The sequence below is a fragment of the Pinus tabuliformis genome, chromosome 1_2, assembly GCF_031772625.1.
Source record: "Pinus tabuliformis cultivar Carrire ecotype Pingquan chromosome 1_2, CPIR1, whole genome shotgun sequence".
Taxonomy (NCBI): domain Eukaryota; kingdom Viridiplantae; phylum Streptophyta; class Pinopsida; order Pinales; family Pinaceae; genus Pinus; species Pinus tabuliformis.
Window position 1 is genome coordinate 806075197 of NC_142298.1, and position 144179 is coordinate 806219375.

At 37.3% G+C, this 144179-nt stretch overlaps 1 protein-coding gene across 1 annotated transcript; it reads right to left on the minus strand.

Moving 5' to 3' along the window:
* Positions 1 to 100920: 100920 nt before the first annotated feature.
* Positions 100921 to 101298, minus strand: LOC149208348 (auxin-responsive protein SAUR71-like). Its single transcript, XM_089398308.1, has one exon. The coding sequence runs from the start codon at positions 101296 to 101298 to the stop codon at positions 100921 to 100923; it is 378 nt and encodes a 125-aa protein (XP_089254434.1).
* Between the last annotated feature and the right edge of the window lie 42881 nt (positions 101299 to 144179).

A 144179-nucleotide genomic window follows, 5' to 3' on the forward strand; every position in this document is an offset into this window, starting at 1 on the left:
TTAATGCGAGTTAATGGCAACCAACACTATCTCATATAACTGTAGAGTCAGAATTTGTTAGAAAAAGATGTTTGAGGATGATGAAAAACATCCTCAAATACAATCCATATTCAAATGTGATGGTCAAAGTTATGTCAAGGAGAATATAATTTTGTGGAGTAGAGTATTGCAAATGTATTTACAAAGTATTGTCAACACCTATGCAATCTCTGGTCAATTTTGTAATAATTTGGTTTAAATTTAAGTGTATGTAAGTTGTAAATTTTGTGTATTTGTTTTATGTAATTGTAATATTATTTGTATTTATTTAGTATGAATTTGAGAGTTATGAAGCATTCTAAGTTTTAATTAATATAGAGTATTTATTTTGTGTTTTTATTTATTTTTATATGTATTATTGTATTTATTTTATGTGAATTTGATAGATGTGGAACATTTATGAGCTTTAATAAATATGGAGCATATTTTTATATTGTAAATTTTGCATATTCATCTTTTGTAAATTCAAAAACTGTGAAGCATTTTCATATCTTTAATAAGTTTTATGTTTTACAATTTTTTTTATAAGTTCTAATAAATATAGAATTTAAAAGATATGAATCATTTTCATATTCTTAATAAATATAAAATTACAAATTTACAAAGTATTTTATATTTTTAATAAATTTAATAAATACAAAGTATTTATTTTTGTCCGTATTTATTGAAATTGGATTTCAATTAAGTTCAATAATATTCTATTATATTAATTTTCCCATTATATCAACTTATAATAAACTATATCTGACACATCATTTACTGTTTTAGTACTATTATGCTATTTTAGTATTTGTTATTCTTTTATTATTTATGGATTTTTTTGCAACTAAAGAAATAGCCCCTGGAACAACTCTCAGGCTTACATAGTCCTACTAGGAATCAAACCATGAGACCTATGGGACCAAACCTCTGCACCTGGCTGTTGGACCACAACCACATGGCTTATTTTTCCAGGATTACAATGAATCCTTTGGGTTACACTTGTAAAGAGCAGATTAAAAAAACTATTTACATTAATGGACAGAGTCATTTCTAATATATTAAACTTATTTCAGTTGCAGATTTTGGGAATATCTTGGAATGGGTAAAAATTGTAAAGAGAAGATTAAAAAATCTATTTACATTAATGGACATTGTCTTTTCTAATTTATTAAAATTATTTTGGAGGTAGATTTTGGGAATATCTTGGAATTTAATAATGGGGAGAAAAGACATCAAACATATGGTCACTTTTCTAAACTCACAGATATTCTCAAAATTTACAATGGACATAAAAATACCCATATCTTGAAAAAAAAGAAGAGAAAGACTACATTTCTGAATTGAGGCTTCTGCGAGTAAAAATATAACTGTGAAGCAATTTCCAACATCTCACATACAAGATCATTCCCATAGAAATATACAAAAAATTGTGTGTTCTAACGGCATTAGAACTTAAAAAACTGTGTATGTAAAATCAATAAGAGATTCCATAGCAGGAATTCATTTCTAATTCTAATGACCCTACAACATCCACATAATCCTGTGGAAAAACGCCACTTGACATGGAAATGCAAGAGGCCCTTCATTTTGGAATCCTACTCTTTCTCTACCTCCTCCAGTAGTATTTTAAACAGGGGGTGATTAGCATGTAGGTTTTAACCCCGTACATAAATTACCTGCATACGAATTCTAAAACACAGAAAATAAACAATGTGAGAGAATAACACATAAAACACATATACACAAAGATTTTCCCCTAGATTCCAAAACTGGGACTACCAGATTGATTTTTAATTATGTTCCTTTCAATGTTACAATACATATTTATACATGTTGAAGCATCCAATACCATGGACCGAAAATCATCGTGTCCAAAAACCATGTGTGAAATCCATGCACAAAACCATAGGTAGGTCTGCCCAACCTAATATAGGGTCCAAAAAAATTTGCCTAGGGCGCTGCCTCGGACCCCGTAGAGGGGGGCTACCCGTCCCTGTCAAACCCCCTGTGACCCCCCCGCTGTGCAATCGACGCAACGAAGGGGGGGCTCCACCCCCCCTTTAACCCCTCGATTAATTAGGGTGATTAGTCGTGGAAAGAATATAACACAAACCAACATTCTACCAATTGTTGTTTTCCTTCCACTGGGGGCCACAAGAGAGCTTAGTCATTTATCTAGCCCTGCAATGCCCATTGTTTCTCTACACCAAGAGAACTTCTCAGAGCTCACAGAATGAAGGAGATCTATTCTAGTTAGGGCTTCCTGAAGTTCAAGCCCTCTAGATAGCTTCAACCTGCTCATGGCTAGATCGATCGGTTTCGGGTCAAATAGTCACAACGGGGAGATTCCCTGGCTGGAAAGCGCCTACACCTTTGTCTTTGAATGGTAAGCAGGGTTCTTTGCCAAGAAGATTGCACATTGTCTGTCACAGCCTATCCTTATACCTCCCTACACTAACCCCATACTTGAACACATTCTCTACAACTAAACTACTTCCTTGCTTGCATGAGTGGCTGCCATGTATTCTGCCTCTGTAGTTGATAGTGCCACTACAGATTATTTCTTACTCATCCAACTGACCGCACCTCCAAATAGGTTAAACACATACCCACTTGTAGATCTTCTTTAATCCAGATCTCCAACCCATACTGCATCAAAAAAGCCACAGATATCCAAAACTCTGCCCAATCCTGGTCTTCCTTGGTAGCACAAACCATAATCACTAGTGCTACGCAAATACCTAAAAAACCGCTTCAATGTTGTCCAATGCTCGTTCCATGGTTTTGACATAAACCTGGTCAATACTCCCATTTCATGTGCAATGACTGGTCTTGTATATACCATCGTATACATCAGACTACCGACTGCACTTGCATATGGAACACAGGACATGTCCTCTTCCTCTTCTTGTGTCTTGGGATACTGTTCGGCAGATAACTTTACACCTATAGGAATTGGAACCTTCATCGGTTTACTATCCTACATATTAAATCTCTGTAGTATTGTCTCGACATAATTCCTCTAGTTTAACCAGAGCTTCCTCTTTGCCCAAGCTCTTTTAATTTCCATGCCCAAAATATAGTTTGCAACACCAAGATCTTTCATGTCAAATTTGGAGGACAATTGTGTCTTCAAATCCTCAATAATTTCTTTGTCATTTCCAACCAACAACATATCATCCACATACACGACTAGATAAATAACACGGTCACCAATTAATTTAAAATACACACAGTGATCTCCTTTGCTTCTGGTGAAGCCAAGTCCCCGTATAATTGTATCAAATTTATGAAACCACATCCTTGGTGACTGTTTTAACCCATAAAAAGACTTATTTAACTTGCATACCAGTTATTTCTTACCCTTCAACACAAAACCTTCAGGTTTCTTCATGTAGATCTCCTCTTTCAAATCCCCATGAAGAAATGTTGTCTTCACATCCATCTGTTCTACCTCAAAGTCAAAAGCAGCAAAATAGATAAAAGTAATCTAATAGAAGCTACCTTGGCAACAGGAGAAAAAATATCACCAAAATCAATTCCTGGCACCTGGGAATAACCTTTTTCTACCAACCGAACTTTGTATTTCTCCACCTTTGCTTTTGCATTTGTCTTCTTCTTGAACACCCATTTGCTGCCAATGAGTTTCCTTCCAGGTGGCAACTCCACCAGATCCCAAGCCTCATTTTTGTGCAAATATGCCATTTCATCAACCATGGCCTCTTTCCAGAGTTTGCCATCCTATGAATCTATTGCTTCCTTCACAGTTCTTGGATCATCATTATTAACAGATAAAGAAAAATTTGAATAGAAAGTAGATGGATTATACATTTTCGGCTACCTTCTTTCTTGAACTGATCTTCTCACACCCAGAGTTTATGGCTCTTCATCTTCTGATTCCTCGTTTGTTGTAGAGTCTGATTCTTCCTCCTTAAGCACAAACTCTATCTTCTCAAGTTCCTTTGGTTGGATTTCATGTTTAATAACATATTTCACCTCTCTGAACACCACATCTCGGCTGTTCACAACCTTCCTTGTTACTAGGTTCCAAAGCTTATAACCCTTTAAACCATCCTTATACCCAATAAAGATGCACTTTTCAGATTTACTATCCAACTTGGTTCTTTTCTCCTTTGGAACATGTACATATGCATTACATCCAAATACCCTCAAATGTGAATGAGAGGGTTTCTAACCAGTCCATACTTGTTGTGGAGTCTTATCCTCCAACGCTGATGAAGTTGATCTGTTGACCAGGTAACGTGATGTCTCCACTACCTCTGCCTAGAATTCCTATCCTAACTCGACACCATTGAGCATGCTTCCTGCCCTTTCCATCAACGTCTTGTTAATTCTCTCTGCAACTCCATTTTTCTCAGGTGTGTATGGAGTAGTCTTCTGTTGTGATATAACACACTTCTTACAAAATTCTTCAAATTCCTTGCCGCAAAACTCTCCACCGTTATCTGACCTCAACACCTTTATATTCTTCTCTTTATCTCTTTTAATTTCCATGCCCAAAATATAGTTTGCAACACCAAAATCTTTCATGTCGAATTTGGAGGACAATTGGGTCTTCAAATCCTCGATAATTTCTTTGTCATTTCCAACCAGCAACATATCATCCACATACAAGACTAGATAAATAACACGGTAACCAATTAATTTAAAATACACATAGTGATCTCCTTTGCTTCTGGTGAAGCCAAGTCCCTGTATAAATGTATCAAATTTCTGAAACCACATCCTTGGTGACTATTTTAACCCATAAAAATACTTATTTAACTTACATACCAGTTCTTTCTTACCCTTCACCACAAAACCTTCAAGTTTCTTCATGTAGATCTCCTCTTCCAAATCCCAGTGAAGAAATGTTGTCTTCACATCCATCTGTTCTACCTCAAAGTCAAAAGTAGCAACAACAGATAAAAGTAATCTATTAGAAGCTACCTTGGAAACAGGAGAAAAAATATCACCAAAATCAATTCCTGGCACCTAGGAATAACCTTTTTCTACCAACCGAGCTTTGTATTTCTCCACCTTTCCTTCTGCATTTGTCTTCTTCTTGAACACCCATTTGCTGCCAATGGGTTTCCTTCCAACCGGCAACTCCACCAGATCCCAAGCCTCATTTTTGTGCAAATATGCCATTTCATCAACCATGGCCTCTTTCCAGAGTTTTCCATCCTCTGAATCTATTGCTTCCTTCACAGTTCTTGGATCATCATCAGTAACAGATAAAGAAAAATTTGAATAGAAAGCAGATGGAATATACCTTTCCGGCTGCCTTCTTTCTTGAACTGATCTTCTCACACCCGGATTTTTTGGCTCTTCATCTTCTAATCCCTCCTCTACTATAGAGTCTGATTCTTCCTCCTTAAGCTCAAACTCTATCTTCTTAGGTTCCTTTGGTTGGACTTCATGTTTAATAACATCTTTCACCTCTCTGAACACCACATCTCGGCTATTCACAACCTTCCTTGTTACTGGGTTCCAAAGCTTATAACCCTTTAAACCATCCTTATATCCAATAAAGATGCACTTTACAGATTTACTATCCAACTTGGTTCTTTTCTCCTTTGGAACATGTACATATGCATTACATCCAAATACCCTCAGATGTGAATGAGAGAGTTTCTTACCAGTCCATACTTGTTGTGGAGTCTTATCCTCCAACCCTGATGAAGGCTATTTGGTGACCACATAACATGATATCTCCATTGCCTCTGCCCAGAATTCTTGTCCTAACCCAGCACCACTGAGCATGCTTCTTGCCCTTTCCATGAACGCCTTGTTAATTCTTTCTGCAACTCCATTTTTCTCAGGTGTGTATGGAGTAGTATTCTGTTGTGATATAACACACTTCTTACAAAATTCTTCAAATTCCTTGCTACAAAACTCCCCACCATTATTTGACCTCAACACCTTTATCTTCTTCTCTGTATGGTTTTCCACCAGAGCCTTAAATTCTTTAAACTTGTCAAAGACTTCAGATTTCTTCTTAAGGAAATATATCCATGTATTCCCTGATAAGTCATCTATAAATGATACATAGTACATAGAATTACCCAGTGATGGAACATTCACAGGTCCAAACACATCACTATGCACACGCTCTAATATCTGTTTCGTCTTCTTACCACCAGAGGGGAAACTCACCCGATTCTGCTTCCCATATACACAATTTTCATAGAAATCAAAATCCAGAGAGGTGTTACCCACACCTTCTACCATACCTTTACCATGAAGTATTTGAACGACCTTTTCTCCAATATGTCCAAGCCTTGGATGCCACAACATGGTCTTCTCTCCAGAGACCACTAGATTTTCTGCTCCACTTTCAGGAACCATAGAACTATTGCACCCACCAACAATAGTGCTACCTTGCAGCTTGTATAGAGTTCCAATCCAAACTCCCCGCATCAATACCAGTGCTCCCTGAACCATCTTACAGGTATCCTTCTTGAACATTGTTTTTACACCTGCATCATCTAGCTTGCTTACAGAAATCAGATTTTTGGCTAATGCAGGAATATGCAGAACAACCGTAAGTGTTCTAACCCTTCCACCTTGCAACTTCAACTTTACTTTTCCACGACCAATGATTCTAGCCTTCCTATTATCCCCCAAGAAGACATCATTACCATCATATTTCTCATACTCGCAGAACCACTCTCTATGGGGAATGAAGTGAAATGATGCACCTGAGTCAATCAACCATGCATCATGATCTACATGTGTACTTGAAGAAGCCAAGTACACATCACCACCTTCATTTGAGGTGGTTTTCGCCTCTATAGAAGGAGCATCATCAGATCCCTTTCCTTTGTTAGGAGCTTTAGATTTATAGTCACTTTTGTAATTCCCTTCCTTTCCGCATTTCCAACACATCACCTTTACAAGCTTTCCTGGAGATTTATATCTCCCTCTAGATTTAGATCTCCCACTTGATGAATTTTTTTTATTTTTATTTTGGGACCATCTTCGTATAGACAAGGCATCACCATTCTGGATTTTCATATTTTTGTTTATGTTTGGGGACCGTCCTCGTACGAACAAGGCATCACCATTCTGGCTCTCCATAGTTTTCCATCTCATCTCCTCCGTTAGTAAGGATGAGACTATTTAATCAAACTGAAAGGTAGTTGCATTGCAACCTATTGCAATAACCAGACTATCCCACGAATCTGGTAGAGAACATAACAAACTGATGCACTTATCTTCATCTGAAATTTTAATATCAACAGATAATAACTGACTTACCACAGTATTAAATGCATTCAGATGCTTTGTCACCAAGTCTCCATCTTTTATCCTTAGGTTATACAGTTTTTTCCGTAGGAACAATTTATTCACCAGAGACTTAGATTTGTACAAAGTCCCTAACTTGCCCCACAAAGCCTTCACAGTAGCTTCCTCTGATACATTCAACAATACTGAATCTGAGACACACAATCATATTGTTCTCTTTACCTTCCGATCCAACTTCTTCCATTCTTCATCGGACACTCCCGTTGGTTTCGTACCTGTATCTACCACGATCCACTGATCTTTATCCACTAACAGATCCTCCATCTTGAGTTTCCACAACTCAAAACTCTGACCATTAAATTTCTCGATCTCCATCTTTCCATTGCTCGCCATCTTATTTCACCACTAGAATCGATCCCGTACATCTCCCACTGAACAAGGTCTACCATAGGCCCGAGCGAAACCCCTTAGCAACAAAGGCATCCCCTTGAAGCCAAAAGAGCTCTGATACCAAATGTAGGTTTTAACCCCATACATAAATTATCTGCATACGAATTCTAAAACACAGAAAATAAACAATGCGAGAGAATAACACATAAAAGAAATACACACATAGATTTTCCCATGGATCCCAAAACCGGGACTACTAGATTTATTTTTCATTATGTTCCTTTCAATGTTACAATACATATTTATACATGCCGAATCATCCAATACCATGGACCGAAAACCATTGCATCCAAAACCAAGGACCAAAAACCATGTGCGAAAACCATGCACAAAACCATAGGTAGGTCCGCCCAACCTAATATAGGGTCCAAAAAAAAATTTCCTGGGGCGCTGACCTAGACCTCGTAGAGGGGGGCTACCTACCCCCCTCAAACCCCCTGTGACCCCCTTGCTTTGCAATCAGCGCAATGAAGGGGGGGCTCCGCCCCCCCTCTAACCCCCCGGTTAACTAGGGCAGCTAGTCATGGAAAGAATATAACACAACCCAACATAACATACTCTGTTTTAATCACGAAGCACTGGCGTTCCTTCCCCACTCACACCACAAGGTGGCCGGTGGAGGGATTGGAGATGCCTTGTTGTCGTCCCTGTCATTGTCCAAGCTGGCAGGTGAGTGGGCAGGGTGCCATGATGACATGGAATTTCTCTTCTTCAAAGCAATGGATGCAGGCAAGAAACATCCATGATGAATACCTTGCCCCTGTCTTCTGTTTCTCCATGATGCTAACAGTTGCATGATGTGGGCACCGCTCCAACAAAAGAAGGGATTAGTTTGCAAAGACAATATATCGAAGTGGTGAGCCATTTGATGTCATTTTAATGTTAGATTAGTTGTTTGATAATTGCTAGAAAACAAAACTCTTCGCTTTTTCACTATAAAAACTTTTTTTCCCCATGAAAATTAAGGGTTACGTTTTCTTATTTTTAAATAGACGACGAATAACAACATTACTAAATAAATTAGTTTAGATTTTATATTTCTTTTAGAGCATAAAAATGTATGCTTGTCTGGATTTTACAATTGAGATTGTGGATTTCTATAAAAAAAAATTGTATGAGAAATGTTTAAATCGTGTTTTTGATGTTGGAAATGGATAAGTACTTAAAAAGTAACTTAATAGCTATAATTTAGATTTACAAAAAATTCTACCAAAAATTTTCAAAATCATGCGAGAATTTCCATAATTTTCTCGACAAATTTAAAACCTCTTTAAACTACTACTAGAAATGACATGTTATCTAGATTCCAAATCCAATACATTCAATAAATACCAAATAAAATTAATTAATAATTTTATTAATATTAATTGAATATGAAATTTATAATATACATAAATTTTAATATACAAATATGTGAGATTATAAAAATTTAAAATTTAAAATTTAAAATTTAAAATAATAATATTATTATTTTAAAATTATTAAATTGTACCAATTATCATAAACAAATATCACATAAAAAGCTAATGTATTTTTATAAACAGAATATAAACAAATATCACATAAAAGGTTGTATTTTTTAAAACAAAGACTATTTAATTTGGGAATATGATATATGTTTTCAATAAAGTTTTGTTATGTGCTAGAGGTCTACTTGGATTATGAAGAAGTATTATTTTTTTTTGTAGTTGACTTCACTAGAAAGTAAATATGTTATTCTGACACAATCATCTCACATTAAATTAATGCGAAATAGTAAAATTAGCAAAGTGGGTGATAGAAGTATTATAAGAGGACCATTTCATTTTTTTGCCAATCTAATTTATCCACTTTGGCTTGGAACGGATAAAGGTTGTAATAGACCTGGGTCTTAATTATTTCAACCTTATTTTGTTGGCAAACCAAACATTCCGCCACAAACTTTTGAATATCCAATTTAAGGCAATCCCAAAAAAATTCCTTCTTAACCCTAGGGTAAGTTTTTAAAAATGCTGAGTGCCCTCCTAAGGGAGAGGTGTGCAATTCCATAAGAATCCATTGTTTGAGTTGGGAATTCTTACATAGGTATAAGCAATATTTGTACCATAACAAATCATTTTTCCAGCTAAATATATCAGATGTACTGGGATCTTGTTGTAACTTTTGAATAAGTGCCCACACTTCTTCGTTATTCTTCCATTCATTCCTTGCTTAGTTTATCCAATCTGGTTGGATAATAGAAATGGTGCAAAGCAATGCTTCCACATCCTCATCCTCTCTTGAGAGTGCATCTGCAACAATATTTTGCTTCACTTTTTGTAGATGATTTCAAAGTCATAACCCAACATCTTTGTGACCCATTTTTGTTGCTCTTCGAAAGATAATATTTGTTCTAAAAAGTATTTAAGACTATCATGATCCATTTTTATCTTGAAGTGTTTTCCCATTAGGTAGAGTCGCCATTTCTTAAGTGCATGTAGTATTGCTAACATTTCCTTCTTATAAATAGCTTTGTGTAAATACTTTCCTTTGATTGGATGCCTTTCGAAAGCAATGGGTCTTTCTTCTTGCATTAAAACAACACCGATTCCATTTCTTGAAGCATCACATTCCACAATAAAGGTTTTTGTGAAGTTTGACATAGCTAAGACTGGTGCTTGGCACATTTCCTCTTTAAGATGTTGAGATTGCAACAAGATGATGGAGCTTAGTGAAAAGAGTCGCCTTCACTAAGTGGGCCCGCAGGCTATTTTTGGCGCAAGTCTATTTTTAGACTATGTCTATTTTTAGACATATGGATCATGTCTATGGATTGCAGGTTGTTGTTTATGGATGATTGGTCAAGTTGGGAAAAATAGATGGACTTCTATTTTTAGATCACAACAGAGTGACTGCTCAGTCTAAATATAGAACAGTCAAATATTATTAGCTCATAATAATATTTAGACTATAAACTTAATCTTATTCTCTTGGAGCACTTCAGGATGAGCTACAGATGTGGTACATGCAGATCCCAGAAGGAAATACATGGTTACCTATGGGATGACTAATATTTGCATGCAGGATTTTAGTTAGAAATCAAGTGAGTTGAGTTTAGTGGACTGGAGGTGCAGTTGATGGAGTTGTGTTCAGTTTAGCTTTGTTAAACTGGTTGTATTTAGTCTAACTAGAAAATAGACTAGAGATGAGTTGGGTGAATTAGTTATTAATTAATTCACAAGTTATTAACTCATAATGCAACTATAGAATACATCAGTTAACTCAGTTGCATGTCAGTGAATGTTCAGTTCAGCAGGGACAGGTGTTAGAGGATCAGATTGCTATCAGTTGTGACTATAGCTGTGCATGATGATTTGCACAATCAGAGGGATTGAGTATGCTAATGAATTGGATATATTGATGATCAACATAGAGGAGCTTATGTATTGTGTATGTATTCCGCAATAGTACATGATCAGGATAATCTCTGTTGAATATGTGTTAAATTATTCAAAATTTCTACATGGTATCAGAGCTGTTGATCATCAGATCTACTATTCAGGAAGTGTTTACATTCTATTTCTTCAGGCAGAGTCTGTAATCGGGCCAGGTAGTCTCTAGATTCATCCTTCTTTTGGAAGGTGTAATATTTGATGAATGCCTGTACAGTCGATCTCAGTACGAGAATATTGTGTTCTCACGAATCTTAGATCCGAGGCGGTTGAGTTGGTTGCTGGTGGAATTCGAATTTGCAGCAGTGTTTTCTTGGTGTCAAAACTAAGATGTCTTTCACAGGATTACGATTGGAGTATGCCCTTGAGGGAAGTAAAAATTATATTGCATGGAAGGACAGGATGGAGGCAGTGTTAGATGATAATGGGCTGAAGGAGTTCGTGGATGCGGATGTCCCAAAACCTATTGATGCTGCTGAAGCTGAAGCTTGGCAAAAGAAGATAGCAAAATGTTGAAGAATTCCATTGGAGGGCGTGAGGGATCACATTGTGTCAAGCCTCCATGGAAAGGCTACTCCATATTTGATGTGGAAATCATTAACAGAATTATTCCAAAGCAAGAGCGATCAGAGGAAGCTGGCGCTCAAAGATAAACTCAGAAACATCAAATGCGAGAAGGGTGACAGTATGCTCAAGTATCTCACGAGGTTCACTCAGTGTCGAGATGAGCTGGGAAGTGTGGGGGTTACTGTCGATGATGAGGACTTGGTGAGCTTGGCTCTCTTTGGTCTTCCGAAGAGTTGGCATTCCTATCAGGACTCTTTCAATGGTCGGGAGAAATTGCCAGGATGGGAAAGACTGTGGTCAGATCTTGTGCAGGAGGAGATTAGGCGGAGTACCAGGGACGGATCTTCATCAAAGGTATCTGATGAAGAGAATTGCGCTTTGGCTGCCAAAGGAAAGAAAGGGAAGAGCAAGAAAGCTTCTCAGTCTGGTGCGAAAGGCAAGAAGCAGGACATGTCCAAGGTGAAGTGTTTTCACTGTCACAAGCACAGACACTATGCCACAAATTGTCCGCAGAAGAAGAAGAACAAGCAAGCTGATGGATCTGCAGGGGGAGAGGCCTTAGCTTCTCAGTTTGAGCTTGATTTTTCATTGATCTCATGCTTGGTTTCAAGTGTGATGGGATCGGTGTGGTTCTTGGACAGTGGTGGATCTTTTCACATGACGGGAGATAGAGATTTGTTTTCTAATCTGGAGGACAAAGATCTTGGAGTGCACATCGAGATGGGAGATGATGGTAGATACAGTGCGACCGGTATCGGTACAATTTCCTTTGAGAGGGAGTCTGGTAAACCCTTCGTATTGAAGGAAGTCATGCATGTTCCAGGATTGAAGAAGAATCTCATCTCTGTGGCGATGTTAGAAGACAAGGGGTATGATGTTGTTTTCAGCAAGGGAAAAGCTTTCTTGTGCAGCAAGACAACTCGTGAGACCCGGAAGATAGGGGTTCGAGTAAGGAACCGTTATCAGTTGCATGTGGATGGATGCGCAACAATGGCAGGCAAGGCAGAAGGATTGGTGAGCTGGGATGATGGCGGGTTGTGGCATAGGAGATTGGGTCACCTTCTCCATGGAGCCTTGAAGATACTACAACAAATCACTACAGGGCTTCCTAAAGGCACTCTTGCGCAGTCAGATCAGTGCAAGGGGCGTACTTTGGGGAAGTTTGTGAAAACCACCTTTCACGAGAAGGATAGTCGCACCACGACGATCCTTGAGAGAATTCACACAGACGTGTGTGGACCTTTCTCAGTTGCTTCGACAACAAAGCACAGGTATTATGTGATTTTTGTTGATGATTTCTCTCGTAAGTGCTGGATCTTCTTCATGCAGAAGAAGAGTGAAACATATTCAAAGTTTTGTGAATTCAAAGCACTGGTTGAGAAGGAGTCGGGGAAGAAGGTGAAGGCTCTTAGGAGTGATAATGGTGGTGAATACATCTCGGACGAGTTCAAGGATTTCTGCAAGGCAAAAGGGATTCGTAGAGATCTCATAGCTCCCCATAACCCACAATAGAAAGGGGTATCTCAGCGGAAGAACATAACGATCGTGGGTGCTGCACGGGCGATGTTGCATGATCAAGGCCTACTCCTTCACTTGTGGGCGGAAGCATGCAATACAACAGTTTATGTACAGAACCGTTGTCCTCATAGGATACTTGGCATGAGTACACCCGAGGAGGCTTATTCTAGTAAGAAGCCTGATCTTCCTCATTTGAGGATTTTTAGTGCTAACGTTTACATGCATGTGACGAAGGATGCCAGGAAGAAGTTGGAGCCAACCGCAGAGGTTGGGATATTTGTGGGGTACACTGATACACCCCACCACTATCATGTGTATTTGCCAGATAGTGGTAAAACTGTTGTGCGACGGGATATAAAATTTCAGGAGGAGAAAGCCATGAAGTGTTCGCTTGAGAGGGAGCTACACTTGCATGCTGATGAGGAGCTATTAGTTCCTAAGGATGAGCTTCAGGACATGGATCAGCCACAGGACGAGGTTCATGGAGTGGAGGAGTCCACTCATGCAGTGCCAACCATCAGAGGGTGAAAGCGCTTGACAGAAGCTGAGTGACTGGCTCAAGATGCAGAGAAAGTTGTAGGACCACCTATAGCCCGACGTAGGCAGAGACAGTCATCAGATCGGTACACTGGATACATGGCTCTTATGAGCAAGTGTGTTGTGACTGAGCCATCTTCTTTCGAGGAAGCTGTGGAGGATCCCGCATGGGTAGACGCCATGGTGGAAGAGTATGATTCTATTGTCAGAAACAGTGCATGGGAGATTATTCCTAGACCAGAAGGGAAATCAATGGTGGGTTCGAGATGGATCTACAAAGTTAAGCAGGCAGTTGACAGGAGTGTGGAGAAGTACAAGGCAAGATTTGTTGCCCGAGGCTTTTCACAGATAGAGGGGATCGACTATGAGGAGACCTTTGCACCTGTTGCAAGGTATTCTTCCATACAGACGATTCTTGCTCTCTCAGGGCAGATGGGATGGAACATTCATCAGATGGATGTGAAGAATGTGTTCCTCAACGGAGTCATTGAGGAGGAGGTGTACATTGAGCAGCCCGAAGGCTTTGAGGTCTTCAGCAGCGAGTCGCATGTGTGCAGGCTCAAGAGAGTGTTGTATGGGTTGAAACAAGCACCACATGCTTGGTACACATGGATAGACAACTATTTCACAGGACTTGGATTCTCTAAGAGCGAGGCGGATCCGAACCTATAACAGATTGTGGTGGAGGGTAAGTTGCTTATCATTGTACTGTATGTTGATGATTTGATTCTAACGGGTGATGAGATGTTGATACTGTCATGCAAGAAGGATCTTGCTACAGAGTTTGAGATGAAGGACTTGGGCCTCCTTCACTATTTCCTAGGATTGGAAATATGGCACCGCAGTGGTGGACTATTTGCTTCTCAGGGCAAGTATGCTCGGGAGATACTGGAGAAGTTCAACATGCATGGCTGCAAGCCTGTTGATACCCCTCTTCCTGGAGGTTGGAGGAAGGAGGATGCCACTTCGGGAGAAGAAGTGGATGCCATTGTTTATCAACAGTTGGTGGGGTTGCTGATGTATTTGGTTAATACACGACCCGATATATGCTATGCAATTAACCAACTTTCACAAGCTATGGTTAAGCCTACCAAGCTCTTCTGGAAGGCGGGCAAGCATGTATTGCGCTACTTGAGAGGCACATTGGGATATGGATCTTGGTACAGATAGAAGGATGCAAATTGGGCAGGGAGCTCAATGGATGACATTAGGTACCATCATATCAAAGACTGTGTGCAGCGGAGGATCATGTTACTTTTGTACATTCCAACGGAGGAACAGGATGCTGATATTTTGGCGAAGGCTCTCACCAGGAGCAAATTCGAATACCACCGAGGCAGGATAGGGGTTGCTGATAATACATATCTTGTTGAGAGGGAGTGTTGAGATTGCAATAAGATGATGGAGCTTAGTGAAAAGAGTCACCTTCACTAAGTGGGCCCGCAGGCTATTTTTGGCGCAAGTCTATTTTTAGACTATGTCTCTTTTTAGACATATGGATAATGTCTATGGATTGCAGGTTGCTGTTTATGGATGATTGGTCAAGTTGGGAAAAATAGATGGACTTCTATTTTTAGATCACAACAGAGTGACTGCTCAGTCTAAATATAGAACAGTCAAATATTATTAGCTCATAATAATATTTAGACTATAAACTTAATCTTATTCTCTTGGAGCACTTTAGGATGAGCTACGGATGTGGTACATGCAGATCCTAGAAGGAAATATGTGGTTACCTATGGGATGACTAATATTTTCATGTAGGACTTCAGTTAGAACTCAAGTGAGTTGAGTTTAGTGGACTGGAGGTGCAGTTGATGGAGTTGTGTTCAGTTTAGCTTTGTTAAACTGGTTGTATTTAGTCTAACTGGAAAATAGACTAGAGATGAGTTGGGTGAATTAGTTATTAATTAATTCACAAGTTATTAACTCATAATGCAACTATAGAATACATCAGTTAACTCAGTTGCATGTCAGTGCATGTTCAGTTCAGTAGGGACAGGTGTTAGAGGATCAGATTGCTATTAGTTGTGACTATAGCTGTGCATGATGATTTGCACAATCAGAGGGATTGAGTATGCCAATGAATTGGCCAATACCAAGAATTGTAGCATGTGCTCACATCCAACACAGTGTGAGTGATTCTTTGTAGGTGAAATACGAGTTTGGTAAACCATTCTCATCAGTTCTTGAGCAGGTATTGAGCTGTGGAGACAGGCAAGCAGTGGAATAGATTTGGAGATCAGATCTGAGTTGTATTGTGTGTAACAGGTGGAGCTGGTACTGGATTGCTTGTGATAAGCATTGTACTTTGTAATGTTACATGTTCTCAATCATTAATATACATATAGTGTGGGGTTTTTAGCGAGAGGCTTTCCCCGGGTTACATACTGTGTTAATGTGTGAATGCTCTTGATGTTTTATTGTTATTGATGCTGCTATATTGATGATCAATGTAGAGGAGCTTATGTATTGTGTATGTATTTCGCAATAGTACATGATCAAGATAATCTCTGTTCAATATGTGTTAAATTATTCAAAATTTCTACATAAGATGTTCAAAGGCTTTCGTTGCTTCTGGAGTCCATGAAAATGCATCTTTATTCAATAATGTTGTTAAAGGTGTTTCTATTTGTTATCACCTAAATCCGCCCCTAGGCTGAAGGAGGGCAAAAATTAGGGTAACCAAAAACCATGCTCAGAACAGGAGAGGGCTGTCTCCGGGTCACACTCGCTGAATAAATGCTTGAAAATGATTTGAGGTGACCTGAAATGCAATATTTGTCTTAGGCTAGTAAGGGAGTAGGGATTTCGGGAACAAAATTTAACGAATGGCTGAGCTTATGGGATGTATGGGACTGGCGCTCAGCAATGAATAGAGAACTTAATATAAAGGCACAGATTATTCTGTGAGGCGAGGTAGGCGGAAAATGTAGCAATTTAGTTAGAGTCACCACGGCATGAATAGATTGCTGAAGAAAGTGAAAAGGGCATAGTGGTATGAATCCTTTTCAACAGAAGAAATGACACTGTACATGAAATTTTCTCACAGGTAGAGCAATAAAAATTGAATTCTACCTAATCTCACTTAGAAAATTTCACTGAAATGAAGCATGAAATGAAATATGGAACATAATAGAATACATATGAAACATAAGAACACATTTTCTACACTCACAACCACAAGAATCTCATGAAACAGAGCCGCTGCCTTTCATTAATTCTCTGTCAAATTTACACAGTGGAGAAACAGAGTTTCTCTCCCACAGTCTCCTAGAAGTTATAAGCCAACCAACCCTTTGCAAATAGCTTGCTTACAATATATATAATGAGTGAGGAATAGATAGAATTCCCAAGGGTTGGGGAGTTACTCGAATGATCACAAAATGGAGCTGGAGAGCCAACCATCAACTACAAGTGCAACGCTCATGAACATGACATTTGGCATGGGATGACCCTTTGTATTCCTTTACCACTTGGATGGATGCCAATCTGGAGAAAAAGCTATTTAAATGCTGCCTTGGGTGCCAAAAAACCGAAGCATAGAAGACCGGACCCACTTGGAGAAGTCGTGAACCAAAATTTCGCAAAACAAGAGCAAAATGGCACTTTTTCCCTTGTGCGCCGCGCCAATTTCCCTGTGCGTCGTGCTAATTTGGAGCCCGTTTTGGAGCACTTGAAGGTGTCAAAAATGTTCCCAAGTGGGCTTTTTCGAAAGCCTGTCCTGTCTACTTTCCATCCCAACTAGAATTTTTGAATTTGGAATTCATTTTCCCCTCCAAAACTTCATTCTCCCAAGACTGCTTTTTGTGTTTCAAAAAAGTGGCAGAGAGGCCATTTGGGTGTTTTTTGACCATTAGGAGGCCCAGATCTCCTCAAAATTTCTTGCCCGAACACCAGTAGGCGTGATTTTTTATGCTGAATCCAAAAATGCAAACCATTCCTCGATCAGAGCCCTAGATTTTTAGCGTCGCGCCATTGGCGTGATGCACAGGGAGGAATTTCCTGTTTTTTGCACAAAAATTCAAAATTTGCCCAAAATTTCTCCAAATTTGATAAAATTTGGACTGGAGGTCCCATATGGGGTGACATGTTGAGCCAAGGAAGCCTCAACCAAGATTCTAAGTCTATCTTGCTCCTTAGCCTCTTTTGCTCTCCTTGTTGCTTTCCTCAATTTAGCCTTCAAGCTCTTTATTCGGGCCTTGGCGCTCATGCTTCTTGCGTAGTAGTGGAATGCCATATGCCTCAGCAGCACAAGGTCCTTGTCTGCTTTGTCTAGAAGCCTCTCCAAGTGCATATTGGTTTTCTCAAGGTTGGCCTCCCGATCTTCATTTAGCTCTTGCTCCAAGGAAGTGAGCTCAATCCGTGCCCTTTAAGCAGCTTGGCGATGCTCACGAATGTCTCGCAGCTCCATGATCGCATGCTGGTCTTCTAGCTGTTTGGTCCTCTATTCCAGGTACTTTATGTTCCACTTGGCCCTCTCCAAGTTGAGGGACAAGGTCTCTATCTCTGCCTGCGACTCTTGGATTACCTCTCTAAGCTCTTCCTTTGTTGGCTCTCTGTCGGTGTCGTCATTGTGGAGGAGAACAAACTCGGTCTCTCTTTCACCTGATGGCACTCCCGAAGGTCCCTCATCATGCAATGGCTCTTTGCCTCTGCTCTGCTGTATTGATGTTGAAAGCGAGGCCCCTTCCACCCCAGGTGAAGATAACACTCGCTTTGCTGCTACAAACAGTGGTCTACTGCCCATATGATATGATATGTACACTAGCATGGTGGCAGCCTCATGGCGCTCAAACTGATGTGAAGGACCCCCCACCTCAGGCTCTGCCTTTGATACCACTAGTGGAGCTCTGAAGAAATCACGGGAGATGAAGTCCTCTCAAGCAATACACTGTAACCCCAACTGATGATCCACTAAAATCTTGATGAGAGCAAAGTGATATACACTGTTCAGCTGCTGTCGCGGGGTCTTGTGCTGCATAAAGTTCTTCATCTTCTCTATGAAAAATGGAAGGTTCATCATCTGCACCTTGGTGAAGTGCATGAGTAACTGGATGTGATATGCATAGAGGTGGGAAAAACTTCCCTCACAACTGAAATATTTTATGATCAATCTCATGAGTGGGGCATACTCATCCCTCAAAAACTTGAACGGAAAGACTCTAGTGAGTTGGCTCAAACAACTGTTCTTGATGTAAGGCTCATGGAAATGCCTCTCCACCTTCTTTTTCTTATGCCACTGCTCCCCAATGTTTGGTATCCCTGTTGCTACTGATATGGCCTCTGGTGTCAAGGTGAAAGGGACTCCAGCCAATATGGATTGACCTCCCTGTAGATGTAGTGCAAAAAGGCGGGCCAACTCATGGTGTACTCTGACATTTTCCACCCTTTGGAAAAATTCATAACATGCCAAGTGCTGGAAACAAGACATGGCAAGTGGGCATGCCTGTAGATCTATGAGGGTGTTTGGCTCATCTCTGAGATGTCTGCCACTCTGGTGATGTCTCCTATGAGCCCTCTCTCCTGAAGATGTGTCACTGTGTGTATCCCCCTCATAATCCGATGAAATTCCTAATGCCATTATTGTTGTATATACCCTGAGTTTTCTTTCGCTGCCCTCTAAATCTAATGAAATTGGTGGTTGCCCTGAGAATCGGTCACCAAGGGGACAATAAAACAGGGGTTGTTAGGAGGGGAATGATGAAAGGGGAAAGGGGATTTAAGACGAGAAAGCTATCAGGGATTTAGGAGTATTTTGGGTATAGATTTGATGGGATAGCTTTTGGTATTTTGTTGAGGTAGGGTTTGGGTGTTTAGCCATAAGAATCAAGGGAACTAAATGGATATAATCACAGTGGAGGTAGGGAGATAATTAAGGGAAAATGCTACAGAGGGATTAGTTTAACAGGGGTAGGGTAAGAGTATGTTTAGCAATGATTATCACCGTAGCAAAACCCTAGCTTTTTGACCCTCTTTGTGTCATTTTTGGGTTCACTTAAAAAAATTTGCATTTGATTTCATGGTCATCAAATCATGTTTCTCTTTGAATTTAGGATCAAGGGTAAATGTATATATGGCCACCTTTGCAAATTTGGGAGCCATTCACAAAAATTTGAGTGATTTGGGTGATTTTTTAGGCTCACAGGCCTGTGCATTGTGTGCTTGGCTCAGTGCGCCACGCGCTGGGTATGCACTGCGCCAGTGCAATATTAACACTGTGCCCGGGCTCCTAGTGCACCGCGCGCCTTGAGTGTGCCGCGCCACCTTGTGTGTGTGCCGCAAACTGCAAAATGACCCAAATTGGCTTGGAAAACGTGGGGTGGGGTTTTAGTGAAGTTTTTTAGGGGGGTTTCTTCGGAGACAAGGTGGAATGGAGGTGAAAATGATGAGGAGTGAGGCGAGAAGGGGAGGGAGGTAAAACCTTGGTGGCGTCTTCATCAATTTTCAACCCCATTTATTAATTTTATTTGATGGTTATTTTTCATGGATGGCCAATGTGCTATGGATATCCTTCAACATCTTAGAAACACCTAAACGTTTACCAAATTTACAGGGAAGAGGTTTCATTTTGAGCCTACCTCTTGCTTGCTAGCTTTCCACCGGGATATGGAGCAATTGGCAGTGTTTTCTAGCTCCCAGGATGTGTGCGTAGTGCAGCAAGCCCAGTGCGCCGCACGCCCTGAGTGTGCCACGCCCTTGTTGTTTTTGCATTGTGGGCTGACTGCCAGTGCATCGCGCCCTCTGTGTGCGCTGCGCGCCCTGGTGTATGCGTCGCGCGCCTAGGAATCGGCCCTCCCTCACTCGAATTCCTCTAGATTCGCTCTCTCTCTCTCAACAATGCCTCTCTCAAACTTGCAATAGCTTAATGACTTAGTTTTGGGCCACAATAAGTATATATAGGATTTGAGGAGAGGTGAGTTTGATTTTATTTATTTGAAAACCCACTTTCTAATTTTTGTGTTTGCACCCTTTTATTGATTTTAAACACCCTGATTTTCACCTTTTTCTTTGAAATTTTGGCTCTTCTAATGAAACTTTCGACATTTCCTTGCGGGGACTGTGATTGGTCATCTGGTCTAGGAAACCATGACTGCACTTGAAAACTCAACTTGTGCATTTTTTGGAACATTTTATCATAAATGGCTTCTTTTAACCTTTCCTTTGAAACAGAGTTCTAAAGAGGAGCTTGAAGTCTTTTCACTTGACGATGAAACTCTTTGAACCATAGCTGTGTAAGAACCTCAATCTGGCCTGCATGGCTTTACTAGACATGTTTTTCCAAGACCAAATCGATGGATTCCTAGACCCAAACTTAAAAAATGACCTTGGTCCCGTAAAGGACCAGACCGTGACTGTCATGGACTCTAGTGATGACCGACAAAGACCTAAGCCAGCAGGAATCAGACTTGAGGGAAAACAACTATCATGACTTCCTCTGTAAGATTTATTGCATGCCCCCTAGCGGAATGTAGCTGAGCGGATGAAGCAGGACACCTAAAATGAAATGCATAAAGAGTTTTGATCCCTGACGGAGGACTGACCAGACCGAATCTAACATTGGCTCCAATGGGGGATGGTAGTTCCTTGGAGGTGCCAAGAACAACAGATCTCTGGAGGAGCTAGACAGTGCCTATGGTCCATTGGGCTATGGAGTCAAAATTATGAAAAATAGTACAAGACTCTGACTTATTTAAAAAAACTAGAATAACTAAGAAACTAACTCAAACTCGACATTGAAATAACTCTGAAAACTAACTTTACAGACTGAAACCAAACTGAAATAAAAAATGGTATTTACAATGATAGTGGAAGCAGTGTTAATTCCTCAATAATGGTACCGTTTGAGGAGCCGACCATTGATCGGCCCTCCAAGACAATCTTCCCCGTTCATTTCCTTCAGAAGAAAAGTGTTCTGACCCCTATATGCTGCAATTTTAAAAGGCCCTTTCCAAATATTTTTGAACTTTCCGTGCTTGCCTTTCTCTTCATTCCTTGCATCCCACTTCAGCACCACATCATCCACCTGAAACTTGTTTGCTTTTGCTTTTCTGTCATAAATCTTCTTTATATTTTCCTGCAGTTTGGATGTGTTTCTGAAAACCTCCTCTCTTGTTTGTTGTAAGTGGATCATTTGATTCAGCCTTCTCTGCATGGGATCTTCCTCACTGCCTGCCTCCTGAAGAAGTTTGACCACCGGGGTAGCAAGAGAAGCGGGAAACACTGTGTCCACTCCATAAACCAGCTCAAATGGTGACATACCAATAGATTTTTTCTGAGTGATCCGATCCGCCCAAAGTGCATGAACTAGCCTCTTGTTCCAACTCTTTTTGTTTAATTCCAGTAGCTTCTTGATGATGTTGACCAGAGATTTATTCTAAGATTCCGCCAACCCATTTCCTTGCGGATGATAGGCAGTTGAATGACCCAAAGTGATATGATACTTATGACAAAATTCTACTATCCTCTTTGACTTAAAAGTTGCTGCATTATCAATGATCTATTTGTTTGGACAACCGAATCGAGACAATATGTTATTTTCGAGAAAGGAGATAATTACTGTGTCTGTTGCTTGTCTCGTAGGAGCTGCTTCAATCCATTTTGTGAAGTAGTCTTTCACCATGAGGATCCATCTATGCTGTCTGGAAGAAGCGGGGTGAATTTATCCAATGAAGTCTAATCCCCACTGCTGGAAAGCAGCGCTCACCTCAATAGGCTTAAGTGGCAAAGGCTATAATTTCTGTTTCCCTTAAAAAATCTGACATTTATGACAGCACTTGCCCCTCTTATGCACATCAGCAAACAAAGTAGGCCAATAGTACCCTGCTCTAAAAATTTTGTTCGCTGTTGATTTCCAAAAGAGGTGACCACCACACTCTCCTCCGTGAAAATCCTCCAAAGACTTTCTTAGCTTCCTCTTCCACCAAACAGTTCAGAAAAATTCCATTGGGATCCTTCCAATACAATGTAGAACTTAAAATACAAAACTTGGCCGCCTTCACTTTGAGTGTTCTTGCTTTTTTTTTAGTCATGCCGGGTGGTGGTGACAGATTTTTCAGCACATATATTATATCAGCATACCATGGGGACAAAGCAATCATTTCAGATACCTGAACTAACATTCCGTTCTCATTTTCATCTGACATGGCAACAATCAGATTTATGTCCAGTGCGTGCAAGTTCGATTCAGCCATCAGCTTCGTCAACCCCTGTCCTTTGACCAGATTTTTGGGTTTTATTTCTACACCATATTCCAACAAAACTGCAATCCATTTGCCTCTTCTCCCTTCCGGATCAGTTTGTACTAAAACATCTTTAACAGTAGTATTGCGAACATAGGCCAGAATGTGAGAGTGTAGGATATACACCCGGAAATCTTTCAGTGCCTTCACCAATGCTAGGGCTTGTTTTTCAATGATGTTGTACTTCAAAGCTGCATCCCTTATAGCCCTGCTGAAGAATGCAATAGGTCTTTCATGATCATCCCTCTTCTGCAATAATACTGCTGCCATAGTGTGTTTAGAAGCAAATGAGAACAATATAAAATCTTGAGTATAGTCCGGGCTGACTAGAACTGGTGTTGAAGAAAGAGCCAATTTGACCAAGTTAAAAGACTTTACAGCCTCTTCTTTCCATTTCACTTGGCTGTCCTTCTTGAGCATGTTAGTCATTTCCTTTAAATATTCTACAAAATTAGGCACGAAACGACGCAGAAAATTCATCTTACCATTGAAAGATTGTATCTCCTTTTTGTTTTTGGGCAGATCAATTTGCTGAGTGGCTTGCACACGTGCTGGATCGATACGAATGCCATCTTTTGAAATAATATGCCCAAGCAATTTACCCTCCTCCATGGCGAACAAACTCTTTTTTGGATTCAGCGATAGACCATATTTTTTGCATTTTTGGAAGATAGTTTTTAGGTGGTGCATGTGTTCTTCATCAAATTTTGAAAACACCATCAATTCATCCAAATACACTACCAAAAATACATATTTCTCATTCGCAAAAGATAAATCCACTGCCCACTGAAATATGGCACCTGCATTCTTCAAACCGAAGGGCATTTTAGCATAATGGAAGGTTCCCCATGGAGTGGTGAATGCTATTTTGTCTCTGTCGTCTTCATGGATAGAAATTTGGTTATATCCTGAATAACCATCAAGCAGTGACATACGAGATGCCCCCACAACTCGCTGAAGTATATGGTCCATCTTGGGCAGGGGGTAGTTTTCCTTCAATGGTACTTTGTTCAAATTTCTGAAATCGATGCATAGGCAGATCTCACCGGTCTTCTTACGTACAGGCGCTAAATTAGATATCCAATTTGAAAATCTGATAGGCACAATGATACCTGATTTATACAACCTATTTACCTCCTTTTCTATTGATGGCAGCAACTTAGGATTTATCCTTCTCAACTTCTGTCTGAATGGTTTTTGATTGGGCTTGATCGGTATGGTGTGCTGGATAATATTTATATCATAGGTCTTCAAATCTGAATAATCCCAAGTTAACACATCTGCAAATGAGGCCATCAAACCGATGTATTTATCTTTGGTCTTTGGCGGTAATGCTTTTGACAACTTTACCATCTTAGGAGTAGTAGTTGTTCCTATGTTAACCTCTTCTACACCCTTTTCTGTTGGCTGCAATGTTGGCTTTCAGGCTACATCATCCTGATCAAACAACTCTTCTAGAGGTATTAAGCCTTTCAGAATCACATTGTTTTTTAGCTGCAATACGTCCATTTCGTTGATCTGTGCTTCATCTAAACCATTCCCTTTGTCTTCATCGTTGTCCACATCAATTGATATCTCTTTGAATTTGCCTTTGTTGAGCAGAAAATCATTAATCTCCTCATCATCTTGAAACACCTGCCAATATAGCTGATTATCTGGAATGGTTGGACGGTGCTTGACATGGATTTTGAATTTATTGCTGGAGTGTTGGCATTTTGGCACAGGTGTGGCGCTTCGGTACAGGTGTTGTCCTTGATGGCAATTCTCTTTGATGACAGATCTCAGTTCAGACTATAGAATGAAGATAAATCTCATATACGCAGGTTAATTAAGTCCAAGTTGCGTATACACGCTGGTGTTCTATATACTAAGTCACGTATACGCAGGTGAGCTATATACGAAGTCGCGTATACACGCAGTTTTATGAACAGAAAAGGGCGTGCATGTCGAGAAGCTTACTTTTGGTCTGTGGTAGTTAGTCCTCGGTACTTGAGCCTATGTTTTGGACCAAGGTATCTCGACAAGTGTGTTGATCCCAAGTATTAGGCTCTTGGTATTGTTTTACTATGGTTTTGGAGCGTGGTATTGAGCAAGGCCTAAGACTATAAAAGGAGAAGAAGATCATTAGGCAAGTGCATTGAAAAAGTCTTGAATATCTGATGAAGAAAGAGATCTAGTACGCAGGTTCTGGGTTGATGATACATTGCTTGATCTGAGCTAAGGAGAGATCACACCGGTTGATGGAAGACTAGATCTAAGAATAGAACGGGATCAAACGGTTTGAAATGAACTATCGGTATATGGTTGATTACGCATATTTTTAGATCTGCATACTGACGCAATGTTATGTTCTGAGTATAATTGATGTTTGGTACAGCTGCAAGTTATGAGAAATTATTTTTAGATCTGTACGCAGGTTGTCTTTGGTAAAAGCGCGTGTATACGTGGGTTGGTTTCATTGAAGTAGCGTATATCTTTTGAAGCTTAATTTTTGAGGTTGCAGATGGGTCTGACTGTTATTGCAGAAGTTCTGTAGTCTGCTCTGTGTTTTGGTGACTGGGTGTTGACAGGGTTTCAGTGGTTCAGTGATTCAAAGATTGATGATGCTAGTATTGGTTGTTTTATGCTTCAATAATTTGTGAATGAATCATGGTCTTCAGATTGTAATGTTGTGCTTCAGGAGTATCCAGTCTGAAAATTGATGAAAAGTGGTACCTGAAGGAAAGAAGATTGTAGGCCAGCACCTACGTACTAGTATCTTAGCTAGTACAAGAGAAAAGGGGGTTGGAGCTCCCTTCTAGGAGAGTTTGGAAAACGAGAGAAGGTTGTAGCCTTCTGCAGGTTGTAGCCTGCATACTGGTATAAGGCTACACCAGTACAAAAGATTGTAAACTGAAGTTTCTTATTAAAGAAAGATAGAGACAACTTGCAGCAGGTGGTTTTCACCCACATTGGGTTTCCACCTTATATCATGGTGTTCATGTGTGTGGCTTTTGTGTGATGATCTGTTCTGTTATATTGCATCTGTTTACTTTTAATATGGTTAATCATGTCCTGATGCATTTACTGAAGATAAACTAACTGAATCATAAGATTTCTGGTTATACGCTGGTTGCTTTAGACACAGTAGCGTGTACACGCTGGTTCACTTAACTGAAGTAGCATATATGTTTCTGAGTATTGAAAAAGTTTTATTGATCTGATAATACTGATTCACCCCCCCCCCCTCTCAGTAGTATTTCCAACAATTGGTATCAAAGCCGGTCCTTCAGAGAAGCTTGATCGCTTGAAGGTAGATCGTTCATCATGAGCAACTACGAGAGAGAAGCATCAATCAGGCCACCGGTTTTTGATGGGACAAACTTCAATTATTGGAAGGTAAGAGTTACTGCCTATCTTCAATCTCTTGGTACAGAAGTTTGGGACATCGTAGAGACAGGCTACACTTTTCCTTCAGCTACTCCTACAGATGCAGCCGAGAAAAAGAAATATGAAACAAATGTGAAAGCAGTCAGTACTCTATTAGGATGCATATTCCAATCGGAATTCATGAAGGTAATGCACTATAAATCCGCAAAATAAATATGGGACAAAATTGTCACAAGCTATGAAGGAGACGAACAGGTAAAGCGTGCTAAACTTCAAACTCTCAGGATTAAGTATGAGACTCTTAGAATGTATAATGATGAAAGTGTGGCTAACTATTTCCTTAGGGTAGATGAGATTGTTAATTGCATGAAAAACTTGGGTGAAGAAATAAAAGAGGCTATTGTGGTTGAAAAGGTTCTAAGATCATTGTCCCCCAAATTTGAATCTAAAGTGTCTGCAATAGAAGAAAAAGAAAATCTACGAATTCTTACTATGTCTCAGCTTCACGGAATTCTAACTGCTTATGAAATGAGAAAAGGAGGTCCATTAGACAGAAGAGAAGCTGCTTTCAAGGCTTCAGGCAAAGAAGATTATTATGAAGCAAGTCACGTGCCAGAAGATGAAGAAGAAGAATCAAATTTTGTCAAAAATCTTCAAAGGGGTTCTGGAAGGTTCAGAGGTAAGTTACCTTTTAAATGCTTTGCTTGTGGAAGAGTAGGTCATTATGCTGCCAAATGTCCTCACAAAGATAAGAATGACAAGGGAAAGGAACCTGTTAAATGGAACAAGAAACAGAATGAAAAGAAGAAAAGCTATTACACTCATGAAGATAGTGATGGTCTTTCAAATAGTGACGAAGATGAACAGGGTAATAGATATAAACTTTTAATGGCTTTTGAAGATGATGACTACATGAATGCTATAGATGTAGAAGGCTTTTATGAAGAAATGAATAATCTCAAAGTTTGCTTAGAAGAGAAAAGTGCTATTATTGACTCTCTACAATGTCAACTGGCTGAAAAGGAAAAACATCTTGAAAAATTGGAATGTGAGATTGTTTGTCTTAGAAAGGAGATTGAGAAAACAAAAGCGATTAATCTTAAATTTGTTAAAGGATCTGAAACCTTGGATGAGATTATCAATGTGCAGCGTTCTCCTCTGATCAAGATAGGTCTGGGATATAATGGAGAAACATCTCAAGCTTCTACTTCTAAAAGTTATCTTGATGCAGCAAGGAGAAGTGAGCAAAGGCCAAATAAAAGTCATCAAGTGAATCAGGGACAGTTTACCTCAAGAACAAATCAAGAAATTTGGGGACAAGCTGCCTTAAGGACAAACAAAAGCTACAATCAGCCACAGGTAAAATCTTCCCAATTTGCCCCAAGAATGGATGTCAATAGAAGCTACAATCGGTTGGATGATAGATCTGATTATCGCAGAAATTTCTTTAATGGCCAATGTTTTTCTTGCCATAACTTTGGTCACAAAGCAGCTCAATGTGTTGCCTACAAGACAATCATGACTAGAGAAGCTCAAAAGCAAAGAAGTATGACTGGAACCATGAAAAGGACTTATAACAACTTTTCGGTTCTTGAAAATGAAGTTGAATGCTCTATTTGTAATAACTTTGGTCATGAAGACTCTGAATGCAGGAGCAGGTTCTGGAAGACAACTCAGAAGGAACAAACCTCAAATGTCAGAACATGGAGAATAAAGGAACCGCAACCAGAAAGATGTGGGATAGCCTTTTATGCAGAAGGTCAAGAAAGTCTATGGTACATTGACAGCGGATGTTCGAAGCATATGACAAGGGACAAAGAAAAACTTGAATCATATACCACATTAGAAAAGGGAAAGAAAGTTTCCTTTGGAAACGATATCTCTGCAGCCATAAAAGGAAAAGGCGTTGCTCCATTGAAAGAGAAGGTCAAAGCTGGAAATGTTTTGTATGTTGATGGATTGAAGCATAATCTTCTGAGTGTCAGTCAGATGTGCGATCAAGGAACAAAGGTAATATTTAGATCAAATGGATGTTGTGTCCGTGATCTTGATACAGGTGAAACAGTGATCAAAGGAAGAAGGACTCCAAATAATCTTTACATATTTGAAGAAAGACAACAACAAGGCTATTTTAGAAAGAATGATGAACACTGGCTATGGCATCGGAGGTTGGGGCATCTAAGCTTTCCACAAATAAGGAAAGCATGCAAATATCAAGCAGTTCGTGACCTTCCAGATATCAAAATTCCAGACAACACCATATGTAAATCATGTCAGTTTGGAAAGCAAACCAGAACTAATTTTCCTGAGAAGGAAGGATCAACTAGCATGCCTCTTGAGCTAGTACATACAGATACATGTGGTCCATTCAGAAAAAGAACACCTCGAGGAGAAGAATATTTGATATTATTCATTGACGATTTCTCCAGGTTTGTCTGGTTAGGACTTATGAAGCACAAAGATGAAGCATTCGAAAAATTCAAATCCTTCAAAGCCTTGGCTGAAAATGAATCAGGACACAAAATTAAGTGCCTCAGATCTGACAGAGGTGGGGAGTTTACCTCGAATGAATTCTTCGATTTCTGTGAAGAACATGGGATAAGAAGAGAATTCTCTACAGCTAGAACTCCTCAGCAAAATGGAGTTGTGGAAAGAATGAACAGAACAATCCAACAAATGGCTCGTGCTATGCTTGATGAGTCAGGTACTCCCGCAACTTTCTGGGGTGAAGATGCACATGCTGCGGTTATTATTCTCAACAAAACAAATGTCCGAGTAAATAGCACTCAAACTCCTCATGAGCTCTGGTGTGGTAAAACTCCTTCGGTGAAGCACTTCAAAATATTTGGGAGCAAATGTTATATTAAGAATACTGATGAGCAACTTGGCAAACTTGAACCTAGAGCAGATGAATGCATTCTTCTTGGTTATTCTCCACATAGCAAAGCATACAAGTGCTACAATAAAAGACTTGGCAGAATTGTTGACAGCATTGATGTTGTGGTTGATGAGAAGGGATACATTCCTAGGCAAATTCATCATGAAGACATCGAAGAAGATGAAGGCCACCCTCAAAGACAGAATGATGAAGAAGAAGAACCTCAAGAAGAACCAGAGGAGCAGACAAGAATAGAAGAGAAGACTCCATCCAGATATGTTCAGAAGAATCATCAAGAATCTCAGATTGTGGGGCAGAAAGAAGCAGGAGTACAAACAAGAAGAACAATTGCAGAAGCTTCAAGCTACTTGGCATTACTCTCTTCCACTGAACCACAAAATGTGAAGGAGGCATGCAAAGATGAATGTTGGATCAAAGCAATGGATGAAGAACTTGAGCAGATCGAAAAGAACAACACTTGGGAATTGGTTCCTAGACCAAAAGATAAGAATGTCATAGGGACAAAATGGGTCTTCAAAAATAAATTGAATGAAAATGGAGAAGTAATTAGAAACAAGGCCAGAATTGTTTGTAAAGGGTATGCACAGCAAGAAGGAATAGATTTTGAAGAGACCTTTGCTCCTGTTGCAAGACTTGAGGCCATCCGAATGTTCCTTGCTCTATCTAGCTTTCAAAACTTCAAAGTATTTCAAATGGACGTGAAATCAGCCTTTCTAAATGGAGACTTAGAAGAAGAAGTATATATTGAGCAGCCAGATGGTTTCATTCTTGGGAATGATCCAAACCTTGTATGCAGATTGAAAAAGGCTCTCTATGGTCTCAAACAAGCTCCAAGGGCTTGGTATTATCGGTTGGACAAATATCTTTACCAACAAGGTTTTTCAAAAGGATCAGCAGATAGCAATCTCTATATAAAAGTTGAAAATAACAAATTGCTAATACTTGTTGTGTATGTATATGATATTATCTTTGGCAGCAATGAAGAGGCTATGAGTCAGAACTTTGCCTTGGTTATGCAGAAAGAATTTGAAATGTCATTACTTGGTGAATTGACATATTTTCTTGGATTGCAAATCCAACAAAATGAAGGAGGTATTTTCTTGTCTCAAACCAAGTACCTCAAGCAGATCTTGAAGAAGTATGGCATGGAAGATTCAAAGCTAGTTTGTACCCCCTTGGTTACAGGATGCAGCCTCAGTGAAAATGACGAATCAGCAGCAGTTCACCAACCAACTTATAGATCCATGATTGGGAGTTTGCTTTATTTGACAGGTACCCGACCAGATATTATGCATGCAGTAGGAATTGTTGGAAGATTTCAAGCCAACCCAAAGTAAACTCATCTTCAGTCAGTCAAAAGAATCTTCAAGTATCTTCAAGGGACCCAAAACTATGGCTTATGGTATCCTAGAGATACAGATCTCACTCTTCATGCTTACACAGATGGAGATTGGGCCGGAAGTGTGGATGACAGGAAAAGCACAAGTGGTGGTGCTTTCTTCATGGGTTCCAGATTAGTATCTTGGTTCAGCAAGAAACAGAGTTTGATTGCTTTATCTACAGCTGAAGCAGAATATGTGGCTGCAGCATCTTGTTGCACACAACTTCTTTGGATGATGTAGACCTTGCAGGATTTTCAAATCACTTGCACTCCACCTGTCTCTATCTTATGTGATAATACAAGTGCAATCAGCATCTCAAAGAATCCAGTCATGCATTCAAAGACCAAGCACATACCAATCAAGTATCACTTCCTCCGGGAACAAGTGCTTGAACAAAAGGTCAAGTTGGAGTATGTTCCTTCTAAAGAACAAGTTGCTGATATTCTCACAAAACCACTGCCCAGGGAGACTTTTGAATATCTCAGACAAAGGCTGGGAGTCGTTGATGCTTCATCCTGCTGTTGAAGCTTGTCTGTTCTAAAGAAAAGTTGGTATACGCGAGTTGTGTAAGGGATATCCGCGTATATACGCTGATTTATGCAGGTGAAGTCGTGTATATGGAGTTCTGAACAGCAAGGGCAGATTCTGGTTGGAGAAGGTCTGAGATGGGTATGCCAGAACCCTTCAGGCACAGTTTCAGGGGGAGCAGCAGGCACAGTTTTAGGGGGAGCAGCTTAAAGTCTAATAAAGCATTGTTGGCATTTAGATGCTTTTGGTTCTAGTTCACAACTATTGTTGGTTTCAGGAGAAGGAGCACAAAAGGAAATCTTGGTTGCTGATCTAAAAGATGATTATTAGATGCTGCTGTTGACCTTCATAAGTCTTGGTCTAGATTTTTTGTCTCTATGTCATGTATCTCTTTTGTGATATCTCTTCTATGGTGTCAAGGTCATGTAACGGCCTATGTTGGTTTCCCCACTATGCCTGGGATGAATGATGTAATGTAATTGGTTGTTATATGTAAATTTCTGGTGTATCCCCTCTTGGTTGGGAGTATGGATGTATATATTGAGTCTTTTAGTGATAGGAAGGTCCTTTATGATGTATAAGTCTTGGTTCTTTTTGAAGAACATCTTTTGCAGATCTTGCCTACAGTCAGGGGGAGCATGTTCAGCACAGCAGAGCAGAGATATCAGCATGTACTCAGGGGGAGCACAGCCCTTTGCCCTTGATGACAAAGGGGGAGAATGATTCTAAGGATCTTGGGGTTGCCATCAAGTCCAAAGGGGGAGATTTTTGGCATTTTGGCACAGGTGTGGCACTTCGGTACAGGTGTTGTCCTTGATGGCAACTCTCTTTGATGACAGATCTCAGTTCAGACTACAGAATGAAGAGAAATCTCATATACGCAGGTTAATTAAGTCCAAGTTGTGTATACACGCTGGTGTTCTATATACTAAGTCACGTATACGCAGGTGAGCTATATACGAAGTCGCGTATACACGCAGTTTCATGAACAAAAAAGGGTGTGCATGTCGAGAAGCTTACTTTTGGTCCGTGGTAGTTAGTCCTCGGTACTTGAGCCTATGTTTTGGACCAAGGTAACTTGACAAGTGTGTTGATCCCAAGTATTAGGCTCTTGGTATTGTTTTACTATGGTTTTGGAGCGTGGTATTGAGCAAGGCCTAAGACTATAAAAGGAGAAGAAGATCATTAGGCAAGTGCATTGAAAAAGTCTTGAATATCTGATGAAGAAAGAGATCTAGTATGCAGGTTCTGGGTTGATGATACATTGCTTGATCTGAGCTAAGGAGAGATCACACCGGTTGATGGAAGACTAGATCTAAGAATAGAACGGGATCAAATGGTTTGAAATGAACTATCGGTATATGGTTGATTACGCATATTTTTAGATCTGCATACTGACGCAATGTTATGTTCTGAGTATAACTGATGTTTGGTACAACTGCAAGTTATGAGAAATTATTTTTAGATCTGTACGCAGGTTGTCTTTGGTAAAAGCGCGTGTATACATGGGTTGGTTTCATTGAAGTAGCGTATATCTTTTGAAGCTTAATTTTTGAGGTTGCAGATGGGTCTGATTGTTATTGCAAAAGTTCTGTAGCCTGCTCTGTGTTCTGGTGACTGGGTGTTGACAGGGTTTCAGTGGTTCAGTGATTCAAAGATTGATGATGCTAGTATTGGTTGTTTTATGCTTCAATGATTTGTGAATGAATCATGGTCTTCAGATTGTAATGTTGTGCTTCAGGAGTATCCAGTCTGAAAATTGATGAAAAGTGGTACCTGAAGGAAAGAAGATTGTAGGCCAGCACCTACGTACTAGTATCTTAGCTAGTACAAGAGCAAAGGGGGTTGGAGCTCCCTTCCAGGAGAGTTTGGAAAACGAGAGAAGGTTGTAGCCTTCTGCAGGTTGTAGCCTGCGTACTGGTATAAGGCTGCACCAGTACAAAAGATTGTAAACTGAAGTTTCTTATTAAAGAAAGATAGAGACGACTTGCAGCAGGTGTTTTCACCCACATTGGGTTTCCACCTTATATCATGGTGTTCATGTGTGTGGCTTTTGTGTGATGATCTGTTCTGTTATATTGCATCTGTTTACTTTTAATATGGTTAATCATGTCCTGATGCATTTACTGAAGATAAACTAACTGAATCATAAGATTTCTGGTTATACGCTGGTTGCTTTAGACACAGTAGCGTGTACACGCTGGTTCACTTAACTGAAGTAGCGTATATGTTTCTGAGTATTGAAAAAGTTTTATTGATCTGATAATACTGATTCACCCCCCCCCCTCTCAGTATTATTTTCTGGAATGGTTGGACGGTGCTTGACATGGATTTTGAATTTATTGCTGGAGTTCATGGGAATTTTCAGACTGTTTGCTGCCTTGGCAAGAGCATCAGCAATACTATTTTGCATACGAGGCACACATGTCAAGGTGTACTCAGAAAATAACTTCAGAATGTCCAAAACTACATTGCGATAGGCCCACATCCTAGGATGTTTCACTTGATACTCACCTCTGACCTATTTTATCACTAATTCGGAGTCGCCATACACTGAAATTCTTTTTGCGTTCAGCTTTCTGAGAATTTTGAGACCAACAATCAGAGCTTCATATTCTGCTTCATTATTTGAACATTCAAAGGCCAGCTTGTAAGAGCAACTCTCACGTTGCTAGGCACTTTGTTTGGGATGGAGAAAGGACTGCGTACCCAGATTCCAATCCCAACATCATCATTGCCTACAACTCCATCAAAATCCATGGTCCATAAGCCCTCTTCTTCTTCTTGCTAGTGCTGGAAGTCTGTTTGTTGCTCCTTGATTGCTTGATGTCCATCATTTTCAGCTGATTGCCCAATCTTTTGCTTCTTTCCTTGCCTTTCTTTCTTCAATATTTCTCTAAAAATTTCCGTAATTTCTGGAATGTCATCTACTTCTACTATCTGGCTATCTATATCATTTAAACTATCTGAAAATAAAAAAAATAAAAGACTCTAAATCTGTATGTACATAATTTATAGGATGATTTACAGGTTTCTCCTTGCTTGTCATCATATATTTCATCTTTTGTTCCTTGTATAATTTCCTCATCTATCCAAACACCAGGATTTTCGCATAGGAGAAATCGAGTTGTAGTTTCCCTTTCAGTTTTGCACCCAAGACCTTGAAAGAAGCATGCCAAACCTTGGAGGAATGTCTGCTACCACTACATCCATCAAATTTTTTTTCATAGGAAGTTGGTCCAAACTCACGACTAAGTCTTTGATGAGCCCTATACATCTTACTCTGCTAGAATCGAATGAATAGAGATCATGATATTGCCGGATGATGTCCAGACCAAGCTTATCCATGATAGCCTTGGGCATGAGATTGTGAGAAGCTCTCGAATCAAACATGGCATTATGCAACACAAAATCATGCAATCTCAAACTGATATAAAATGGAGGCACGTCACTATCATGAGACTCACCATTTGTTGCCGGTCCAAAAATCATTTCAGGTTGATCATCCTCCACATTCACCATGTAGGACATTGGGTCTAAATTCAGCATTTTGGAAATCTGTCCTCTATAGCTGTTATTCTTCATTATCTCAGTCAAGGGGATGGGTACCTTTAACTTAGAAATCTCATTCTCTAGGCTAAAGGTGGGAGTCTTTTCTGCCTCTTTGACTGAGATCTCCTTCCTTTCCTTTTCTTTGGACATAGCTGGCTGTTGTGGTTGTTCTGCTGATTTGGACTTGCTGCTCTCTGGACCAATTGCCTCCTGTCCCTTTCTTTGTGTGTTTGATGAGTCAATTTTCGCTGCTTCCACCTCCTTCTTTTTCTGAATTGGTTTGGCTGGCACATCTCTATTCCTAAGTGAACATCTCTGCTATTGTGCAGACAGAGCATTCATATAACCCCTTTGATATTCTTCTGATTCTTCTTCCAAAACCGTGTCACTAGCTAGAATAAAATCTGTGTCTTGGTGTGTAGCTGAATTGACTGCACATTCTTCTTCTTCGGTGATGTAAGTAGGTAGCTCATCAGGAGTGAAAAGGTGGTTCTATTCGCCTATTACATTTCCATCCTCATCTGATTCAGGTCCATGTGAAAAATTCTGCTGCAAAGGTTTTTGTACCAGCTATTGTGCATCTTGCTCTTGGTTCCTTTGATCTTTCTGTCTAATCCTATATTGTGGCTGTTACTGGCCACAAAAGTTAGGATTCCTAACTTGTGGCTCAGGCTTGTCAAGTTTTACCCTTTCAAGCATTTGTTCTACCTTTTTAAGCAACTGTTCCATTGAAGAAGATTCTTCTTTCACCGTAGTTTTCTTCTCTGCTTTCGCTCTAGCTCTTCTTGACAGCAGATTTGCTTCAATGCTGACCACCATTTTCTGCATATCTTCCATGGTAGCCGGTTCTCTCTCTCTTAGTTGGTATGCCATATCGGCATCGAAACCATCTGGAAACTTCATCATGGCTAGTCCTACAGGTGGTTTCAAATGATCTAGGATTTCATTATAGACCGTATTAAATCTTACATAGTAATCTTGAGCCGACTCACCAGCATTTCTTTTGATTTGTTCATATTCGGCTAGAATTTGGAGAGGATTCTTCTTCACTTCCCATCGATTCAAAAATTGTCTCTGCAGTTCAACCAAGGTGTTGATACTCGCTGTTGCAAATCCTTTCAAGCATTTCCTTACATCACCCACGAATGTCTGCACAAAGAGTCTCATTGCCACATTTTCTTCATCAATCTTGTGCAGTTCATAAAAGTCTGCCATTTTGTCTACATGTTGTTAAGCAGTGATGCCATTTGGAGTGCCAACGAAAATTGGGATTTTACTTTGATAATCTGAAGGCATATCGTCTAAAAATTGGGGCAGAACAAGGGGTGCGAATCGAGCAGCCATCGCTCTCGGTGGATTCAACCTTGGGGGTGTTGGAGGAGTGTGTGCAGTTTGCGAGGGAATAATAGTTAGAGTTTGGGGCTGTTCCGCAATGTAATTGTCTATCAATATAGTCCTTTCTGTTTCCATGTCTACAAGGAATTGGGGATTGGGAACAGTATAGTTGATAGCCCTTTCGGACTTAGACTCAAACAAGGATATCTCGAACCTTTCGTCAAACTCAAGTTCTTCAAGATACTCAAAAATGTCGGGACAAGAATGGGATTTAAACACGGGAGGTATGTCACTTTCTTGATGAAGGAGTTTTGGAATCAAATTGGGATTTTCGTAGATTTGAGGAGGATCCAGGTCTGGATTGGCTCTGGTATATTGTCTTGAAGCTAGTGTGCTATTGAGAAAAATCACGGGACATAGCCAATTTAATTAGCCTATCCAATCCTAAGCTCATCATCCAGAAGCCTAGAATTATGATGAAACAAGGGGATTTGATTTTAGTTTTGATATCGTCCCTAGTATGGTCGCCACTATGTTATCACCTAAATCTGCCCCTAGGCTGAAGGAGGGCAAAAATTAGGGTAACCACAAACCACGCTCAGTTTGGTAGCTAGCCCTACCAAAACAGGAGAGGGCTCTCTCCGGGTCACGCTCGCTGAATAAATGCTTGGAAATGATTTGAGGTGACTTGAAATGCAATATTTGTCTTAGGCTAGTAAGGGAGTAGAGATTTCGGGAACAAAATTTAACGAATGGCCGAGCTTCTGGGATGTATGGGACTGGTGCTCAGCAATGAACAAAGAACTTAATATAAAGGCACAGATTATTCCGTGAGGCGAGGTAGGTGGAAAATGTAGCAATTTAGCTAGAGTCACCGCGGCATGAATAGATTGCTGAAGAAAGTGAAAAGGGCATAGTGGTATGAATCCTTTTCAACAAAAGAAATGACATTGTACATGAAATTTTCTCACAGGCAGAGCAATAAAAATTGAATTCTACCTAATACCACTCAGAAAATTTCACTGAAATGAAGCATGAAATGAAATATGGAACATAACAGAATACATATGAAACATGAGAACACATTTGATACACTCACAACCACAAGAATCTCAAGAAATAGAGCCGCTGCCTTTCATTAATTCTCTGTTAAATTTATACAGTGGAGAAACAGAGTTTCTCTCCCATAGTCTCCTAGAAGTTATAAGCCAACCAACCCTTTGCAAATAGCTTTCTTACAATATATAGAATGAGTGAGGAATAGATAGAACACCCAAGGGTTGGGGAGTTACTCGAATGATCAAAAAATGGAGCTGGAGAGCCAACCATCAGCTACAGGTGCAATGCTCATGAACATGACATTTGGCATGGGATGACCCTTTGTATTTCTTTGCCACTTGGATGGATGCCAATATGGAGAAAAAGCTATTTAAATGCTCCCTTTGCTGCCAAAAAACCGAAGCATAGAAGATCGGGCCCACTTGGAGAAGTCGCGAACCAAAATTTCGCGAAACGGGAGCAAAATGGCACTTTTTCCCCTGTGCGCTGCGCCAAATTCCCTGTGCGTCGTGCCACTTTGGAGCCTATTTTGGGGCACTTGTAGGTGTCCAAAATGTGCCCAAGTGGGCTTGTTCGAAAGCCTGTCCTGTCTACTTTCCAACCCAACTAGAATTTTTGAATTTAGAGCTCATTTTCCCCTCCAAAACTTCATTCTCCCAAGACTTCTTTCTGTGTTTCAAAAATGTGGCAGAGAGGCCATTTTTGGGTGTTTTTTGACCTTTAGGAGGCCCAGATCTCCTCAAAATTTCTTGCCCAGACACTACTAGGCGTGATTTTCGATGCTAAATCCAAAAATGCAAACCATTCCTCGATTGGAGCCCTAGAGTTTTAGCGTCGCGCCAGTGGCGCGGCGCACAGGGAGGAATTTCCTGTTTTTTGCACAAAAATTCAAAATTTGCCCAAAATTTCTCCAAATTTGCTGAAATTTGGACTAGAGGTCCCCTATGGGGTGACATGTTGATCCAAGGAAGCCTCATTAAAGATTCTATGTCTATCTTTCTCCTTAGCCTCTTTTTTTCTCCTTGTTGCTTTCCTCAATTTAGCCTTCAAGTTCTTTATTCAGGCCTTGGCGCTCATGTTTCTTGCACGGTAGTGGAATGCCATATGCCTCAGCAGCGCAAGGTCCTTGTCTGCTTTTTCTAGTAGCCTCTCCAAGCGCATATTGGTTCTCTCAAGGTTGGCCTCTTGATCTTCATTTACCTCTTGCTCCAAGGAAGTGAGCTCAGTCCATGCACTTTGAGCAGCTTGGCGATGCTCACGAATGTCTCGCAGCTCCATGATCGCTTGCTGGTCTTCTAGCTGTTTGTTCCTCTATTCCAGGTACTTTATGTTCCACTTGGCCCTCTCCAAGTCAAGGGACAAGGTCTCTATCTCTGCTTGCTGCTCCTGGATTACCTCTCTAAGCTCTTCCTTTGTTGGCTCTATGTCAGTGTCGTCATCGTGGAGGAGAACAAACTCGATCTCTCTTTCACCTGATGGCACTCCCGAAGGTCCCTCATCGTGCAATGGCTCTTTGCCTCTGCTCTGCTGTACTGATGTCAAAAGCGAGGCCCCTTCCACCTCGGGTGGAGATAACACTCGCTTTGCTGCTGCAAAAGTGGTCTATTGCCCCTCTGATATGATATGTACACTGGCATGGTGGAAGCCTCGTGGCGCTCAAACTGATGTGAAGGACCCCCCACCTCAGGCTCTGCCTCTGATACCACTGGTGGAGCTCTGAAGAAATCACGGGAGATGAAATCCTCCCAAGCAATACCCTGTAACCCCAACTGATGATCCACTAAAAACCTAATGAGAGCAAAGTGATATACATTGTTCAACTGCTGTCGTGGGGTCTTGTGCTACATAAAGTTCTTCATCTTCTTTATGTTATTGCATATGAAAAATGGAAGGTTCATTATTCGCACCCTGGTGAAGTGCATGAGTAACCGGATGTGATATGGATAGAGGCGGGAAAACCTTCCCTCACAACTGAAATATTTTATGATCAATCTCATGAGTGGGGCATACTCATCCCTCAAAAACCTGAACGGAAAGACTCTAGTGAGCTGGCTCAAACAACTGTTCTTGATGTAAGGCTCATAGAAATGCCTCTCCACCTTCTTTTTCTTATGCCACTTCTCCCCAATGTTTGGTATCCTTGTTGCTACGATATGGCCTCTGGTGTCAAGGTGAAAGTGACTCCAGCCAATATGGATTGACCTCCCTGTAGATGTAGTGCAAAAATGCGGGCCAACTCATGGTGTACTCCGACATTTTCCACCCTTTGGCAAAATTCATAACATGCCAAGTGCTAGAAACAAGACATGGCAAGTGGGCATGCCTGTAGCTCTGTAAGGGTGTTTGGCTCATCTCTGAGATGTCTGCCACTTCGGTGATGTCTCCTATGAGCCCTCTCTCCTGAAGATGTGTCACTGTGTGTATCCCCCTCATAATTCGATGAAATTCCTGATGCCATTATTGTTGTATATACCCTAAGTTTTCTTTCGCTGCCCTCTGAATCTAATGAAACTGGCGGTTGCCCTGAGAATCTGTCACCAAGGGGACAATAAACAGGGGTTGTTAGGAGGGGAATGATGAAAGGGGAATGGGGATTTAAGAGGAGAAAGTTATCAGGGATTTAGGAGTATTTTGGGTATAGATTTGATGGGATAGGCTTTGGTATTTTGTTGAGGTAGGGTTTGGGTGTTTAGCCATAGGAATCAAGGGAACTAATTGGATATAATCACAATGGAGGCAGGGAGATAATTAAGGGAAAATGCTACAGAGGGATTAGTTTAACAGGGGTAGGGTAAGAGCATGTTTAGCAATGATTATCACTGTAGCAAAACCCTAGGTTTTTGACCCTCTTTGTGTCATTTTTGGGTTCACTTAAAAAAATTTTCATTTGATTTCATGGTCATCAAATCATGTTTCTCTTTGAATTAAGGATCAATGGTAAATGTATATATGGCCACCTTTGCAAATTCGGGAGCGATTCACAAAAATTTGAGTGATTTGGGTGATTTTTTAGGCTCACAGGCCTGTGTGCCGCACGCTTGGCCTAGTGCACCACGCTCTGGGTATGCGCCATGCCAGTGTAATATTAACACTGTGGCCGGGCTCCCAGTGCGCTGCGCGCCCTGAGTGTGCTGCCACCTTATGTGTGCACCGTGCACTGCAAAATGACACGAATTGGCTTGGAAAACCTGGGGTGGGGTTTTAATGGAGTTTTTTAGGGGCGTTTCTTGGGAGACAAGGTGGAATGGAGGTGAAAATGATGAGGAGTGAGGGGAGAAGGGGAGGGAGGTAAAACCTTGGTGGCGTCTTCATCAATTTGCAACCCCGTTTATTAATTTTGTTTGATGGTTATTTTTCATGGATGGCCAATGTGCTATGGATATCCTTCAACATCTCAGAAACATCTAAACATTTACCAAAATGACAGGGAAGAGGTTTCAGTTTGAGCCTACCTCTTGCTTGTTAGCTTTCCACCGGGATATGGAGAAATTGGCAGTGTTTTTTAGCTTTCGGGCAGTGTGCGTCGCGCGCCAAGCCCGGTGCGCTGCGCACCCTGAGTGCGACGCACCCTTGTTGTTTTTGTACTGTGGGCTGACTGCCAGTGCGTCGCACCCTGTGTGTGCTCCGCGTGCCCTGGTGTATGTGTCGCGCGCCTAGGAATCGGCCCTCCCTCACTCGAATTCCTCCAGCTTCACTCTCTCTCTCTCTCTCAACAATGCCTCTCTCAAACTTACAATAGCTTAATGACTTAGTTTTGGGCCACAATAAGTATATATAGGATTTGAGGAGAGGTGAGTTTGATTTTCTTTATTTGAAAACCCACTTTCTAATGTTTGTGTTTGCACCTTTTTATTGATTTTAAACACCCTGATTTTCACCTTTTTCTTTGAAATTTTGGCTCTTCTAATGAAGCTTTCAGCATTTCCTTGCAGGGACTGTGACTAGTCATCTAGTCCTCGAAACCATGACTGCACCTAAAAACTCAACTTGTGCATTTTTTGGAACATTTTATCATAAATGGCTTCTTTTAACCTTTCCTTTGAAATAGAGTTCTGAAGAGGAGCTTGAAGTCTTTTCACTTGACGATGAAACTCTTTGAACCATAGCTGTGTAAGAACCTCAATCTGTCTTGCATGGCTTTACTAGACATGTTTTTCCAAGACCAAATTAATGGATTCCTAGACCCAAACTTAAAAAATGACCTTGGTCCCGTAAAGGACTAGACCTTGACTGTCATGGACTCTAGTGATGACCGACAAAGACCTGAGCCAGCAAGAATCAGACTTGAGGGAAAAATAACTATCATGAGTTCCTCCGTCAGATTTATGGCATGCCCCCTAGTGGAATGCAGCTAAGCGGCTGAAGCGGGAAACCTAAAATGAAATGCATAAAGAGTTTTGATCCCTGACGGAGGACTGACCAAACCGACTCTAACACTATTCTCCCATAATTCTTAACAAACTTGCGATGATACCCTGTCAACCTGAGAAATCCTTGTAGATGCTTTATAGATGTGGGGATTTTCCATTCCTTAATGGCTTTAATTTTTCTAGGGTCTACCTTAACACCTTCATGAGATACAATATGACCCAGATATTCCACCTCTTGTACTCCAAAAAAACATTTGGAGATTTTTGCATATATTTGTTTCTCCTCAAATAGTTTGAGCACCCTGTCAACATGTTGAACATGATCCTTCCAAGACTTGCTATAGATTAGTATATCATCTAAAAATACTAACACAAATTTTCTAAGGAAGGGTTTGAAAATGGAATTCATCAAACCTTGAAATGTAGAAGGTGCATTGGTAAGGCCAAAAGGCATGACCAAAAATTCATAGTGATCCTCATGAGTTTTAAATGTTGTTTTCAGAATGTGTTTAGTCTTCATTATGATTTTATGATATCCTGAACGAAGATCCAACTTGGTGAAGTAAATTGATCCATGCAATTCATCCAATAATTCATCAATGATAGGAATGGGAATTTTATCTTTAATAGTGAGCTTGTTGAGCTCCCTATAATCCGAACACATGCGCCATGACCCATCCTTCTTATGCACCAATAATACTGGAGCAGAGAAAGAACTTTGACTAGGTTGAATTATACCAATGTCTAGCATTTTTGCAACCATACGTTCAATTTCACTCTTTTGGTCATAGGGATATCTGTAAGGCCTGATGCTTGGAGGAACACTTCTTGGAATCAAATGAGTAGCGAAATCATGATCACGAATAGGTGGGAGGCCTTTGGGAGTCTCAAATACCTTGGAATGATTGTCCAAGACTTTTTGGAGATCTCGAGAAATAGATGATTTCGATGTGGGAAACTCTAGCGAACATAATTGTGCAATTATGCCTCATTGTTCTTTCTTTATAAGCTTTGTCATTTTGTTAGAGCTGATTATCTTTCCTGGTTTCCCTATGATACCCATTAATTCAACTTCCTTTCCTTCTGAAGAAAATTTCAAGTAATTTTCTTGAAAATTAAAAGCTATTGTACCCAAGGATTGTAGTGATTGGACTCCTAGTACAACATCAGAACCACCCATTGGAATGGAAAGCAGGGCTATCAATACATATTCTCCCATGGATAGATTGATATTATGGCACTTTCTAGAGCAATTTATGGTTCCTCCACTTGCAACCATCACTTGACACTTTGGTGTAGGATATAGGAAGAAATTCAATTCCTTGGCTATCTTACAATGAATAAAATTATGGGTACCGTGTGAATCAATCAATATTATTACCCTCTTCTTCTTGATATGTCCTTCTATATTGATAGTTTGAGGAGTGGTAATTCCGGCCAATGCATTACAAATATGGTTGGATTCATTTCTTTTTTCTCTAGGGTTTGTTCCTAGTGTATATCCTCTTATTTTGATGTTTCTAGTTCCTTTTCTTCCTCCTATTCTCAATCTATGTAAAATAATTTCTTCTCAACACACTTATGACCTTTAGTGTATTTGCTATGACAATTGTAACAAAGCCCTTTTTCTCTTTTTTTCTTCCAATTGTTGTGGTGTCAACCTTGCAGGTTGTGGAAGGCTAGGAGAAACAACACTTCCATCTTTATAGTTGTGAGTGTTAGGTTTCCTTGTTGCCATAATTTTTCTTTCCAACCTGAATGCCTTCTCCAATGAATCAGGTTCCCAAAGGTGAACCTCATGTTGGATGTTATCCTTTAAAGTCCCTATGAACACATCAATCCTATGCTCCTCTGGAATATCTTTTATTGGCATTATGATACAAGTTTTTTCCTTAATGGAAACTCACTCATAGGTCAATTTAGTTTTGGTAAAAGGAAACTCACAGTACAACATGTATATTCAGAGGTTACAGGGAAATGGTACAGAAGAACAGGAAAATGGAACTAAGGTCTACTAATCAGAATAAAAAAGGTAAAGGAAAAAGCCAATACACGTTGGTTCACTTAGTCAAAATAGCGTATACACGCTGTTCCACATAACAAAAAGAGCGTATACGTATACACACATTCCCACAAAAAGAAAAACGTGTACATGATTGGAAAACCTAGGTTTTGGTCCGAGGTATTTGGTCCTTGGTATTGACCCTAGGTATTTGGTCCAATGTATTGGTCGTAAGTGGTTTTGGCCCAAGGTATTGACAAAGGGCCTAAAACTATATAAGGAGGAGAAGATCATAAGGCCAAGGGTGCAAGTGTATGGGTTTCTAAGGAATACTTCTATCTGAAGTATATTTTATGTTGTAGGGGCTATGTTTGTGCTTTGATCATGAGACCTGAAGTGACTTATTATTGGATGATCTGATATTGGTTGGGCTAGATCTGATTGTGTACACCTGTTTTATTCTTTAAATGTTGTGATCTGGGTTTGTCTGAAGTTCAGAAGTGCAACAAAGTTATGAGTTGATATTTGCATATATGTACGTTGGTTCGTCTCATTTACACACAAGTTATACCCTTCAAAATAGTGTGTACAAAAGAAAATCTTCTTTTTCAGATCTGACTTATCAATCTCATCAAATTTTGTTGTTTTATTGTTGTCTGTAAATGAAGTCTTCTTCGATTTGAATGTAAAATTGAATGCATAAGGAGGATGGTATTTGTTTGATTGATTGTATAAGTGAGAAGAAGTGATCTCTTTTGCTGCCTGTGTAAAGCTCTGTATGTTGACAATAGATATTCAGTATATTGCTAGTTGGTATAGACTTGATTCAAAAGTTTATGTTTGTAGTAGTTTTGAAGGTATACGCAGGTTTGATTAACGGAAGTAGCGTATGCATGTAGTTTGGGTTCAGCCAAGTAGCACATACACTCTGATGCATGGTTTTTGAGGTTACAACTAGTTCTAAATGATGATGCAGGTTTCCGGGTTTAGCATAGTGTTTTGGTGTCAGTGATCTGATTGTTTAGATTAACTGAATGTTGGTTGATGTAATTTAAGTTTAAAAGTTTTTGATGGGTCCAGTATGAAAATTGGATGAAACATGGCCTTCAGATTGTGGTGTTGTAATCCAGGAGTATCTAGTCTGAAAATTCATGAAACGTGATCCTTGGAGAAAGAAAGAAGGTCGTAGCCTTCTGTAGGTCAGTGCCTATATACTATTAAACAAATTGGCTTATACAAGAGCTAGGGGTTGCAGCTCCCTTCAATTAGAAGCTAGAAAACGAGAGAAGGTTGTAGCCTTCTGCAGGTGGGTGCCTGCGTACTGGTATGAATTTGCACCAGTACAAGATTGTAAATTCATTTTCTTATTATTAAAAGAAGACATAGATGACAGAAGAAAGTGGTTTTCACCCACATTAGGTTTCCACCTTAAATCTTGGTGTTGATGTGTATTTCTTATGTGTGATGCTTTATTATGCTTTTACTGCACTGTCTAATAAGTTACTGATGTATTGGTTTAAGATCAACACGTGATAAATTGTCTAAGTCACAAGTTCTCTGGATATATGTTGGTTTCTCTAATCACAGTTGCGTGTACACGCTAGTTCACTTCACTGAAGTAGCGTATATAAATCTATTTGGGAAATAAAATTATTGATCTAATAATACTGATTCACCCCCCCTCTTAGTATTATTTCCAACAATTGGTATCAGAGCAGGTCCTTCAGAAGAAGCTTGATCACTTGAAGGAAGATCTTTCAAGATGAATAATCATGAAGGCATTAGATCAATCAGACCAACAATCTTCAATGGGAGAAACTTAGTATATTGGAAAATAAGAACCAGATCCTATCTAAAATCACTTAGAACTGATGTTTGGGAAATTGTGGAAGGATGATATCAATTTCTAGTAGCAATTCCTACAGACTCTGCAGGTAAGAAGTTATACGAAACTAATGCCAAAGTTGTCAATACATTACTGGGAAGTCTGTCAGAATTAGAATTTGTCAAGGTCATGCAACTCAAGACAGCTAAAGAAATATGGGACAAAATCATTCAGAGCTACGAAGGAGACTCTCAGGTAAAACGTGCTAAGCTTCAAACTCTCAGAATTCAGTATGAAACTCTTAAGATGCATAATGATGAGAGTGTAGCCAGTTACATTTTACGTATAGATGATATTGTTAATTGTATGAAGAATTTGGGTGAAGAAATAAAGGAAGTTACTTTAGTTGAGAAAATTTTGAGATCTTTATCTTCTAAATTTGAGTCAAAAGTGTCTGCCATAGAAGAAAAACAGGATCTTAAAACTATCATTGTGACTCAACTTCATGGTATCCTAAATGCCTTTGAAATGAGAAAAGGAGGTCCATCAGATATGAGAGAAGCCGCATTTAAAGCATCAGCAAAGGGAAAATAAAGGGAAGAGAACAATGAATCAAGACACATTTATGAAGAAGAAGATGAGGTAAATTTTGTCAAGAAGCTTCAACGAGGTTCTGGAAGGTTCAAAGATAAGCTACCTTTCAAATGTTTTGCTTGTGGTAGAGTCGGTCATTATGTTGCCAGATATCATCATACAGATAAATATGAAAAGGTGAAGGAATATGAAAAAGGCAATAGGAAACAGGTTGTGAATAGGAGTTACTATACACATGAAGATAGTGATGGTTTATCTAATAGTGATGAAGATGAAACTGAACAAGATTATAGAATTTTCATGGCCTATGACAATGATGATTTTTTGGATGCATTAGAAGAGGAAGACTTTCATGAAGAAATCACTAAACTCAAAATCTATTTAGAAGAAAAGAATATGATCATAGATACTTTGACACACCAACTTGTTGAAAGAGAAAAACACAATGAAAATCTAGAATGTGAAATTGTGGGTCTAAGAAAAGATCTTGAGAAGACAAAATCTCTCAATCTTAGATTTGCTAAAGGATCATAAACTTTAAATGAAATTATCAAAGTTCAGCGTTCTCCTCTGATAAATACAGGTCTTGGATATACTGAAGAATCATCTCAATCACAAAAGCCGTCAACCTCCACTAGAAGCTATCTTGATGCAAAAAAGACCAATGAACAGTATGTCAATCATCAGCAAAGGCATAAAACCCATTATCAGGTAAATCATACTCAATTTACTCCAAGGATGAATATCAATAGAAGCCGCAACCAACAAGTAAACAATGTCAAAAGATTTGATGGTCGCAGAAACTTCTTTAATGGGCAATGTTTTTCATGTCATAACATTGGGCACAAGGTTGCTCAATGTGTTGCTTACAAAACCATCATGACTAGAGAAGCACGAAATCAAAGGAGTGTAATAGGAATCAAGAAAAGTTCCTATAATAACTTTTCTCCTCTTGAAAATGAAATAGAATGCTCGATTTGTAACAACTTTGGTCATGAAGAATCTGAATGCAGGAGAAAATTTTGGTGAACACTTCAAAAGGAGCAAACACCATTAAATCCCAAGATATGGAGAAGGAAGGAATCTCAATCAGAAAGATGTGGTATAGCCTTGTATGCATAAGGACAAGAAAATCAGTGGTACATTGGCAGTGGATGCTCCAAACACATGATAGGCGATAAAGAGAAACTTCACTCATATAATGTTTTAGAAAAAGAAAAGAGTGTCTCATTTGGAAATGACACTCCAACTGTCATTAAAGGTAAAGGTTTTGTTTCCTTGAAAGAAGAGGTTAAAGATGGAAATGTTATGTATGTAGATGGTTTAAAGCATAATCTGTTGAGTGTTAGTCAAATGTGTGATCAAGGAAATGAAGTGGTTTTTCGATCAAATGGATGTGTTGTTCGTGAGCTTGATACAGGAGAGACTGTGATCAAAGGTACAAGAACTCCAAAAAACTTATACATACTCAAAGGAGGACAAAAACAATGCTATCTGAGAAAAATAGATGAAAACTCATTGTGTCATAGAAGATTGGGACACCCCTAAGATTTTCTTAAATAAGAAAAGCATGCAAGCTCAAGGCAGTTCATGATCTTCCAGATATAAGCATCCTAGAAAATACCATATGCAAACCATGTCAAATCGGTAAGAAAACTAGAGTTCACTTCATTGAAAAGGAAGGGTCAGCAAGTAAGCCTCTTGAACTTATCCATATTGATTTATGTGGACCAACAAGGAAAAAGTCACCTCGTGGAGAAGAATACTTTATTTTGTTTATTGATGATTTTTCTAGAATGTGTTGGATAGGTCTTCTAAAGCATAAAGATGAAGCATTTGAAAATTTTAAAGCCTTCAAAGCTTTGGTTGAAAATGAATCAGATCGAAAAATCAAATGTCTCAGATTTGATCGAGGGGGAGAATTCATATCAGATGAATTCTTTGACTTTTGTGAGCAACATGGAATAAAAAGGAAATTCTCCACCGCAAGAACTCCTCAGCAAAATGGTGTGGTAGAAAGGATGAACATAACAATTCAAAAAATGGCTCGAGCTATGCTAGATGAACCTGGAACTCCTACAACCTTCTGGGGTGAAGCTACATTTGCTGCCATGAATATTCTCAACAAAGCAAATGTTCGGGTAAATAGCACTCAAACTCCACATGAACTTTGGTATGGTAAGCCTCCTACTGTAAAATACTTTAAAGTTTTTGGAAGAAAATGTTTTATCAAAAGGACTGATGAAAAACTTGGTAAGTTTGAACCCAGAGCAGACGAAGGTATTCTTCTTGGTTATTCTTCCAGAAGTAAAGGATACAAATGTTATAATAAAAGAATTCAGAAAATTGTTGAAAGCATTGATGTTGTAGTTGATGAAGCATGCAAAAATCCAGAATAGATGAAATCAACAGAGGAATATGACAATGAGGAAGATGGGGATTGCTTTCCCACATCAAATCAAAATGATATTGAAGAAGAAACCAATGAAGCACCAAAAGAAGATACAACAGATAGGGAAAAGACTCCATCTAGGTATGTTCAGAAGAATCATCCAGAATCTCAAATTCTAGGAGAAAAAGGGTCTAGAGTACAGACAAGAAGAACTCTTATAGGAACCTCAAGTTATCTAGCATTACTATCCTCCACAGAACCTCAGAATGTAAATGAACCCTACAAAGATGAATGTTGGGTCAAGGCCATGGATGAAGAATAAGATCAAATTGAAAAGAATGATACTTGGGAGTTAGTTCCTAGACCTCATGATAAAAATATTATAGGAACAAAATGGATATTTAAGAATAAACTGAATGAAAATGGAGAAGTTATTAGAAACATGGTAATACTTGTTTGCAAAGGGTATGCCCAACAAGAAGGTATAGATTTTGAAGAAGCTTTTGTACCTATTACCAAACTTGAAGCCATAAGGATGTTCTTGCTCTTTCTAGTTTTTGAAAATTCAAAGTATATCAAATGGATGTAAAATCAATATTTCTTAATGGAGATTTAGAAGAAGAAGTTTATATTGAACAACCAGAAGGATTCGTTATTGGAAATGATGCAAAACTTGTATGCGGACTCAAAAAGGCTCTCTATGGTTTGAAACAAGCTCTAAGGGCTTGGTATTACTGCCTTGACAAATATCTACAACAACAAGGCTTTACAAAAATTTCTGTAGATAGAAATTTATACACAAATATTGAAAATGATAAATTGCTAATTATTGTTGTTTATGTTGACCATATCATTTTTGGTAGCAATGAAGAATCCATGAGTCAGAATTTTGCTTCTGTAATGCAGCAAGAATTTGAAATGTCATTACTTGGTGAACTTACTTATTTTCTTAGTCTACAAGTTCAGCAAAAAAAAGATGGTATCTTTATCTCACAAACCAAATATCTCAAGCAGATCTTGAAAAAGTATGGAATGGAAGATTCTAAACCAGTATGTACTCCAATGGTAATAGGATGCAGTCTTAGCTCTAATGATGAATCACTAGTAGTAAACCAACCAACTTACAGATCTATGATTGGAAGTTTTCTTTATCTAACAGGTACGAGACCTGACATCATGTATGCAATAGGAATTGTTGGAAGGTTCCAAGCAAATCCAAAGGAATCACATCTCCAGAAAGTCAAAATAATTTTCAAATATCTTCAAGGAACTCAGGACTTTGGACTATGGTATCCTAAAGATACAAACCTTACTCTTCATGCATATACAGATGCTGATTGGGTGGGAAGTGTTAATGATCGAAAGAGCACTAGTGGTGGTGCATTCTATATGGGTTCTCGATTAGTATCTTGGTTCATCAAGAAACAAAGCTCGATTGCTTTATCTACAGTTGAAGCAGAATATGTGGTTGCTACATCTTGCTGCACACAACTACTTTGGATGATGAAAACTTTGCAAGACATTCAGATCACATATACTCCACCCATCTCCATTCTATGTGATAATACAAGTGCCATCAGTATTTCAAAAAATCTGGCCGTGCACTCCAAGACGAAGCACATACCCGTCAAGTACCATTTTCTACGAGAACAAGTGCTTGAACAAAAGGTCAAATTGGAGTATGTTCCCTCCAAAAAATAGGTTGCTGATATATTCACTAAACCACTGCCCAGAGAAACATTTGAATATTTCAGACAAAAGCTAGGAGTAGTTGCTACATCCTCCTGCTATTAAATCCAGTTTTTCAGAGGAAGGTTATTATACATGGGTTTCATGAAGTATAGTCGCGTATACACGTGGGTTTCTGTGGCTAAAGAAGCATATATGTTTTTCTAACAAGAAAAATAGTGGGTCAGATTTTAATATGGGTGCTTTGTCTGATGTTGATGATTACATTCTAACGATATGCTTTGTTCATTAATTTTATCTAACTGACAAAGATGCCTTGATTAATGACTTGTTAACAATGCATAGGTAGCACAAGTTCAGGGGGAGCATTAGCCTTCACACGCATTCTGCATTGTTGGCATTATAGTTGCTGAGTCTAGTTATGGATTCAAATATTTATACCATTTGTTGCTTAAGTCATGTAAAAGTCTAGGGTGTGATATGACTTCTCATACATTTGAATGAGTCTTATTAGACAAATGATGTAATTTGTATCCCCACTTTGCATGGGATGGATGACTTAATATTTATTGTATTTTTGTCATGTATAAACAATTGGTATATCCCCACTTGGTTGGGTTGATGAGTCAAATTTGGAATATCCCCACTTGATTGGGAGATTGATGTATGTATGAGTCATTGGTGATAGGAAGTTCAAACTCACATAGTTGAGTTATAGAGTCATGTTATTCTTTTGGAAAATATTTTTACAGACCCTGCATGTGCTCAGGGGGAGCATGGATGGTTAGTGCATCACAACATGTACAATGATATCAGAACATGCACAAAGAGGGATTTTAATAAGAGAATTTAGCATGTGCCTAGGGGGAGCATGATCATATTCAGTTGTTCGGATATGAAGAGTATCCTGGTTTTCCCTTTGCCCTTGATGTCAAAGGGGGAGAGAATTTTAGTGTTGTTTGTTATCTCTAATAGTTTCTACAGCTTGCAGAAATCAACACCATTATGGTTTCCTTCAAGTCCAAAGGGGAGATAGTTGGCATTATGATACAAGTGTTGTCATTGATGACAACTCACTCATAGGTCAATTCAGTTTTGGTAAAAGGAAACTCACAGTACAACAGGTATATTCAGAGGTTACAGGGCAATGGTACAGAACAACAGGAAGATGGAACTAAGGTCTACTGATCAGAATAAAAAGGGTAAAGGAAAAAGCTGATACATGCTGGTCCACTTAGTCAAAACAATGTATACACACTGTTCTAAATAAAAAAAAGAGCGTATACGTATACACGCACTCCCACAAAAAGAAAAGCACATACATGATTGGAAAACCTAGGTTTTAGTCCGAGATATTTGGTCTGTGGTATTGACCCTAGGTATTTGGTCCAAGGTATTGGTCGTAAGTGGTTTTGGTCCAAGGTATTGACAAAGGGCCTAAAGCTATATAAGGAGGAGAAGGTCATAAGGCCAACGGTGCAAGTGTATGGGTTTCTAAGGCATACTTCTATCTAAAGTATATTTTATGTTGCAGGGGCTATGTTTGTGATTTGATCTAAAATACTTTGTGCACCTTGAATTCAATGTTGGATCAAGATCGTGAGACCTGAAGTGACTTATTATTGGATGATCTGATATTGGTTGGGCTAGATCTGGCTGTGTGCACCTATTTTATTCTTTAAATGCCATGATTTGGGTTTGTACGAAGTTCAGAAGTGCATCAAATTTATGAGTTGATATTTGTAGATATGTACGCTGGTTCGTCTCTTCAAAAGCGTGTGTACACATAGGTTATACGCTTCAAAATAGCTTGTACAAAAGAAAAGCTTCTTTTTTAGATCTGACTGATCTATCTGATCAAATTTTGTTGTTTTATTGCTGTTTGTCAATGAAGTCTTCTTAGATATGAATGTAAAACTGAATGCATAAGGAGGCTGGTATTTGATTGATTGATTGTATAAGTGAGAAGAAGTGATCTTTGTAGCTGCCTGTTTAAAGCTCCGTAAGTTTACAGTAGATATTCAGTATGTTGTTGGTTAGTACAGACTTGATTCAAAAATTTATGTTTGCAGTAGTTTTGAAGGTATACACAGGTTTGATTAACGAAAGTAGTGTATACATGGAGTTTGGGTTCAGCCAAGTAGCTTATATACTCTAATGCATGGTTTTGGAGGTTACAGGTTCTGAATGATGATACAGGTTTCTGGGTTCAGCACAGTGTTCTAGTGTCAGTGATCTGATTGTTCAGATTAACTGAATGTTGGTTGACGCAGTTTAAGTTTAAAAGTTTTTGATGGGTCTAGTATGAAAATTGGATGAAACGTGGCCTTCAGATTGTGGTGTTGTGATCTAGGAGTATCTAGTCTGAAAATTCATGAAACGTGGTCTATAGAGGAAGAAATAAGGTCGTAGCCTTCTGTAGGTCGGAACCTACGTACTAGTAAACAAATTGGCTTGTACAAGACCTAGGGGGTTACAACTCCCTTCCAGTATAAGTTGTAAAATGAGAGAAGGTTGTAGCCTTCTGCAGGTGGGTTCCTGCGTACTGGTATGAGTCTGCACCAATACAAGATTGTAAACTGATTTTATTATTATTAAAAGAAGACAGAGACAACAGTAGCAGGTGGTTTTCACCCACATTGGGTTTCTACCTTAAATCTTGGTGTTCATGTGTGTTTCTTATGTGTGATGCTTTATTCTGCTTTTACTGCACTGTCTAATAAGTTACTGTTGTACTGGTTTAAGATCAACACATGATAAATTGTCTAAATCACAAGTTCTTTGGATATATGTTGGTTTCTCTAATCACAGTTGCGTGTACATGGTAGTTCCCTTCACTGAAGTAGCGCATATAAATCTGTTTGGGAAATAAAATTATTGATTTGATAATACTGATTCACCCCCCTCTCAGTATTATTTTCAACATCTTTTACCCATATATTCAAATTTTGGAAGTCCTTAATGTGTTCCATCATTGAAACCTTTGTTTGAGATTTACCAATTGGCTAAAAAAGGTGTTTCTTTTTGTATCCTCATAATGTGCTATCATTTCTTTCATAAAAATTGACCAAGTGATAATTTGTTTATGAAAGCAAAGCCATTGATACCATACAAACTGATTTAGTTCCAAATATAAAGTTTCAATGCGTATCTTTTGTGTGTTGTGCACATTATGGAGATTGAAATATTGTTCCATCTGTACTATCCATGTTATGAGATCCTTAACATCAAACTTCCTCATATCGATCTTTAGAATGTGGTGGGTCTTTGTTCCAACGTTAAAGTAAATGAAATCATGATTAATATTTCTTTTGATTTCATCATAAGTTTCCTCTACTACATTTTCGCCATTAGGAAGTCTTTCTTGTAGCAAATTTGTCAAACCTTCCTTCAAACCTTCCTAGTCTTTCTTCAAATCTTCAATGTTTTCATTATTCAAATCATGATTAACATTTCATTTTTTCTCATTATGAGTTTCCTCTACTACCTTTTCACCATTAGGAAGCCTTTATTGCAACAACTTTGTCAAACCTTCCTTCCAACCTTCCATGTCCTTCTTCCAATCTTCAATGATGTCTTTCATACCATCTATCTTAGCTTCCATTCCTTTCTCTAAACCATCAATCTTAGCTTCTATTACTTTTTGTGAGAGTGAAATTTGTTGCACTTGGTCTTGTAATTTTGATATATCATGTTGCATTTCTTCCTCTTCTTCATGATTCATGCTAGAGATTTAGGTTGCTTACTAGGTGTTTTCGTTTTCTTTCTTAGCGGCATCAATTAATGATAATAATGCTTCACTATGCCCTTTGAATTCCTTCAAACTATTTTTTCAAACCAAACTTATGCAAAATTAAAAAAAAACTACACACTTTTTTTCACTTTGTAGGAGCTCAATACTGAATCTGTTGTATCTCTGTAATTTCGGATCTCCAAGGTCTAAGATTACATCCTGCGGTAGCCCCCTGAGTCCTCTTTCTAACCCCACAAGTCTAATCAATATTGGATTCTCCAAGGAAGAATTATGCCAAATCTCCCACGATGACCTGATTATAGACTAGTTTAGTAGAGTGAACTTGTACAAAGTGCCACGCATCACTGTTTCAAGCTTAGGACTTGAAACCAATACACATAAAACTAAAGGCCATCCTTTTTCTATAACTTCTTAGGAAATTTAAATCTGATGTTCAGAAAGAAATTTATGACGATTTCCCCAGGTCATCTATTTGAGATATAATTTGGGATCCTGCAAAAACCCTAACTTCCTTGGATCATATCTCGGCTAAAATGGATTTTTTTTTAGCTTCTGAAATGTCGCAGAAAAAAATTATAGCGAAAATGCCACAATGACCTATTTGGAGCAGTGAAACCCTAGAATCCAGACCTCTAATACCAAATGTTATGCAACCAACTCAAAAAATAGAAGAAGAGATAGATCAACGCCTTCAAAATCAACCTCTTCAAGGGGGGAACCTCCTTTACATTACACAAATGAACAATTCTTGGATGATACAAATGAAAAAACCTCCTTTCTATATATAGGAGTCTAAGGGGTCACAATATATTCAAAGCCGACATAACAATAATAATATAAGGGAACAATAATAACAATAGTGGGATTTTATGGGGCACAATAATAACAATATGGGGACAATAGGGGCACAACAATAACAATAAGGGCTACAATGAAAATAGTAATGGGGGAATCACTAGTATTATAGGGACCTAACAGTTTGGGATTCATTACAGTTGAGAAGCATCTCCTCTATTGGTTGGTTTCACTGATTCTGATTGGGCTGCTGACCCTGATGATTGGAAGTTTACTACAGGTTATGCCTTCACTCTTGGTTCTGGACCTATTACATGGGCTTGCAAGAAAAAAAGTGCCATTTCTCTTTCTTCAGTAGAAGAAAAGTATCATGGCACTGTTGAAGCTAGTAAGGAATCCATGTGGCTTCGTCAGATCCTATCAGAGTTTAGTTTTCAACAACAACATCCGACTACACTTTGGTGTGATAATCAAAGTGCCATTCAACTACGCAAAGATCCAGTCCAACATCATCACAAAAAACGCATTGAACTACACATGTACTTCATCAGAAATCTCATTCATGACCATGTCCTTGAAGTGAAATATTGTTCAACCGATGATCAAGTTGCAGATATCTTTACAAAGGCTCTCATACAGGAAAAGTTTACTAAACTTCGATTTATGGTTAGAGTTCACGAAGTTGTCACTAAAGGGGGATAGGCTCTAATGCCTCCTTCCTTCTCCTATTGTGTCATCTTTGTACATCCTTCAATCCTATCCCAAGTTGTTCTTAAGGGGGGGGGGGGGGGGGTGTTAGGATATTCCGACACATAGGAAATAATTAAGTATAACTTGGTCTAATGTGTAGTTAGGTAAAGTGTGTTTCTTTAGTATGTAATTTTTGTAACTTATAATCCGACAGTCACGATATATTCTAGAAATAAAGTGATCTGACAGTTCATTCTCTCCTCAATATTATCGACACTTGATTCATGGCTTAACACCCGATTGATCCATGATCTCTGTTTAAAGAGAATGGAGGGTCATTTGTTAGGTGACCGTTCATGAGAGAAGTTTATGTAAATTTTATTTCTTTTACATTAATAAATTTCCTAAAGTGGTCGCATTGGCTCAAGATGTGCACTGTTTCCCTCTTTGAGGGTTTTAACAATGTCAAGAATACTGGTTTACTGATCTGTGATCTATTTGTGAGCGATGTCCTTTGGTTTTCTATCTAAGGAACTTACCCTGTAAATTACTACTCTAGGGAAATATTTTTCATCATAATTATAGTAAATACACTTGAATTGACATTTTTCTATCTCTTCCCATGTCAACTTGTGGATCTTTAGGGGTGGATTAGGATGTTATGAAGACACAAAGTTTTGGTGTGGTCATGGAACAAAGTTTGGATTTTTGGATAGTGAAAATTTCATAACCTTTACATGAAATCTAGCTCGTAGTGGGGTGATTCATCCATGAGGGGTTCACTAGGGGAGAAATATCATACCACGTGGGTTTATATAGGGGGATATATATTGAAGAACAAATGACATAATATATTGGGGGATATATAGGGGGTAAAGGGTTTTCATATTGGAAAATATAAAAAATGGAGCTTAAAGTTAATGAAAAAATATAAAGGGGTATAAAAAATGGACACCTACAATATCTAGTGAAAGTAGGGGTTTTTTAAATTGGGAAGTTGTATTGGTTCATATTGGAGGGGGGTTAAATATTGTGATTTTTAGAGGGATTTTCCAATATGTAGTCATATTAAGGGTATTGTTTAATATGCCACAAACACACATGATATGTCAAAGATTCACTAAGTAAATCCCCAATGTATTAATCTCAAAGTGGGTTTTTATTCCCCCCTTAAGATGAATAATATAACATTACCTGAAAAATTCATCAATCAAATTTTATATTCCAATTGTCAAGTGCTCAAAAGAAGAAATATATTCTTACACCATGCTTTTTTATGAAAATTTGGTAAGTAGTACCAAAAAATTAATATCATTTTTCAAAGTGAGTAAAATGGGATTTCACAAGCTACTTGTATGCAATGTATCTTGGATATGATTTTTTCCCACTATCACCAATACCAATATTTCTGATTTAGATATATAGCTCTTATCTTTAGTTTAAATGGGTCATCCTCTATAGTATGAAGGGACAGGTAGTGTTCCATTTGGCCAACCCATTTTATCAAATTGGATCCATCCAACTTATTCAAATCTAACTTAAAGGTAATTGGTGCAACATATTGGGTGAATGGTTTGGAAAGTGATTGTAATTGTTAGACCCTTCATTAATAGAACATTCACCATCATCACACTTACCCTCTATCTTGTCAAGTTTATGAAAATAAAATAAGAGTTGCCTATTGAATTTGGTCATGTGGTTCTAAAGTTGGTCCTTGGCTACATCTATTACTTGTATGAGGGACATGATTTCTTGCATTATGCCATTCATTTTGTCTTCCATGGATAAAATGTCTCTAGTATGATCCATGAGACCATAGGGACAAACTAAATGGTTACAAGGGCAGTAGACCAACACAATTAGTGTTGTAAGAGGATTTTGAGAACGTACATAAATAAGGGTTTGGTTCAATGTGGGAATATGAGGTTGCTTAAGAGCTATATCAAAATTAATGTAATGAGTAGTCTTTTGAAATGTACCTCACATAATGGTTTGGTTGAGGCTAAGTACTTTCTTTCTTCTTCTTTTTGGGCTATTTACTCCTTCCTTAGTATTATTGTACTTATGGAATTCTCAAATTTACGATATTCCAAATTATGTAGGAATTTCATTACCTATGTTATAGAGGTAAGGGTTTTAAGATAAAATGAATGTTAGGAACTATAACTCTCTTCTATACATGATGGTTTCCAACAATAATAATCAATTTGTCTTTCAAGGTACTAAGGATAAACCATACCCTTAGTGATAATACCTGATTCCTTGGTATGTGAGAGTGATCACCCTAAGTGCTACACTTGGTTTATTATTACAAAAAAGATGACTAACAAATTTATGTAAGGATGGTTTTAGGTGCACATATGAGGCTTCTGAGAAACCTTAGTGTACATGACAAATTGAACCTTATATAATTTTTTCTAATGTGGTACAACTTTCCAGGTACTAATAAAGGTGTGTAAGGGCATAACCTAGTGACCCAACTTGTATTCCTTGCATGTATGCTTGATAGCCATAGTTTTACCTATTAAACCATAGGCACCAAGTTTAAAGACATTGGAACTCATATTTAGCCTTAAAACAAGTTCTCTAAAATTGGGCAAATGCTAGCATAAGGAAGTGCTCTATTACCACTTGTGGTGTACCTTGATAGCTAAAACAAAAAACATCAAAATAATATTGATAGAAATGTAATTTCAAAAAGTAAATAAATATAACCAAAGTGTTGAAGCAACAACAAAAGGAAAACATATATTCATATTATGAATAAAAGAAATGTTTTTTAGCCTTTTGAAGGGGGAAACCTCCAATTTAGCAAAGCTCCAATACAATATTAATTACTTGGTGCCTAATTACATAGTTTCTACTGATATAAATACTTTATACATATTCCAAATCCTAACCACATAGTGGAGTTTCGTTAATGAGGTTACATCAACTACCTCGTGGACATTCTTTAATAAGACCATATTGCATTTTTTTTTTACACACTCTAACTGAATAATGGACCTTATTTAATAAATATGGTCACCATACATTAAGTAACAACCTATTTTCTTAACTATGAGAATTTGTGTGGGACCATAACATTTGTAGAGCGGTTGTGTAGAATCTAAAGAAGTCTTTGTTGTTGCCCCTTATTGTGAAGAAGCTCATTATATTTGCATCAAAGATGAAGAGAAACATCTACAAGTAGTGGTAGATTATTCGACATGGTTGTTGGAAACCATCATTTCTCATGGGTATCATGAATAAGAAATTAAATAACAACAATCTCAATAAAGCAAGAATGAGAAGTATGTAACATCTTCTGCTAACAGAAAATTTCAATATCATGTAGTCGTATTTTTCATTACTACTTTTCTTATTTTACTCCTTAATGTTCCTCCCCTCCTATTGGGGAGCAAGAATTAAGTTCTAGATTCAAAGAAATGCATGATAAAGAGATGGTTGTCTAAGAATATTATAAAAAAACTATCATACCCTATTTTGCAACAACATATGCACCAAGTAATTCCAGTTTCAATTATAGCAAAAATCTTGTTGCCTCTTCCATTTATTTACCTCCAATACAACAATAAATAGAGAAAGAATATGAATATAAGAGGGTTGTGTTTGTATCGAGTGTTTATCAAGTTGAATATGAGAATTTCAATGAGCCTATATATCCTTCACACTTTTAAGACTCCATACTTGGGTAATCAGACCATTCATAACAACTATCATAATGAACTTGGTGATTAAAATCTAAATTTAGGATTTACATGCTTAAGCATGATTATTTAATTCATTGAGGGTGAGTCCCTAGAGGTAATGGGTAAGGTAGTTTGAAGCTTGATTTTGAATCTAAAAAATGGGAGGATGACCCACTCTTTACTTGGAGGATATTAAGGTGGAGGGAATAGAAAAATAAACTTTCCAAAAATGAAAAGTTTGAACTAAAACATAGAGACAAAAACCACTAAATATAAAAAAATGCACTACATAGACCTATTCCTTATCTTGTTTTGTGGAATTCATATGAGGTATTTGTAACACTCCCTCCCACCCCCTCAAGTGTCTCGAGCTATGGGAGGTGTTACTTGATTTCTTTACCTGACCCCCAAGGTTTGTTATATACTTGGGGTTACAATTTATTTATTTATTCTAAATATTCAAATCTAAAAATAAACAACACCATCACATACAGCTCATTAAGAGCTTTCTAGTGATATAAATTTTACCTCAATCCGACTCCCAGATTGAGACTTATGCCCATCAGAAGTTTAGAAAATCATATTAGGCCATGCCAACATTGAATTTCCATGTGGCATCCACATGGTCCCTACATGGACCACGTGGTACTCCACATCAGCACGGGCGCAAGGCCCATTGGGTGCTCACCGATGGTGTTTTGTGGCAAATCACTGTTATATTCAACCCACAACCTATCCATCCTACGAATGTTATGTTGCCACTTCACACTCCTGGATGACTGTATCTCCATATCCATATAAACTTGAGGGAAAATATGGTGCAAGGACCACCATATATCAAGTGAAATCGAGATGGTGGCCTTTGTGGCATCACCACGCCAACTTGAAGTAGGGTCCACCAAGTCCCCATGCCTTGGGCATTTTTCAATTTTTCCTCTTGTATTCACCCTATAGGCATCCAACCCTTTTAGTGGTGTGGAAATCCTTACCACCCCAAATACTCAAATCTATAAATCCAAAATTCTATGTAAAGGTAATCTAGCCACTGCCCATCTGGTCATATGCGTATGGCATTGACCCTGCCAACTGGTGAGCACCAGTATTGCAGCAAGAATGTTGCAACTCATGAGGCTTCCTACTTTACTTTTATCAACCCGGTAGTTCGTAACAAACTTGGAAGTGATGGTGCTGTATGCACAAGTACTAGCTCTTACTGTAGGCTGTCACTTGGTCAGCTGGTGCAAGATCACTAGGAGCTCAAGCCACTATGAGTTTCCAGAAGAAGATTTTAACTGTGATGAAAGAAATCTAACTCTACAGAGGCTATCCTACTTACAGAAAGAGAAAGAAGATTAGAGTATCAAGCAAACCCTAATTCTTCCAACTAACCCTACGCTTGCAGAAAAAGAGATGAAAACTGATGAAATGAGTGCCATTGACTACTGAGAAGGTAAATTACATCTATTCAAGCTACTTCTGAAGGGAAATGAGGAAAAACATCTTTTTGGATTTTTTAATGTATTTTATGTGAAATTGTTATGCTTGTAATTTGTCTATTTGTGGTTGTGGCAGAGATTTGGTGGTGATGGAAGGTGGACCTGGGGTTTGGAAAGGTGTAGGAAGGTGTGGGGGAGTCCTAAGAAGCCTCTGGTAACCTTCTGAAGACTTTCTCTTCAATCTGACTTCAAAAAGTCACTTTCAGGAAATTCTACAAGAGGTTGCAGGGGATCTATAGGAGGATCTATAGGAGGATGCCAAGAGCTGTTTCTGGAGGTTTTAAGGGTGGAAAAATGGTGGGAAATGGAAGTTGATGATTAGAGGGAGGTGTTAAGGCATTTGAAGCTCATCAAAGATGATTAGGAAAGAAGATGATGGTTGGATTTGTTCAAGAGACAAGAGGAAAGTTTATGAGAGAAATGCAAAAATTACGGAAGATTCGTGAAGGGCTATGAATGACTTGTGAAACCTGTGAGAAACAAGGTGATGATGGCTGCTTTATTGATGTATTATGAGCATAGGTGTATTGTAAGAGATCTGAACATTTAAATACTGAACAGAGCAAGAACAAAACTAGTTGTACTAAAAAAACAAAACTATATCTCGTGTTAACCTAATTCTGACCTAGAAACATAAAATGCTTAACAGTGTTATATGAACAGGAAAGCATGAAAAGAGTTTTATTGCAGAAACTAAAATTAACTTGGCAAAATGGATCTGAAGCAAAATATTAACCTCTGAATCAAACTATAACACTAGAAATTGCATGGGGAAAGCAAAACTGTGTTTTTATGACAGCAAGCAGACCTCGACCTCAATTCATGGTCCCCGAAGGAGGAAAGGAGGTCTGGGCCTGTTGATGGCCTTTTTGTACCTTTATCTTACCACTATTTAACCTACTTCAGCAACTAAAATGGAAACAGCTATGTAAACCACCAAAAGCGACCTATTCTACTAAGGAAAAATGATTTTATCTAACAGAAATTTAATTCATGAACTGAAGCAAAAACATATAAATACAAAGCAAGAGGTGCTGGGTAGCTTGGGTTGGGCCCTAACCAAAGAGCTTCAGTCCTCTGAAATAAATCAGTGTTGGCTCAGAAAATATGTCATCTCCATTATCAAAATAAAAGTCACATTACATAAAATGTTCACAAAAGTAAGCTCAAAAATGAGCTGAGCAAGAGCTGCAACAAAAGTGCGAAAATTTGACTAACAACCAACTAAACTACTAAGCACCTAAGCCCTCCTATTACAACTGGAGCCTCCAACAACTCTCCTAAAATCACAGAGGCTCGACTCCCAAGACTAGAGATAGATAACAGTTCTTCTTCACTTGCTCAGCTGCCCCTCTGATGCATTAATGTGGCTATTGTGCTCTGAGTTTCCTGAAGGAGGATTCAAGGTAAGGGATCATAAATGAGGGGGACACCCTCCTACAAATCCATTCCCTTGTTTTCCTAGAATATTGGTTGCCAAATACTCATTAATCCTTTGACTTTGTCCCAAAATTGACCAAAAATCTGCATAAATCACACATTAGACTTCATGGCATAATGACTAACCCAATTCACACTATTAGCATAAATATAATAAAAAAATGAAATAAGCTAATGAGAATGGTGGATTAAGCCGAGTTAGGAGGCCAAATCAGCCCATATAATTACCCATTTCTGGGGCTCATCATCACCCCCCTACTGAATGGGTTGCTCATCCTGTGAGCAACTAGTCTATCTCCTCATCCTTGATGGCTCTGATGGTCTCCCTGACATCCCATGCCTTTGATGTGAGATCCTCCTCCCTATCATGGAATCCAGCTTTTCTGTCCACCTCTTCCCATTTTTATCTTTCTTCTTCTTCCTTTGTGCCCTGTAGCAGTCCTAGCAACATTGGGGGACTCAACTTGAGACCAATCCAATTGGCCTTCAAACTTTGCATGGAGTGCTTATACAGTGGCACTCTCCTCAATGCTTATTTCATCCTATTTGGGGAGTGATACTCCCTGATCTGTAGGTTGTGTGGTAGTGTGTTCCACCTTCTCATGCAGGCGTGAATGCAGTCATCTCCAAGCAATATCTCCATGTCCTCAAAATGTGCAATAGCCTGGGCCTGAGCATTGATGTACTTAGGGGAACTTTAAGGATCAACTACAAGTAGCTAGTGTGTGTTAATGAGAGCCATAGGGTCTGATGGATCTGCTCTAATCATCAGGGGCTCATTCTATTCTTTTTCCATCAACTTTTTAATTTCTATTGCCCTTTTCTCCTCATGACTCATCCAAGATGCCATGGCCATCACCTGCAAGTCCCCTAACCTAGCATTGGGGTCCCATAGGTACATATTAGTAAGGGCCATGTTATGCAAATAAAACTCTACCAACTTTGGCTTGTCTTCTGTTGAACTATGATCACATAGATCAATGAACTGCTTATAATCCTGCAAAAGGTATGGTGCCTCTTTGGGCCAGAATCTTGATCTGGAACTGTAACCACTGATCTTTGAGGTATACTCCATATGATTTGGCTGGTTGTCTACACTGTAGTGCCTCCATAGCCTAGTTGGCCATGCATGCTAACTGAGTTTCCCTTTCTTGTAGTCGTTTTCTTAATATTTCAGTGTCTATCCGGGTTCCTCTTTCTTGCAGCTGTTTTCTTAACATTTCATTTTCTACTTCCAAGTGAGATCTTTTGATTGCTTCTACATGTTTAACAATGGCCAGCTCTCTACCCATCTCTCTAAGCTTTCTCTCCATGTGGCCAATGTATTCCACCCCTTTGGACTTTGCAATTTGCATCCATCTGTGGCTCCTTACTCTTTCTTTTTCCAGCTCAAAGAAAAGTGGGACTGCAAACTTCTGTGGGATGGTTTTCCCTCTTTCTAGAAGGTTGTAATAAGAACCTAAACTAGGCTAGGGGTTAGATTTTGGTATCCCTGTTGTTTCATCTTTCCCCTTGGTCTGCTCTTCTGCCCTTTTTTCAAGTTTCTCAGCCTCCTGTAGCTTTGTCAAGGTCTCTCGTAGAGTGGTCTGTGCCTCCTGCGGGACTATTTTATAGTCCTGTATTTTTATCCTTTCCCTCCAAGTGGAAGATCCAGGGCTTCCTCTTTCTTAGGTAATGGGGGTTTTGGATGGAGATTCCTCCTTTTTGGCAGTAGGAGAATCTTCAATGGTGATAGGCTCTTTTGAGGGTGGCCATGGCTTCCCTATTCTTATCCTGGTGCTTTTTCGAACCTTGAAATACATGGATGGTTGCCTTTTTCTCTTTGGTTTGGGCTTAAGTGGGGTGCTGAGTGCAGCAAGAATAGCTGCTACCTCCCTTTCCAGTGTTTCAGGAGACACTTCTACCTTTGGTGCTTTTGTTTCTTCTTCTTTTGTGTTTTCTGCCTCTGTAAGTTTTGTTTCTTCTGTCCGTGTTTTAGTTTCCTCCTCTTCTTGTTTAGTTTCTGCCTTTTCTGTTGTAGTATCTGTCTTCACTGATTTAGTCTTTTTCATTTCTGTTTTAGTCCTTTTTCCACTTGTCCTAGGTTCTTTCTTCTGCTCTACTGTGGTCTTATCCTTCTCTGTTTCACGTTTTTCTTCTTATGTTTGGGTTTCTTCCTTCCCTGATTTAGGTTCCTCTTTCTTTGTTTGTGTTTTCTCTTCCTCTTCTCTGGTTTCCTCCTCATCTTCCCCATTTTGTTCTTCTCACTCACTTTCAGATGGACTGAGGTCATATGTGAGGGCTTTCACATCATCTTCCCTTGTCATATTTCTAAAAATCTCCCAAGCTATGGGCATTGTGAAGGTGTGGAGGGCCTCTTCCACCAGTATTTTAATTAGCCCATGGTGAGCCAATTGGTCTGGAACTCCTGCCTTCAATTTGATGTTGGAATCTATCAGAGACTGGAGGAGAAAATAGGGAACACTGAGTTTTTAGGGTGCAGGAAGTTCCATGCCATATCTTAACTCATACAACAGTATGAAATGGTACCCATAAACTATGATGTATCTTATTTCACAGGAGATGTATTTAATAATCTGATAACTGACCTCGTCCCAAGGGTAAGGTATACTTGTTCTCCTGATGCCATTTTTGTCCTCTATAGGATGCTCATCTGGCTGGAAGAAGGTTTTCTTGGCAACTTGACCCAGTGGCTTTTCCTTCTTGCTCCATGGTAGTCCAAGTGGGACACTAGTAACCTTAATGATGAACTCTGGGGTGATTTCTGATGAGCCCCAAAAATGGACAAATATTTGGGCTCATTCAACCTCCTAATTTGGCTTAGTCCACCATTCTCATTTGTTTATTGCATGTTTTTGATTATTTTTATGTTAATAGAGTGAATTTGGTTAGTCATTATGCCAACAAGTCTAATGGGTGCTTTGTGTAGCCTTTTTGGTCAACTTGGAGACAAAATGGAAGGTCTTAATGAGCACTTGGCAGCCAAATTCGTGGGAGAACAAGCTAGAGGATTTGTAGGAAGGTGTCCCCCTCATTTATGGGCCCTTACCTCGAATTCTCCACCATCAGCTCGGAGTTCAAGGGCCACCGAATCAATCAGCTCAAGGGCAGCCAAGCAAGTCAAGTTGGACTGCTGTTAACTACAAGTCTTGGGCAGCCAAGTCCCTAACTTTTAGGAGGACTGTTGGGTCCTCAAATTGTATAAATAAGAAGGCTTGGGGCCTCATTTTGGTTAGCTAGTTGGTAGTCATTTTGTGTAGCTAGTTAGTCATTTTGGGTTAGCCATTAGTTAGCTAGTTTGTAGTTCGATTTTCATGCAATAGATTAGCTTTACTTTCAGCTCATGTTCAAGTTCTCCTTGTGGACAGTTTTGATGTAACTTTTCATTTCTTGATTAATAAAGATGGATCCAGCTTTGCACCAGCTCTAAATCTTTCATGGGAGGCTGTAGCTCTTGGGGTTGGGCCCATCTCAAGCGCCCAGTACCTCCCTTGTTTCTCTTTATGTGTGGTTGCTGCGTTCTTGAGAAAAAATCTGCTCTTTAGATCTTGCTTTGTTATTGTAGTTGGTTTTGATGGGTAACGTAGCTTTTTATGCTTAGAATCGATTGGTAGGAGTTTGTATGCATTTAGATATTTTTGCATGTTCTTTCTCACGTGATGTATATGGTTCTCTTTTCAAACAAGGCTGATGTTTATTCATTCATTAACAGTTGGATTGAGTTAGCTAGGACTTGGTTTGTTTGCAAGAATTCATTGATTTGTTTGAATAAGCACTGTGCAGGGCATCTCTATCACATCTTCATCACCTCCTCGTTCATTTGAGCCTCGTTCAGATCAGCTCCTCCATCACCAAGTCTGTTCCCTCATCTCCCATCTTCTCTTTTGCCAAGTAACCTTACCTTCTTCTCCATTGTTGTCTCAACTACCTTCAAGCCAAGTCAGCCTTCCACATCATCTCACCACTCCATCCATCAGTTCCTAGGTCACTTCAGACCCCCATCCTACCTCCATAACCATCCATGCATCTTACATCAACCATCCATCCTCAAAAACCCAATTCGTAAACATCCTGTAGAAGAATTACAGAACATCCTGTAGAAACCTCTGAGTTTCCTGTAGGATCCCCTGCAGACATCCTGTAGGAGGCCACTCACTCAGTTGCTGAGCTTCTGAACGTGAGGAACCTCTGTGGAAGGATGCTAAGGATCCCTGGGGACCTCTCCTAGCTGCCCCAACCTTTCCCACGCTTTCCTTCCTTCTACATCACATCTGCACAACCAAACCCTAATAAGCACAAAATCACAATCACTCCATCCACTTAAAGAAAAAATACAAAAACATGTCTTTTAAGATGCAAGCAGCTTAGATTCATGCATTTTCACTTATTAGAGGTAATGGCAGCATTGGTAGAAGTTTCATTCACATTCTTTGCATCATAGAGGTTAGACTAGTCAAATTAGGGTTTCCTAGGGTTTCTATGCTTTGATTTGCTTTCAGTTCATTTTTGTCAAGTAGATTAGTTTTCTTTGAGATAGCTTTCGTCCATCATTTAGCAAGCTTCTTCTGAGAGCCTATAGAAGTTGGCTTGAGCCCTAGCGGACTTGTGCCAGCTGACCAAGTGACAGCTGCGACAAGAGCTAGTACTTGTGCATACAGCACCGTCGCTTCCAAGTTTGTACGAACTACCGGGTTGATAAAATGAGAGACAGGAAGCCCCAGGAGTTGTAGCATTATTGCTACAATACTGGAGCTCACCAATTTCCATGGTGAGACCCCTGAAACTAGCAGTGGTATGGGTTTTTGAGTGAGGTATCAAGGACAGGGCAAATTCCTCCATTACTTTATCATACCCCCGAAGTTTTTCAAAGAATGACATCCAATTGGTTCTGATGAAAAGGGATACTACCTCAGGTGTTCATGTAGCCTGGTTGAGTTTAGAGGTTCCTTCCACATAAATCCCCTGCCATTATGTTCAGAATCTTCGGGATACCTCAGGTGGAGAAGGAGACAACAACTCTTAAAAACCAGGAAACAAATGAAAAAACTGTGTTTCTCTCCAAGAAACAAGCAGATTTTCTTGATGCAATTTTCTTTCTTTTAGGCTTAATTCTCCTTAAATTTTCATGACTCCTCGTATATGTGAGTACCAAGGTGGAGAAGGAGCCAATACTTCAAAAACAGAGAACAGGAAAAAAAACTGTGTTTTTTCTAAAAAAATAGGCAGACTTTTGAATACAATTCCTCTTCCTCTTCAGGCTCAATTCTTTCTTAAAATCACATCACCCCTCGTATATATGAAAATGCAAAGTGGGTTTGCACTGAGCCTAACTCTTTGAGCCCAAATTTGGATGAAAATCCCATTTTTTTCTTCTGCAAGACTGCTTGCTGGTCCTCCTGTAGAAAGGGCTCCTGTAGGACCTGTTACTACTCCTGTAGAACCCGATAATGTTCCTATAGACCCCGATAAGTGAAGGACTTTTGAAAATGATGGAGAGCAATGGTTTCAAGGCTCTAGAGATGGTAGAGAGCTCATTGCAGTCAAGGGCATGACGATAAAAATGGAAACAAAGGTGGTGAACAAGCTCGAGAGAGCATACTTATGCTTAAGAGAGGTTTCCGATGATGAGGTGAGGTGGCAGAAAGGGTACGTTACCATTATTCGGACTGTTGGTCCCCACTATAGTGTCATCATGAGACTTTATGCTTTCTACTCGTAATCACTTGCCATCATTGGCACTTGAGTTCAAAACAGCCGCCAGTACCTGACTTTTAGATTTTTCCATGAGTTGACTAGACACACGTGTAGTGTGATCCCCGAATGAGCGTGATCGAACTAGACGAGGGTGGCCAGTTAACTGGCCACTTTTTTGGTTTAATCCCAACCATTCCATTTTTTTATGCAGTTTTGAATCATACAGATGCAATAGAGGAACAGGTTTAAACACTTGCCTGTAAGTCAAAATGTTCGTGCTACAGTGCTGCGAGGCTTTGCTGCCGCTGCATGCTCAGACTCCGGTGCTGCATATTTGTATTCCTACTACCATATGCTGGTGGCTTCTTGATATGTGGCTCAACTACTTTGTACAGGTGCTTCTTTGCTGGATCTTGCTTCAGACATCTTCTGCATACCTGTGGCTGCACCTATTCTACTGTTGGAGCTTGATTTTTAAGGGGATCAGCTGCTACAGGAGTTCTACAGGAACTCCTGTAGCTTCTTCTCCCTCTAAAAGTTTTAGCTGAGGCTTATGCAGGGGTTGAGAGGAGGCTTCTTGGAGAATCTAATGGTAATGAAGCATCTGGTAGGCTGTAGGTGAGTTGTAGGGGTATTGTGTTTTATTTCCTCGATTTTTTTGAAAAACAGGTTTCTGTGTTTTATCTGCAGGAAGAAAAGAAATAATTGGAAATAAGGTGGTGCAGGTGTGGGATGGAGGGTTAGGATGGAGGATGTCTTTCTGTGGAAATTCCTAGCTCTTAAATCTCCTTTTTAGCTTTATTTTGAGCTCTCTGTGTTTTCTACAGGAGCCTCCTGTAGAACAGACAGGGCTTCCTGTAGGATGCACAGTGTTCAGAAAAGAACACCGAGAGATGGAAAAAAGAATCAGAGATGATGGAGAAGAGTTTACATGATATGGAATAGGCTTGGTGGCATGTCCCCTTACTTCTTGGGGTCCATCTATGACCAGTAATGCACTCAAACAATCAATTTTATCTTTTTCTGTTTTTCTCTCTATTTTTTTTTTGAAAAAACAATTAGGGCGCCTCCAAGTTTTCACCCAGGGATCTTTATTCTCTGCATTTTTTTTTTTTTGTCATCACCGGGCTGCCTCAAAAGAGGTTTTCAACCTAATGATGGGACTCAAGCGCCTCATGGAGGTTTTCACTGGAGTCCTCATTATTTTATTTTTTTTATTGAGTGGGTGGAGTGGAGGCAGAGACTTGCTCCACTACCAACATTGTTTTACGTAGATTTTCAATAAATTCTTGCTTGGAGAGGGGATTTTTGTAGATTTTCAACCTATGCCCATTGACAAGCATGGGGATGGCTTCTTCATCAATGGTCCTGATTAGAACTGAACCATTTTCATCGCACTTTTCTACTGTGTAGGGTCCCAGCCATCTTGTCCTCAACTTGCCCTTGAAATCCTTGTACCTTGAGTCATACAACAACGCCCAATCTCTTTCTTGGAATTTCTTCTCCTTGATGTTTTTGTCATGCAATATCTTTGTCTGAAACTAGATTAATTCTGTGTGGAGAAGGGCCTGCAATCTTTGTTCATCCAATCCATTAAGCTAGAGTAACCTTTCCCTTTGTGCATGGCTGAGATCTAGGTCCAGTTGAGCTGCCTTCCTTCGTGTATTGTATTCAAATTCTATTGACATCAGAGCCTTCTTCCCATAGACTAGTTCATAGGGTGTGAATCCAGTGGTGGTATTCCATGTGGTGTTGTAGGCCTAGGTGGTCTCAACCAATCGATCTGCCCAATCTTTCCTCCTGCTACTCACTACCTTAGTCAAAATTCCCTCTAAAGCTCTGTTGGTGACTTCCACCTGTCCATTGGCTTGTGGATGGTAGGGGGTTGAGGTCCTATGCTTGATTTTATGATGTGTGAGTAGGTCTTCAATCAGATTGGAGATGAACTGACAACCCTGTTCTATAACTAGTTCTCTTGGATACCCAAACTTATAGAATATGTTCTCTCTTAAAAACTCAACGACTTTTTCTTTTGTTGCTGCCTTGATTGCCTTTGTCTCTGCCCATTTGGTCAGATAATCAGTGCACACAATGATGTATTGTTTTTGGTTTGAATGAGGGTTGATAGGACCCACAAAGTCCATGCCCCACTTCTCAAATGGCTCAAAAGTCACTTGCGGTTGCAGGGGCATCTCATCCTTTGGCACCGATCACATTGACTGATATATCTCCTCACATCTTGATGAAGAGTGGGGCAATAGTATCTTACTTGCAGAATTTTGAAGGCATTCCTCTTTACTGCAAAATGGCCTCCATAAGGCCTGTCATGACAGGTTAGGAGAATGTCAAAAACTTCTTCCTCCCTGACACATCGTCTCAAAATCTGATCTGGGCCAAGTCTGAAGAGATTTCCCACAACCCAAGTGAAAGGAGCACTTTTCCTCACGACCTTTCTCTTCTCCTTTGAGGACAGGTGTGGTGGGAACTGTGCTGAAACCAAGTAATTTGATATATTAGCAAACCATGGAGAGAGTACTGAGATAGCAAGTAGGTGTCCATTTGGCATTTGATCATCCACCATTCCTTTCTCACCTGTAGGAAGATTTACTCTAGACAAAAAGTCAGCAACAACATTTTCCTTGGCTTATCAACAATGGTTAAATCAAATTGCCGCAATAAAAGCAACCACCTAATGATGTGAGAATTTACATATGGTTTGTTCATTAAATACCTAATTGCAGCATGATCAGTGTGAAGAAGGTTTGATAGCCTGTGATGTAATGTCTGAATTTATTTAAGGAATGGACTACAGCTAGGAGTTCCTTCTCAGTTACAGTGTAGTTTAACTCTACCTTTGACAATTTTTTACTTATAAAGTATATGGCATAGGGTAGCTTCTCATCAACTTGCCCTAAGGTTGATCCTATCACTTTGTTCGAGGCATCTGTGTGAATGTGGAAAGGTAGGGCCCAGTTTGGACCTCTCAAAATTGGGGTAGTCACAAGTTTAATTTTCAAGGTATCTAGGGCTTCTTGACAGTTGTCAGTCCATGTGCACTCGACATCTTTCCCCAAAAGACCAAAAAATGGAGAGGCTAGCTTACTGAAATCTTTAATGAATCTTCTATAATATCCCGCTAAGCCTAGGAAACTTCAGATATCTCTCACCTTTTGAGGAGGTGGGACCCTTTGGATGATGGCAATTTTGTTGGGGTCCACTTGTAATCCTTACTAAGAGATTACATGACCTAGCATGGTCCCTTCATTCATCAAGAATTCACACTTTTCCAGACTGAGGAATAGGTTCATTTCAGTATACTTGTCCAAGACTTTTCCCAGGTTAGATAAAGCTTCCTGAAAGTTAGAACCATAAGGAGTAAAATCATCCATATATATTTCCACTGCATCATGAACCAGTTCAGAGAATATACTCAATTATACTCTCTGGAAAGTGGCGGGAGCATTGCAAAAACAAAAAGGAAGGACTCGATATGCAAAGGTACCCCAAGGACAAGTGAAAGTGGTCTTATCTTGGTCTTCCGGGCTGATTTGGATCTGATTGTTCGTGCTAAACCCATCTAGGAATGAGAAAAACTTTTTCCTCGCCAGACCATCTAACACTTGATCTATGAAAGGCAAAGGGAAATGGTCCTTCTTGGTGTCCTTGTTCAGTTCCCAATAATCAACACAGATTCTCCACTTACCATTTTTCTTTGGCACTAGCACCAAAGGAGAGGACCCATTCACTGTCAGAGATGGGGTAGATGAATCCTACATCCAGTAACTTTTGCAATTCTTCCTTGAAAATGTATTTAAGAGCTGGATTCATCCTCCTTTGAGGTTGCCTGACTAGTTTGCAATCTTCCTTAATGTAAATGTGATGAGTATAGACTGAAGGGTGCACTCCCTTCATCTCCTTATGGCTCCAAGTGAAGGCATCCAATTGGTTTCTCAATAAGCTACACAGGTCCTTCTCCTGAGTGGTGGATAGGGATGAATTGATTTTCAAGGTTCTTTCTAAGCCGAACTCTATATTCTTAACTTGGAGAGAGGTGGGGTCAGCCACACAGAAATCAACTAAAGGATTGTCTTGGGTTTCTTTCACTAGCTCTTCTAATGGCAACATACTGGGGGGTGGATTTTGAATTAAGTTTTCAATGATATCATCCTCAGTTTGTGGTTACCCCCCCATGGCAGCTTCTACTGCACACAATGGTGCAGAATAGACTTCATCCTCATCTTCCTCCTCCAACCAGAGAGGTAGATCATGTTCTAACAAAGGTTGGGTGGGAGGGTATAGGACTAGCTACTTGGACATATGCCCATACTTGATTGTCATGTTCCTAGCTCGACAACTGTTGTAGGCATCTGCAGTAGCCAACCAAGGTCTTCCCAGGATGAGAGGATATCTAGTGATGTTTGCCTTTGGATGGAGAACCAGGAAATCAACAGGGTACTCCCAAGAATCGATGGAGACCATTACATCATCCACAATCCCTTCAGGGGTCACGGTGGAGCGGTCTGCTAATTGTAGTACTGTTGTGGTCTTTCTTAGGGAGCCCTGGAGGTTGAGCTTGAGCATAGTGTCCTTGGTAATCACATTAATGGTAGCCCCCAGATCAATCAGGGTATGGGGGATCATGGTGCCATTGATGTGGACATCGATTATTGGGCTTCCATGGTCTAGATACTTCAAACAGATTACTTGCCTCAACATCAGGTCAGATATTTGTCCTATGACATTGATGGTTGGGGCATCTCTCTTGCGCCTACTTGGATGCCTGAAGCACTTCTCTTTGATCATCTTGTTGTATATAGGCACATCATTTATGGCTTGGAGAAGTGGTATCTTTACACATAATTGTTTCAATTCTCCCAGAAGTTCAGTTTCTTCTGGGGTAGGCTGTGTTGTTCCGGATAATCTCTCAGGAAAGGGTGGAATTTCTTTCGATTCACTTCCCTCTTTATCTTCCTCATCCTCCTTAGGGGAAGGCTTGATATCTGGGAGAACCTTCCCAGATCGTAGGTTAATCTCCTGAATTTCCACAGCATAGGTTGGGCATGATGGTTCCCCACTATATACTTGCTGAGCTTGTCTGTTATTTGGGTTCGGGTTTGGTTGAGTAGGCATTTGGGGTTGCCTTGGTGGAGCAGGAGGCAATGGTTACGGTTGAGCAGGTGGTGGAGGCAAAAGAGCGGGAGGAGAGTTGTACTGGGGCCTCCACCCCTTATGAGGTGCATTCCACTGAGGCCATGGCTAAGCATAGGAGTGAAATTAATGAGCAGCTGGTTGAGAATGATATTGAGATGGATATGACCAAGGAGGAGGTATGGACCAGGAAGGATGAGCAAGGGGGCCCCAAGAAGGCATGGAAGTGGCTTGATTGGGGTTGTAGTATGCCTAGGATGTCCCTTGCATTCCCTGCTGGTAAGGTCTAAGTCCATGCGGCCTCCTTTGGTTTATGAAATAGAGTGGTTTAGTAGCTCCTTCGACCCCTTGGTATACAACTTTAGGTCTAGGAAAGGAAGGACACTTATTTGTAGGATGATCTTCTTCGCAGACTAAACACACCTCTATAGAGTTCAATGGACATTCATTCCTAGGATGCCTTCTGGTGCACCTAAGACAAAAAATGGCCAAGGCCCTCTTTTCTTCCTCTTGTTTCCTTTTGATATGTAAGGTATCCATTTGCATGGCAAGTCTGTAACATCTCGCTCTTGAAATCTTCCAGCATGTTTCCAAATTCACCTTTGAGGGATGAGCTAGATGAGGAGGTACTAGCCATGGGTTGACTCCCCCTACCTGTCTTTCTGGCTGCCCTAGAATTGTTTCTAAAGAAATTCTTGATGTCTTCATAAGGTAGTTGGTAGATGTCTCCCCCAGCCAGTAAATGGAGGGTGTCTAGAAGGTCTTCCGGAATTCCCCTAAGCAGGAGCAACTTCAGATATTTGGGGTCAAGTGTGCACCTGACCCTTTTATGACTGAGCTGGAATCTCTCTTCATAATCTTCCAACGATTCATCACTTCCCATGGTCATTCGGAATATTTCTTCCTTGGTGTCTTTTGACCCACAGTAGTCCCAATATTTGTTATTAAAGGCTTGCTGCATCTAAGCCCAAGTTGTAATGTTGTTGCCAGGTAACCCCATGAACCAACGCAATGCTGCATCCATGAGGGTAGAAGTAAATAGTTTCAACTTCTGCTCGTCTTCTGCATAGTTGTATGTTTGACGGATAACAACAAACTCAAATAGGAAGGTGTCAGGATCTTCTGTAGTTAATCCATGGAAGTGAGGTACGGTTGAAGGGCTTATGTTCTTCATTTTAGTGTCCCCATTGGTCTCTCGGATGGAAAAGTTACCCTCTAGTATTTCTCCATTCCCCCTAGCATTTTTGTTTTCAATCATTGTCTCAGGAGGGATGGTTTCTTCCACTTCTTCTCCTATAGGCTCTTCAAATATTTTAGGTTGTTCTCTTAAAGGATCTTCTGGATCACTACCACCGAAGAAGAGAGAAGGGTGGCTTTGTGATGTGGTGGGGGTGTTGGGTAGGAATTTCCCTGAATTATCTCTATTCCTATGAGGCATGAAAGGGAATCTCTTTTTTTTGGGTGATTTTTGTTTTTTTCACTTCTTGTACCTAAAAAACTAAAATTGATTGAATAAACAAATTGCAACTACTGAAATGAAATTGCTAAAAGGAAATTGCAGAACTGAAATGAAAGCAAGGAAATGACTAATCTGGAATAGAAATTGTAGAATTGAAAGAACTAATCTACTTTTGCTGAAATGGAAATTGAAGAATTGAAATAACTAATCTACTTTCGATGAAATGGAAATTGCAGAATTGAAATGACTAATCTATTTTGTTGAAATGGAAATTGCAGAATTGAAATGACTAATTTACTTTTGCTGAAATGAACTACTTGGCAGAATGTTGTAGTAGAAAATAGAAGAAAAGCAGTAATCACAAAATACTCTGACGCTTCCCCGGCAACAACGCCAAAAATTGGTGAGCACCAGTATTATAGCAAGAATGTTGTAACTCCTGGGGCTTCCTACTTTACTTTTATCAACTTGGTAGTTCGTAACAAACTTGGAAGCGACGGTGTTGTATGCATAAGTACTAGCTCTTACTGCAGGCTGTCACTTGGTCAGCTGGCGCAAGATCACTAGGAGCTCAAGCCAACTTCTATGAGTTTCTAGAAGAAGCTTTTAACTTTGATGAAAGAAAGCTAACTCTACAGAGGCTATCCTACTTGCAGAAAGAGAAAGAAGATTAGAGTATCAAGCAAACCCTAATTCTTCCAACTAACCCTATACTTGCAGAAAAAGAGATGAAAATTGATGAAATGAGTGCCATTGACTACTGAGAAGGTAAATTACATCTATTCAAGCTACTTCTGAAGGGAAATGAGAAAAAACATCTTTTTGGGTTTTTTTTTATGTATTTTATGTGAAATTGCTATGCTTGTAATTTATCTGTCTGTGGTTGTGGCAGAGATATGGTGGTGATGGAAGGTGGCCTTTGGGTTTAGAAAGGTGTAGGAAGGTGTGGGGAGTCTTAAGAGGCCTCTGGTAACCTTCTGAAGACTTTCTCTGCAATCGGACTTCAAAAAGTCACTTTTAGGAAATTCTACAGGAGGTTGCAGGGGATCTACAAGAGGATGCCAAGAGCTATTTCTGGAGGTTTTAAAGGTGGAAAAATGGTGGGAAAGGGTAGCTGATGATTAGAGGGAGGTGTTAAGGTGTTTGAAGCTCATTAAGGATGATTAGGAAAGAAGATGATGGTTGGATTTGTTCAAGAGACAAGAGGAAAGTTTATGAGAGAAATGCAGAAATTAGGGCAAATTTGTGAAGGGTTGTGAATGACTTGTGAAACCTGTGAAGGACGAGGTGATGATGGCTACTTTTTTGAGGTATTGTGAGCAGAGGTGTATTGTAATACAGCTGCACATCTAAATACTGAAATAGAGCAAGAACAGTACTAGTTGTACTAAAAAAATAGAACTGTATCTCGTGTTAACCTAATTCTGACCTAGAAACATAAAATGTTGAACAGTGTTATATGAACAGGAAAGAATGAAAAGAGTTTTATTGCAGAAACTAAAATGAACTTGGCAAAATGGATTTGAAGCAAAACATTAACCTCCGAATCAAACTATAACACTAGAAATTGCATGGGGAAAGCAAAACTGTGTTTTTATGACATCAAACAGACCTTGACCTCAATTCATGGTCTCCGAAGGAGGAAAGGAGGTCTGGGCCTATTGATGGCCTTTTTGTACCTTTCTCTTACCACTATTTAACCTACTTCAGCAACTGAGATGGAAAAAACTATGTAAACCACCAAAAGCGACCTATTCTACTAAGGAAAAATGATTTTATCTAACAGAAATTTAATTCGTGAACTGAAGCAAAAATATATAAGTACAAAGCAAGAGGTGTTGGGAAACTTGGGTTGGGCCCTAACCCAAGAGCTTTAGCCCTCTGAAAGAAATCAGTGCTGGCTCAGAAAATATGTGATCTCCATTATCAAAATAAAAGTCGCATTACATAAACTGTTCACAAAAGTAAGCTCAAAAATGAGTTGAGCAAGAGCTGCAACAAAAGTGCGAAAATTTGACTAACAACCAACTAAAATACTAAGCTCCTAAGCCCTCCTATTTATACAACTAGAGCCTCCAACAACTCTCCTAAAATCAAGGAGGCTAGGCTCCCAAGACTACAGATAGACAACAGTTCTTCTTCACTTGCTCGGCTGCCCCTTTGATGCATCAATGTGGCTGTTGTGCTTCGAGTTTCCTGAAGGAGGATTCGAGGTAGGGGGTCATAAATGAGGGGGACACCCTCCTACAAATCCTCTCCCTTGTTTTCCTCAAATATTGGTTGCCAAATGCTCATTAATCCTTTGGCTTTGTCCCAAAATTGACCAAAAATCTGCATAAAGCACACATTACACTTCATGACATAATGACTAACCCAATTCACTCTATTAGCATAAATATAATAAAAAACATGAAATAAACTAATGATAATGGTGGATTAAGCTGAGTTAGGAGGCCAAATGAGCCCATATAATTACCCATTTATGGGGCTCATCACCGACCTCCAGATTCTAAGATCTCTTATGAGAAAGGTGCTTGAATGGAGATCTATAGTTGAGATGACGTCCAACCTACTTACATTATAACCACTCTTTACCAGACCTGGATGCTGGATACTATATTTGCTGTAGAATGATAAGTGAAAAGGAAATAAGTGGAATTTGAGGAAGTCCTTAAGGCAAGGGGCACAACCTAAACACCAAATTTCTGAGAAGTGTTGTATGAGGCTAATCCTTGACCTCTAACTGATAATACAAGTTTACAACTCAATTTTTAAGAAGGTTATCATGCATTTCCTTACATGGTGAATTTTTGACTGAATACTGGAGTTATAATCTAAACAAAAACAAGAAGAAACTGGTAGAGATTCAAGGTTTAAAATAACTTTCACATGGTAAGAACTTGCCAACACAATCATGAGTAAGGTGGTGACCTACCCAATTCCAACATTTAATATAACTGAGAGCTTACACGATAGATGGCTAATTTTGAGTAAACATCATACCACCTATCATAAACATATAATATATCCTACAATTCATGAATATGGAAATTACCACACAATTCATGCATTCATTATCACCATAGATACATAAGATAGCTTGTTAACCATCAATATGGAAATGGTTCCAGGCATTCTTACTTGAGTAATGTAGAACCACACATCAGTCATTAACATATTAAAGGCTATCATAATTCACAATCCAAATATGCATAAAGCATTATACTTATCTGAATAAACTGAAATGGATGGCAATTGAAGGAGGAACTTTAACTCTCCATCCAACCATAGGCCAACTACATTGCAATCTATCTTGTAGTTGACCACCCTCAAGTCGGATGTAGAGTCTGAGGGGATGCTTGCATAGGGGCATTTCACACCTAGGCTTGGTCAAACACTCAGGATATGAAGTCCATTTTCCAAGTGGTTTAACAACCGTCTTTTCTTAGGAAGAAATACATGGGTCTATATGCACTATCTAAGTGGTTTAACAACTCTCCAACAATCACCACAATGGCTCAAATTTCCCTATCCAAGTTGTTTAACAACTATACAACAAGAACTACAATGACCCACTTACACTTTGAGTTCAGTCACAAGGCTTCACCCAAGGCCATGATGTATTTATGCTTAGTTCTAGGAGATTGAATCCATTGTTTTGGTGGTTTAAAAATTAGTTTTTATAGAAAGCAATAAAGGGGTCTGTAATCCACTATCTAGGTGGTTTCACAACTGTGTTTTCATAGAAAACACTACAAGGGCTCAGATTGCCTTGTCCAAGTGGTTTATCATCAATACAACAAGCCCCACAATGGTTCATATTGCCTTGTCCAAGTGACTTATCAATTTTACAACAAGCACCACAATGATTTGTCATCTATTGAGCCTCCCATTAACCATTCCAACTTAGAATCATAGTCCAACGACCTACAAATAACAAAACAAGGGATGACACCCCAAATATCCAAGCGCAAGCTCAAGAACAATCCAGTCTAGTTCAACCTTTCCAATTTCTCCTAGATCTTTCTTCTCTATAAGGAATTTTATTTATTTTTTGTTTGTTGTGTGTGCTTGTTTGTGTCTTCTATTTTGCATTTGTGTGCTCTCATCTCTCCATCTCTGCTTGTTGTGTGTTGTCTTCTTTTTCTGGTGCCATATCTTCTTAGCAACCATTTGCCCCTCTCTTTTTCCTCCCGAGATAATTTTTCCTTGTCTCAATCCATGAGGAGGGGGGCACTGTCGTACACCCATGTTTCCTATTTCAAAACGTCATAGTCTATTAACATAGACCGCTAGTGGTCACGGTGATAGTTAATGGAAATAAATGAGGTTGGCATGGGCATGTTCATGGCACCACGAACAATTCAAGAAATCAAAGCAACACCACCCTCGCTAGAGCACTGGATCGGTGTCCCTCTCTTTAACCATCTATCAATTTGTTTTCACATAAATTTAAAAATGTCCCAAAAATTCACCCAAAAATATCTAGAATTACGGGGTGCAACAAAACGTATGTTACAATATCCATTTTTTTTTGGGTGGTAGATATAATTTGTTAAAAGAAAAATATTTTTTATTTCATCTTCAAGAGGAAACTTCAACCACACTCAAATTCCCAATTTTGTAAAATTTTAAACAATAGCCTTACTCAAGCTACCACAATTTTCTAGTGCAAAATAAAACTTATAAACCAAATGAAAGAGAAAATGATTGAGCGTAGGAAACTCGTACATCACAACAAGTGAAAAACTATTGAAGCTTTGCAAAAAATGGCGTCAAAACTTTTGAAACTTTGTCTATACTTTAATAGATGAAACTTATTTTAAAAAATAACCCCCTATGGATGTATCAAACCCTAAAAGGAATCATAATAATTCCATACGAAGGTTACACCACATTACAATATTAAATCAAGGAAAGTAGATAAATTTCTATGAGACCACTTTAGAAAAACATGCTTTAATGTAACCATGTTATAAAATATAAAGAAGAAAGATCAAACATTATTATAGTCTCTTATAATCATACATCATTAGCACACTAAAATTTAGACAAGAAAATAGAAGAGATGAGAATTTTAAAGTTTACATTATTTAAAAAACTAAAATGGATATAGAGAAAACATCCATCCACTATAATAGATGAGTCATTACATTATAGGACACTTGTCCTAATTCATATGTTGGATACTAAAGGATCTAATAATTTATTTTATAAATTAATCTAAAACTAAAACTTTAAATACAGAAAAATAAAAATAAATAAATTAAAATTAAAATTAAAATTCTATATTTACGCCGTAAGTCGTTCCCCTCTGAGAATAACTCCCCCAGCTGCCACTCTATACTCGTTTGCAACATTGGATTGAATGTTAGACGATTGAAAAAATGTTAGCCATTAGATTCTACCACCGACTATTAATTAAATTGTGACTACTTGTGTTCGGTAGTTATCCACTGACTTCGTTCTCCTCTGGCTTTTCAACTTCTTCAACTGTCAAGTTTTCTACTTTTTCTTCAGCCAATGATTCAGGTGTGCTTGGAACTGTCTCCTAAGGCTTCATCATCTATGCCTAGAGAGATGTTAACAAAGGAGTTGTTGTTATTCAAGGTGCTCAATTGTAGAGAGAGGAGGAAAGTGACCATGCACCACGTAAGGGGATCCCTTTCAAGAAGGTAATGTTACAGTCTTGCTAAGGCCAATTGTTTCTTTTGATTGTTGTGTCTAGATTTTAGCTGATGGGATCACGCTTTACATGTGTGGTTGTTTCTATACTAGCATCCTTCTCAGGGCTACCGAGAAGTCTACTTATCCCCTAGTTCGCATGATAAAGATTTATATATTTGTAAATCCTTCAAGGTTGCTCCATCAAGCTCTGATAAGGAAAATGTCAGATCTGAGTCCCTCGTTGAAAGGGAACCAATGGAGATCCTCATGTGCTATGTAAGTAGTAATTGTGCCCACGCATGAATTCCTCTATTAATAACTACACAAATGTATTGTCTTAGCAACCTATCTTTTGTGGGGTCAATAATGGATTTGCTAAATTTATTTTTGATCGTTGACGAAATGAATCTCTTTGATCCCTCTGATCATGTATATGATTGATTTTCTTATTCTTGAAATTACATCTATAAGTCACTGTCTTGCTCTGCGGTCTGCAAAATGTAAGTGATAAATTACAAAATCCCGAGGTCGCTCCAACGCCACCCATTATTGTCATTTTTGGAAGCGAAAAGTGTAGAGTTAGCTCCAGTGTAGCAGCTCGGGTTAGATCAATTATTGACTAATATGGTGTCATGAAGGAAATACCACCACTCATATCGTTGTTAGTTGCCAAACTCATCTCAGAGATCCTCTCTGCTCTGGGTAATTCTGAGAGCTAACCTCACTACCATCTTATCAAACTCTCAAAATAATGATAATGTAATTAGAGTTATGTTGTTTGAGCATTCGTGATAACTTTCTAATTTCAAAATGGTGATATATAATAGTGATAGATTTATATGTTTGAAAAATGTAAATTTTAATAAATCAAAGGATTGAGAATGCATGTGAACACATTTTTAATAATTTTATATGGCAGATGGTATAATGTTGAAAATAAAAAAAATTCCTATATACGATATAGATAGACTTAGCTGCAACATAATTACTAAAATTTAACCATTTTCTTGTTTTGTTACATTTCGCTTAATATTTTGAGAATTGTACCTCCTGCAATATATAATATAAATAGGCTTACTCAGTAAAAATAAGATTAACTGTCATATAGTTATTAAAATATATTTATTTATTAATCAAAGTTTCTACTTGCAAGTCTTGAAAAATATGACGAATGACTAGTTGCATGAGAGTGCAAAACTATCAAGGAAGTATATGCCTGTCAAATCATATAAACAAAATTGGGTATATGTAAGAGATAAACGGTGAATTAGTTACATGTAATCAATAGTTTGCAACCTTACATATTGTTTTATGCAAAGCAAAAAGAAAGATTAAAAGGTTTGGAGCAATATTTTCCAATTTTTTTGGTTGAATTGTATTGCGGTTTTTTTTATTACTTATATAGTTATTTTCATTTTTTACTTTTTTTATTATTTTATTACATATGTGACATAATTTTTTATTATTAAAAAAATAAATTTTACAAGTTTATCATCATATATTATAATTTCATTGATTTAAATCTAAAACTATAAAAATATTTAAATTTTTGAACCTAAAAAATATTAAAAATACAATTTAAATGATTAATTATTCAAAGTTACAATTTTTTATTTTATTTTATTGTATTACAACACATATTAAACCATTTAATCACTATTTTGACAAATTCCATACAAATAGACAATTAAATATGCATGCAAATAATATCTTCATTGAATTTATCATTTTTTTATGATTTCAAAATGATTCATTTACTTTCCTTTAATACTTTCTTAAAACCACTCACATGATAATACGTGTGAGAATATATTCTTTAAAGCAATGACATGAAGTAAAGCCACTCACATAATAATTTCATATTAACCTAAAATATTTAAATTAGTGGCACAAAAATTGATAATGATGATAATAAAGAGACACAAAAATAAAACAATGTGCACTTCAATTGCCATGTCTAATCACCATGTAGTGTCATTGGTGATTAGATTATCACATCTAAAGAGATGAGACAATGACAAAGAAATTATTGTATAGTTTTTATGAATGGCCATCACTTTAACAAAAGATATGAACACAAATATCCTAATATAATGCATTTTTTCAACAGAGATACTAAAGTCAAAGTCTCATTGTATTTGGAGGAAGCAATGGCTAGTCAACCATTAGGGTTTGGAGAGAAGAATACCACCTACAAAAGAAACATTTAAGGTGTTAAAGTGGATGTATAGAAACAAAACAAATAGACAGTTTAACCTAATTTTATGGTTGGAAATAATTTATGTGCAATGATTTGATGCTTGGACATTGACATTGCTCTTGGCGCATGGAATTTATGGTATTGAATTTTTTCTTGGATGTTGACATTCCCCCTAGTAGATTGAATTTTTGTATCTAGGTATGACATTCCTCTTATAGATTTGGATTCTTAGGAATCTGGGTATTGAATTTCTGGTTGATGAGGATTTATGCATATCAAGTTTTCACTTGGTGTGATAAGTAGAGCCACTAAAATCATCCAAGACTACCACTCCCTCTTAAGAACCTATTTCTAATTCCATAATTTTTGCATCTCACTCACATACTGTAGAATTTTTATTTGAGGTGTTTAGTCTAGGAACATGAATTTCACCGAGGTTATAAAGTAGTATGTTCAACACCTAGAAATCTCCTCATAATTTATTCCTTTTTGGTTCCCACAGACTATTATAACTTCTAGGTAGAAACTTATGTTCATGGTCTCCATTTTGATTGGAGGACATCAATATTTTTCAACACTATTGCAGAGGTGCAACAAAAAATCATCTGCCCATTTTTCTTGTTCTGTAGCCCAACATCGATAGCTCTGAAAGATAATTTTGCTTGGTGCGAAAGTGAATTAGTGCTCTAAGGAAATCCTAAAAAGAATTGTCTTAGAATTAAGGCATCCTATTATGCATGGAATACTGTCTTTGCAGTCTAAACATTTTAACCTCTAGATCATGCAGGTGGAAATCTTGAACCAAAAAGGAGATTTCAATTAGGAGGCAAACACACAAAAGCACAAAAGCAATACATTCAAGTATATAAGGAAGAGAAAAAGGTTTTGGTTGAAGTGGTCAATGGGAAGAAGGCACAACTAATTGTGGATTATGTGGTACAATATGAGGTGCATGACATGAGGTGGTAAAAGTATAAGTAGCATAGGGTAGGGGTTCACTCCCTGGTATGATGGTAAAGGTTCCACCCTTCTTTTTGGGTGTTCATTTTTTTCTGGGTTAAATCTTGTATTAATAGGGTGTGAATTTCTTCCTAGGTTAAGTATTTAGTGGGGTAGTGGAGTGCAGATTTCTTGGTCACGATTATAACACTGGATATCCATAAAAACAACATCAATAGGTTCTCAATCTTTCTTCTATGCAATTTCATATTTAGAAAATTCTTTCATAAGTGCGGCTTTCAAAGTAATTTAAGGTTACACTAAATTTATTCTATATCAAATCTTGGAAAATATGTATGGAACTATGGTGTATGCAATATAATTACGATGTAAGGCATTCCCCTCTGAGAAGAAATCCCCCAATTGCCACTCTATACTCATCTGTAGCGTTAGATTGAGTGTTAAATGATTGAAAAAAGGTTAGCCATTGGATTCCACCACTGAATCCTAATTGAAATGTGAATTGACTGCTTGTGTTCGATTGTTGTGTCTAGAGTTTAGCTGATGGGATCATGCTTTACAACTATGAATGTTGCTATACTAGCATCCTTCCCAAGGTGCTGGGAAGTCTTCTTAGTCCCAGATTCACATGATAAAGATCTATCTATTCATAAATACTTCAAGGTTGCTCCGTCAAGCTCCGACAAAGTAGACGCCATATATGAGCCCCTCGTTGAAAGGGAACCAATGGATCTCATCATGTGCTATGTAAGTAGTAATTGTGCTCGCACGTGAATGCCTCTGTTAATAACTGCACAATTGCATTGTCTTAGTATCCTATCCTTTGTGGGGTGAATAATGGATTCATTGAATTTATTTATGATCGTTGATGAAATGAATCTCTTTGATCCCTCTAATCATGTATATGATTGATTTTCTCATTCTTGAAATTACATCTATGAATCATTGTCTTTCTCTCTGGTCTGCAAAATGTAAGTGATCAATTACAAAATCCTGGGGTTACTCTGACGGCAACCATTGTTGTCATTTTCAGAAGCGAAAATGTAGAGTTGGCTCCAGTGTAGTAGTTTGGGTTCGATCAATTATTGACGCCTAATATGGTGTCATGAAGGAAAGGCCATCACTCATATGCTTGTTGGTTTCCAAATCCATCTGAGAGATCCTCTCTGTTCTGGGTAATTTGAGAGCTAACCTCATTGCCATCTTATTGAACCCCCAGACTAATGTTTTCTTATAAACACCGTGGAGCCCACAAATTTCAGAGATCAATTGAATTGCTTTGAAGATTCAAAACTAGATGTGTTTTTCCCAAATGCAGAAGCTAGCATTATGACAACAAACGTATGTGGCCATGAAAGCTTCTATTGGGTGGGAAATAGGCAGATATGTCTAAACTTCCTTATGTGCTTTTCTACTTTTAGCATTTTGGAGTGCTGAATGATTCTATTTATGGAAGGAGGAGATCCCAAAAGCATATCATGTCTTGCGAGTGTCATATTGAAAGGATAAAGAGACTCAGCCTTGGTGCTTTCTTCATGATCAAATAGATTGGCCAACTCTCATATGACTTAATGAGAACTTTTAGAGAATGCACATTATCAGAATGACAAATAACATGAAAGTGGCACCTTACATAATTGATTGGAGTTAAAAATTTCTCCAATTTTTTCCAACATGCCATGATTTCCATAGAATTCTATTATCAAAATGTGCGCGGGGAAAAATGAAATAAACACTTTATCCTTTGTAGTGCAGGTATGGGCCTGTCTCCTTTAAGCATCTTAGCACTATTCTCTGTATAAAATTCCCACAACAACAACTTCATGTATTTACATTTATCAGATATATTGGACTTTGCATGCATGAGAAGTACATGCAAACTAATGGAAAAGTTATTAAAATCCATAGGGTTAGGTTGCTTTGCCCTGATTTATGCTCGTGCTTTTGTTTTGTTTTTAAGGTGAAATTTTCTTTAAAAAAATATATGATATTGTAATAATAAGTGTATATAATCATAATTATATAAATAATATGAGTAGGTTAGAAAAGTGATTCATCATTTAAGGAGATCATAGGGAGAATCATTACATCATCATGGGTTATTATTGTATTCATTTTTAATGTAACTCTTAGTTGAGGAGATGAGTAGTTTATTTTTTTGGATAAATTTAATGAATGTTATTATATTAAGCTTTTTGAATTTGATTATGAATCTCTTAGATGTGGGCAAGGAACTTTATTACATATTGTTTTGCAATGACCTCTTTCATCCTTATCACCTCCAATATGAACCCAAAGTTCCAAAATAGATAATGCATTATTGAACAAGAATCCAAGACATGCTTTAAAGGATGAAGTGCTTATCACTTCATGTATATCATTGTGTATTTCATGATTGTAATTATGTTGTAGACATGGGATGTTGATTTTCTATATTTTTGAATTTTGTTTCTAATTGAATATAAATAATGATTGAATCATAGTGCAATTTGCTACATCAAGTAATTCATTATCATGTGAATGGAAGGAAATACTTCCCTTTCATTATCATGTGAATGGAAGGAAATACTTCCCTTTCATTATCATGTGAATGGAAGGAAATACTTCTCTTTGTTTGGTATAAACCAATTCCATAACAATTGCCAAAAGTAGTAGAGAAATTTATTGTTTTGGTTATAGATGATTTTTGGAGGATCAAATTGGATGCAAAACTATATCTAAGAAGAATTACATAGCCCACCATGCTAAATCATTTTCTTGGAACGAATCCTAAGAAATCCATAAAATTTTTGTGGTTCCTTTTTGATATTTTATCAAAATGTCAATCTATTACACATAGATTATTGTTCCATGTGGTATGCATTCTTCATCTTGATTCAAGCCTATTACCCTTTGAATTGTATTGGATGATAAAAACTCTAATCCAAAAGGCACAACCCCATAGGGAACTACATGACAATCACCATTTTCACTTAAGAAACATATCTTCATTAACTAACTCTCCTATGGCTCAATAAGGTTATCCTTAGTAGGATTTCTAATGAGGCATAAGGTGATGTGAATGTAGCTTTAGTGAAACGATTTTTTACTATTTTAGGATATCAAAGAGGTGATGGATGGCAATAGATATTAGTGCCAATCCAAAAAGGAAACCCAAAATATGAGGTTTGGTTCCTGAGTCTAAATCTCTGCAAAAATGAGTTCATGAGATGAGTAGCTCATTTTTTTGGGTAAATTTAATGAATGTTATTATATTAAGGCTTTTGAATTTGATTAGGAATCTTTTAGATGTGGGTAAGGAACTTTATTACATATTATTTTTCAATGACCTCTTTCCTCCTTATTACCTCCAATATGAACCCAGAGATCCAAAATAGATAATGCATTATTGAACAAGAATCCAAGACATGCTTCAAAAGGTGAAGTGTTTATCACATCGTGTATTTAATGATTGTAATTATGTTGTAGACATGGGATGTTGAAGTTCTATATTTTTGAATGTTTCTAATTGAATATACACAATGATTGAATCATATTGAAAATTTCTACCTCAATTGAGTCATTATCATGTGAATGGAAGGAAATACTTCCTTTTGTTTGGTAAAACCAATTCCATAACAATTGCCAAAAGTAGTAGAGAAATTTAGTGTTTTGGTTATAGATGATTTTTAGAGGATCAAATTGGACGCAAAACTATATCTAAGAAGAATTACATAGCCTACCATGCTAAATCATTTTCTTGCAAGGAATCTTAAGCAATCCATAAATTGTTTTGTGGTTCCTTTTTTATATTCTATTGCAATGTTAAACTATTACACATAGGTTATTGCTCTATGTGGTATGCATTCTTCATCTTGATTCAAGCCTATTACACTTCAAATTGCATTGGATGATAAAAACTCTAAGCCACAAGGCACAACCCCATAGGGAATTACTATCACAATCACCTTTTTCACTTAAGAAACATATCTTCATTGACTAACTCTCCTATGGATTAATAAGGTTATCCTTAGTAGGATTTCTAATGACGCATAAAGTGATGTGAATGTAGCTTTAGTGAAGCAACTTTTTTACTATTTTAGGATATCAAAGAGGTGATGGAAGGCAATAGATATTAATGCCAATCCAACAAGGAAACTCAAAATATGAGGTTTGGTTCCTGAGTCTAAATCTATGAAAAAATGAGTTCAAGAGATGATTAGTTCATTTTTTTGTGTAAATTTAATGAATGTTTTTTTTTATAAGTAAGTGATGAACCTTCTATTCATCAAAGCAAATTACATGATGTAAAGAGCGCCCCAGATGACAGGGGTGGTAGGGAAGCTAACAGGACCCCAGAAAGACTCCACAGTAGTCAAAAGGAGAGTCCAAAGAGCAAACAGGTACGAGACCCATGCTCAATAGACCGAAACTCTGAACCAAAAGACAACAAACAAAAGGCACGATCAATCCCCACGTTGAGGACAAGGCCCCGATCCGATGGTGAGCACGGATATCACATGGCCAAGATGCTCGAGGAATAGCCGTGCGATGAGTGCAGTTTCCACTCTACCCTCAATGCCACGCATCACCCCCTGACAGGAATCACTAGCATTAACCAAAAACCAGAAACCAACAAAGTGCCACACGATAACCATTAAGGGAAAAAGGATCTGGTTTAGCACAGAGTCGGGCCCACAAAGGGACCCTCCATGGACCATCGGGACCAGAGCCTTGAGTAACTTGCCTGACAAATCCCAACCGTAGAAAGCAGCGGCCCCATCCAATGCTCCATGGAGATATCACACACCCGAGATGCACGGAGTTTAGCCGCACGATAAGAGCAGTTTCCTCTCTTATCACAACTCCACGTGTAAACCCCTAAGTGGAATCGCGTGCTCCTTCCACTAAACCAAATACCATTCAGAGCCCGCGCGATATACCACTTGTGGTTTTGATATCGTGGTATCACCAAAAGAAGACCATCTGTCTGATCTCGCTGAGCCAACTGTACAACAACAGTCCAATCTGTGTCATTGCCTGACTCGAAACCGTCATCCGTCCTTCGCAAGCCATGAAAGTTGTGAGGAGTAACCCTGAACATAAAACAAGGATGGATTAGGCAATGTCATCCTCACCCTTATCCTTAGGATCAACACTGTCCATCCATGAGTCCCAATCTGCATTTGCCTACGTGACACAATCCTCTCGCAGCTTCCCGGTAGGAAGCAACACCCATGGATGTCGAGAGTCCCTGTCCTTATTGGCCACTCCTTCATTGGCCAACCTATCTGCAAGCATATTTGCTTTCCTTCTGACATGAACAAATCTTAAAGTTTTAAGGATTTGTAATTGTGCGTGGATGTGGTAAAACACCTGCAGCAACTTCCAGTGCTTTGACACTTTATCTGGCAAGGTTCCATTTTTTATTTTCTTGGTTGCTTTGATGACCAATTCCAAATCAGCTTCAATGATAACATTTTGTAAATTTGCCTCCACCAGTATCTCTAAATATTGATCTAAAGCCAAAAGTTTAGCCATGTTACTGGTACCCTTTCCCAGGTGGCCATGGAAAATGTATTTAATGTGCCCCTTAGGTTCCCTGATGGCACCCCCGAACCCAGCTTCCCCTGGATTGTCGTTAGAGGCTCCATCAATATTTACTTTAAAGAAGCCCTGAGGAGGAGGCTGCCAACCCTTATCCCCAGAGTTTATTGCTCTCACTTCCTTCTTTATTCCTTGAGGGTTGATGGATTGAAGACCCAATTTATTGATAATGTGTTCCTCATGAGGCAGAGGGGTATTCGAGGGATTTGTTCTCAGAATGCTCCTAACTGTTTCCTTGGGTTGTTTTGAAATTTGATTGATGATAAGCAGGGGCTCCCTGGCTTTATTTTGGAAGATCCGCATGTTGCATTATTTCCAAATATTCCAAATGACAAAGCCTAGTGCAAGCATCCAGGCTTTATTGATGATCTCATTCTTTGAGAAGTTCTTCCTCCATTTTTTCAAAGTGTTGGATATGCTAAGCCTGTCCCTGTCCGTTTGTCTGAAACTTGAGGCCACCCAATCCCATATTTTAGCAGAAAAGGTACAAAGATTTAGAAGGTGTTCAATCGTTTCCTCATGAGAGCCACAAAGGTGACATTTAGAGGGGCAAATGAAACCTTTCTTAAGAAGGTTTTCCCAAGTTAGGATTTTCCTTTGATGAAATAGCCAAATAAATAATTTTATTTTCATCCAATGAGGTGTTTGCCATAACTCCTGCCATAATTTCTCAGCATCTACAAAGTTAAATCCTGTGATTACCTATTTTTCCTCTTTGAGGTTAAATTTGCCTTCATTATTCTTTCCCCATCTTAATTGGTTAGGTGAGGAGGAAATCAAAATCCTTCTTTGCTCTAAGTTCATGGCAAGAACCTCTGCCATGGCCTTCAGAGGGCTCTCTTCATTGTAACTTATGTCCTCCCATTTCCTCCATTTTTCCTTATCCCTCCCCTGATCCCAGAAATCTTTTACTAATAAAAGACCTTTATTGTCTATGTCTCTTTTGAGGGCTGCCAGTTAATTCCTATTCAGGATGGGTTCTTGTTGCCATCTTTCCTCCCAGAAACGAGCCCAGTCCTCTGCTCGAATTTCCCAAAAACAATGTAGTTGAACAATCAATTTGTTCTCCCACGCAAGGTTCCATATGTAAGAGCCCCTAATTTGTCCTGTCATTCTAATGTGATCCTGTTCCTGCTAGTGCTTGGCATACTTTTGTGTCCAAAGCTTAGCCCAGGGGGCTCTCGGCTCCTTGATCCAATGCCACCAGAGCTTTTCTCTCGAAGCTTGACTCAAAGTTTCCGGATCATGCAACCCCAAACCACCATGGCTTTTGGGTTTGCAGAGCTTGTCCCAAGCAACTAGAGCCCACTGATTTTTCTCTTCCCCCTTGCCCCACAGAAAGTTTCTTTGAATGCTTCTTATCTGCTACTTAATACCTTGATGAGCAGTGATAGTTGCAAACATGAAAATGGGAATGGTCTACAATACCGCTTGAGTGAGCACAAGCTGCCCAGCTAAGTTTAAAGCTCTGCATGTCCAATTGCTGATTTTGTCTTGAAGTTTGTTTAAAATAGGTTCCCATATTTGCTTACACATAGGTTTGTCTATGAGGGGAATGTCAAGATATTTGGAAGGCAATTGGGCCCTTTGAAAACCAAGAATCCTTGTGATATTTCTCTGTATAGCAATATTAGTGTTAAAGAAAAAAAATTGGACTTGTTTTAGCTTACCTCTGTGCCTGCTGCCATAGTGAAATCATTTAAGATGTCTTTGATTGCCTTTGCTTCCTTAACTGTTGGTATACCCTGCAGCATGGTATCATCCACAAATTGTTGATGAGTGTTAGCTTCTCCATCCGGGGTGAGCTTGTTCCCCTGAATTCTACCTTCAATATTTGTCAATTTGATTGCCCTACCAAGCCCTTCCCTCATGAGGACAAAGAGGAAGGGGGAGAGTGAATCACATGGTCTGAGCCCTTTGGAAGGTGTAAAAGTATTAGAGGGAGCTCCATTAAGCAGAATGGAGAAACTAGTCGAGGTGACTAGTGCCATAACCCATCTTATCCAGTTTTGGTCAAAGTCATAGGCTTTTAGAATGGCTCTAATGTAAGACCAGTTGATTTTATCATAGGCTTTCGCAAGGTCCAATTGAATGATCATACCTGCTTGCTTGTTTCTCTTGAGAGAGTGTACCACCTCATGTGCTTGGATGATGTTGTTCAGAATCTATCTTCCTTCCACATATCCTGTTTGTTCTTTAGAGATGAGAGAAGGTAGCAGAGGCTTAAGTCTGTTGGCTATCACTTTGGAGATGATTTTATGCACCACATTGCATAAGGCGATGGGCCTAAACCCATCTGGAGTCATAGCATTTACCTTTTTGTTGATTAAAGCTATAAGGGTCGCATTTAGTGCTTTCAAAACCTTTTTATGTTGTCTTGAATCTTCCACAACCTCAAGAATGTCATGTTTGAATGTATCCCAACAGGCTTTGAAGAAATCAACATTGAAACCATCTGGGCCTAGTACTTTTCCACTATGCATTTCCATGATCACGTCACTGACCTCCTCTTCTGAGACTGGCCTGTTGAGATTGTGGTTGTCCTTGCTGGTGACTAACTTGGGAATGTGTTGGGTGAACTTATCAATGAACCTAGATCTATCTTCCAGTGGCTCCTTCGAAATGTTAGAGAAGTGTTGAACTAGGGTTGATTCCATGTCCTTGTAAGCGACAAGCTCAATACCTTGAGAATCATTTAGCTTTGTGATTCTGTTATGTGCCCTATGGTCCATAGTGGATTTTTGGAAGAACTTAGTGTTCCTTTCTCCCTCTTTAATCCATTGAATTCTAGATTTCTGTCTCCAAAATGTTTCCTCTTGTAAGAAACACTCCTCCCATTCTTCCTGCAAAGAGTTAATTAGTTTTTGCCTTTCCTCATTGAAGCCCTCTATTATTTTGATCTGATTGATTTCCTGGAGTTTCTGCTTAGTACTCATTCTGGCCTTGATGATATCACCAAATTCCTTTTTGTTCCAATCCTTAAGTTTGGATTTAATGTGTTTCAGTCTCTGCTGGAGCATGTACATCTTAGTGCCCTGAATATTCAAATCCTCCTTCCACGATTTGGCAATGTTACTGATGAATTTGGGGTGAGAGAGCTAGGCATTTTCGAATCTAAACGGACTATTTCTTGGAGTGCCCATAAAGGAGGCTTCTAGTTGAACTGGCCAACGTTTCGAGCCTCCAAAGGGCAGAATGGACGATGTGATGGCTGAACCTATGAGGATTAGATCCTCAGAAACGATAAACCTATCCAATTTTGACGCCAGTTGGGAAACCCATCCTTTTTGTTGTTCCAAGTGAAGGTTCCATTTATAGTCTCGGTATCCACCAATCCCATGTTCATGAGGAAATCTTGGAAGGCTTCAGAGTCTCTGCCAAGCTGTCTAGTGCGTCCTTTTTTTCCGAGAGAGATCTTATCATACTGAAATCTCTTGCAAGTATCTAGGGTATATTGGGATAGCATGCTCTGAGACCTTCCAAGGAGGTGAGTAGCTTGAGTTTATCAGCTTGTTGTTGAGGGCCATATACATTAGTTATCATGTAAGTCTCCTTGTCACCTATGGGACTACACACCAAAGAAACATAGTTCTTGGATGCTTCCGCATCCAGGATTCCCAATTTTTATGCATCCCACAACATGAGAATCCCACCTGCAGAGTTATTAGCTTTAAATTCCGGTTAATCATACTTGATTAAGCATTGATTATGCATTTCTCTTATTTTCTCCATAGAACATTTTGTCTCCTGAATAAAGACCATATCTTGTTTTACTTCTTTTATTCTATTGTTGATATTTCTATGTTTCCTTGTACTACCTAAACCTATAATATTCCAGGTTGTAAGCTTCATTAAGAAAGGTTGGTAAAAGAGTAGTTGGTGAGATCTTTCATCTTACCTGATTTAATCAGTAGTTTCCCACATTTAGTTAGTATTTCATTTTGCCTTTTCCTTCCTCTCTTCCTTCCTGTGTTTTTTGGAGATAGTGTCTGCCGGTTGTCCATCATTTTGACCCCACTCTGCTCGTGGATTTCGTGGTTTCTTTTGACTCTAGTTCCCTTCAATTGTGTCCTCCAGAGAAAGAGTTGTTGGACTCGATCATAATCTTCTTTTGGCAATGAGTCCACTCCTTTGTTCTTTCCTTGTTCTAGAAATTGTTCCAGACCTAGATTCTCCCTATCTAGAATCTCCTGCAGTTCTTGATTCTCCGTACCTGCCTCACTTGGGGTCATTTCATGGTCCTTGCCGATCTCCATGCAGTTTTGTAGCTCCTTTGTCTGCTGTTTATTTACTGGGAAATCCTCCATTTCAGTTTCCATATCCTACTCCTTGGGAACGTTCTCCTTGACTTGGGTTGTCTCCACGCTCTCCTCCACTTCCTCTAGGATTTTGAAACTATTGTGTCTTGCCTGTTTGTCTTCGCTTGTCTTCTTATGTGATCTTTTACCCCCTTTCCCTTTGCCCCCAACCTTGGTAAAACCCTCATGATCTTTGTCTATAGAGGTTTTCCCATTGCTTTCCACATTGTTTGTGGGGTAGACTCTAAATAGATGGCCATGTTAATGACATTTGCGACATCTGAATGGAGTGTGCTCATAGTCTACCGTTTGCACCCATTCCTCATCATATACTTCTAAGATTATTGCTTCCGGAAGGCCTCTTGATATATCCATTTCCACACATATTCGGGTGAAGGAGGTATATTTACCTTTAAGAGTTGCCTCTGATATTTTGAGAAAATGATCTAGCTTGTTGCCTATATTTTTAAAGGACTCTACTTGCCAGTAGTCTAGAGGTAAAGAGTATAGCCTGATCCATATCGGTACTGATGTGAATGTTTCATGTTCCGGCACAAAGTTCATTGTCCAAGGACGCATGTAGAGTCTTGCTGCGGCGTAGGAGTAAGGTCCCCCCTCAAACACTCTATCTTTATCGTCCAGGTTCACAAACACCACTGTGAAGAAGCCCTTAGAACCCAGATTCAAATGTATTTCTCCCTTGGGCTTCCAGTGGCTCCTGATCCAAATGTATAAAGCCCTCTCCGTTGGCCATAACCCCATGAACTTGCAGATGATCGCATGTTCTCACATATGGTCTCTGTGCACTTGAATCACTAGATCACTTAATATAACTTTGGGGATAATGCTCGATTTGGGTTTGCAGACTCTTGAATTTTTTCCGCTGCTACCTCCCTTCTCCCTTTCTTGACTCGGTTTCTGTTGGTTTCCTTCCTTATCCTGAATCTCATTCCTTCCTACTGTTTTCTTGCCTCTTGTTTCTGAAATCTTTTCCATCTGTATTTTGAACTGCTTCCCTCCTACCTCCTTGTCTCCCTCCGTGATGGCTTGACTGTAGGAGGAGTGGCACTCCCCCCTGCACGACCTACCATAGAACCCTAAAACCAAACTCGTTGCCAACTTCAACCTTTCACAAGTTGCAGAGCTTTTCCTTTACCTTGAACTATGACATTTTCATAAATTTAATGAATGTTATTATATTAAGGCTTCTGAATTTGATTATGAATCTTTTAGATGTGGGCAAGGAACTTTATTACATATTGTTTTTCAATGACCTCTTTCATCCTTATCACCTCCAATATGAACCAAAAGATCCAAAATATATAATGCATTATTGAACAAGAATCCAAGACATGCTTCAAAAGGTGAAGTGCTTATCACATCCTATATTTCATGATTGTAATTATGTTGTAGACATGTGATATTGACGTTCTATATTTTTGAATGTTTCTAATTGAATATACATAATGATTGAATCATAGTGCAATTTTATACCTCAATTGAGTCATTATCATTTGAATGGACGGAAATACTTCCCTTTGTTTGGTATAAACTAATTCCAAACAATTGTCAAAAGTAGTAGAGAAATTTATTGTTTTGGTTATAAATGATTTTTGGAGGATCAAATTGGATGCAAAACTCTATCTAAGAAGAATTACATAGCCTACCATGCTAAATCATTTTCTTGCAAGCTATTCTAAGCAATCCATAAATTGTTTTGTGGTTCCTTTTTGGTATTTTATTACAATGTCAAACTATTACACGTAGGTTATTGCTCCATGTGGTATGCATTCTTCATCTTGATTCAAGCCTATTACACTTCAAATTGTATTAGATGATAAAAGCTCTAATTCACAAGGCACAACCCCATAGGGAAATACTATGACAATCACCATTTTCACTTAAGAAATATATCTTCACTGACTAACTCTCCTATGGCTCAATAAGGTTATCCTTAGTAGGATTACTAATGAGGCATAAGGTGATGTGAATGTAGCTTTAGTGAAACAACTTTTTCACTATTTTAGGATATCAAAAAGGTGATGGAAGAAAAAAGGGATTAGTGCCAATCCAATAAGGAAACACAAAATATGAGGTTTGGTTCTTGAGTCTAAATCCCTCCAAAAATTAGTTCTTTTGTCACAAAAGGTAGTTGTGGGTAGGCCAAGTCTACAAAGTTTGTGTCTAGGTCGTAGAAGGATGGCTTGCAATTCTCGGTAGGAAGAATTTTCAGGTTCCTTCTGGACAAAAGTATGCAGAGTGTGTTAGGGTTGGTGTTCTGGTGTACCTCGAGATTGTTTTTGAATATATTATTGCTGATGTTTTGGAACTTGCTTGTAATGCTGCCCAGGATAACAAGACGAATATTATAGTCCTTACATAGCATGGAAACCAAGGATTAAGGCCACATTGTTGCCTCAAAAGTCCTGAGAATTATCAATCGATTAAGAATATGGATTGTTGGAGATAAATATTGTGTAGGGTTTGTTTTTTAACTTTTTGTTCGTTTTCGTACCCTCTTCGCCTTTATCAACATGTAGAGCCATTTAAAATATTGTGGACACCATGATATTTCATATGTAGGCTCACCATCCATTAGAAGCCCTACATTGTGCATATGAAAACATAAGTATGAATGTATTGTAGCTACTCTATGTATGACCCCAATAATGTGGCTTTTTTATTTCCCGTGAACTATAAATTGGTTATAGACAAAATGCTAAAACTTATGCAGAATATATTGCAAAGAGTTCAAAATCCCTTGTTTCTTGAGAATTATTAATTGACTGAGAATATGGATTGTTGATGATAAATGTTGCATAGGGTTTGTTTTAACTTTTTGTTTGTTTTGGTACCCTCTTTACCTTTTTCAGCATGTAGATCCATTTATAAGATTTCATATGCAGGCTCACCATCCATTAGAAGCCCCACATTGTGCATATGCAAACAAAATATGAAACATTTCTTAGCTACTCTATGTATGAACCCAATAATGTGGACTTATTAGTTCATGTGAAGTGTAAATTTCTTATAGAGAAAATGACCAAATTTGTGTAGACTCCATTGCAAAGGGTTCAACAACGGCATAAAATGTTTATTAAGAGAATGTAAATTCTGTGCATCTAGAATTTGAATAGAAATATTGTACTGGAGTGGTTATGCATTTATATTCATAACTTAAAAACTAATTTTTTGGTCAATAAGAGTGATATTTATGTCATATGTTTCAGAGGGTTTTTTAATGTATTTTTTTATCTAATTTTCCCAAAATCAAAAAGTATTTGTTTCAATCACAAGTTAGAGTTCTCCAAGGGTTTTTCATGTTGTTGAATCCATACATGTAGTTAAAAACACATTTTAAATAATAAATACCACGATTTGGAAAAAAAATATTTTCATTAGTGAAAGACTCCAAAATTGTATAGTCCTCACTTATCTCTCCCTTACATGTGAGATCTATTGTTAGCTTGGCTAAATTTTACTCATGTATTTTGATGGGTTAAGCCCTTTTAATATAGATTGGCGAGATATATTTCCCCATATTTTGTTGTGCCTTTCACTTCCAGAGACTTGTATTGACCACCAACATTGGTGTGACATCACATGATCAACTGTACTCACTCCAGTTACGGTTCAGATGAATGTACACTCTAGTTGTACGATGAAAAATGGCAGTGGTACAAATCATTAGGTTGTTTGTTGCCTCAATTCATGGTAATCACATATCTCAGGGCATTGAAATCCATTTCACGTTATTTCTAAGTTTCCATAGGAAGATTTCACACCTGTTTTGGATGGCCCATGAAATTTCAACTATGTTATTCAGAAACCGTAGCTACTAGTGATATGCACCTACCTGGAGCCTTGATGTGATTTTCTTCCAAGGTTGAACATTTAACCGAAGCATATTAATTATTTATGATAAAAATAGTCCACATGTTGAATGTGCTCAAATTATATCTCTTTATCTAACCTTTGGCATCTATTTTAGAAGGCTTGAATTCAACTTGATCTTCTTATAATTTATCCCTAGAGTTTGAATTGGGGGAACAATGTAAATGGATTTGAATGAAACGCAAGAGAGCTATATCAATTGCAAGAAATCTTGAAAAATAAGGTGTGGATAAATTCCAACCATTCAAGTAGGAAAATACAAATAGGGTGTGGATAAATTCCAACTATTCAAGTAGGCAAATATTTCAGGCACAAGTGTCTTGAGTGCAAATACATATGGATGTTCAACCAAAAAACTAAATCAGGGTCTTATGGTCAATAATTTCTAAGGATAAATATCTTTGCTATAATTGCCAAGGATAAAGATATTTTCTATGTCTACAATGCATTCTTTGGCAACTATGCTAAATAACCAAAAAGAGAGAACCTGATACTATGAAGACCTACCCGGATGCGGGTGACAATCTAGACATTAATAATGATTAGACTGGTGGGCGGCGAGAGGACAAGCCACATGGCCGTCTACGTTCCCTCCCATGCCAGCCTGAGCCGAATTCATGGCAAGCCTGCAAGCTACATTTAATGGGTACTCTAGCCGAGAATTACCCATTATGCGCACAGATATGGACTCCTCTCGCCATAATGTTGTTCCTTCCCCCTGCTCCATTGCAATTGTCCGCCCCAAGCTGCTGAACCCTGTTCTCGCACTGTTACCGGGAGCCGTTGCTGGTTAGTGAGTTGTGTAGACCTTGGAAATGGGCATCACTACTCCCAAACCAGGCTTTGCAATTTGACATTCGCCCAGCCTTCCCTTGCTCATCCTCTGCTATATTCATCAGCCAACTCTCCCACTAATAGCTTGGCTTGGCATTCTACTTTGGCACGCACTCGTCAGTGAATAAGAAGCCGAAGAGGAGCAAGTCATGGTAGTAGTGTTCGACCTCCTGCAACGCCAAGCCCTGACCCCGCATCCCCCTCCCCTTCCCCTGAAATTCCCAACCCACATGGCTCCGTCTCCGGCAGGTATCCTCATACTCGCTGTGGCCGTGGACATGCACAGCTTCAAGGTGTTTGCCGAAGAGATACTACGGTCCACACTACCAAATTTCCTCTTCCCCCTCACCCAGCTCCCCACTCGACCCAATTTCGCTTCCGCAGCACCCTAAACAGACTTGTCATTATAGCCACCATCACCATCATTTTCTCTAAATAAAACGAGCCGCAGGATGCCCCGTCGAGAAGTACTGGAGTGCAGCAACGGGAGGCTCACAGGCTCAAGAATGATTGTGGTTCAAGCAAGCAACCGATGGACGAGGAGATGGGTACCCTGCATGGCAAGGCTCTGGGTGGCGGCCAGCATGCTGTGAAAGGAAAATCTGGAGACACGTGACCATTGGGTGGTAGCATGGTTGATGCATCAAGACTGCATGCAGCTGCTGGCAGCTCTGGTGGCGTCTAAACTGCTCGTGGGCCACAAAGCGGTGTGTCGGAGGAGGAGGATGATTGGTATCAGTATGTGTGCCTCATCGAAGAGAAGCTCGCCCCAGACGAACTCAAATGACGACACGTGGCAGCCAGGTGTCACCCTTATGCCAGCTGAGGTCTCCTTTGCTGACTGTCTCTTTTATGTTATGGTTGTTCTGTTGAAACTTCTCTGGGTTTATTACCATGTTTTGATATTTCTTGTTTTAAAGACTGATAGCCCACATATGGGTATTTTTTGCCTTTGCGAACTAGTTTCCCCATCGATGGGGCAGTCAAGTTTTGATAGACGATGTTCAGTACTGTTGAGGCCTGTGCCTCATTGTAAACATATTTTGTTACATATTAATAGATTAAATTTACTTAGAAAAAAAAAGATACTATGAAGACCTCCCTTTTTAACTAATATCCAAAAATCTACTCACATCCTTTGGCAACATAATCATATTTGCATTGGATATAAACGAGCATAGACCCATCTTATGTACAGATCTAACATGAGCCAAGAGGGATCAAATTTCTTCACGTGTAAACTTTTTTAGAGTACAAAATGCAATGTGTTATTTTTCATTGTTTAAATTGTATTTTTGAATGCTAAATAAAGTATATATAAGACCAAATAAAAATTTTAACCATAAAAAGCCTTTTTTTCTATATATAGATATATATGAAGTTGATATAGACATAAATTAGTTAACATAGATCTTTAAATAGTTTATTTAAATCTCTTATTGAAATATTTTTGAAAAGTATAAGATTTAAATAAACATTAATTTTTTATTTTAAACATAATTTTTAATTTTAAAAAAACAAAAAAATAAAAAAAATAAAAAAAAAATAAAAAAAACTTTCCTTAAGCTATAAATTAAACCTCTTAACTTAATGATTAAGTAAAAAAATATAAAACAAACCTAAAGCAAATAGATTAATATATCTAGATTCATGTTGGTAACAAATCACTCTTAACCACAATTAGATTTAAACTTACATAGAATTCGCATGCGCATCATTTACCAATTAGAATTAAACTTACATATTATAATGGTAGAAAGAGATATGACTTAATGCGAGTTAATCGCAACCAACACTATCTCATTTAATTGTAGAGTCAGAATTTGTTAGAAAAAAGATGTTTGAGGATGATGAAAAACATCCTCAAATACAATCCATATTCAAATGTGATGGTCAAAGTTATGTCAAGGAATAATTTTTGTGGACCAAAGTATTGCAAATGTATTTACAAAGTATTGTCAACACCTATGCAGTCTTTGGTCAATTTTGTAATAATTTGGTTTAAATTTAAGTATTTGTAAGTTGTAAATTTTGTGTATTCATTTTAGGTAAATGTGATATTATTTGTATTTATTTGGTATGAATTTGAGTGAAGCATTTCTAAGTTTTAATTAATATAGAATATTTATTTTGTGTTTTTATTTTTATATATATATTATTATATTTATTTTATGTGAATTTGATAAATGTAGAACATTTTTGAGTTTTAATGAATATAGAATATATTTTTAGATTGTAAATTTTGTATATTATTTTTTCTTTTTGTCAATTCACAAAGCGTGAAGCATTTTCATATTTTTAATAAGTTTTATGTTTTACATATTTTTTTATTAGTTCTAATAAATATAGAATTTAAAAGATATGAATTATTTTTATATTTTTAATAAATATAAAATTAAAAAAATTCTAAGTATTTATATTTTTAATAAATTTTAATAAATATAGAGTAATTATTTTGCTTCTTATTTATTGAAATTGGATTTCAATTAAGTTCAATAATATTCTATTATATTAATTTTCTCATTATATCAAACTTATAATCAATTATATCTGACACATTATTCACTGTTCTAGTATTATTTTGCTATTTTAGTATTTGTTATTTTGTTACTATTTCTGAGTATTTTTTCAACTGAAGAAATAGCCTCTGGAACAGCTCTCAGGCTCACATAGTCTTGCTTGGAATCAGACCCTGAGACCTGTGGGACCAAACCTCCCCACCTAGCTATTGGACCACAACCCCACGACTTATTGTTTCTGCATTACAATGAATCCTTTGGGTTAAACTTGTAAAGAGCAGATTAAAAAAATTGTTTACATTAATGAACAGAGTCATTTCTACTATATTAAACTTATTTGTTGCAGATTTTGGGAATATCTTGGAATGGGTTAAAATTGTAAAGAACATATTAAAAAAGCTGTTTACATTAATGGACAGTGTCATTTTTAATTTATTAACATTATTTTGGTTGCAGATTTTGGGAATATCTTAGAATCTGATAGTGGGAAAAAGGAGACATCAAACATATGACCACTTTTCTAAGCTCACAGATATTCTCAAAATTTACAATCGACATAAAAATACCATATCTTAAAAAAAAAAAAAAAGAGAAAGACTACATTTCTGAATTGAGGATTCTGTGAGTAAAATTACAACTGTGAAGCAATTTCCAACACCTTACATACAAGATCATCTCCACAAGAATCTACAAACCCTAAATATAATTATCTTTAATATCTATCACATGCAGTTAGAACAACTTAGAAAGCTATGTATGTAAGATCAACCGGGGAGTCCACAGCAGGAATTCATTTCTGATTCTAATGACCCTGCAGCATCAACAGGATCCTGTGGAAAAACGCCACTTGACATGGCAATGCGAGAGGCCCTTCATTCTGGAATCCATACTCTTTCTCTGCCTCCTCCAGCAGTACTTTAAAGAGGGGGTGATTAACAGACTCTGTTTTAATCACGAAGCGCTGGCGTTCCTTCCCCACGCACACCACAAGGTGTCCGCGTGGAGGAATCGGAGATGCCTTGCTGTTGTCCCTCTCATTGTCCAAGCTGGCAGGTGAGTCGGCGGGGCACCATGATGACATGGAATTTCTCTTCTTCGAAGCAACGAATGCAGGCAGGGAACATCCATGATGAATACCCTGTCCCAGTCTTCTGTTTCTCCATGATGCTAACAGTTGCATGATGTGGGTACCGCTCCTACAAAAAAAAGGGATTAGTCTGCAAAGACAATATACCGAAGTGGTGAGTCATCTTTAAATGTTAGATTAGCTGTTTGATTATTGCTAGACAACAAAACTCTTCGCTTTTTCACTATAAATCCGTTGGATTTTACAATTGAGATTGTCGATTTCTTTGGTGTGAAAAAACGCGAGTATTATAAATGAATAACCAGTATATTGGTTTACGTGATTTTTATAAGTGGATGTGGTAAATTTGTTTGTAATACTGGAATTTAGTAATTTTTTTATAAAAAATGGGCTGGAAAATGTTTGAATCATTTTTTGAGATTGGAAATGGATTTAGCACCATCAAAATTCTGGAGCACTAAAAATGTTGAAACTTGATAACTGTAACCTAGATTTACAAAAAATTCTGCTAGATTTTTTTAAAATCATACCAAAATTCCTCTTTAAACTACTATAAAAAAATAAGTCATCTAAATTCCAAATCCCAAACATTCAATAAATAATAAATAAAACTAATTAATAATTTTATTAATATTAATTAAATATGAAATCATAAACCTAAATTTTAATATATAAATATTTCATGATATAAAAAAAAAAATTAAAATAATTAGTTTATCAATTATCATAAACAAATATCACATAAAAAGTTATTGTATTTTTCTAAAGAGAATATAAACCAATATCACATAAAAGATTGTATTTTTTTAAACATGTACTATGAAAGTATATCACATAAAAGATTGTATTTTTTTAAACATGTACTATGAAAGTAAGTTGAGAATATGATATATATTTTTCAATAAAGTTTTGTTCTGTGCTTAAGTCTACTTTGATTTTGAACCAGTATTATTTCTTTGTACTTTGATTTTGAATGAGTATTATTTCTTTGTTGTTGACTCTATTGGAAGGTAAATATGTTACTCTCACATAATCATCCCACATTAAATTAATGTGAAAAACATAATCATCCCACATTAAATTAATGTGAAAAATAAAATTAGGATAATAGGTGACAGAAATATTAAAAAATACCTTTTCATTTATTAAACATATCCACTCTAAATTTAATATAAGAAAAAGATTTATAAGAAAAAGATTTAAGCATTTCAAGGAATTTTTCCTTGCCAATCTAACTTATCCCCTTTAAGTTATAAAATACAAAATATTAAAAATATTTTTAATAAGTTATAAACTACAAAATATTAAAAATATTTTATTAAAAATATTTTATTAAAAATATTTTATTAAAAATTGTATAAGCAAAAATTATTAATCAAAAAATATTTTTAAATTTTTAAAAATAAAAAATTAATATTATATAATTAAATTTTTTATAAAATATATTTATCTTATAACGAATCAACTTTACGGATATTTTTGTTTTTAATTTTAAATAATTTAAACCAGTTTTCACATTTTGAACTTTAAAGATATCTTTTTCTTTATTTTTTTAAATTTTAAATAATTTAAACCTATTTTCACATTTTTGAATTTCTTTTTAATGAGGATTGTAAAACCCTTGTATGATACTATAAGCAATGAACTTTATACATATGAATTAATGTTATATTGTTATGGATTTTATTTTTTTTTGTATCTAATGGATACAGGCAAAATATACTTTGGTTTCTTAAATCTACCTTAAACAAAAATGCAAATTATTTAAATTTTAAATATTGAAAATATAACATCCAAATAATTAACTTAAAAAAAATATTACAAAATAATAAAAAAATAAGAAATAATACCACATTTAAATAAATGAAATAAATTAGAATCACAAAACCATACTTATCCCACAACCACCACCCAACTTTATAGGAATACCACTCCCTTAATTCTAATCATTCTTGATCTGGATATCACTCTGTCATTTCTGTTTCAAAGCATTCATGACCTATTTAACAATCTGGACAGACAGTGCAAAATATATGATAGTCACAAAATAATAAGAAAAAACATAACAATCAAGCCACATACATGCAAGAAAAATGACAGTTACAAAAAGATAAGAACCCTGTTGTTGAGTTGCACCCAGTGATAAAACAATGAGTTTACCTAGGTCAGAAAGAGATATGTACGAAAATATAGTTAAACCGATTGACTAAGTCTGCATCCTGTGGCCCATGGGGCTTTGGATTGATGGTGAATGGGTGCTCCGTTAAGGCACTCTTTGTGATATGTCACCGATTCAAATCCCCTGTGGGTACTTAGGTTAATCTTAACTACAAAAAAAAAATCTGCATCCTCTGAAAAAAGATATAACCATACCAAGATTTTATTAATAAAAAAAACTCAGAACTTTGATAGTTTTCAATAGAAATGAACGAGCTACTTTCTGAAGAAGCCCTTCACCTGAAAGCAATCCTGCCTTTCACACCGGATTCACCTGAAAGCAATCCTGCCTTTCACACCGGATCCTTGCCTGCAAACTTGGCAACAACAAACAGACCCAAAAAAATCGCCTCAGTAATACAACATATATAGCCTTCCAAGCAGATCAAAACCGGTCTTGACAGTATAATAAGAAAAAAATTGAAGTTGTATAAGAGACATGAAATAACTTCAAACTTGCTTCTCAGTACTCTCTGTGCAGGTTGTGTTGGGAGGAAGGCTGGCAGGAATTTTATAATGAGAAGCAAGAAGATCCATTAATCACTTTACAGTCAGCAATCTTTGTGGATAGCGCATTATCTGTGAAGGCCAACCTTATAGGCATGGCTAGTTGATAACCTCTAAAGATGGAAAAAGATTTGATACCAAAAATCCATGGACTTACCATAAAAACATTTATCAATCCAGCCAATTCAACCCAACTGAACTAATTACTCTATAATAGTATCATCAAATTTTCACCAAATTAACAAAACTCCAACACTGATTCAGTAACTATCACCTCACCTCACAGTGATTCAACCTGAGATGAAAATTTGGACCTTGTGATACGCACGAGGAAAGGGTAGCATTGGAAAAGGTGGGAGTGCACTATGTTGGCGAAATTCCAACCGGCTACCTCTCCAGGGAGCCAGAAACATGATTGTGGGCATGAAGGCTGCTCATTTCCGGATTCGATAACTTTGGGAATCACTCAGAATACACGTTACAGTGTGGGGTTTGATGAAGCGTTGTGTTTTAAGGCACGCGTGCCTTTTCTGTCTCCCCATGTCAAGGACAATAATTCATGTCATGGCGCAGGTAATAGAGGTTATATCCCAAAATTCAAGTCAGGCTTTCGGCCCAGTACAACTCTCTGGAAGGTGTACATCGAGTTTATATTTTATAGATCACATTGATTCATACCTCACAAACCACGTGGTTTGTATATCCAATATCGATTCATAGCTAAGCAGCTCAGCATGGGTTCTCCATCTAAAACCAAACTCCATGGGGCTAGACGCAGATTTTATATGATATTATTGATTTCGAGTTTATTAACTGACACTATATTTATTATCACATATCAATATTTCATAAAGTTTTTTACTCATAAAAGTTTATTTTATTTATTAAATTAGCATTTTATGATGATGATGTGTTTAAGGTCCGTTGAGGCCAAATAATGATCTATCAGACCTGAATAAACAAATTATTTATTTTGATTTAAGATTTTATTCCTATAATCAAAAAGCTTGGATAGAACCCTCCAGAGCTGACTATAATTTTGACATTGTAAAATGCTAGGAAGGTCAGTGTTGTAACAAAGATTGTGAAACTGAGATCTAATGTGGTTGTATGCAGGGCACTCTAAGAGGAAGTGGTTTTCATCATCGATGTCACATATATGACAGATCCTTTCCATCCATGGTGTTTTAGGAACTGCCCAATGAGAGCTCATGAGAATTCGTTCTAATCTTTGCTTTATTAATTTTCTTCTTTGAGCTAGTTAAAATAGAGAGATACTTTTGATCTTCTAGGGTGGGGTTGATGACCTCCTTATAATAACTTAATTTTCTTTTAGCCGCTAAATCTTTCTCACACCACAATTTTTCTTTGAACTTAGAAGTAACAATATCTTTAATGTTATTTATGTTTTGCAATGCATCATTCTCGTTGATCTCCCAATAGTTTAACGAGGCCCTTGTGTCTTTATGCCACCCTCCATTGAGCCTTAGGTGGTTTTGGCTGGAATTTAAAGCTAGCTTAGGAAGTCTATGATCATCTATGTTATTGAGTTTGTGCTTGTACAATAGAAACCTAAGCATAGCTAGGCTCTCAATAGGGGAAAGCCCTGCTTCTATAAGGAGAATAGGATAGGGTGTATTACTTTTAATTTTCACGTTATAAGTTATAAAACGCTTCTGGATTTACTCAATCTTTCTCCATGATTCTCTGTAGATGCTGCAACCCCAAACCTCATAGCCATATAAGATAACAGGAGTGACTAAAGTTTCAATATATAATTTGTTACTGATATTAATATTGTATAATTAAATTTCAATGTATTCATAGTCTTTTCTGAGTTTAGTTGTTTCAATTCAGTCGGTAGGATTTTAATTTCATTATTTAGATTAATTTGGAAGTGAAAAAGATATTTTAAAATATTATTTTTTTATAAATAGATTATGAGTTAAAAAAAGATTTTTTGGTAGAAATTATATACGATGGTAAACTATGGCAAAGACTTAAATATAAAGTAATATAAAGACCATAATTTTAAGTAATGGCTATATTTAGACAATAGTATTTAAATTATGATATTAATTTATTAATTTATTAAAAACAATTATTAACGGCTATATTACATAATTAGTTTTTGAAAAATAATATTTAAGAAGTCAAACTCCAAACTAACAAAAAAAAAAAAAATCAAAGTCAAACTCCAAACAAGGATGGAAGTCAAAACTTATAAAAATGAGTCAAGACTAATTAATGGAAATAAAATAAACTAAAATAAAAATAATTAATGGAAAATAAATAAAATAAAACAAAAATATACACAAGTCAAAAGATATATATATATACAAAGAAAAGTAATCAATAAATAAAACAGAGTCAACAATAAAATATGGGTTGAGGCCCAACAAAAATATACATGACTCAAAAGATATATATATTCAAAGAAAAGTAATCAATAAATAAAACAGGGTCAACAATAAAATACGGGTTGAGACCCATTAAACAAATAACAAAAATACTAAAAGGAGTTAAAAACTAATAGGATGATAAAATACTTAAGAAAACACAAAGGATCAAGAATATAAATTCTAAAGAAGAATAAACCAACAACAAATACTATAAAAATGACACCAATACCTACATAGATAAATAAACAAACAAAATAAATCCCAAAAAAACAAGGAGGACAAGACACAGATTCTGAGTTATGATAAATTCTAGTTATGTTTTAAATTTTTGTATGATTTCTATTAAATTTTTAATTAGAAAAGGGTAATTTTTCTACCAAATTAATTTGCTTTATTGTTTATCATTGTTTTAAAATCACAAAGATTATAAATTTATTTTGTCATGACATTATCCAATTCTGTAATTTTGTTATGAAACTTGTTTTATAAATTTATCCAGATAAATTTTCTTCTTTAAAATACCAATAGAAAAATAACAATTTTGAACTTCTTACTTGAAGTCAATGATCTCTTTTACAACAAATTTAGTCACCATATTACTTATAATACTATCAATATTTTGGAAAAACTTACTCCTAATTCCAAAAAAAACTTTACTAAAATAAAATAAAAAACAATATTAAAAAACCTTTTATCCTTCGTACTAATGATCATATCAGTTATTTGTATATAAAGATCATATTCAAAATCATATATTCTCAATGAGTAAAAATCCTTCTTCTGAAAAGAAAAAGTGATAAGAAATATTGTTAGTAAAAATAAGCTTTTCATTTTCTATTATTAATATATAAAACCAAAATAAATAATTTTTATAGAATTAATAACCATATTTTTAATCTTATCAATATTCAAATATCTGAGTATTGCATGCATAAATGTTAAATTAACAGTTTTTATATGTTTCTCAAATAAATAAGGATTCTTAACCGAGAGTCCACAAAAATGAACAATGACTATACCCATGTTAAAGCAATGCTATCACGAAATTCTATATTCACAGAAAAAAAAAAAAAAAAATTACAATTTTCAAAAGAGAATATTTTATAATTATGTTTTATTTATTTAATTATTATTATATAAAAAAATTTATTTTATTTATTAAATCAATATTGTATATGTCATATTACTAAAATTTTATATTCACTTATAAATTTAAATTTAAAGCAATATTTTGATAACTATGCAAGTACACCTTAATAAATTTAACATTATAATTTTTATAATTATTCATAGAATAAAGCAAGTATAAAAAGTTGATTTTTTAATATGTTGCAATGAAAGTACATGGTTGTTGAAATTTTTAGGAATGTGTATATAGTATAGAAATGTATACACATTTTTATTAATTTTTATGCATGTCTAATGCACATTTTATTGTTGGGTCTTGAGTTCTTGACTATATTCAAGGGAGGGAAGAAAAGTTCCTAATGTTAATACTTGCTTATCAAACTCAAGCACCATGGATGAGTTTTCAAACCATCATATATGACCTCTAAAGGGTATTGTTCAAATTCGAGCTAGATATGGTTACCATTAACAAGTTAGCTATGAACCAATAATAAGTCTCAAGGTTCAACCAGAGTTCAGGGAGAATCATCAGAGTCTTGTACCCTAAATGATGCTTCTTTGGGTCCAAGCACCATGAAAAACACCTACAACCCATAAAGCTTCTCAAGCTATATAATGTCATGATCAAATCCTCAAACCACCACACAAAACCCATATAGGGTACATCTAGCCTACTAAAGGGATATAAGCACCATGATTAAACTACCACACAAAACATAAATAGGATTGTCTCTTTAACCCACATCAAGAATGTTTTTTGAGGTCATCATTGAGGTTCATTAAAATTCAAGCGAGATATGAGCACCATGAGTAGGCTTTGTGCAATGAAAAAGGGTTTAAAGACATAAACATAAATGGGGAGAACAAGGGGCTTAAACCCTAAATGAAACTTCTTGAGATTAAACACCAAGTTTAGGGGATGAAAACACTTTGGCCTTGGGTCCTAAATTAGCTTCTTAGGATCAATTTCCATGAACAATTCTTGCAAACCGCAACAAAGGAACTCTCTTAAGAGTCTTTGGCATCATAGTTGGATATGGATGCCATTAGGAGGTTTTATGTATTGAGGATGGGTTACAAGTCCTTGAACATGGTTTAGGAAGGAAAAAAATGTCTAAGATATTTTTGAATCTTCTCAGGCTCAAGAGATTTAAACAGTTCCTTGAACCAACACATGGTTTCTTTGAATGGGTTATTTGCAACCCTTGGAGTGGGATACATGTGCCATTATTAGGATTTATGCACTAGAAATTGGTTTTAGGCCCTAAACATGATTAAGTGGGGAAATGAAAGCCTTAAGCACCAAATTATAACTTCTCAACCTCAAGCACCACTAACAACACCAAAAAATTGTGATATGAGCTCTTCCCAAGGAGTATTTAGTATATGAGTTTAATAGGGGCACCATTATGAGGTCTTGGGCATCATAGATGGATCTTAGGTCCTTAACCATAATTGAGAGAAGGAAATAAGAGCCTCTAGACCCAAACCTTACTTCTCAGGATTAAGTGCTATGAAATAATCCTTAAACACCATATGTGACCTCTATAGGGTGTCATCTACCTCCAAGTGGATGTGGATGCCATGACTAGCTTAGTTGTGAACCAAGAATGGGTCTTCATGTATAACCAAGGTCAAGGCAACAAAATAAGCTTCATGTTCTATAAACGAAGCTTATTGGAGTTAAGCACCATGAACGACACCTACAACCCATGAGGTTTGTCAGCTTATAGTTCCATGAACATGTTGTTGATCACCACTCGGGGACCTTATAGAATATATCTAGCATACTAGAGGGATACAAGCACCATGATTAAACAAAAAAACTAGTCCCAAATAATTCTTAAGCCCACACCAAGAATAGTCCTCAACGTTATGGTTGGGATTCTTTGGCATCCAAGTAGGATACATATGTTATGAGTAGGTTTGTATAGTAGAAATGTGATCTATATTCTATCATGGATATTTTTCTTCAACAATTCATCATAGAAAATCATATAATATTTTGAAATCTTAGATGATGCAAATTAATTTTCCTTAGATAACATATTAATTAACTATTAGCTTTACTCAAATATGTGAAACAATTGAAATAATAAATGGAAACAATAGAAACTCAAATACACCATCCACATAAATGAACAACCATATTTATCTTGGGAAACCCAATATACAAGAAAATATAGCTATATGGTGAGGCCTATAATATTCTTTTGTTGCTTCAGTTATAAAAATGTAGATACAAAGGAATTGTAACTCAGCATGGAGTAATAGTTTCACATCGTGACCTAAATGGTTAGCATGAAACCCTCCTCCTCCTATGTTATGATCACAAAATACCACTCCTATTTGTTTTTTATCATCTAGAACAAGATATAGTGGTAAATACTGAAACCCCCTTCTTCTCCTGGATCTTGATCAGACTTAGGAAGACCTTTCATTGAGATTTAGTTGCATTTTTTATGTCGGAACATGTCTTTCCTTGATCACCACACCGTGCGTTCTAGAGATAGTGCATTGCAGTGAACCCTAGCCTTCTATTCTCCTAGAATTCAGTGCACCCTAATCCTTTCATCACCTTCTATGGTCCCAGTTTGATGCAAAAATTTTCATTTTTGTGACTTTATCTCTGATTAAATTTGTCCCGGTAGTTCCTCCTTGTGTCCCTAAGTGTGGCTTCGTCTCTCATAAGCTTCCATTTGGTTTGATTTTGTTTTTAAGTGGATTTGAAAGGAATTTTTTTAGATTTTCCTTTGTTCTTGTCATTAGGTCATTAACAAACTAAATTGTTTAACCATTGAGTGCTCGAAAGCATTGGTGTTTTAGTCATCGTTATGAATAGTTTTATTTTATAAATGATTAGAAAAGTATCTTAGTTATCATTTGAAAATTAAGTAGAATCCAAAAGAAAAATCTTATGCATCATGCATTGCATATAGGGCTTTGGTTCTGATTGGAAAAGTGAAATTGTAGAGATCGACTATTACATCATTTGTTTGTTGAATTGTTGATTGATTTCTTCTTCCCCTACTTAGTTAGGCCTTTCATTATTAAAATGAAAATGAAAAGAGTTATTTTCGTCATATTAGTTGCATCATACGTTTATTGAGGCGACATCAAATTTTGAGCCTTAAAATTGAAATTTAATTGAAGATAAACATTAAAATTCATCTCAATTAACCTAAGAAACATTTGAAACTTAATGAAACACATAGAGGTCTAGGCTATAGACGTTTTCCAATGTCGTTAAACATAGGAGTTGTGTTGTTTTCCAACTTTTCATCCTGGGGGTGAAATCCCATTCCACGTATGTAAGTGTATCAGATCGTTCTCCACGTACCTTCGGGTATATCAGATGGAACTCCACGCATGAAAAGCATATGGGAATTCTCTCATCAAACGATTAAGCATTAGAAAACGCTACTACAAACTACACTCCCACATATCGTCGAGTATATTTTGGGAGACACTTATAGGTTTATATCCATCCATATTTAACCGAGTCAGCCGCCTTGTATACCATGATACAATGAACACAACATTCAAGGAGATTTCCTGCACATAAGTTAAGTCCTTGGTTCGCCAAGGTGTATATTGCAATTCACGGTTGCTTGGTAAACCTTTATGCCTAGTTACCCCTTTGTTTTGTTTGGGTCTTTAATTTCTAAAATAAATAAATTAAGCACAAGACAAAATCCTCTTCGTGAAAAATCTCCTTAGTGGAACTTAGGTTGACACTAATGTCAACAGTTCTAGAGTCTACCAATCAAAGGAATCCCTTTGACGAGAATCCTGGCCCTTTTCCTTCTTTCGGAAATATTGGTGCTCCTTATATGGCAACATTGTCCCTTCCTGGATTCACCAGTGGTTTGCTAGTTTTTTTTATTTTTGAGCCCTATGGTTCTGAATATCGATGTTGCTTCTCAACGAAGTTCTCCTCCACCTGAAAAATAGTAACCTCAAGTTGATCCTCAAGTTGACCCTTTGCCTTCTTCTCCTATTCAGTCTTCTTCCTCTTCTTCATCTTCATCTAGTGAAAGCCTGCAAGTTAGTAACTAGGTGGATAAGAAGAAGAAGAAAAATAAGTAGGGGGACAACCAAGCAACCATTGCTACAAATGCGAATGACGTTGAGAAACCTTCCAATCAACCCTGTAAAGTTAAATTCACGTGCATGTTATGTAAGGGTGACCACCTTCTTAGAGATTGTCCTGGTGTTCCCATGGTATTAGAAGTGTGGTCCATAGGCTCACATTGACCTTTGTCGTCAGCTTCTGGAGATCATGCTGGTGACAAACCCTCAACTAGTGCTAATAAGGTCCATGGGAAAAAGGGTAAAGTCAAATTTACCTGTAATTTATGTGAAAAGAATCATCCTATTCACCTTTTTACTTATATGGATGAAGCCTCAAAAGTGTTGGAAAACCTTACAGCTTCTCAGCCACGACTTCCAGCTGGTTACCGAAAGCTTTCTCCCAATCCTCTGCTAGTTGATGAAGTGATTGATTAGAATCTGAATCTAATCAATCCCGCTCTCTTTGAACGTGAATCCCATGAGTCTGTTCATGACCAACCATTGGTTGAGAAAATGGTTGACTTGATTCCACCTTCAGTTGATCGTACCTTTCCCATAGAGAGTGAACCTCATACTTCTCAAGTTCTTCTTGTTTCTTCAGATTCCAACGAACTAGGGGGGAATCCTCGCATTCCAACGACACAGGGGAGTAGTTATACTATTCCCATAGCGCAAGGGGGTAGTTCTCTCATTCCTACGACACCCCCTCCAAGTAGCATGGTCACTTCCTTTGATTGGAGTCGATGTTAGGTGGATAAATCCCTCTTGCTGACAAGAGCGATCTCCCTAGATCCTAAAGGAAACTAGAAACAAACAAACAATTGAATAACTCTTTTCCTAAGCTTACTTCGTTTGAATTGTAAATACAAGAGAAGGAGAATAAGCCTCTTACCTATTTGCGAAATGCTTGATGAAGATCCTTTCTCTGTCTCGATGTAGCTTATCAATGCTCGAATAGAACTGCAACCACAAACATAAGAAAGATCAAAGGCATATGCAACATAACAATTCAAACAAGCTTAATCTAATGATCAAGGATATTAGAAATTGAAATCATCTTAATGAATATCAAAAGAGACATAAATCATTCATCATTTCAGTAAGACAATACAATGGAAAAAATGATTCATTTGTATTAATTCAAGGATAAAGAAGAGCCTTACAACCTCTGCCTTGATGTCATGAGGTTCCTCCCAAATGCCTCCAACCTCTCCTTAGATCATAAGCCTTCCAATCTAAATCCAACAACATAAGTCTATCTTCTCTAAACTATCTAATCCCTCTAACCTATAGCCAATTTATAAAACAAGAGGAAGAATTTTCATATCCAAATGAGAAGGATGAGATCCTCTAATTGGGGGATTAGAGTTCCTTGATAAAAGGGAATTAGCTCCATGCTATGAGGGGTATGACTCGAATAGATATGACCTTAGAAGCTTTCAGTTGGGATATATTCGCCCAAATATGCTTATGGAATTCACTTTTTATTTTTAATTTTATTTGAGTTATGTGCACGGACAATAGTGGAAGACAGAGCACAGTTTTGCACAATTTTCAAGGATAGAAATTCCAAATGCATGGAAATTGTCTAGGAAAGCGCGATAGTCATACTTAACTAGTCATAAAGCCATTTCACCCAAAATTCACATATTCTTAGTCACTTGAGGATCTCCCTCCAACCTTAAGGTCTCCATGTGTATTTCCCACAAGGTTAGGGCATGGCCCTTTAAGTTCAAATAAGCAAACAAAATATTTTGTTCTTATTCTATATGATGGACACTAAAATAAACTTCTAACTGATGTAACCAATGAGTTAGCTTCAAAGAATCAATCTCACCTTGATACGACTTAATGTCAACATTCACTTCCATTTTGAAAAAGGACTATGAATGATTCATGACACTTAAATTGTGTTGATCCTTTTCGATTTCTTTCTTCAATTCCTTTTTTGTTTCTTCCTGATCTCCTGATCTCCCCTTTGAATGAACCTTTGCATTAGAACCATTAGACACCATGAGGAGGCTCACATAATATGATTTATATCTGCAACTTGTGCTTCTAGATGTAAAAACCTCTCCTTTGTTGCATGGAGAGGGTTATTCACAAATTACTCAACCAAGACTAGGGGTTTGTGCGTTTTGGCTTAACTAATATGGATCCACTAAAAATCCCCACAATATACCCAAAGGAACCTAATATGGCACCAATATTATATTTAAATTTCCATGAATATTCCATTAGAGAATTCATCATGACAAATCTAAAAACTTTATACTTAAAAATATGAAAACTACACTATGAAGGTTTATTTATTTTTAAATTTTTAGATATGGAAATTAATATTTATTTCATATGGATGAAATTTATAATTATGCAGAAAGTATAGAACAATGAAACAAAAACCCACAAACCAAAATTGACACAAGATATATCTTAAAGAATCCCTTCAAGAGAAAACCTAACTAGAAGGTGAGGTCACTTTGCTCTCTTTCTCTAAATAGAAGAAGTAAGGTCTATGTCTCGTGGGATAATATAGTGCACAAATTATTTCTATGTGCTATCTCCCTATCCTTCTCGGCCACTCTACTCATTTATGGAACAAAATTCACTTGAAGAGAATGAAACGCCTTTTCCTCCTAGTGGTCTAGTTATAACACAATCCAATAGCCTACTAGTGGTTATGTTTGACTCCTTTAACTCTTAACTAGTGTTACAATATTGACTATTATAGAGCCTTTTCATTATGATAATGTGGCTAGCCTCTTTTCCATGAATAATGGGGGCTGATGTGGGATCCTCTCAAATTATGGTGGTTAAAACAACAAGGTCAATTTCTAAGTGGTATAACATTTGCATATGGACTTTGATTGAGGCGATTATTGTGCCATTGGAAAGGTATCTATGTGTAGAATAACAGAAGAAGGTGCCATGCCAAAGAAACAAAATTTTACTCCCAAAAAATGCCATTTGATGCCTCAAACCACTCCTAGAAGGTTTCAGACCCCAATTTTCCAAATTGGGTCCTGTATGTAAAAATGGCCTTGTGAGCTTATTCCTCCACCTTTTCCACTCTAAAAGAATTGATATGGATGAAAAATAATATAACGATCCAATATAGATCACACGTCCCCATTTTGGGAGGATTTTGGTTCTCAAAGTATTCTAGTGAATGAGGTGAGGAAATTGTTCCTCCACCTCTCGAGTATACCATTTAGCTTTTCTTAGAAATTGTCCTTTCAAGCCAATCTTCCAAAGGTCATTCTAACCATGTATCATAGTTCTATACGTATTATTCAAACCTATAACTTCTAACGACTTAGCCTGAGCATTTAGTTCCAAATCCTTTGTGGAAGGTAGGACATGTTCCTCTTACAAATCTAACATTGAAATCTTATAGAGTTTCATATTATCTAGATAATTCACCATTGAGTAAATCCACATGTATGGGATTATATTGAGTCTATATGCAATATCTCCCACCTTTTTTTAGTATCTCATAGAGGCATACCACAAAACCTTTGCATTCTTACCAAGACCTTGTAGCCTCTCCTTGTTCAAATATAACCATACTCTAGCTTCCACCTTGAACATCTTCTCTCTTTTGAAATGATTAAGCCTAGCCTTGTATTTTTCATATGACTTATGTAGTGGTTCCTATACATATATATGGATTTCCCTGGTATTTTTCACAAATGTTCTTCCCTCAAGGCATCCTCTATAAGATCCTCCCTCACTCCTCCTTGCTTCCCATATGCAATATCCAAAGGTGGAAGTGGAAAATATCCAAAAAAAAGTTTCACATGAAGACTTTACCAATAAAAGTGTGGACTTCACTATGATAAGAGTGATGTATATATACCATATTTTCATCCCAAGTCCTTGGATGCTTCCGATTGTAAGCCCTCAAAAGCTGCACCAAAGTCCCATTGACTACTTTTGTTTACCCATCTCTCTGTGGATGCAATACTACAAATATCTTTAACTTCATGTCCATATTCTCTTACAATGTAGTCCAAAATGCACTGAGAAATCTGGTGTCCATGTATGAAACAATGATCCTGAGTATCCCAAAGTGAACTTAGACCTATCCAAAGAATAATTTTATTACCTCTTGACCACCGATGGTCTTTTACAGGGTATCATACTCACATCTTGTTGAACTTATCAACTACCACAAACAGGCACTCATGTCCCTTCCTGGATGTTGGTAAAACGCCCACAAAGTCCATGGAAATTCTTCCCATGAATGATTGGTTATAGGTAAGTGATGATATAGATCCCCTTTCTTGTTACTAGGCTTGTTGGAAAAAAAAGTATGCATCCTCTTATGAACCTAGCTACATGTTCTTTCATCTTGGGCCAATGCACATACCTCTACAATTTTTCCACTATCTTCCCTACACCAAAGTGGTTTGCAAGCTTCGATGTGTGAGCCTATATAATCAACTACAATCACTCACATTTAAGAAAACATAATCTATCCAGCCTATAGAGTAACCCATCCTCGCGATGTAAATTAATTGTGTTGTCACCGTCATGCATGACTCTGGCTCTATAACTATTGAAACACCTCCTTTAATTCTTCATCCTCTGAATATGACTCTTTATATGTATAATGGATGAATGGTTCCATGTGCATCAAAGTTACCAAATCTATAATATCTTATGTGGGTGGCCTTGAAAGCATGTTTGCCAACTTGTTTGTGTTTCCCTTCTTATACTTGATCACTAAATGAAACTGTTGTAAAAACCCATCCATTTGTAATGCTTGGTTTGCTATGATTTACTATGGGCATGCAGATAGTATAGTGACAAATTATTTGTGTGGATTATTCTCTCCTTTCCCATTAAATAGTGCTTCCACTTCTTCATAACTTACACCATGACATAGATATCCTTTTCGTAGGTAGAGTATTTAAGAACCGCCCCATGAAATACTTCAAAATGATAGCATACATGCTTTTCTCCTTACACCAAGGTCTCTCCCATAACATACTCACTCGAATTTGTCTCCACTTCGAAAGGCTATTGCAAGTTCAGTAATGCCAGAACTAGTGCTTGATTGATCTTGTTATTTAACTCCTTGAAGTACCTCCTTTGAACCTTTTCCCATTGGAAACTATTTCCACCTGCTATTATGGCGTGGAGTGGTGCTGTTACAATTGAAAAATTAAGCTATGGATTTACTCAGGTATTATGTTGCCCAAAAAAACTCCTAACCGTAAAACAATTAGTGGGAACCAACCACTTCATGATGGCCTTCATCTTGGCAGGGTCTATATTCAACTCTCCTCCTCCCATCACACACCCTAGATACATCAAAGACTCTTGTGCAAACTCACACTTCTTATATTTTCTAGTGTGTTAAATATGAGATGTGTTCCTCCTAGGAAACACTATATACTAATATATCACCCAAATAGGTAATAACAAATTAATTTGAAAAGTGGCACAATATATCATTCATTAACCTCATAAATGAAAGTAGTGAATTGCATAGTCCAAATGACATGACTAAGTACTCGTAGAAACCTCGTTTGGTTGTGAAAGGGTTCTCCTAGGTATCTTCTTCTTTGATTTGAACCTGGTGATATCCGGACTTTAAGCCCATCTTGGTGAAGTATTTTTCTTGCTACAACTGATCTAGTATATCATCTATGCTAGGCAGAGGGTACCTATTCATGAGTGTAATCTTGTTTAATGCTATGTAATATGTACACATTTTCCAAGTCCCATCCTTCATTGGCACAATCATTATGGGTGACCCACATTGTGGTGTACTCAGTCGAATGACACCATATTCCAGTATTTGTTGCAACTTCTTTGTCACCCCACTTTATTCTATAACAAAAGGTTTGTAGAGCCCAATGTTTGGTGATGGGGTGTCCAACAATAGCTGGATCTCATGCTCCACTTCCCTCTTGGGTGGTATCCCTTTAGGCTCTTGGAACACATCCTTGTATGCTTGTAAAAAATCTTCCAAATGATGTTTCTACTTCTTAGTACACCCCTCTAGGGATCTGTTTTCTCTTATTGACTCTTCTATAGACTGGTTTTCCCTTAAAAGAAATAAAACATACTTCTTGCTGGAATTGATCAATTTCTTGGCTTGGTCGACACTTACTAGCAACATTTTGGACTTTCCTTTGTGCATATTGATGGTGAAGGATTTGTCATCCTTGATGAGGTGATACTGGTTGGATCTCTGAATGAAGATTGCATCCTACATGTACATATAATGACTACCACTACAGATACATTAAGGAGAACCACATATGATTCTACTTCATTAATAATATCATCACTGGTAGAAAATCTAATTTTTCATTGTTTGGTTACCTTTATTTTCACATCCTTATTTACCCATATCAAAGGACATGGGATTGGAAGACCATGAAATTCTAATCCTACTTTCTTGACCAACTCTACAATAATGATATCTTCCTGTAATCCCGAGTCAAACAGAACATATATATTTGTCATCTTTACCTATATCTTTATATGGAAGAGTATAGTATTTTCATTCTCTTCCTACTGCTCAATGCTAATCGAGGTTATATACCAAAATTCAAGTTAGGCCGAGTACAACTCTCTGGAAGGTGTACGTAGAGTATAAAATAGAAGGTGTACATAGAGTTTATATTTTATAGATCACATTGATTCATACCTCACAAACCACGTGGTTTCTATATCCAATATCGATACATAGCTAAGCAGCTCAACATGGGTTCTCCATCTAAAACCAAACTCCATGGGGCTAAATGCAGATTTTATATGATATTATTGATTTCGAATTTGATTAACTGACATTATATTTATTATCACATATCAATATTTCATTTTTACTTACAAAAGTTTAATTTATTTATTAAATAGTATTTTATATAATTTGTTAGTGATATTAATATTGTATAATTAAATTTCAATGTATTCATATGAGAAGAGTCTGTCTTTTTTGAGTTTAGTTGTTTCAATTCAGTCATGACGATTTTAATTTCATTATTTAGATTAATTTAGAAGTCATATATATATATATATATATATATATATATATATATATATATATATATATATATATATATATATATATATATAATAAATAGATTATGAGTTAAGAATGTCTTGTTTAGAAATTATATAAGATAGTAAACTATGACAAAGGTTTAAATATAAAGCAATATAGAGACCATAATTTCAAGTAATGGTTATATTTGAACAATAATATTTAAATTATGATATTAATTTATTAATTTATTAAAAACAATTATTAACGGCTATATTACACGACTAGTTTTTGAAAAATAATATTTAAATTAATTTTTTAAATTAAATATTATTAAAAAATTATATTACTGAAAAAAATTTAAAGTCAAACTCCAAACTAACAAGAATAAAAAAAAAATCAAAGTCAAACTCCAAACAAAAATGGAAGTCAAAAATTATAAAAATGAGTCAAGACTAATTAATGGAAATAAAATAAACTAAACTAAAATTAATTAATGGAAACTAAATAAAATAAAATAAAAAAAAAAAAAAAAAATATATATATATATATATATATATATATATATATATATATTCAAAGAAAATTAATCAATAAATAAAACAGGGTCAACAATAAAATACGGGGTTGAGGCCCATTAAACAAATAACAAAAATACTAAAATGAGTTAAAAATGGATAAGATGATAAAATACTTTAGAAAACACGAAAGATCAACAATATAAATTCTGAAGAAGAATAAACCAACAAAAAATACTATAAAAATGACACCAATACCTACACAGATAAATAAACAAACAAAAAAAATCCCAAAAAAAATCTAAAAAACAAGGAGGACAAGACACATTATGATAAATTCTAGTTATGTTTTAAATTTTTGTATGATTTCTATTAAATTTTTAATTAGAAAAAAGGTAATTTTGCTACAAAATTGACGCAGGAAAACCTCTGAATACCCACAGTATGCATATGAAATGCATAAACCTATTTGCCCCAGAAATTTCAATGACCTTCTGGGTCAAATCTTCATGAACTAAGGTTTAAGGCCCCCTTCATTAAATCTCATGCGGAAACGATTTGTAATTAACCACAGTCTACCCTTAATTATCCTTTCTATCGGGACTCTATACTCCACCTTTATAACCCTTCATTAAACTTTATGCCCACACATATAACCAAACCCCACTCTTATATCTTTGGTTCTATTTGCATTTACCCGTAAAACCTTTATGCACTTATTTCTATTATAAATCTTATATAATAGAAATACTCCACAACTTACGTAATCTTACCTTTTCGCATTTCTTTCAGCCTTTGCACATTTCTCGAGGCTTCCCTTTATTGCAATTGCTGGATTTCAAGGACTCTTAAGAACCTGCTCTCAGAACTCCCGATCTATGGGATGCGATTACTCTCTTCCTCCATTCCATGATCTTTGTACATTCATTCTCCACCATTGATTTCGTCCATTAGATCAATTAGTTGTTGCAATACTCGCAATCACACTAACATGCCTTCCTCCTTTCCTATCTGATATGCAATAACACAACCAAACTTCAAATCAAATACAATTGCACCTAAACCTTCTTGGGTCCGCTCTTACATCGCATATCGCACTTTCGCATATCATAATGGCTTAGGGCTGATACATTTACCATGGAATATTGTGATGTGATCTAATCACCGATCGCATCGAACTTCGCATGTCGCACTTCCTTGAGCCCCATGGTTCATTCCTCACAAAAGAAATAATGTGATGCCAGATTTATCAGTGATCCTCTACCATTGATCAAAGCACTTTATCAAATAGTCAGCAATGATCTCGCATGTCGCAAATCGCAATCGCTTAGGGTCGGGTTCATTACTCCTGAAAACTATTCCGATGTGATTCTAATTGCAAATCTCCACCATTCATTTCTTGCTCCATTCCATGCAACTTAATCTAGGCCACCCATCACGAACAAATCTCGTATGTTGATCATCTAGATCCAACGACTCCTGTGCATCAACACTTCACTCCTTCATCCATCTCTTTACTTGGGTTATACGCCATTTCTTCGATATTTTCTGTGGTTTTTGGATTACTTCAAGGTTTCTGGTCCTTCGTTGTTCTGTTGCGCGACTCCCTCTTGAGCTTAAATTCGCGTGTTTCTTTAATCACCGTCTCTCCAGAACTTTACTTTGGTCCTTTGAATGGATTCAATGATCCATTACGATCCTCCATATTGTTCTTCTTCTCTGTGTTCTACCGAATTCTACCTGCACTCTCTGTTACACAGAATACTCTTATTCACACATAATTTATCATTCAATACTCAAACATACACTTACACAACTTTGGAATTAAATCTCTGTATATGCATATATAAACAAATGATTACATATTAAGACTCGTTGTCTCTCTGGCTTGATTTCCAATGTCAGTGGCCTCTGTTTCACAATCTTCCCGTGGGCTTACAGTCACACTCTAACCAGCTTAATTATCTAACTAGCTAACTATCTACCCTCTAACTATGCCATTTAGGCTTACATTTACACAAAAGGATTCTACAACCAATTCCTAGTTTAGATCCATAATTTTCTCAACAAAATCCTAAAATCTCTTCCTTATCTCTAAGGATCCTCTCTAATCCACAAAATCATGAACTAACTCTTAATCTAAGATTTACAATTAATTCTCAAATCTCCCAATCTCTCAAATATCCTAAATCTCTCATATTCTCCTACATTCGAGAATATTTACAAATATGCCTCTCTATATTTAATTAAATCCCTATTCTCATTAAAATCACTCAAAACCTTAATAATTACATTAATTCAACACTTAGGAAACCAACTTCCTTAAAACACAAGACCCCCTATGTCTACTAAAATACAATGATTTTTCTTGAGTTGAATGCTCTTGCAGCAGACTTCCCCGGTAAGAAAATTTATGACCTCTCGGTCATAAGTCTGGATAATTGATTCCTCCTGGATCCCAGACTTTATTTTGTAATCTTTCTTTGCTTGTCAACTGTTCTATTGTTGCTATTGTCTATTGTTGTTCTCCAGGTCTCCATACCTTATGTTGTAATGCTCCACTTGCCATGCTTTCATAGTCTGTTATTGTTTTCTTCTTGTTGTCGCTCCTTTCCGTTCTTGTTGTTGTCTTCTTCTGAGACACTTTCATCATTAACCTTCTTATCAACTCAATTTCTTTGTCCAATATATCCTCTGTCTGCCGATTGTCTTCAACTCTTATTTGTTGAATTTTCATTACTACTGCCACTCTTGCATCCTTACTTTCTTGTTCACTATTATCTTGCACCTTTTCAGTTGTTGCCATATTGTCTTTCAGGACAATTTTCTACTTCTATTTTCTATACCTATCAACTTCTTCTTGACTGTCATTTATGACAACTTCTTTGTCATCCTTCATCAGCAATTTATCCTGAACGTTTATCCTCTGCTTTTCTAACTTTCTTCTTTGAAGGTCTAACTCTCTATATAACTCAATGATTTTACTTGGAGTAAATTTTGGAAATTTTACACAATCTCCCATTTCTTCATTTGCTATTGATCCATCATCACATGGTCCTTCTTCCTCTGCTAAATCTTACTTAACATCTTTTAGTAGATGTTGTTTCTCTTCTTCTTTCATTTGGTTGTCCACCTGTGCCAAATATGTTCTAGTTTATGCAACAAAATCTGCAATCATAAGACAATTATCAAAAATATAAGGCCTTTGTACCTCTTCTTCCTTTGGCAACCTTTCTATACGTTGCTATGATCTTTCCTTTAACTCCTATGTCAGCACATTAGTATGTTGATTCAAACTCAAAGAATTCTTGAGACTGTCAACAAGTCTCTTTTCCACACCATCTACTTTAATGATGCCTCTCTGCACATGTTCATTGTAGTGAACTGTTTCTTTTCTAGTTTCCTTATCATGCTCTACTTCAAAACTTTCATCTTATGGAAGGTATTCTTCCATGTTTTTGACAGCTTTAAAAGACTGCCTATCTTCTTCCAAACCTACAACCATACACAAATTATCATTTTTAAAATCACAAGACCTTATGGTCTCATTTGAGGTTTCAGTCATCAAGTGTTCTGGCTGCTCTGAATCATTCATATGATTCAACTCTTTTGTCTCTTCATCAATTTCAAAAAGTAATGGTCCATGTTCTAGTTCACATACCAAAACTTCAACACCTTCTCCAACATCTCCCATTTGTTGTAGCTTAACTCTTTTGAGCTTCTCTGTCTCCAATTTGACATCTATAATATGTTCAAGTTCCCTCAACTCCTTTATTAACTGCATAGTTTCTTGTTGATTCCTCTTCTTTTGTAGCCTCTGCCACTTCACTTTCTTTCTCATGACATAACCATATTTCTAGTCCGTCTCATTTGTCTGCAACATTTCCATTAATACCTCAAGTTGAACTACAGTCTCAGCCATTTCTTTATCATATTCTTCATCACTCATTCTCATGCCATTTTCCTTGGCATATTTCTTCTTTTGTCCTCTGTTGTGATCTCTTTTAGAACCTCTATTTTGACTGCACTAGTCATCATCCTTTCCATCTCTATGAGTTCCTTTCACTTCACTATGAGTTGCATTAAAGCCTCTGCAACAACAAGTCCTCCCTGTTGCCACTTACCTCACTAAGATTTTCTTTGTACTTGGTCTTTTGGCAAGCACTTGATTCTTTATCTCTAGAACCTCCTTTGAGCACTTCTCTCTGCTCCTTCTAGGCTTCAACTCATCTACATCTTCTAAGAACACAATTGTCCTCTTGTATTTCAATCACCATGAAATACTTGGTTCTGACCACATCTTCTTTCACTTAGAAACTCTTACTAGCTTCATTCATTACTTAGAAATTATACCCACATCCTCTATGGAATTGCCTTTGTGAGTTGCAACAATACCCATGCAGTAACAAGTCTCCTTCTTGCTACATATGCCTTACTAAACTTCTCTCCTCTGAGCTCAGTCTGTTAGCACTTCTCTGGTTCTTTAGTATGTTAGCACTTCTCTGGTTCTTTCCTCGAACCTCTTGCTAACTAACAATTCTACCCAATACTTCTTTTGTTGGAATTGTTATCTCTATGACAACTCTACCCATAATTGCAACTGTGGAGCTACCTCAACAACTTCTACCCAACTGCAGTTGGAAGTTGTTCTCAGCTTCTCTTGAGCACTCCTTGCTCTAGGTTGCTGCAATCTTCTCACCTTCTTATGTTGTTACCTGTGCATCAATATAAAGACCACAAACTCTCCAATCTTCAAATCAAATTAAAATAAAAACATATCATCTCACCTTCAAGATCTCTTTCTAATCTTGTCCCCCCATTCACCAACACTTTGAATGGACTGTTCTTTTATCCAGCCTTCAGTTGTATCTTCAAACTCTGCTACTTCAAGAACTTGCAAATGTCCCTCTTACAGTTTAACTACTATAATCCTGCTCCAAAATTTCACTGATTCAATTTCTGCTAATCATTGGACAAATTCGCATACCTTCACATGTCTTCGGGATCTCACCACTCCTGCAAATCTGTTTCAGCAGATCTTCATGCTTCCACTGCAAAAATTTTCAACATTCACCTACTGTCAATCAGATTGAGAATCTGGTTCTTTCTTTCAATCTCCCAGCTTGATCTTGGTGAAACCTAACAGTTAGTAAAAATTACTCCTTCGCTGAGTTTTCTTTCACTGGTTCGTTCTTGCTCTAACTTATTCAAAAACATTTACCTTTTCTTGCTCTGATACCAAAATGACGTAGGAAAACCTGTGAATACCCACAATATGCATATGAAATGCATAAACCTATTTGCCCCAGGAACTTCAATACCTGCTGGATCAAATCTTCATGAACTAAGGTTTAAATCCCCCTTCATTAAATCTCATGCGGAAATGATTTGTAATTAACCACAGCCTACCCTTAATTATCCTTTCTATCAGGACTCTATACTCCACCTTTATAACACTTCATTAAACTTTATGCCCACACATATAACCAAACCCCACTCTTATATCTTTGGTTATATTTGGATTTACCCATAAAACTTTTTATGCGCTTATTTCTATTATAAATATTATATAATAGAAATACTCCACAACATATGTAATATTACCTTTTCGCATTTCTTTCAGCGTTTGCACATTTCTCGAGGCTTCCCTTTATCACAATCATGGGATTTCAAGGGACTCTTAAGAACCTTCTCTCAGAACTCCTGATCTACGGGATGCAACTACTCTCTTCCTCCATTCCACGATCTTTGTACATTCATTCTCCACCATTGATTTCATCCATTAGATCAATCGGATGTCGCAATACTCTCAATCACACTAAGATGCCTTCCTCCTTTCCTATACGATATGCGATAACGCAACTGGACTTCAAATCAAATACAACTGTGCCTAAACCTTCTCGGGTCCGCTCTTACATCGCATGTCACACTTTCACATATCACAATGGCTTAGGGCTGATACATTTACCATGGAATATTGCGATGTGATCTAATCGTCAATCGCATCAGACTTTGCACATCGCACTTCCTTGAGGCCCATGGTTCATTCCTCACAAAAGAAATAATGTGATGCCAGATTTATCAACAATCCTCTATCGTTGATCAAAGCACTTGATCCAATAGTCAACAATGATCTCGCATGTCGCAAATCGCAATCACTTAAGACTGGGTTCATTACTCCTGAAATCTGTTGCGATGTGATTCTAATTGCAAATCTCCACCGTTCATTTCTTACTCCATTCCATGTGATTTAATCCAAGCCGCCCATCACGAACAAATCTCGTCTGTCGATCGTCTAGATCCAATGACTCCTGTGCATCAACACTTCACTCCTTCACCATCTCTTTACTTGGGCTATACGTCATTTCTTCGATATTTTATGTGGTTTTTGGATTACTTCAGGGTTTCTGGTCCTTCGTTGTTCTGTTGTGCAACTCCCTCCTGAGCTTAACTTCACATGTTTCTTTAATCACTGTCTCTCCAGAGCTTTACTTTGGTCCTTCGAATGGATTCAACGATCCATTATGATCCTCCATATTGTTCTTCTTCTCTGTGTTCTGTCAAATTCTGCCTGCACTCTCTGTTATGCAGAATATTCTGATTCACACATAATTTATCATTCAATACTCAAAACATACACTTACACAGTTTTGGAATTAAATCTCTGTATATGCATATATAAACAAATGATTACATATTAAGACTCTCTGTCTCTTTGGCCTGATTTCCAATGTCAGTGGCCTCTGTTTCACAATCTGCCTGTAGGCTTACAGTCACACTCTAACCAGCTTAATTATCTAACTAGCTAACTATCTACCCTCTGACTATGCCTTTTAGGCTTAAATTTATACAAAACGATTCTACAACCAATTCTTGGTTTAGATCCATAAGTTTTTCAAAAAAATCCTAAAATCTTTTCCTTATCTCTAAGGATCCTCTCTAATCCACAAAATCATGAACTAACTCCTAATCTAAGATTTACAATTAATTCTCAAATCTCTCAACTATCCTAAATCTCTCATATTCTCCTACATTCGAGAATATTTACAAGTATGCCTTGCTATATCTATTTAAATCCCTATTCCCATTAAAATCACTCAAAACCTTAATAATTACATTAATTCAACACTCAGGAAACCAACTTCCTTAAAACACAAGACCCCCTATGTCTACTAAAATACAATGATTTTTCTTGAGCTGAAATGCTCCTGCATCAAAAATTAATTTGCTTTATTGTTTATCATGGTTTTAAAATCACAAAGATTATAAAGTTATTTTGTCATGACATTATCCAACTCTGTAATTTTGTTATGAAACTTGTTTTATAAATTTATCGAGATAGATTTTCTTCTTTAAAATACCAATAGAAAAATGACAATTTTGAACTTCTTACTTGAGGTCAATGATCTCTTTTCTAGCAAATTTAGTCACCATATTGCTTATGATGCTATCAATATTTTGGAGAGACTTCCTCCTAATTCCCAAAGGAACTTTACTAAAATAGTTAGGAAACCTTTTATCCTTCATACTAATTATCATATATGTTATTTGTATATTAAGATCATATTCAAAATCATATATTTTCAATGAATAAAAATCATTCTTCTACAAGGAAAAATTGATAAAAAATATTATTCTAAAATATTAATAAAAATAAACTTTTCATTTTATATTAATAATATATAAAATCAAAACAAATAATTTTTATAAAATTAATAACCATATCCTTAATCTTATCAATATTCAAATATCTCAGTATTCCAATCATCCAAGAGTCCACAAAAATGATCCATGAGTATACCCATCTTAAAACAATGCTATCACGAAATTCCATATTCACAAAAAATACTACAATTTTCAAACTAAATATTATATAATTATGTTTTATTTATTCCATTATTATTATATAAAACATTTTATAAATCAATATGGTATATGCCATATTACTAAAATTTTATATTCACTTATAAATTTAAATTTAAAGCAATTTTTTGACAACTATGTGCCAATTACACTTTAATAAATTTAACATTATAATTTTTATAATTATTCATAGAATAAAGTAAGAGTAAAAAGTTGATTTTTGAATATGTTGCAATGAAAGTACATGGTTCTTGAAATTTTTAGGAAAGTGCATATAGCATAGAAACGTATATACATTTTTATTAATCTTTATGTATATGTAATGCAGATTTTATTGTTGGGTTTTGAGCTCTTTTGATTATATTCAATGGAGGGAAGAAGTGTTTCTAATGTTAATATTTGCTTATCAAACTCAAGCATTATGGATGAGTCCTCAAAACATCATATATGATTTCTAAAGGGTATTGTTCAAATCCGAACGAGATATGGTTAACATGAACAAGTTAGTTATAAACCAATAATAAGTCCTCAAGGTTTGATCATAGTTCAGGGAGAATCATAAGGGTCTTGTACCCTAAATGATGCTTCTTTGGGTCCAAGCACCATGAAAAACACCTACAACCCATAAAGCTTCTCAAGCTACATAACGTCATGTTCAAATCCTCAAACCACCACACAAACCCATATAGGGTACATCTAGCCTACTAAAGGGATATAAGCACCATGATTAAACCACCACACAAACCATAAATAGGATTGTGTCTTTTACCCACACAAAGAATGTTTTTTGAGGTCATCGTTGAGGTTCATTAAAATTTGAGTGGGATATGAGCACCATGAGTAGGTTTTGTGCAATGGAAAAGGGTTTAAAGACATAAACATAACTGGGGAGAACAAAGATCTTAAACCCTAAATGAAACTTCCAGAGATTAAACACCAAGTTTAGGGGAGGAAAACACTTTGGCGGATCAATTTCCATGAAAAATTCCTGCAAACCGCAACCAAGGAACTCTCTTAAGAGTCTTTGGCATCATAGTTGGATATGGATGCCATTAGGAGGTTTTATGTATTGAGGATGGGTCACAAGTCCTTGACCAAGGTTTAGAAAGGAAAAAAATGTCTAAGATACTTTTGAATCTTCTCAGGCTCAAGAGATTTAAACAAGTCCTTGAACCAACACATGGTTTCTTTGAATGGATTATTTGCAACCCATGGAGTGGGATACATGTGCCATTATTACGATTTATGCACTAGAAATGGGTTTCAGACCCTAAACATGATTAATTGGGGAAATGAGAGCCTTAAGCACCAAATTATAACTTCTCAACCTCAAGCACCACTAACAACACCAAAAAATTGTGATATGAGCTCTTCCCAAGGAGTCTTTGGCATATGAGTTTAATAAGGGTGCCATTAGGAGGTCTTGGGCATTATAGATGGATCTTAGGTCCTTAACCATAATTGACAAAAGGAAATAAGAGCCTCTAAACCCAAACCTTACTTCTCAGGATTAAGTGTGATGAAATAATCCTTAAACACCATATGTGACCTCTATAGGGTGTCATATACCTCCAAGTGGATGTGGATGCCATGACTAGCTTAGTTGTGAACCAAGAATGGGTCTTCAGGTATAACCAAGGTCAAGTCAACAAAATAAGCTTCGTGTTCTATAAATGAAGCTTATTGGAGTTAAGCACCATGAACGACACCTACAACCCATGAGGTTTGTCAGCTTATAGTGTCATGAACATGTTGTTGAGCACCACTCAAGGACCTTATAGAAGATATCTAGCTTACTAGAGGGATACAAGCACCATGATTAAACAAAAACACTAGTCCCAAATAAAAAAAAATTCTTAAGCCCACACCAAGAATAGTCCTCAAGGTTATGGTTGGGGTTCTTTAGCATCCAAGCAGGATACATACGCTATGAGTAGGTTTTGTATAATAGAAATTTGATCTATATTCTATGATGGATATTTTGCTTGAATAATTCATCATAACAATTCTTATAATATTTTGAAATCTTAAATGATGCAAATTAGTTTTCTTTAGATAACATATTAATTAACTATTAGCTTTACTCAAATATGTGAAATAATTGAAATAATAAATGGAAACAATAGAAACTCAAATACACCATCCATTTAAATGAACGACCATATTTATCTTGGGAAACCCAATATACAAGAAAATATAGCTATATGGTAGGCCTATAATCTTCTTTTGTTGCTTCAGTTATAAAAATGTAGATACAAAGGAATTGTAACTCACCATGGAGTAATATTTTCACATCATGACCTAAATGGTTAGTATGAAACCCTCCTCCTCCTATGTTATGATCACAAAATACCACTCCTATATGTTTTCTTACCATCTAGGGACAAGATATAGTGTTAAATACTGGAACCCGCTTCTCCTCCTGGATCTTGATCAGACCTAAGAAGACCTTTCATTGATATTTAGTTGCATTTTTTATGTTGGAACTTGTCTTTCCATGATCACCACACCCTGTGTTCTAGAGATAGTGCACTCCAGTGAACCCTAGCCTTCTCTTCTCCTACATTGCAATGCACCCTGGCCCTTTCAGCACCTACTATGGTCCCAATTTGAGGCAAAATGTCTCCTTTTTGTGATTTTATCTTTGATTAAATTTGTCCTAGTTGGTACTCCTTGTGTCCCTGAGTGTGCCTTGGTCTTTCATAAGCCTCCATTTGTTTTTCTTTTGCTTTTAAGTGGCTTTGATAGGAATTTGTTTAGATTTTCCTTTGTTCTTGTCATTAGGTCATTAGAAAACTAAATTGTTTAGTCATTGAGTGCTTGAAAGAATTGGTGTTTTGGTCATCGTTATGAATATTTTTATTTTATAAATGATTAGACAAATATCTTAGTTATCATTTGAAAATTAAGAAGAATCCAAAAGAAAAATCTTATGCATCATGCATTGCATATAGGGCTTTGATTCTGATTGGAAAAGTGAAGTTGTAGAGATCGACTATTGCATCACTTGTTTGTTGAATTGTTGATTGATTTCTTCTTCCCCTACTTAGTTAGGCCTTTCATTATTAAAAGGAAAATGAAAAGAGTTATTTTTGTCATATTAGTTGCATCATATGTTTCTTCAGGCAACTTCAAATTTTGAGCCTTAAAATTGAAACTTGATTGAAGATAAACATTAAAATTCATCTCAATTAACCTAAGCAACATTTGAAAATTAACAATGCACATAGAGGTCTAGGCTAGAGACGTTTTCCAACGTCATTAAATGTAGGAACTACTGTTGTTTTCCAGCTTTACATCCCGAGGGTGAAATCCCATTCCACATACGTAAGTGTATCAGATCATTCTCCACATACCTTCGGGTATATCAAATGGCACTCCACGCATGAAAAGTATATGGGAACACTCTCATCAAATGATTATGCATTAGAAAACACAACTACAGACTACATTCCCACGTATCGTCGATTATATTTTGGGAGACCCTTATAGGTTTATATCCATCCATGGGTAACCGAGTCGGCCGCCTTGTATACCGTGATACAATGAACACAACATTCAAGGATATTTCCTACACATATGTTAAGTACTTGGTTCGCCAAGGTGTATATTGCAACTTACGATTGCTTGGTAAACCTTTATTCCTAGTTACCCCTTTGTTTTTTTTGTGTCTTTAATTTCTAAAATGAATTAATTGACCACATAACAACATCCTCTTCGTGAAATAACTCCTCAGTGGATCTTAGGTTGAGACTAATGGCAACAGTTCTGGAGTCTACCAATCAAAGGAATCCCTTTGACAAGAATCCTGGCCCTTTTCCTTCTTTTGGAAATATTGGCGCTCCTTATATGGCAACGTTTTCCCTTCTCGAATTCACCATTGATTTGCTAGTTTGGTTATTTTCGACCCCTATGGTTCTAAATATGCAAGATGCTTCTCAACGAAGTTCTCCTCCACCTGAACAATATCAACCTCAAGTTGATCCTAAAGTTGACCCTTTGCCTTCTTCTCTTGTTCGGTCTTCTTCCTCTACGTTTGGTGAAAGCCTACAAGTTAGTAACCAGGTGGATAAGAAGAAGAAGAAAAGTAAGTAGCAGACAACCGAGAAACCATTGCTACCAATGCGACTAACATTGAGAAACATTCCAATCAATCCCGTAAAGTTAAATTCCATTGCATGTTATGTAAGGGTGACCACCTTCTTAGAGATTGTCCTGGATTTCCCAAGGTATTAGAAGTGTGGTCCACAAGCTCACATCGGCCTTTGTCGTCAACTTCTGGAGATCATGCTGGTGACAAACCCTCAACTAGTGATAGTAAGGTCCATGGGAAAAAGGGTAAAGTCAAATTTACTTGTAATTTATGTGAAATGAATCATCCTATTCACCTTTTTACTTATATGGATGAAGCCTCAAAATTGTTGGAAAACCTTACAACTTCTCAGCCACGACTTCCAGTTGGTTACCGAAATCTTTCTCCCAATGCTCTGCTAGTTGATGAAGTGATTGATTGGAATCTAAATCTAATCAATCCCACTCTCTTTGAACATGAATCCCATGAGTCTGTTCATGACCAACCATTGGTTGAGAAAATAGTTGACTCGATTCCACCTTCAGTCGATCGTACCTTTCCCATAGAGAGCGAACCTCATACTGCTCAAGTTCTTCTTGTTTCTTTAGATTCCAACGAACTGGGGGGGATTCCTCGCATTCCAACAACATAGGGGAGTAGTTCTACTATTCCCATAGCGCAAGGGGGTAGTTCTCCCATTCCTACGACACCCCCTCCAAGTAGCATCGTCACTTCCTTTGATTGGAGTCAATGTTAGGTGGATAAATCCCTCTTGCTAACAAGAGGTATCTCCCTAGATCCTAAAGGAAACTAGAAGCAAACAAACAATTGAATAACTATTTTCCTAAGCTTACTTCATTTGAATTGTAAATACAAGAGAAGGAGAATAAGCCTCTTACATATTTGTGAAATCCTTGATGAAGATCCTTTCTCTGTCTCGATGTAGCCTATCAATGCTCGAACAGAACTGCAACCACAAACATATGAAATATCAAAGGCACATGCAACATAACAATTCAAACAAGCTTAATCTAATGATCAAAGATATTAGAAATTGAAATCATCTTAATGAATATCAAAAGAGACATAAATCATTCATCATTTCAGTAAGACACTGCAATGGAAAAAAGGATTCATTTGTATTAATTCAAGGATAAAGAGGAGCCTTACAACCTCTACCTTGATTTCATGAGGTTTCTCCCAAATGCCTCCAACCCTCTCCTTAGATCATAAGCCTTCCAAACTAAATCCAACAACATAAGTCTATCTTCTCTGAACTCTCTAATCCCTCTAACCTATAGCCAATTTATAGAACAAGAGGAAGAAGTTTCAGATCCAAATGAGAAGGATAAGATCCTCTAATTGGGGGATTAGGGTTCCTTGATAAAAGGGAATTAAATCCATGATCTGATGGGTATGGCTCGAATATATATGATCTCAAAAGCTTTCAGTTGGGATATATTCGCCTAACTATGCTTATGGAACTCACTTTTTATTTTTAATTTTCTTTGAGTTATGTGTGTGGATGATAGTGGAAGATAGAGCATAGTTTGCACAATTTTCAAGGATAGAAATTGCAAATGCGTGGAAACTGACTAGGAAAAGTGCGCTAGTCATACTTAACCAGTCATAAAGCCATTACACCCAAAATTCACATTTCTTAGTACTTGAGGATCTCCCTCCAACCTCAAGGTCTCCATGTGGATTTCCCACTAGGTTAGGGCATGGCCCTTTAAGTTCAACTAAGCAAACAAAATATTTTGTTCTTCTTCTATATGATGGACACTAAAATAAACTTCTAATTGATGTAGCCAATGGGTTAGCTTCAAAGAATCAATCTCACCTTGATATGACTTCGTGCCAACATTCACTTCCATTTTGAAAAAGGACTATGAATGGTTCATGACACTTAAATTGGGTTGATCCTTTTCGAGTTCTTTCTTCAATTCCTTTTTTGTTTCTTCCTGATCTCCTGATCTCCCCTTTGAATGAACCTTTGAATTAGAACCATTAAATTTCACGAATAACCAAAACTTATTAGTCAGGGCCACCATGAGGAGGCTCACATTATGACTTATATCTGCAACTTGTGCTTCTAGATGTAAAAACCTCTCCTCTGTTGCATGGAGAGGGTTACTCACAAATTCCTCGACCAAGACTAGGGGTTTGTGAGTTTTGGCTTAACTAATATGGATCCACTAAATATCCCCACAATATACCCAAAGGAACCTAATATGGCACCAATATTATATTTAAATTTCCATGAATATTCCATTAGAGAATTCGTCATAACAGATCTACCAAAAATTATACTTAAAAATACAAAAACTACACTATGAGGGTTTATTTTTTTTCTAATTTTTAGATATGGAAATTACTATTTATTTCATATGGATGCAAGTTATAATTATGTAGAAAGTATAGAACAACGAAACAAAAAATAACAAACCACAATTGACACAAGATATATCTTGAAGCATCCTTTCAAGAGAAAACCTAACAAGAAGGTGAGGTCACCTTGCTCTCTTTCTCTAAATAGAAGAAGTAAGGTCTATGTCTTGTGGGATAATATAGTGCACAAATTATTTCTATGTTCTCTCTCCCTATCCTTCTTGGCTACTCTTCTCATTTATGGAACAATTTCACTTGAAGAGAATGAAACCCCTTTTCCTCCTAGTGGCCTAGTTATAACATAATCCAATAGCCTACTAGTGGTTATGTTTGACTCCTTTAATTCTTAACTAGTGTTACAATATTGACAATTATAGAGCCTTTTTCATTATGATAATGTGGCTAGCCTCTTTTCCATGAATAATCGGGGCTGATGTGGGATCCTCTCAAATTATGGTGGTTAAACCAATAAGGTCAATTTCTAAGTGGTATGACATTTGCATATGAACTTTGATTGAGGCGATTATTGTGCCATTGGAAAGGTATCTATGTATATAATAGGAGAAGAAGGTTCCAAGCTAAAGAGACAAAATTTTACCACCAAAAAATGCCATTTGATGTCTCAAACCACTCCTAGAAGGTTTCAGACCCCAATTTTCCAAATTGGGTCCTGCATGTAAAAATGGTCTTGTGAGCTTGTTCCTCCACCTTTTCCACTCTAAAAGCATTGATATGGATGAAAATAATATAACGATCCAATACAGATCACACGTCCCCATTTTGGGAGGATTTTGGTCCTCAAAATCTTCTAGTGAATGAGGTGAGGAAATTGTTCCTCCACCTTCTCTCGAGTATACCATTTAGATTTTCCTAGAAATTGGCCTTTCAAGCCAATCTTCCAAAGGTCATCCTAACCACGTATCATAGTTCTATACCTATTATTCAAACATGTAACTTCTAACAACTTAGCCTAAGCATCTAGTTTCAAATCCTCTATGGAAGGTAGGACATGTTCCTCTTATAAATCTAACATTGAAATCTTATAGAGTTTCAGATTATCTAGATAATTCACCATTGAGTAAATCCACATGTATGGGGGTATATTGAGTCTATATGCAATATCTCCCACCTTTTTCAGTGTCTCATAGGGGCATATCACATAACCTTTATATTCTTACCAAGGCCTTGTAGCCTCTCCTTGTTCAATTATAACCATACTTGGTCTTCCACATTGAACATCTTCTCTCTTTTGTGTTGATCAAGCATAGCCTTGTATTTTTCATATGACTTATGTAGTGGCTCCTATACCTATATATGGATTTCCTTGGTCTTTTCCACAAATGTTCTTCCCTCAAGGCATCCTCTATAAGATCCTCCCTCACTCCTCCTTGCTTCCCATATGCAATATCCAAAGATGAAAGTGGAAAATATCCAAAAAAAAGTTTCACATGAGGACTTACCAATAAGTGTGGACTTCACTATTATAAGAGTGATGTATATATACCATATTTTCATCCCAAGTCTTTGGATGCTTCCAATTGTAACCCCTCAAAAGCTGCACCAAATTCCCATTGACTAATTTTGTTTACCCATCTCTCTGTGGATGGAATACTAAAAATATCTTTAACTTCATGTCCATATTCTCTCACAATGTAGTCCAAAATGCACTGAGAAATCTTGACATAAGTTCACTTTGAGATACTCATGATCATTGTGTCCATGTATGAAACAATGATCCTGAGTATCTCAAAGTGAAATTATACCTATCCAATGAATAAGTTTATTACCTCTTGACCACCGATGGTCTTTTACAGGGTATCATACTCACATCTTGTTGAACTTATCAACTACCACAAAGAGGTATTCATGTCCCTTCCTGGATGTTGGTAAAACTCCCACAAAGTCCATGGAAATTCTTCCCATGAATGAGTGGTTATACGTAAGTTATGATATATATCCCCTTTCCTGTTACTAGGCTTGCTGGAAAAAAAAAAGTATGCATCCTCTTATGAACCTAGCTACATGTTCTTTCATCTTGGGCCAATACACATACCTCTACAAGTTTTCCACTATCTTCCCTACACCAAAGTGTCTTGTAACCTTGGATGTGTGAGCCTATCTAATCAACTAAAATCAATCACATTTAGGAAAACATAATTTATCTAGCCTGTAGAGTAACCCATCCTGATGATGTAAATTAATTGTGTTGTCACTGTCGTGCATGACTCTGGCTCTATAACTATTGAAATAGCTCCTTGAATTCCTCATCCTTTGAATATGCCTCTTAATATGCATAATGGATGAATGGTTCCATGTGCATCAAAGTTCCCAGAGATATAATATCTGATGTGGGTGGTCTTGAAAGCAAGTTGGCCAACTTGTTTGTGTTTCCTTTCTTATACTTGATCACTAAATGAAACTATTGTAAAAACCCATCCATTTGTAATGCCTAGTTTGCTATGACTTACTATGGGCCTGCAGATAGTATAGTGACAGATTATTTGTGTGGATTATTCTCTCCTTTCCCATTAAATAGCGCTTCCACTTCTTCATAACTTACACCGTGACATAGATATCCTTGTCGTAGGTAGGGTATTTAAGAACATCCCCATTAAATACTTCAAAACGATAGCATACATGCCTTTCTCCTTACACCAAGGTCGCTCCCATAACATACTCACTCAAATTTATCTCCACTTCGAAAGGCTACTGCAATTTCAGTAAATCCAGAACTAGTGCTTGATTGATATTGTTATTTAACTCCTTGAAGTAACTCTTTTGACCCTTTCCACATTGGAAACTATTTCCACTTGCTATTATGGCGTGGAGTGGTGATGTTGCTATTGAAAAATGAAGCTATGGATTTCCTTAGGTATTATGTTGCCCAAACGAAACTCCTAGCCGTAAAATAATTAGTGGGTACCCACCAATTCATGATGGCCTTCATCTTGGCAGGGTCTATATTCAACTCTCATCCTCCCATCACACACCCTAGATACATCAAAGACTCTTGTGCAAACTCACACTTCTTATATTTTCTAGTGTGTTAAATATGAGATGTGTTCCTCCTAGGAAACATTATATACTAATATATCACCCAAATAGGTAATAACAAATTAATCTACAAAGTGGCACAATATAACATTCATTAACCTCATAACGAAGGTAGTGCATTGCATAGTCCAAATGACATTACTAAATACTCATAGAAGCCTCATTTGGTTGTGAAATGGTTCTCCTAGGTATCTTCTTCTTTGATTTGAACTTTGTGATATCCAGACTTTAAGCCCATCTTGGTTGAGTATTTTTCTTGCTACAACTGATCCAGTATATCATCTATGCTAGGCAGAGGGTACCTATTCACGAGTGTAATCTTTTTTAATGCTATGTAATATGTACACATTTTCCAAGTCCCATCCTTCATTGGCACAATCATTATGGTTGACCCACATTGTGGTGTACTCGGTTGAATGACACCATATTCAAGTAGTTGTTGCAACTTCTTTGTCACCCCACTTTATTCTATAACAAAAGGTTTGTAGAGCCCAATGTTTGGTGATGGGGTGTCCAATAATAGCTGGATCTCATGCTCCACTTCCCTCTTGGGTGGTATCCCTTTAGGCTCTTGGAACACATCCTTGTATGCTTATAAAAAGTATTCTTTCTACTTCTTAGTACACCCCTATAGGGATCCCTTTTCTCTTATTGACTCTTCTATAGACTGGTTTTCCCTTAAAAGAAATAAAACATACTTCTTGCTAGAATTGATCAATTTCTTGGCTTGATCGACACTTACTAGCAACATTTTGGACTTTCCTTTGCTCATGTTGATGGTGAAGGATTTGTCATCCTTGATGAGGTGATACGGGTTGGCTCTCTGAATGAAGATTTCATCCTACATGTACATATAGTGACTACCACTACACATACATTAAGGAGAACCACATATAATTCTACTTCATTAATAATATAATCACTGGTATAAAATATAATTTTTCATTGTTTGGTTACCTTTATTTTTGCATCCTTATTTACCCATATCAATGGAAATGGGCTTGGAAGACCATGAAATTCTAATCCCACTTTCTTGACCAACTCTACAACAATGATATCTTCCTGTAGTCCCGAGTTAAACAGAACATATATATTTGTCTTCTTTACCTATATATTTATATGGAAGAGTATAGTATTTTCATTCTCTTCCTATTTCTCAAGGCTACTCAAATTCACCTCTTTCTGTACTAATGTACAAACAATCTTCTCATCCACATTCTAGTTTCTTTTAACATAGTTGCTCGAATTAATGGGCATGAAATTATTCTTCTTCTTATCTTTCTTTTTGTTCTCTGCGTTAAGCTCTCGATGTAACTTCCAACACTTCTCCTCTGTATGAGCATCAATGTTATAGTGGTTAAAGTAGTTGTTGGGGTCCTTGCATTGGTGTGTTGTGGCTACATTCTTTTTGTATTTTTCCCCTTTACACATCTTCCTTCCCTACTTAGAATCATCCTGATGCTCCTTCTACTTCAACCCACTAGATTTCACCTTATTCTGGCCTATTTTCTCCAATTATTGTGCTTATACACAAGTCTTGTCCACTAATATGAACTTGAAAAACATCATTTGGTTCTGCAAATGCCTGTGTACACTCTACCTCTACTTCTGCCTGAAGTAATATCATCAGATTCATTGGTCCTATACATTCCTAATATGGTAAAATTTTTACTTTATGATGGTTTTGAAATCCTCCCACTTATTCATTGGCAGGTCTCCCTCCAACCTCAAGGTCTCCATGTGGATTTTCCACTAGGTCAAGACATGGCCCTCTAATTCCAACTGAGTGAAAGAATTTTTTTGCTCTTCTTCTATATGATGGACATTGAAATAAACTTATAATTTCTGTAACTAGTGATTCAGTTTCAGAGTGTCAACCTCACCTTGATATGACTTGATGTCAAATTTCGCTTCAACATTGAATAGGGACTATGAATCGTTCATGACACTCAAATTAGGTTGATATTTTTAGGGTTCTTTCTAGTGACACCCCCCTACATTTATCTGTTTTTACAAGATCTACAGGGTAAACATGACGTGAGAGTTACTATGATAGTGACCTGACATCCAAGTTCTAGTAATGGAAGTGGGGCCTATTGCATTTAATCTTTACTGCAACCTCCAGGAACACCTGATCACCCAAATGTTAGACAACATCCACTGATCATCTTTTCTTGGACTGGAACTACCTATTTGACTCACTTAACAACCTAGTTGCACACATGCCAAGCCTTCCATGTGGCCAGAAGGCTCCAACTACACACATAGGTCGTCCTTTGTGCAACTACAGCCAAAATTTCTCAATTAAGAGGCTGCGGCTAGAAGACCTGTTATAGATTTTTGGGTCTAGCTCCAAGTCAACTGCCCAAAACTCCCTAGAATCTTCCAAAACTATATCATTAACCTGTAGTAGTATTCATTTACTATTTTTGGCCTTATTCCTACTTAGACTTATCAAGTTCATGAAAATCATTTAAATAAACACTTAGTAGACAAGGTATTTGTAGGTCATGAATGCATGAATTCGTTAAGTTCATTGGGGAAGAATCAAGAAGGATTACAACCCTCTATTATTGGATATAATAACACACATTATCTCATGCATTCATACAAGATAACTAAGAGCCCATCAAACCATGAAATGGATCTATAATTAGAGCACATCATATTATGAGAAATATATTATGCATTTAACCAGATTAGAACCATGAAAAAATAGTCATAAAAACATATATAAAATAAAAACTTTTGCTCATTAATCTCACTAAGAATCAACACATAATAACATATGCAAATTCCAACTAATTCAACGACTTCCACATACCACCTGACTGTAGATTGGATTGAACCAAATCTATCTTTCAACCAATCACCCCCGTGCCATATTCCAAGCATGAATGTGGGATCTCATGGGATAAACCAAAACAAAACCAACCAAGGCATCCAAAGGATAAATCACCTCAACCCTAAACCATAGTGATTTCACCTAAATCAGTCCAAAAATCATCAAACCAACACAAGCTTGGATACCTCAGAATTTATTCACCGTACCTAGAGGAAATTTCTTGTCTCCACCAACTTATCAAGGGCTTCTTGGAGAAAACCATCTCCACTCCCTACCCTTGGGATTTTCCTGAGACCACCTCACTCAAATCCAAAATCTTTTGGAAATCCAAATCTAAACCAAGAATGAATCCCATCACACAAATAGCTATCCAGGAAAGGACAAGGCAAGGATGAAACCACTACCAATCCAGTCAAATCCCATGCTAATGGCAATGAAACAATCATGTAAACCAAATTCATGCACCATGCATTCAAATCCCAGTAAGGAAATCACACATACAACATATTACCTGCAAAATATTCCTGTTGTAGCTGCTCTTCCAATCTTCACCTCACGCTTCCTTTCATTCCTTTGCTTTTCCTTTGCTTTCTTGCTTGCTTGTGTTCTTCCTTCTCTCTCTCTTTCCTGGAGTTTGATTTCTGAAATTGATCAAATGTTGTCAACTGTTTCTCAGATGCCTTTTTATCATTGATGTATGATATCTCTTCCTTTTCCTTTCCTCTTTTATTTCCCTTTCTTTTATTTTCTCTTTAATTTCCCTTGCATGCATATTATTGTCCCTTTGTTGGGTCCCTATAATACTAGTTATTATCCCATTACTATTGTAGTTGTATCCCTTATTAATATTTTTGTGCCCCTATTTTCCCCATATTGTTATTACTGTGCCCCATAGAATCCCTCTATTGTTATTTTTGTGGCTTTATATTATTATTGTTAGGTCGACTGGGTTATATTGTGACTCTTTAGACTCCTATATATAGAAAGGAGGTTTTCTCATTTGAATCATCGAAGAATTGTTCATTTATGTAATGTAAAAGAGGTTTCCCCCTCAAAGAGGCTGAATTCTAAGGCGTTGATCTATCTTTTCTATCTTTTTCTTGAGCTGGTTTCATAACATTTGGTATCAGAGCTTTGGATTCTAGGGTTTCGCTGCTCCAAACAGGTCATCATGGCATTTTCGTTATAACTTTTTTTCTACGACGTTTCAGAAGCTAAAAAAAAAACATTTGAGAAGAAATCGCGCTAAATTTTGGGTCCGAATTTCAGATCTTTTCATGCTATATTTGCGGAGATATGATCTGAGGAAGTTGGTCTTTTTGCAGACTCCTAAATTACATTCCAAACAGGTGACCTGGGGAAAATCGTCATAACTTTCTCTCTGAGCATTGGATTGAAATTTCATAAGAAGGTACAGAAAGAGGACGGACTGTAGTTTCTTGTATATCTTTTTCAGAGCCAAAGGTCGAAACAGGGACACGTGGCACGTTGTACAAGTTCGCTCTACTAAACTAGTCTATAATCAGGTCATTGTGGGAGATTTGACATAACTCTTCCTTGGAGAATCCAATTGGGATCATACTAGTGGCATTGGAAAGAGGACACAGAGGGCTACTACAGATCGCAATTTCAGAACTAGATGATCCAAAATCACAGAGATACATCAGAGGCAATATCGAGCTCCTACAAAGTGAAAAAAGGTGTGTAGATTTTTTTGAATTTTTGCTTAAGCTTGGTTTGAAAAATTATTTTGAAGGAATTCAAAGGGCATAGTAGAGCATTGTTATCAGTAACTGATGCCCCAAGGAAAGAAAATGCAAACACCTAGTAAGCAACCTGAAAGCTCTAGCATGACTCATGAAGAAGAGGAAGAAATGCTACATGATATATCAAAATTACAAGACCAAGTGCAACAAATTTCACTCTCACAAAAGCTAACAGAAGCTAAGATAAATGGCGTGGAATCTAAGATAAAAGACATGGAAGCTAAGATTGATGATTTGAAGACATATTTGAAGATAGATTTGAAGAGGGACATGGCAGATTTGAAGACAGATTTGACAAATTTTCTACAAGAAATACTTACTAATGGTGAAAAGGTAGTAAAGGAAACTCATGATGCGAACAAAAGAAATTTTAATCATGATTTCATAGACTCTAATGTGGGATCGAAGACCCACCATATTCCAAAAATCGATATGAGGAAGTTTGATGGCAAGGATGCCGCAACATGGATATTACAGATGGAGTAGTTTTTTGATCTCAATAATGTGCAAAACACACAAAAGGTACGTATTGCAACCTTATATTTGGAACCAAATCAGTTTGTATGGTATCAATGGCTTTGCTCTCGTAAACAAATTATCTCTTGGGCAATTTTTACAGGAGAATTAACAGCACATTATGAGGATACAAAAAGCAACACTTTTTTTAGCCAATTGATAAGTCTCAAACAAAAGGGTTCAATAATGGAGCACATTGAGGAGTTCCAAAAATTGAACATAAGGGTAAAAAATATTCCAGAGGAGCATATGATTGATGTGTTCATAGGGACTTTAAAGGATAATATCCAACATGATGTTCGCCTTTGGGAACCTGATTCATTAGAGAAGGCATTCAGGTTAGCAAGAAAAATGGAAAGCAAAATTATGGCAACCAGGAAGCATACCACTCACAACTATAAAGAAGGAAGTGTTGTTGCCCCTAGTCTTCCACAACCTATAAGGTTGACACCACAACAATTGGAAGAAAAAAGAGCAAAAGGGCTTTGTTACAGTTGTGATAGCAAATACACTAAAGGTCATAAGTGTGCTGAGAAGAAATTATTCTACATAGATTGTGAAGAGGAAGAAGAAAAGGAGCAAGAAAGGTCAAAAGAAGAGGATATACTCCAGGAACAAAGCCTAGATAAAGAAGAAATGAATCTGACCATATCTTGTAATGCATTGGCAGGAATTACCACTCCTCAAACCATCAAGATAGAAGGACAAATCAAGAAGAAAAAGGTAATAGTGTTGATTGATTCAGGAAGTACCCACAATTTTATTCATTGTAAGGTAGCAAAAGAATTGAATTGCTTCTTATATCCAGCACCAGAGTGTCAAGTGATGGTTGCAAATGGAGGAACAATAAACTTCTCGGGAAAGTGCCATAATATCAAGCTATCCATGGGAGAATATGTATTGACTAGCCCAATGCTTTTCATTCCAATGGGAGGTGCTGATGTTGTACTAGGAGTCCAATGGCTACAATCCTTGGGTACAATAGCTTTTAATTTTCAAGAACTTTTCATGAAATTTTCTATGGAAGGAAAGGAAGTTGAATTAAGGGGTATTGTAGGGAAACTGGGAAAGATAATAAGCTCTAACGGTATGAAAAAGCTTCTAAAAAAGGAACAAAGAGGTGTAATTGCACAATTATGTTTGCTAGATGTTTCCACATTGGAATCATCTATTTCTCCAGATCTCCAAAAAGTCTTGGACAATCATTCCAAGGTATTTGAGACTCCCAAAGGTCTCCCACCTATTTGTGATCATGATCATGCTATTCATCTGATTCCAGGAAGTGTTTCTCCAAACATCAGGCCGTATAGATATCCCTATGCCCAAAAGAGTGAAATTGAACGTATGGTTGCAGAAATGCTAGAGGCTGGTATAATTCAACCGAGTCAAAGTTCTTTCTTTGCTCCAGTAGTATTGGTGCACAAGAAGGATGGATCATGGCACATGTGTCTGGATTATAGGGAGCTCAACAAGCTCACTATTAAAGATAAGTTTCCCATTCCTGTCATTGATGAATTACTGGATGAATTGCATGGATCAATTTACTTCACCAAGTTGGATCTTCGTTCAGGATATCATCAAATCAGAATGAAGACTGAAGACATTCTGAAAACAACATTTAGAACTCATGAGGGTCATTATGAATTTTTGGTCATGCCTTTTGGCCTTACCAATGCACCTTCAACATTTCAAGGTTTGATGAATTCCATTTTCAAACCATTCCTTAGAAAATTTGTGTTAGTATTTTTTGATGATATACTAATCTACAGCAAGTCTTGGAAGGATCATGTTGAACATGTTGACAGGGTGCTACAACTATTGGAGGAGAAACAATTATATGCAAAAAGATCCAAATGTTTCTTTGGAGTACAAAAGGTGGAATATCTGGGTCATATTGTATCTCATGAAGGAGTTAAGGTAGACCCTAGCAAAATTAAAGCCATTAAGGAATGGAAAATCCCCACATCCATAAAGCATCTGCGAGGATTTCTCGGGTTGACAGGGTATTATCGCAAGTTTGTTAAGAATTATGGGAGAATAGCAGCACCTCTAACAACATTATTGAAGAAAGATGCATTTTCATGGACTCCAGAAGCAACAAAGGCCTTCAAACATCTTAAAGAGGCAATGTGCCAAGCACCGGTCTTAGCTACACCGAACTTCACAAAAACCTTTATTGTGGAATGTGATGCTTCAGGAAATGGAATTGGTGCTATTTTAATGCAAGATGAAAGACCCATTGCTTTTGAAAGTCGTCCAATCAAGGGAAAGTTTTTACACAAAGCTATTTATGAGAAGGAAATGTTGGCAATACTCCATGCACTTAAGAAATGGCGACCCTACCTAATGGGAAGACACTTCAAGGTAAAAACGGATCATGATAGCCTTAAATACTTTTTAGAACAAAGATTATCCTCTGAAGAGCAACAAAAGTGGGTCACAAAGATGTTGGGTTATGACTTTGAAATCATCTACAAAAAAGGGAAGCAAAATGTGGTGGCAGATGCACTCTCAAGAAAGGATGAGATGTGGAAGCATTGTTGTGCGCCATTTCTATTATCCAACCAGATTGGATAAACGAAGCAAGGGAGGAATGGAAGAATGACGAAGAAGTGTGG

What these genes read in the sequence shown, in the direction of transcription:
- LOC149208348 (XM_089398308.1), bottom strand. Translation starts at nt 101,298, where the DNA reads ATGCAACTGTTAGCATCATGGAGAAACAGAAGACTGGGACAGGGTATT.